Raw genomic sequence first — 144,179 nt, forward strand, 5'->3', positions numbered from 1 at the left:
CATTGTCTCTGTGGCTGTATTTCTCAAAGCATGCACATTTTTTTAATCACCTTTTTTATTATAAAAAATATTCTTTCCAAATGAGCTGCTGTGACTACTAAGTAGTACGCTTTGTTCAGGCTACAACTTCAAAGCAGCGACATTGATTCAATGATAAAGTGTTAAAATCAGCAGCATGTCAGGCAGGGCAGCTGGCGCGGATGCTTTTGTGTGTCAGTGTGTGCCTTTTGTTTTGTTGCCCTAGAAAGGCCTAAGTATGAAAAAACAGGGTGCACACCTGCATGGCTTCCTACATCAGGATGGGGACTGCTTTTCTGGTGAAAATGGCGCGCCTTCAAATGGAGTAAGATCTATCACGTTGAGAAAGAGTACTGGGCTCCTGTCAGCATTAATGTCAAAAGGTCTTTGTGCATAAATTAAAATGCATGCAGTGAAAACTGTCACACTTTTCTCAAAATCATGGCCTTTTCTCTCTGAATTCAACAACCACATTTGCTTATATTAAAAACAGTTACGAACTTTGTGCTGAAGTTGTAATTATGTCTGCAAGTTAGGATTCTCACTACACCATTTTCTGACAGTGACGTTCTCACTCTGTTGGCATCAGCGCAGTTGACCTCAGCAGACTGAATTTCACCCAGAGGCCTGAAAAATATGGGAACAAACAGGTAAGAAAAGATGAATAGATATTAAAATATTGCCAGAGGCGGGTTGCTGCCATACTGTCTGGGTGAGCTTATTGACTGCTGGCCAAGTCTGTCAACACAGCCCCAGCTTCAGCTGGCATAGCAGTCTGCCTGCCCTATATTGAACACATACCTGTAAACCAGCTCATATTTTTTGCTAAATTTGGCCTGTGTCTAGATATGAGTAATTATGTTTGTAACTATAGTTGGTTTAGCTTTCAGAGAAAGCCAATGTGAGCTATGTATTTAATTATTTTTTTCTAAAAATCTCTTCAACTCCTAGGAGAAAAATTAAGAAAAAAATATGTGTCTTCTTTTTTTTTTTTTTCACTACCCATGTGATAATTCGGGTAAAGTAAATAATAAACAAGTGCAAAAAAGCGCCCCCCCCCTAAAGCTTCCAGGTTAGTTTATAACTTGACCATCAGTATGGTTGTGATTATTTCCTATTCTCAGTGTATGGTGTGTTCACCCCAGCCAGCAAGTAAGCCCTGACCAAGCAGATTGCTCTCTCCCCCGCAGTGGCATTGGGGAGAGAATCAAAAGAGCAAAAGCAAGAACACTTGTCGGTCAAGATAAAAACAGTGTAAAAAGTGAGGGGAAGGGGTTGGGGGAGGCAAAGCGATGCAAAGGCAGTCACTCATCACCTCCCACAAGCAGACCAATGCCCAGTCAGCCTCAAAATAGTGGTTACTTCGGAAAGACCAAATCCCCAGTTTTATTGCTGAGCCTTGGCATTATGTGGCATGCAATATCCCTTTGGTCTTGCTGCAAAGGGCTTGCTGCCCTGGCTGTGTCCACTCCCAGCCTCTTGCCCACCCCTCCTGCTCCCTGAGGGGGACAGAGTGAGCAACAGAGAAAGCCGTGACACCCTGCAAGCACTGTTCAGCAACACCTCAAACATCAGTGTGCTATCAACACAATTTTAGTCACAAGCCCACAATGTGCAGGCTGCGATGCAGCAATTAACTCCATCCCAGCCAGACCCAGTATGCAATGTTTCATTTCAAATAATGTTTCCTCTTTTTTTCTTTTCCCAGTGCAGCTATTTGCTATCTTCTTTCCCACCCTTCTGCACAAAGAGCATGCCTCTTCCCTTATTACATTCTCTTGATAACTTTTAGCATTGCTGCCTTCCCCAAAAGAAGTTTGCAACCTCACCAGTGTATGTGTGCAGGCGGGGAGGGGAGAGGAAGTGGGGACTCATGTAAATAGATTTTGAACTGTGTAGGCTGACCAACAGCTTGCATCCATGTCACAGCTCAACTTTAACTTGAAGAAAACCACGTGTAGTATATCAGAAAATTTCAGTGCTGCCTCAAATTAGATTTACCAAAATCAACAAAGATATCACAAAGAAAATAGTTCAACTTTGCAGTCTAGAGGAGCTGAACCTGTAGTCCTCTGTACTGTACTTATGTGTTGCTGCTCTGTGTATGGCTCAAGGTCATTTAACCAATTTGCTGACCTTTGACAAAGTCTTGATTTTCTACTCGGTCATTTCACTGTATTTCATTCCAGCTCTGAGCAACACCAGCTTAAACTGAAAGTGAATAAAAGGAATAAGAAGAATTTCCTTTCTTCTAGTGAAAATATTAATACTACAATAGGAAGAAGGAAAGCCTATTTTTTTTAAGTCCTCATAAAGCAAGTGATTATCTGGAAAGGTGAGACACAAAACCTGGGGTGGAAAAATGACCAATACCGGCAATCTGTCTTTAAGACCAGAGTAGATGTTGCCTTAGCTAAGCTAGTCCCTGTAAAATTTCCTGACATTATTCCTGATACAGCGAAGGGGATGGGGGTGCTTTTCTCCTTATTTTGTAAGACCTGCTTTTGAATTAGTGTTCCTAAAACAAGAAACGTGTACATGCACTTATCCTAGTACGCGTGTAAGTACACAAGCACATGTTCGTGCACTGAGATTTAAAATCTCTGTTCCTTCATTTTCCAGTGCTTTCTAGGATTTTTGGTTTTAAAAAAAAATAGAACTTACCCTTCCTTCCTTCATAAAACAAATTGGAACGTTAACTAATTTTAGCTTATTCACCACTTTACTTCATGTCTCTGGTATTTCTGTTCTCTGTTTCTCTCACTCCTCATGTGGCTGTGAGAGAAGCAAGTCTTGCATGTCAGGCAGTTCCTCATCTCAGAGGACGAAGGACTTTTCTTGTCAAACCTTCATGCAGTAAACACACTTTTTTTTTTTCTTTAGCAGTCCATTGGTAACTCATAGGGCTTTGAGTTTTGCTTTGCAGAAAGTAATTCTGCTGATAGGGATCTCTGTATGTTTTATATAGAGCATTTGTCCCTCTTATGGGCTTGGGAAAAAGGTTGAAATTCACCATTAGTTTTGCTTTTCTTTCAAACACTTCACTTGCAAGTAGTTTCAGAGATTAGCTAAACTAAGCATAGTTATAGCACGTTAAATGTCTCCTGCTTTCTAGTGTCAGACTTCTTTAAAAGCTGGTTGATTTATGCTGCTGCATGCAGAGCATAAAAAAATGCCAGCACATCTGTGCGCAGCACGCTTCATGTTTACCTACCTTGAGGAACTGGGCCACTTCATCCAGCAAGGAGATGTATCTAAGGCCTTGCTGATAGATTTTCCTTATATTTTCAGGGCTGCCACTGCAAAAGTTGCGTCAGATTATTTTGTCTAAGCCCGCTCTGGTGAGTATTTTGGGCAACAGCATGATGCATCATCAACCGGTCAGTGTTTCTAATCCAGTACTGTTGTTTTTAAAGCATTACTTTATGCATATAGTATCCTTTAAGATGCAAATACTGTGGCAGAACTTGTGAAGGAAAACATAGGAAGTGCAATCAGAGAGTTAGAGCGAGCTAACCCTTGCAGCTGACGGAGCAGCGGCACCGTGCACGGGTGCGAGGCCTTGTACATTGAAGGAAGACGTGGCCGCTGGATCCGAAGGCCCCCACGTAGATTATCTGCTCTCGGTTAAACGCCGGAGACAACCAGTCTCACAGAAAAGCTTGGGACACAGCAGAGACACCCCCCCCCTCTTCTCCTTGCGCTACTTGTGCCTCCCACAGGCCTGTTGCTAGGCTGGCTGCTGGTCAGGCATCGAGCTGCTGGGCTAACCCGATGGGGACGAAGATGCGAGGTGAGGGAACAAGACATGGGTTTATGGGCCTGGTCTGAGGTAGCAGGATTAGGAGAAGAAGATGAAGCTGGTGGGAGCCAGCTGCAGAGAAGTTGGGGCCCTCGTAACACCGTTTCGGAGGAAGGGTGAGACTCAGCTCTAAACTTTGCTTTTGGCCCAGTATTGCTGGAGATTGTCCTTTGTGTGGGATGGAAAAGAACAGGAGTGGTGACCCGGAGGTAGATCAAAGATCAAAGAATCATAGAATTGTTTAGGTTGGAAAAGACCTTTAAGATCATCCAGTCCAACCATTAACCCACACTACCAAGTCTACTCTAAGCCAATCAAGGGTAGACCAGACTAAACCGTGTCCCAAAGTGCCACATCTACCCGTTTTTTGAACACTTCCAGGGATGGGGACTCCACCACCTCTCTGGGCAGCCTGTTCCAATTCTTGACCACCCTTTCCGTAAAGAAATTTTTCCTAATTTCCAACCTAAACCTCCCCTGGCGCAGCTTAAGCCCATTTCCTCTCGTCCTAAAGATGGTGTGTATCATTGGCCTGGAAGTGTAATAGACTGGAAAGGTGCATTTCTGACAGGAATTGTGCTCTTAATGGTGGATCTTGGAGCAGGGTCTACCGTGGAAGAAGAGCTCCTTGCATGTCTCCCTCACAGCTCACGTGTGGCGATGTTGGCTGTGTATTTCTGTGATCATTGCACAGAAATTTTAGGGATCAAACTTTGCCTGGGAGATGCAAAGAACAAGGAGGTTCAAAGTATTGTACAGTAGGAACATTTTGGAAGTTCCTTGTCTACCCACAGGGAGTACTTTCTGGCCCTGTGGAGAGCCACAGGATTGCTGGTATCGTGCTGCATTTTAAAGGGGAATGTCTGACCACTGATCTGTGCTGTTCAGAAGTCATCACAAGAACAAGGTGGATGACTTTTTAAAAAAATATTTATATTTTTAATATAAAATGGCACTTCATTAACATGCAGTTAATGTTAATATGAAAAGTTTTTGCTAGTAAATATATGGTCAGACAGGAGCTGCTGGAAATGACAATATAGACAAATTATTATCAATTTGGTTATTCTAAGCAGCTGCCTAATTTATCTTTGAAATAAATGCCTGGAAAGATTTCTTTTTCTAGAGAAAGAATTGGAATTGACTACTATGAAAGCACGGAAGTATTCTCTGTATTTTTGTCTGAGGATACTGTGAATATTTGCATTGCTCTTCTGTGACACTATGGGTAACAGCAGAAGTGGCATGGATTAAACCTCCTCTCAGAGAGCATGGCACAGGCTATAATAGAAGTCTCTCAAAAGAAAAAATCATTGCTTTGAAAAACCTCAAAAGATAGATTAAAAAAAGAAACTTCATGCTTATGGTAAGGTAACCCTTGATAAAAGGCTACACAATATTGGCTCTCAAAACCCTCTTGAAATTAAATTAAATCCATTGAAATTCTTTAGTAAAGGCCTAAAAAGTAATAGCTTTTATTCTGTCAGTGTGCCCTACTGGATCTTTTCCTTCCAAGCCACCTGAGATCCTCCCCTTAATCGCAGAGGTGATTGTAGATACATGTCCTAGAATTCAGAATATTACAGCAGTTCGGCTGTCCATTTCGCTTCTCCCCCTTTTCTAGGTAGGGGTGAACACCTTATGCCAAAGTACTGGGAATCTCAGAAATTCTTCTTCTTCTATGTCTTTCTGGCCACTTGACTCCTCCTTGCCTTCAGAACGAAAACGACTCTGGCTTTATGAAATAACCTGTTATAGTACAGAGCGCGCTGCATTTTGTAGGTGCCAGCAGCTCCCTCTCAGCACTGGCTGTCCAGAGCCTTATGTTCAGTATGACCTTCAGGCAGGCTTCTGCACCCACCTGCATGCATAGCACTGCCAGCCCATTCGCTCGCTCCTATAGCCATGTTTTTGTAAATCCCACCTGGAAAGAAGAGGGATAGAAATGGTAATGAAAAGACAAGGCTTTCTCCTTGTGAGCTGCAGTGAGGTGAGGCAGGAAGTACTCACCTATGTACATCAAATAACTGTGTTGTTTTACAGTGTCAAGCTTTTCTGATGTTGTGCAAACTGACTCTAAAAGCAACAGGTTGGTGTATTTTTCATAATGTGCATACTGTGTCCTATATACTCCAGAAAAAAAACCATGACTACGTCTTATTACACTGGGGACTGCTTTGAAGCATTACGGGTAGAACAGTATAATTTCCCTGTAATTTCCCAGTATAAATTACCTCCTCTCATTATAATATCTTTGATATCAGTGTTTTCTTCTGACCCTCTCACATTTGTTCTTGCAGTTCTGCAATATGTGAAACACTTCTTATTACAGCAACAGTGATACTGAAGAAATAACAAGGCTCTACAGCGTAGAAAGTTGTGTCAATAGGTATGTGAATTAAAGGGTGGGAGGAGAGCTGGCGGTAAGAAGTTCAGCAACCTGACACTTTACAGTAACTTTGACTTCCTCTATACAAATTTTTGCTGTTTTGAAGTTTGCAGATTAAAAATATAAAGGGATGACTTGGTTATGGGAACCTTCCCCCTCCCCAGGCAGTATCTGATAGGCTTGTTACCAACAAACCAAAGGTTTGTGTGAAAATATACTTATGCCTGTGGCTAGATGGTACGTTGTGCTGTTACCGGGCTCAGAAATCTTAATAACATCTTAACGCACTCCCTTGTCAAAGAATCTATGTTTATTTTAGAAAACTGGCCTGCAAAATAATTTTGCAAGGGGAACCTTCAGAGTTCTCTGCAGGAATGTGATTTGAGCATATTGAATCCTACCAGCATTTGAGGATGAAGATGCTTTAGTTCCTCATCTACCAGCAGTTTGCTTGAGCTCTGAAGGAGCAGATTAGTGGTGCAGCAAAGAGGCGGCGTCAGTCCCCAGAGGCAAGAACTATGGGTGCTATGGCATGACAGGACCTCTGCCACACAGTCTGCGGACAGCCCGTCTGTGTCCTGGTCTAGAGAGGATGCAGAGATGGCCCAGTTCTTTCCTGTACTGCATGATGTCTTTCAGGTAGTCTAACAGCTGCAGGCAGCAGTGGGGAGCAAGCAGTGCACCCACGTTACTTTAATGAGTGAAGTTTCATTTCTAGCATTTATTCAAGGGACATGATGTTGGAAAACTGCTGTATACATCTAGTGTCTAAATGCTTTCTAGAGCTAGTGCTCTCTAGCTTGCACTAATATCCGTGTGGGAAAATGGTGAGTCCTGAGAGGCTGTATTTCTTCCTCTGAAATGACCAAGAGCTTAGTTAAACATTCTCAGGCCTATGGTTTTCAGTAACGTTACTAAATCACAGCCTCTGCGCAGAAACCTTAAAGTGTCAGACTTCGAAATTTGAGCAAAGGAAAGTCTAAGTGTTGGGAAATGGCTGGAAGCTCTCATTGCATTTAATGCAGTGACTACACAGACAATGCTCAGAGTTTTAGTAGAAGGTGAGTGGCAGTAGGCTCTACATTTGGAGGAAACCCTCACATTAAAAAGAGTGGCATAAACGAAAACCTTTGCTTCACTTTGGAAATCATATTCTTCTTCATAGACTGTTCATTCCAGAGGTAGGGTTTTTTGTTCTTGTTGTTTGTTTTCTAGTGAAATGCCATAAAAATGGAAAGAGTTTCTAACAGTTTCAGTATGGAGTGTGCCTAGGTCTCTATCAGTGATTGGGACTGACTTTAAAGGCCATGTTACCTATCTTTCCCTCTACCTACAGTTTGATTATTGTATTTGGCTGTTTTCTTAAATCATATGCCAGGATTAAGAGTTTAGTTTTGAAAGCCTTTTTTTTTTCTACTGCATAGGTTGTGGTATCTTGAAGTTCCTCTGCTATCTTTATCATCCATGGTATCATTACTGATAAAATAGTGGTATCAGAAATATATACTTACATTTTTGGAAACAAAAGAATACTGGAAATATTTTGATCTCCAAAACACCATCTCAGATAGGCAAGAAATATCTACATTTATCTATCCAAAAATCAAAAAAGCAAATTGAACTTTAAGGCAAAAAAAGGAAAAGCATAGTATTAATTATGGAGGACTGGTTTTTCAGAAAAAATAAATAAATTTAAGGTGCCCCAAACAAACTTCATGGACAGTTCTGCAAACTGCTTTCAGTTATAGCTCTGTGTGCAAATCTGTAAACTTTAGATATTAAAAGAAAGCTGGATTCAGTTACTGATTCATAACCATCCTCAGAATTCACCATCCAAGTGTCCACAAGAAGTAATGTCAGTTCAGAGTCCTAGCATTTCAGAGCTAACTTGTTAATTATACAGAGAATAATTAGGAGATACTTATGTCTATAATCTTCTTAGTCAGCTATGTAGATATTTGCAACTACAGAACCTTGGTTTTTTTCCGTACCATTTGTATGCTGGGCATGATGTATAGAAAAATGGATTCTTACATTTTTGCTCTTAAATACGCAACATGATTTTAAACAGTATGAAGCAATTCAGCTAGCATAATTTATTTAGTGGGAACTGATTGATGGTTAGTAATATTTTTAAATTATTTAAGATAGTTTTAAAAGTGAATCAAATTTTTAATTAATTAAAAATTCCTAGTTACTAAAGGAGGCAAATGGGAATGAATGCAGATATTGGGTAGCCTTATCTTACTTTTTAGGTGTTCTTGCCACATTGGAAAGCATTGCCAGATTAAAATATATTATTGTGTGTAGGCTGAATGATACTACTGTGTTTACAGTAGTGGGAAGAGATTCCCTTGATGAAATCTAGAGAGCTGCTGTACAAAAATACTTGTTCTACCGTGTTTTGCAGTGTGGAATTTTTTTTTTTTTTCAGTCCTTACTGGCAGTTACAGATCAGGGAAGAATCCTCAGTGGAAGTGTGGTGGTTGGTGTGTACATATGCGCATGTGTGTGTGTGCACGCACATGTTGATGAAAAGCTCTACCAGTCCTACTCTGCGCTGCAAAAATAATTTTAAAGTCCCTCCCCCTCTCCCTGAAGCATCTTAGAGCTAATTCCAGAGATAAGGAGAAACATAAAGGTGGAATGCAGAAGGCAGCAGTATTTATGCATAAACCAGAAGGGGAAAAAATGTTTTTAAAAGAAAAACCAAAAATAAATGCAGTGATCACTTTGAATTGCCTAACTTGACACTACTACTTATCTGTATCTTTTATCTTTTCTACCCTTCTTTTCCTGAAATATAGTTTCAATACGTTGATTTGAAACATGCAAAAATAAGATACTGTAGGCCACTATCTCAGGGAACTATTACTTAGTGATACCAAAGAGTATGTAGGTTTCAATGTGTTATGACTAAACATAAGGGGTAGGCTTTTTAATCTGAATAGCTATATGTGGAATGAGGTGTGTGTGTATACATGTGCATATATGTGTCTGTATAGACACATACAAATAGTTATATAAATGTCAGCAAAAGCTGCTCAAATACACTGTAATAGATCTCCAGTGTTTATTGAGTGCATTTTAAACGCAGTTTTTCTTTCCATATGGACTCTATTTTCAAGCTCCTTTTCTTTCTGCTCTTCACCTCATTTGAGTATTCATTTTCTTTGTACAGAAGACCAGCAGGAGGTCTGTAAAATGACTTCTTTTTACTAAGAACTACAGGATTTGGCCTATAGTTTTAGTGTAGATGAAAGAAATAATGGACTTCTTTGAAAAAACAAGAAAAATCAGGACCATTTTGTTCAATACTACACCACTGTTTCCAGTAATTGCCTTGTACAGTTTGCAAGTCTTTCCACTTTATGCAAATACTTTAACTTCTGAAAATCTCTTATAGCTGTGAGGTGGGGCCTTTTGAAAGAGGTGTTCTTTTGAAGGTTGGTGGGTCTCTTAAACACACGTTTTTTTCTTCAAAGTAAATCTTGTAGACTCCCTGTCACAAATCCTTCTTGTTAGGAATTCTGCTTGAAGAACTGTTTGAATTTCAATATCGGGCATTTCAAACAAATACATCTAATGCCTCAATACATTTTTCTTATGGTCAGTCAGTGGCCCTAAATAAGAAAGGGAACCTCTGATAATTTGAAATCTATTCCTAGCAACCCTTTGAAGAAAAAAAGAAAATAAAATCTGAGGTTTTTATAGTTACTCCTGGAAACTAAGAAAGGGAAAGTAACTGTAAAGTAAACTTCCAATTTTTGAAGCTGCTGAAAACAAAAAAAACCCAATCCCACCAAAAAACCTTTCAAATTTCAGAAACCAACTCCCCACCCCGTTCCCCAAGCACTTGGTGAAACTCTTCTGGTTCATATTTATGCAACGGTGTTAGAGAGTTATGGAATAACCTAGGCTAGCAAAACTCTCAGGACATCATCTACCTGTATCCCTTGCTTAGAGCAGGGCTTACTTCAATGTTAGTTGCTCCCAGCCTTTTCTAATTAAGTTTTGACTCTGAGGATGGATGCTCCACAGCTGCTCTGGGCAGCTCATTCCACTAGATAACTGTCCTTGTGAAATTTTGGTTCTTAATATTGAGACATAATTTTGCTTGATGCAATTGGTACCTGTTGTTCCTCATCCTTTCATTTTGCACCTCTGAGAAGTGTTTGACTTTGTCTTCTCTATAACCACCCACCAGGTAGTTGAAGACAGCAATAACATCCCCTTTTAGCTTTTTTTTTTTGTCTAGACTGACAAATTTAGTTTTCCCATTCTCTGCTTCTTCATCATATGCTCCAATTTCCTATACTTTTATAAAAAAGATAAACGAGAAGTGCAAAACTGTGTAACAGAAAACAATGCAATAACATATAGGTAGGTTTTTGTCTTGACTCCTAAATAGAGGAAATAATTAATTATAAGCATGTCTGTCATCATCAGTTTAAGCTGTCAAGTGAATAACAGTTATATTCAAGTTTTCTGTAGTGAAATCCTATTCTAGCAGATTTTACTGACTGCAGGACAAGGGGTCTGTTTTACACATTATGCAGGAGCGAGGCCATAAGGTTTTAAAGCATTTACCTCTGAATTTCTTTCTGTAGCTAAGAATGGCTATTGTGTTTGATATAATTTTGAAAATTCCTATATGCTCTAGTGCAAAGGTTTTGTAAGCTACAAATCTGGGAAGAGAAAAGGTACTTTTAAAGTTTGGATATGGAGAAAAAGTATATCATAATCTTAAGAAAACTTCATAATAAAAGCTAAAATTTTTGCTCAGTGTCTCTGTGCAGTTGTGGACATAAGGAAGTACATACTTCACCTTGGATTTAAAACCTTTAGCTATAAGACAATTAAGGGAGCACACAAATTACTTGAAAGCTTGTCTGGCTTATGTTGAATTGTTACAAGATTCCTACAGCTCAAGGACAGCATCTTGTTAAGAAAACCAGAAGTGAACTTGCTTCTTGAACTCCAGCCTCATTTTTATAGTCGGGGTCTCCAGGAAGGAGAATTATAAATCTGGAATGGTATAAAATCTTTTCCCATAATTTAAGGTCAAGCTATAAATCTAAGTTACCAGGTCTCTTGCTAGATATGTATTTTCTCTGTTTCTTAGAGCTTAAAGCTTCCAAGAAATGACCTTTTAAATGTTATCGACATTAATTTTAGCAGCAAATGTGAACATTCACCTTGCTGAGCTGGGCAGTATGAGTTGCTTAAAACAAGTATATGATCAAAGGTTTTTATGTAACATGGAACACAAAACACGTTCCATGTTACACAAACATGGAACATGTAAAGGATCCTCTTAGCCTGGTAACCTTTCCATCTAAAAATGGCAACTGCTTTGCAACTTCATACACGTGTGCATACTCATGTACATGTTCCTATATACACCTACACACACACACAGAGGATCCTGTTTATCATTGCCCCTTTGGAACACTCCTTGGGACTTCCCAAATGCCGGTACAGCTGAGTGTAGAGCATAGCAACCTGACATCTAGATGAAGCTGGATATAGTGGCGCACGTTGTACCAGCATTCATGCTTTCTCTGCTGAGATTATTACCAGCATCTTGCTTTCATCTGGAGAGCTGTGAGTGATTGCCACTTCTTACTTCATGATCTGCATTTCTCCTCTGCTTTCCTCCTCCCACTTCCCTCCCACACACATTTGCATTGTTCATCCAGAACACGTGTGCTGCACAGAGCCGGATTAATGAAAGCATGCATTTCCCTGAACAGTAGTATGGTTAGGGGACATCCGGTGAAAACAGAAAGACGCTGTCAGTGCTTGCCCCCAGCTTAGGAGAAGGACAACATAGATCTCTGCGCTAGTAATATAGTATGTCTTCCAAAGATGAAAATGTTCAAATTATGCCAAAGAATGCTGCAGAAATGGCCATAAAGCAACAGCTATGGCTTTCTAAATACAGAAAACCTAGCTTCACACCTCATTAGCTGCTAAGGGAAGGAGGCAATACTAGCAGCTGTGAATAGAATAGGTAGGTCGAAATGTGTGGTTAAACTACAAGCCAAAACACACTGAGACATAACACTCATCCCATCAAATGTACTGCTGATAAGTGGTATTAGGGAGGGCTGTCTAATGGTCCATTTTGTTCTGTACAACATGTTCACATCCTATCTTGTCGACTGGAAGCAATCAACAAGCTGAAAGAACAGCTGGGGGCTGGGCAGAACGAGAGAGATACTCTCAGCACTTGAACTGGACAGAACTTCAAATTTCTGCACACTTCTGCAACCCCTCCACTGCCCCAGAGCAGGGTTCGTTGGTCCTGCAGGACCTGGGAGTCAGTGTCATGTATGCTTTAGTTCAGCACAAACTTCAAATCATCCAATGTATCGTGACAAGAGCTAAGAAACCAGCTTTAGAAGCTGGTTAGAAGAACCCGAGGCGACTGACTGAAAAAGTTTTGCTGAATCTTTAAAGCAGTCCTTAGGTGAGGATTTGGGTATATTTATCTGTCACTGTACTTTTCTACTTTCAGTAAGAAAATGCTGGCTCCTGTGGCACTTCAGATACAAAGCCAGACTGGTGACAAGGAGCTCGGTACCTCTCATGTACAGAATGAAATCCAAGATATTAATTAGATTGTCCCCAAAGGACCAGCCTTTTCACCCAAACAATCCAAAGGTAAGAAGGCATGCACTGACATAAAAGGTTTCAATATGTTAAATTGAGGTTGGGGAGCCGGGGCCTGGATACCAACACTGCTGTTTTCAGCTCCCGGAGTATTTCTTAACTTCAGGGACCTGCAGTGGGCTGCATCAAAATGCCTTAGCTGATCTCCAGAAAGTCCGTCTTCAAAGACATCTACCAGAGACAACATCAGCAAAACTGTGGCTTCACCGATATAGCTTGGATTTCACTTAGCCAGAAAAGAAGTGTATATTCAGACCCTTGGTTATGAATTTTGCTACTCTGCCCCATTGCTGGGCCTTGGTAATTACCATACAGGAACCAGAAAGTGAAACCAGCTTGGAAAGCCGAGAGCAGCATCACTTTGCAGGTCACGCTGAGGCAAAAGCAGAAAGCAGTAGTCAGGAGTTCTTGTTTTTCAGTTATATCAACTTCAGTTACATCTTTTTGGGGCCTAGTAGCCTTAATCTGACAGTCCTGAAAACACTGCTGATCATCTTTCACAGTGTAACTGACAGTAAAGGCATTAAATGTATCTAATATTGCAGTTAAACGAAACTTGCTTCCAATATGTAAACTATTGATAAACACAGCATAAAAAGTAGTATCAGCAGTAAAGTAGTTTAAGTGGGTATTTGCTTGGATTCAAGGTAGATAATCTGTTTGACAGGACTTTTAGTTTTTGGTTTTCCTTTTGAGCTTTTGCTTGATCATAAGCAATTTTAAGAGGTTTTGAAGATTGGCGTAGATCATTTATAAAACTGGTTTTACACGATTTAACTATTGCAGACCATGCAATGCAAACTATTTTTTTCCTTAATTAATTTGAATGTTAATGAAAGCAAAAAACTCTCTACAATAGGTAAATAAGTAAAGATGCATGATCTTCAGATAGTTCACATGGTTGGATGGTTGTACAAAGAATATGTACATTTTCAGCCTGCTCAACTTTCATACACTGAGCTAGGACATGTATCAAAACCAGACTTTTCAGAACCACTTTTTCTCTTCTTGTTATCCCTTGGAGCAGAGGCCACTGTGGAAACAGCAGAGAAAAGCTCTTCCCGCCTCATCTTGGAACTTCTCTTTTTCTCACCCTGCTTATGTTCCTCATGCAAACAAAAGGGAATGAAGACTGAACTCCCCAGCTCGCCCCAAACTCAAGGGTTTAATGTGAGCTCGGTTTCCTCAGGACTGGTATTTGGTGCTCTCACTGTCCAAATATTGTAGTAATATGCGAAAGATACTGTTTCCAGGTAGAAGGAAGTGTAAGTCTGACCTTAAAAGTCTATGATTTAAGAAGGAGAGCTATCTGTAAACTGTAATGAGAAAGTTTAGATGTCAATAGGTATTTTTTCAGGCTGATGTTGGAAACTTGGAGAAAGGAAGGTTCTAAGGGCAAGGAATAACACAAAGGATTTTGTGGGTCAGAGACAGTGGAGGGCACGCTCGTCTTATTTTATTCGCTAGCATCATTTGTCTTTTCCTGTTTGCAGTGGAAGAAGGAAAGGAAAATAAACAGTTTAATTGCTTTTTTAGAAGAACTTCTTTGTGAATCTGTATTGTTCCATAGTGGTTGGTCTCTTCCACCTAAAATGACAGAGTGCTGGACAAGGGGGTAAAATCTGTCAGAAACTTCACCCCTCCAGAATGTGTCTCTATTGATCAGTGTGGGGCAAGTTGCTGAACATCAGCAAACTGAAAATAAAGCTGGGATGTCAAACTGAAATGAGGTTGATATATTTTTCAGTATAACTTTGTCTGAAGAAAAAAAAAACCTTCTTTTTCATTTACCAGTTTACAGGCTTGATAGACTGACTTTGCTCTAGGAACTGGCCATGTTTAGCTAAAAAGCTTTTCTTGTTTTGCATAAAAACCAGTTTTAAATAATGCCTCTGTATTTTAACCCAGAATTTCATAAAATCTAAAGCGGATCTTCTTATGAGAAGAAGAAGATGACAGACAGAGCCTCTTGCCAAATAATTGTTGCATGGAGTTTCATCTTCTGTGATATTTCCTAACATACTAAGTATAGGAAATAACACTTGCTATAAGGCAGAAAGAGGATGTGTAAATATTTTATGCTGATCTTGGGAGGGGGAGAGAGCATTACCGCTGTTAGTATGTCAGACTGAGCTTGATATGGGAAAAATGAGCTATTCTTTCTATGCCAGAATTTATATTGCTAACACTGTCACTTTTTAAAACAAACTGAAGAAACAATAGTGATACTAGGCCTTTTTTTCTCTTTGACAGAGACTAGATTTTTGGCAGTGTACACATGAGCACAAATTATAAAATTAGCTGTTGTGAAATTGTGATATTTCTTTGTGAGACACGTGAAAGGGTTTTTTTCTTGAACTAAAGGAAACTGATACCTTGTTTTACTCTTGTTGAGATTCAATTATTTACATACTCTGAGAATTCCAGGTGTTTTGGGAATATCACAGCATGGACTGTTTCATCATGATAGATTACAAGCTTCCCCTCCTCCTCCTCAGCCATCCTCTTTTGGCTATTTTTGGCTATTCCATTGCGTTGTATGCAGGGAACATATTGTATGTGTTTATAAGGCCCCAGTGATATGTTTCTTGAGCTTTTCTGACACAATTAAAATAGCCAATTTGTGCTAAATGTCTTTTTATTTCAGAGTGTTTAATTTCCCAATGCTGTCTTTTCTCTTACCTCTCTTTAAATCACTCAAGTATTTACTTGGCTCTTTGCCACAATTTGTGTCTTGCACAAGAGCCTACTGTTTACCTGGCTGTTACTTTGAAAGTATATATTTCCAATATTTCTGCACCTCTGTTAGCTGACTTTAATTATGCCCATTAACAAGAAGCGATAGAAAAGCATTTGAAATTACATAAATGACTTTATATAATACTTATTTTAATCCTTTTAATGAAATTGAAATGCTTAAGTGAGTCTCTCCTTCACTTTTGCTCAGATTTATCTTCTGCAGTTCTCATTCAGACGAGACACCAGTCTACCCAAGTAGGACAATTTTCACTGAACTTTCTGAATACTGTAGAAATTTGGAGAAGGCCAAATGAATATGTGATCTAAAAAGACCAGTCGGACCATCTTAAATTTGGTAGGTCTGAACTGCAGATCTCATTTTTCCTGAATAATCTGGTATTGTCTTCAGTTTTTCTCTTCCATTGTCATTTTTAATCTGCAGTAAATGTTTTCTATGTCCCAGGACAAATAATATTCTTGATTAAAAGAAAGGATAAAATCAGTATGGAGGTAGCAGGGAAAATGAGAAGGCTGATAGTTCGGTAAATTTGGATTTAATATAACTATTATTGCAGACAACTAATCAATTTGAAATATTTTGACGAAGAAGTACATATAACATGCAGCAAGTAACCTTCTTTCCATGCTACTGCAATGCAGCTCATGTATTTTTTACTTCTGCCCTCCACCCTTCCCCCATTTCTTACCTGTGTTGTCGATTTTTTTTTTTAGCACTTCTACTAAAAGAGCAAATAAGCAAGGTACATGGACTTTCACGAGACTGAACAGGAAGTGTTTCTGGGACAATACTTTAAAAATATATTTTAGAAGTGTATGTCCCAGGATGTAGCTTCATGGGATTTTCAATGTTACAGAAGTCTTTTTATGCTACAGAAACTTCTCAGAAAAATTTGTCTCTACTTATAGTGAACTGTCAGTGTTTCCTTCCAGTTTTGATAACTCTCTTTAAAGAAGCTTTGAATTTACTGCCAGTGCTAATTACTTTGTTGTTTTTATAGTGTGAGAATAAACAAAGCCAACCAGTGTATCTTTAGACAGACTTTTTCTGAGTATCAGCATTATGAACTTGCCACATTTTAAGATGGCTTACAGTGTGTGTGTGTGAGAAACATATAAATTGAAGAGCTTACAGGCAGGGAAACTGGGGGAGGTAGATGTGACATAGACCCTGATGTGCAAAGTTAAGTCTGTGGGGACAGTCTGATTTCCTAACTGTTTCAAATTCAAAGATGAATATTATGAGTTAAGATTATAGAAATCTTTTGGACTCTTTTAGCTTTATAGCAGTAGTTTCTTGACAAGCCACTGAGGAAGAAGTAATGCCTGCCACATGCTTATCTTTGGAGATGTCTATCTAACCCATTTGGACAGCCCCAGAGAGAAAAATCATGTCAAAATGTGGAGAAGGGTAAGAGATGGGCTATCAGAAGTTGACCAACAGCATCACTGTAAGCAGACCAGCCTTCTAGGTAAGTATTTGTGGTTTATGCTTGTATATACCTTGCTCAGAGGCATTTTTGTGCTTCTGTACCATAATGACTGCAATCAGCTGTAGGAATACATTTCCATCCAAAAATTAATCATAGTTTGGATGTTAGGAAAGCATTTGGTGTAAAGTTATCCTGTATCTTATTGGAAAAATGAACACAAATACTCTTGGATATAAGCACTGTCATCTGACAGATAGCAGAACACTAGGAGGACTTGTAGACAACAGCATTGTATGACAATGAATCTGGCATCCTAGGTGGGAAGCAGTCCAGGTGGAAGCAGAACACAATGCTAGAAGCAGACAGTACGTAAGTTAACGTCACAGAAGATACCTACTTGGGAAAAACTGAAAAACGGACAGAGAACTCACAGAAAACAAGCTGGTCTACTCATTTACAACACAGACTAACCAGCAGTTAGCTCAGAAGTACCATATTGTAGAAAGATAGCCCAAAACACAGGTTCAGTAGCCTACCCTGACACTGGTCCTGGCTTGCTTAAAGTTGTGCTTTAAAAAAACCCAAAAGTCCCCATCTTATTTGGTTATTTCAAGCACTAGCTTCAGAATGAACAGACATGTCTTTAAGTATGCTACAGAGCACACAGGAAACAATGTCCAAGAGATAAGGGGATGTCCACTGAACTGCAATGAAGTATGTAAGTGCTGTTTTGAAAGGATGGAAATACTTTGGGAAAGATTGTTTCAGTAGGCATTTTCTTCTTTTTCTGTGTGGGTTCTTTTTTGTTGTCTGGTGTTACTGTTGCTTTGACTCATGTTCTGTCAGGCCTTCTGCAAACATGGCACCACTATGACTTTATGGTGCAGGTAAGACAGCATTTACTGCAGTGTGTCATATAGTTGTGTATAATTTTGCATATAATTTGAGAAAATTAACTAGCAGACACAGATTAGCTAATAGGAAGCAATCAGCAAGCAAGTAATCAGTTTTGCTTAAGGCAGGGTGGATTTGGTGAAGGTAATAGGGGGGGATCCTGCCCAGAGGGAGCTTATTTAGCACCTCCAGCTGCAGTACTCCTCCTGAGTTTCAGCGTGATTGCGCAGAGCACAGCTCCCTGCCTGGCATTCAGCTTGCTGCTTTTTAAAGCTGTGGTTGCTCATTTGCTGAGACAAAGTCATATGAGTTTCTATAAGAATCTAGAGGTTAGCACTAGGAGAAATGAAACGGGAAAAAAAAGAAAAAAAAGAGAATCAGACTAAGGGAAGGAAAAATCTGCCATTGTTGAAGGGGGCTTCTGAATGAGAGTTCAACAAGGAGTGGTCCATGGGTGGCAAATATTCAAATAAATGTTGCCCCTCCTTTTCATTTTCGCTTTCAAACTGGATGATGGAAGGTTATGAAGAAAAGACGCTGTGGGTAAAAATGTTTATTTGATGTTTCATAATGTGAAACAAACTCATTCATTGCACAATGTTTGAATGCCGTATACGAAGATAAATCCTGAGCTGTTCTCAGCATCCAGCACTCATTCAAAACCAGGAGGAGGAGCAGATATTCAGCACAAATCTGACTCAGTGCTTATGGGTATGCTGCCGCTGTCTAAGGGCAGCAAATTCTAAGGGGGCACGTTCAATGGAGCTATTCAAGAACACCCATTTCACAATAACTGTGCCTAGTGTTATCCTGGAATGATTTTATGTGTAAGCAAGAAGTAAGTGCCTGGCACTTCTGAGAGCTTATCATAGACTTATGATCATTTTGGGCCAGATTGTGAATAGTGCCTCAGGGATACCAAAATACGATCTCTGTCCTGAGCAGGTACAGCACAATCATGCAGGCAACATATGAAGTGAAGATGTCAAATCACCATTGCTTGAGGGTTGACCGCAGCATAGCAGTATGCCTGCACAAAAAGCTGTATTGTTTACTCTCGACCTTAAAATAATTTGATTCAATGTGACATATTAAGTAAAAATGTTTTCTTTCTTCAAGAAATAGTTCTTGGCAATTGCAAACAAGCCTGAAAAAGTATGTGCAAAATGAATTCTTTAGCAAATATTCAACATAGATTTAAGAACATTATAACATATATTCTTTAGCATGATCAATGTTTTCACAGTAAGGCTGTCAAATTAATTTTACAGGATGAAATGCATTATGGAGGTACCCGCCTTGATGTGTGCCTTCAGATTCTGTGGAACTGTTTAATTCTGATGTGCAACCTTGGCGAGCGTCAGTGTAACTGAGCTGAGCCATAAGATCTGACTTCCATGCAAGTAAAATTATGCAAAACTAAAAAAGCGTGCATAACTTTAAATCCAAGCTATGTATGGAATATGTAGAGAATTTAATTTTTATTGAATTAAATGCTCTGTGCTTTATTCTTTCAAGGCCTGTGGACAAAAAGAAGACAAAAGTGGCTTCTCAACAATACATTTCTTGAGAAAACTAATTTATACAACATTTTGTAAACATGTTAACACAGAACAGCATCAGGTTTAGGTACCAGTGGAGAACACCGTTTCCTGAATTAAAACAAACAAAGCAAAACAACCCCCCAAAAACCCAAAACCAACAACAACAAAAAAAAAACCAGTACCAACAAAGAAAACCAAAAAAGCAACACAGTTAAAATTTGTGATGAATGCCAAAGTGACACCATATTGATATTGAGAATCTGGACTTGGAAGTTGTGTTGGGCGAGGAAGATGAATGCTCCATTGTTATTTCGCTAAACTCTTAGGGAAATGAACGCAGGGTGAAACCGAGCAGCATGAAATCACCTGAAGAGAGAACAAAGAGAGTGCAGTTTCATTGGTATCTTTCGGTCCCAGTTCCTTTGGCATTCAACACAGCAAGCACCAGGAATGATAGCTTTTGGGTGGCACAGACCCTGCAGGTGTTAGTATGCAGGGTAAGCATGGTTATTGTTTGATACCTGATGGCAGATAGCGGGTGGCCCAGTCTTTTGGGGGCAGCTTGCAACAATCCAACCTGAGACACAAATTTATTTGCTTGTGGCTATATGAAAATGCTGCTCATACCCTGGTTACTACTACTCCTGCCTTCCCTCCATCCTTCCAGTCTGTTTCCTCCTAGCCCTGTGGTACCAGGCAGAGAGGGGGAACTATTTGGGGAACTCTGTGTGGGGTGAAAGAGGGGAGTCTCCAAGTCACTTGCATGGAGTGTAACGCTTACAGAGTTCATGCTCTCCCTGCCTCTACAGTAGATAGTAGTGGTTTTTATGGCTGTTCCCTACTTTCCTCTACCCTTCATTGGAATGGGAATCAGCTCCTTGGCTTCTCCCTGAAGAACAGTAAGAGATTTTTTAGGTGCATTAGAATTTGATAGAGTTGTTGAAGGGCAGAGGTGTCGTGTGTTCTCTCTCCATCACGCACACACGCACAGACATCACTGTTACTTGGAGGGAGGAAATGAGGCAGGAGTCTGTACTGAAAAGAGCAAGATGCCACACCCCCTGAACTGCCTCCTAGTAAAGCTATTGTAGAGCAGGGAGCTATAGAGAAGTGTTTATGTTTAGCCCACAGGGGTACCTTTTTACTCTCCAGTCATTGCTTGTCCTTTCTGTTTCTTAGATGTATTTGAAAATGCTGTCGCCCCTTTTTGCAGGTTTCCCACTTGAGTACAATTGCCTTCATGGGTGACTTCATTCCCTGTGAGCTCCTGCACATCAGGTACAGCCCAGGCTGTCCATTTGGGTTTTTTTCAAAGTCGGTGAAATACTCTGGGAAAGGAAATCTGCTTAACCACAGAATCAAGCATGTTCAGATGAATTTCCTCTTCCTCTGCCTTTCTTTTACCTACACAGTGTGGTAAGACCTGGCCAAGCAGGACCACTGCTAAGTAATGATGCTTTCAGAAGAAAAAAATGTGAAATGCTTTGTGTAGTAGTGTTTGAAAGTCACACCATGCCCAGTGCACTCTGTAATCTGATGCCTTTGCGCAGCACAACTGAACAAAACAGAGCTACAGAAACGCGTCCTGGTAAAAAGGAAGTTGGCAGTGACTGTGGAGGCTATTAGAGATCTTGGTCTCCCTCAGCAAGCTCTAAGATTGTTTGGGATCTGGGCAGAGCTTTTGCACTGTTAGGATCAGTCACTGAGTAACTACAGCATTTCTGCCTGATGTGTTAGGAGAGATCGCGCAGGAGGATGGGCGTGTGTAGTGGTTTGAGGATCACAACTCCTTGCTCCAATGCTGCAGTCTCATTAGCAGTGAGCGAACCAGATCTCCCTCCTGGCTTAACCAGGGGGACAATTGCCTAGGGCTAAGACTCAGCCCTGGGAGCAGGAACCAGTTGCCCTCCCCTTTCCCCCATTTAGGGAAAAAGTGTAGGGCTAGCACTGAAAGGTCCATCTGTGCTGAGACTCCTCTTTCCTGCTAACTCAAGTCACTGCCAAGAACAGTGGATATGTGGTTAGAAGGGAGATACTTCCCTGCCAGAAGGGGACTCTTGGTTCAAGGGCTTGTATCAAATGCTGTGAGCATTTATGAGACCTAGCCAAGGACTATAGAGGTGGAATAGAAAGAGAATTGGGAATGAGGATTTGATGATATCTTTATCATCATCTCCTTATTCAACAATTAATATTCTCATGTGGGACATCTGGGTCATGTGTAAATCAATGCAAATCAAAAACAGTGGGAATTTTCATTGCATCTTTCCATAGAATAATTTGATTTTTCTCCCTCCTTAGGTCATCTGTTTCAGAAATCCGTTGCAAAGATAGAATATCTGAATATACAGAATCTAATAGTAAGTTTCTTTGAGACTTAATTTCACTCTCACAGTAGAGCCAAACGTTTTTTGGTGATTATCAATGATTGTCAATCAAACCCAGTTGCGGTGTATTTTAGGTGTTGAAGCTGAATATAGCCGACGTATATTCCTGTAAACTATTAGCTAGTTCTGAAATGCAGCCATTTTATGTGTCTGTTATTTCTTGTGAGTTTGTTTCATCTGTTTGCTTTTCCGATTTTTAAAAAAAAAAAAAAAAAGATTTAGACTAGGTCTGGGATGGTTAATTTATCTGCAAATATCTGGTAGCTTCAGCATAGAAATATTTTCAAATGGCATAATTAGTGTCATATAACAAATATTTATGTCATAAACCACTTTCGTACAGAATGAATCTAATTATTTTATGATTATGATTTCAATGTATTTTCATGTAAAATTATGTGAATTGCTTCATAACAACATTTGCAACTCATCTGGAGCAAGGACATATTGCTTACATTCTTTCTACTTTGAATTCCCTTTCTTTTCTCTATATTTCAAGGGCTCTATTCTTTAAATTTTTGGTATTTGTGATCTTTTCCAAAGGCTTCAGTTGTAAATTGGAAAGAAAACTAACTGGTTCTGGAACTTCATATTTTTAGAATTTTATTGCAGTTGTGATATAATTACCCTTTGAGCTGCTGTTTAACTGCACAGAGTATGGAGTGATTTATGGTAATTTAACAAATCTACTGTATTGCAAGATAGGTGAATCAGACAAGGCAAGATTTGCTTCTTACAGGTTTTTTTTTTTTGTCGTTTCTTTGTTTGGGGTATTTTGGCTCTTTTCATAACTTACAAAAGAGAGAGACTTCCAAAGAGATGGGTAACTTAAGCATCCACACATGTTTTAATATTATTTTAGAAATCCTTAATGGTACAAATTGATGGTTCTGCCTTTGATTCTTTCCAGCGCGGGGGAAGTATACCACTATAGTTATATACTGACATAACCATTTGACTGATTAAAAATTTAGGCTGTGTCCTGAGAAAGGATTTATTTTAATAGCCCATTGCTTACTCTGCAAGTAAATTAATCCCCTTCCACTCCTCTCCTCCAAAAGTGTGGTTTTGGGTTTATCCTTGGGAAGAAGACTGCAGTTTTTGTTTGGGAAAAGACTTCATTTGTTGTAATGGCCTTAAACCCATTTGTGATTAATTCTGGCTGAGCCACGAGTAGGAAATAATATATGGGGTGTAAGTACATCAGTGTAGCCATAATATATTAATTTATAGAAAGCTGCAGACTGAACCTATGTGATATGAAGCTCAATATAAGACAATGAGTGTAAAATCCCACTATGGCATCTTAGTAAGTATTGCTTTCGGCACAGGTCTGAACCACACTAGAACTGAAGTTTCCATACTTTGTAGTCTGGTATTTGGCTTGCTCACAATGCAGTGATCTTAGCTAGCAAAACCAAGCAATCTCTCCTTGACAGAAGAGTGAAACAGAAGAGCTTATATCCTGGCCATCAGCCAGCCCTACATTGTAGGAATTTCCCCTTCAAACCATCTTCTCTTTCTTTTTCTGGTGCAACTGCTTTTATGGACCATGTTTTCCACTCAGCAAGTCTACAACAACCATTTCCTGACCTTCCCTGTGGCTGAGAGGAACTAAACTGCTCTCCTTTATTAATCAGTAGAGCTGAGATTGCTCTGTCAGTTCTGAAGTCCTCCAATACAGACAGCTTTATATCCCGTGACATTTAGGTTTTTCTGATTAATGAAAATGCTGGCAGAGTATACTGATTCCCTTTGGCTGATTCTATGTTTTTTGCTTAAATCTGAACTTTCTTTTGTGCAACTTCTAGCTTTGTGTATGTAGTTGAAAATTACCTGCTTTCAAAGCCTTATTATGAGGGGAGAAATCTTGAGAGCTTTCGCTTCTTGTCACACACTTACTTCCTCCTTCTTAGGACAGGTTCGCAGCTGTTTTGAGGACTTAGTGACTCAAATGCACATGGCATCTCTCAGTAAAAACATTGGCTTCTTAATTAGTCTTTGAAAAGCCAGTGTTTTAGTACCACGATATCCTTTATTTCTTCCTCAGTTGTCCATATAGACAAATGTCAAATAGACTACTGAGATTTGTATTTCACATGCACTGCAAGCAGATGGAATATTAAAACATCTGAGACTAATCTGAAATCAAAGACACAATGTAATTTCTGTGAAGATGTTCTCTCTCAGTTACAGGGCAATGGTTTATTGCCAGAAAATGGGCTCTGAAATAATTTGCTGATTGACAGATCTGCTCTTGGAAAGAGAGATTTTTCTTAGCACTTCACTGAGACGATATATGGTTTGAGTCTCTGAATCCTCCATGAGTTTCATTAGTAACTTTGGTCGGTAATTTTAACAGTTGATGGTTTCTCAACTGTTAAATGAGTGTAATAATATTATACCCAAATGGTATGATGGCTAGACTGTGTGATGTTATCACTAAATAATATATATGATATATTGCAATATTGAAGTGCTACGGAGGCTATGTAAATATCACACAGCCAGAAAAGGTCTACTGTGCAGGAATTTGTCTTGTGGACACACCTTGAGAAGTTGAGTGCAGGTTGTATAAAAATTCTGCCGGAATGGAGCCCAGTTCTTGTTGAGAGCCTTTACCTGAAATTCTCCACAGGATATCATGCGTTCTATTCATGAGATGGCACACTTCAGCCCTTTTGTTGTCCTGGTTTTGTCTAGGATAACAGGGACTAAGATGTCAGTGCAGCAGACAACGTGTGGCTATAGTCCAGATGCAATTTGTGACAACTCCAGGATGATGAAGTTATTGTATATCAAAGCTGGAGTCTCTGGAGTGTCAGAGTGATATCACTATGTCAGTTTAGTTCTGAACATACATTTACATTATAATTATTGTTACAGCCAGTTTGTATAGAGACATACTGCTTAATAGAAGCTAAGATTTTGGCCTGTGTTATAAGACTTGACTCAAAGTTGGTTGTGTAGAAGCTGGGTTTCATCTCACAAGGAGTTTGATTCACTCATGTCATCTGTGAATTACTGTGTGAATTTGTGCAACATTTTCCTGTGTGATGCTTAGGAAGTCTCTGAAAGACCTACGACATGAAGAGTAAGCACAAACACATTCTCTTCCCTTCCTTATCTGCTTTATGACAGGATTCTGCTGGTTCTTTTAAAAGCTTTGAAACCTCCAATAAGAGAAGCAATCCCAACATTTATTCCATTTGTAATCTACTGTATAATGGGCATTTGTTATCAAGTTGTTGAGTACTATTTCAGTGCATGCATTGAGGGGAAGTGTCTTTGGTGTACCTTCCATCAACTCCAGGAAGGGGACCGCAATGCTCTGGCACTATCATGGTAAAGAATTGCATTGAGCTATCTAATTAGGCACTGAACATTACAGAAAACAGAATTAGACTGCCTCTGTCCATTTGTAGTATATTACTGTCATACCTATAATTGCATTCTTGTGGAAAGATTCAGAAATATGTCCCATGTTTAAAGGGTTTTCATTTAATCAGCAGTCACTTCACTTGAGGATGCATCTTCTTATGAAGGCCTTGTTGCCAATATAAGGGTTTTGTTGACTGATGGTTTGGGTTTCTTTTTCTCTCAACAGAAATCTCAAGAAGCATCCATAACATAGAAGGGACTCAGTGAATGTATGCAATAGAAAAGCGAACATGAAGAGAAAGAATGACTATCTGTTAAATCTAGTCCTTTGAAAAGTTAAGTCTTGTTTAGCTCCTTAGTAGAAAGAAATAGCTGAAAATATCTATTTCGTTTGAATTAAGGAAGCTGAGCATTACTGCAGCAACTTAAGAAAAAACCTCTTGACTTCCTGGAAACTGAAAGAATTTTTTTTTAAGAAGTAATTGTCTCTGACATCACTAAACTGTATAGCGAGTTTGCGAGTGGTTAGTTTGGGGCAACAGAGGAAGCAACTCCTTCACAGATAAGCAGGCAGAGCAATGTATGTGCCTAGTTACTCTCCTTTTTGGTTCAAGTTTTGCTGAGAAATTCTTTTGCAGACAGATAACACTTCTTTTGCTTTCCAGAGAGAGACACATGCTGTTTCGTAAGGATACGCCTGATTTCCAGAAATAACCATGGTTTTGTGGCTTAAACTCTTAGCATTTGGCGTTTTATTTCTGAGACAGGATGCTTTTATCAAAGGTAGGTAGCAATTCATATTTCTTTCTCTCATTTTGATCCCTTAATGTCTTCTGTAGAAGTAAAACAAATGAAAAGTTTTGCCAAGTGGAGAAATGACATCTTTGTTCAGAAACTAGAATGCAATTGTATGCGATGGTGTCAGAACCTAGATCAGGAAGATTGACGCATAATGTACAAGGCTAAAATGTCTTCCGCATGGTCATACGTGAGAGTTATACGAACCATTTTAGAAAAAAAAAATAAAAATCTGTAGTTGTATTTGAAAAAGAATACATTTAGCTCTGTTACGTGAACCTGGTCGATACAGTCTTTATGTTTGGTTTCATCTGACGGTGCAGTATGTTGTTTTCTGTGTTTAAATCATTCAAGAAAAAAATCTTCCCATCCATTTTAGCCACTCCCTGATCTCAGAATCTGCTTACAGTTCCTCAAATTTTGATTTTTACTGCAGTGGGGTCAGTAAAAAAATCTAAACATTTTAAGTTAGTATCTACAGTTGGGAAATTACTTATTTTATATTAATTTTATAAAATATAAATTATTTATTTATTTTCTAAAAATTGCTTCTTAAAGAGCCTTCAGAATTTTTAATTGTCTCATTACCCCACTGCAGGTCAATTTGTCACTTGACTTTTTTTAATTTTATAAGAGAAAGATAGAGCCCAAGAGGTTGATCTTGTAAAACATGCTAGATGAGACAGACAATGTGAGTAGCAAGAAAAACAGTTAATTTTGAGGTAATACTTTATACAAAGACAAAAATGGATCTATGTTTGAGAAAATATTTTCTTGAGAAGAACATGCAGCATTCTACGCATATGTACCTTCTATCAGTTTATCTAGTTAATGTATTTTGGGATAGTTGATGGCACACACAAAAGCTTTTCTCTAAAGTGATGTTCACCCTAAAAAGTGGCTTGAAACATATATTCTGAAATAGCAGCAAATTATATGGAGGGCTGAAACCTCTTTTCACATACATTGAATTTATGCATGCTTTTGTCATCGTGTCACTATAGTAACTCCAGGTTTATACTGATGTAAGCAAGAAAACGATCTGCCTTTAGTTGGTAACCAGCTAAGAAGAGCATTTGAAGCCTGAGCATTAGGTCTCTTGTCCTTCAAAGTCTCTGAACAGAGGCAGCACTGAATAAATCCAGTTGGTAGCTGTTGGACATTATAAGAAAACAAGTGAATGCTGTACTGTAGAGGACAAGAACAAAATCTCTTGCTTGCTTTTCCTGTCCTTTTTTTTTTTTTTTTTTAATCTGCTGTCCTACTTTTTATTTTATAAGTCTGTCTGAGACTTCCCACCACTCCCTTTTCTCCAGAAAGGGCAGGTGACTGTCTGCTCTCTCAGCCACCTCCACAGTCAGTCAATGTGTTAGCTAACAGAGAGGGCTGGAAGACAGAAAGAGGGGTAACAGTATTTTATTTCAAGTAATAGTTATTTTTTTCTGTCCATACACAGTAGTCTAGCTTGAGCCAGTTCTTCTCTACATACTTCTACTAAACAGAAGAGCCTCAAAGAAATAATAAGCTTTAACTCCTCTCTAGTACACTTAAAACAATTAACAGTCTCACACTGTAGTATCAAGCACTCAACCTCACAGACCTTGTTTTCACCATGTAGTTTGGTGCAGAGATTGATTCTCCTGTCGGGGTGACAGAACCATTATACTTCATCTTTGCTGGGTAGATTACTCTGCCTCATAGCTACAGAAAAGAAAACCACAGAAAAGAAACTTTGCTTCCATTTAGAAAGAAGAAAAAGAAAAGCTTGTAGGACTAGCACTTTTTTTTCCATTAGGTCATTAATTCAGCTTCCTTCCCCACCCTCCGCCGAAGTATTAGCAATTTGACAGCTTTCAAAAGCCTTCACCCACTTCTGAGCCACTTCCTTTCTTTCAGGAAACTAAATAATTGCTTGATAGTTTTGGGTGTGACTTTTTTATTTTCCAAGTTAAAAGTACCAAGCTTCAGCAGGCACCTGAAATCTGGGGCCATGCAGTCTCCATGCCCAACAGCTGTGGACGTTTCCACCTGGAAGTGTTATGTTTTCTTCGCACAGACATCAGCGTCAGTATAGCTCATCCTATGGCTTTGACTTTCTGTGAAAAGCTTTTTCACAGATTGGTCTATCCCTTTGGAAAGAGTCTGGCAGACCTAATTTTTAAGTAGTGGAACTTAGTAATATTGGCTCATTTTAGGATAAAGGATAAGGGGAATTGCTCTGGCAGGAGGACAGGTATTACGGTAGAAGAAACTGAAGTGAAGGCTTTAGAGTGCAGCCTCTGATGTTTTCCTCTTATGGATGCCCCACTGCAGGTTCTGTTTACGACTGAATCATATTCTTTTTTTCTAAGTGGTGCATGTAAGGCTTTCTGAAATACATACCCCAGAGTCCTGCACTCAGGGACCTCTTAATCATTTGAAACAAATTGTCTGCTTTTCACGTCTTGCATAGTTCCAATACTTTATTCAAAATCAACTGAGACAGAGAGTTTGTGTATGCACAGGGGCGCAGGCAGTCCTGCTCACTTCCTGGGCTGGCCAGATGCAAGCCAGTTCTAAACTGGAAGCCGTTCAGTTTTTTTTTGGTGTTGTACCTAAGCCACCAGCAGGACACATGTCAATGGAAGCACAGCAGCACACTAGCATAGCTACATGATTTCTGGGCTAGAATTAGCTACTTGATTTGGACGAAACATGTCATTTTCTTTACCCATTCACCTAGACCTGCACAAACATAACGAGCAGATGGCTGGGTTGTTGGTGTGTGTATTGATTATAACTGCAGATGGGGCAAGAGACATTGGTTCTGGGCTAATGCATTAATATACTTTCTTATATAGTGTGGAAAAGACATTTGCTAGTCATTCTGTATTCACTCATATTGGTATATTGACATACTGAGAATGTTTTACCAGTATTAGGTCTAAAGACACAAAACTGCCATGCAGAAGAGACCAGTTCTAAAGAAAATCCAGCTCTCGGTGGCATGGTATGTTGGAAGCACTTCCTTTAGTTTTATTTTTAATTTGTTGAACTTATGTTTATATATTTAGGTTCTGAAGAACAAATCAACAGTGAGTGAGTTAGAAACATTGCATATATGAGATAAGGCAGAAGAAATGGGGGGAGGAAACAGGATGAAGTGACTTTTCAAAATGTTCCTAGCGTCAGGAATCAAGCCCTGTTTTTCTGACTCCTGTGACCTATCTGCAGAACTGCCTGCCTCCCTGGTAGCATGTGTATGCGTTAAACAAGGAGGCAGTCTCCACACTGAACTTGCAAAACCATTGTACATAGTGCATGAAAATTATCCTGTTTTCTTTTCCTGTGCAGCTGCATTGTGGTGTATACTGTACCATGCTGGGAGCAAGGAAAGGAGAACAGCAGGCCATGAAAATGTTCTGTCCTCTGTTTATATTCTTGATCTAGTTTTAAGAGTTAATATTCATAAGCATACATCTGGCCCACCAGGAAGGCAGAGCAAATTAACCCACAGTGAACTCTCTGCTGTCATGGCTTGACTTCTCTTCGTACTCATTCAACTACCTCATTTAGAATTAGCTCAAGTGTCTCTGTATTACCCTGTGTTTTGCAGCACAGACTTGCCCTGAGTCTTGCCACTGTCATTCCCCTTCGTTTGGGTGGCTGTTCCTCCTGTGGTGCCAGCCCCAGGGGCGAGGACCGCAGGGGAGCGCAGCGCAGGGGTGGCTGCCGAGACGGCACCTGAGACAGCAGAGGAACGGGAGGCACTGCAGGGAAGTGTCGTGTGCTGGGCAAGGCTTGCTAGCATGAGTTTTAGCTCTTTGTGGCTGTGAGCGAACTGCTTTCAAACCCAAGCAAAAACATGTGTGTTACAGGAATGTAGCAGCTTAGGTAGGGCTGGACTGGATGTCTGTGCCCTGCTCAGGACAGACGTGTGCTTTGAGCTGGCTGTGACTGCCAGCCCAGCCTGGGATCCAGCAATTGTCCCTGAGCTCTGCTGCTTTCTGCATAGTGCGGAGATGTCCGTTGTTCGCATTTATTCATCGCTAATTATATATGACTAGAAATCAAGCAGTTATTTCTTTCAGGCAAACTTAGGAAGTACAGAACATCCAAAACGTTTTGGGGGGGAATAGTTTACTCTCTTCAAAGCTCGGTTTAGGCCCTGAAGCACTTATGTGCAAAAACTGTAAAACGTCTTAAAGTAGCAAAACTCTGACTACCTCCTGTAAATTTCAAGATTAAAATAACAGATACAGTTGTGAAAGCTGGTGTTTTTTCCCTGCAACTTTACTGTGCCTCAGACTGTTGTAGTCTGTGTCCTGATGTATTTCCAGGCTATCCATACACTTGCAAACAGATCTTGTTCACTGGTGTTTCAGTAACTGTTACAACATTTTATCTATTTCCAGGCTTCTTTCCCTTTCAAGTAAAGCAGTTTGGGGCCTTCAGTGCCGGGATTTTAGAAACTAGCTGTGAGCACTTTAGTGCCAGCTTACATTATCCATAGTGTTGTATAGCTAACAGGATCCACTTCTTTTCTTTTGTACCACTACTTTGCAGTACTGTTCTTCCAGTTATTCCCTCTGTGTCAGTGTCTCGTCGGCTAGCCTGCTTGCTTAGGTTTCTATTCTCTGGTTTCAAAGACTTCTCTTACAACCTGTCTGTTCTTCATTCATAATCCCACCACCCTGCACAGAGCTCTAGAGGTATCTTTTGTTGTGCATGAATGACTTTTTTTGTTGTTGCAAAAATGTGGACTCCATGGAGCAATATTTTTAATTGCCTTTTGAAATACATGCTTTTCCTGACAGAAAGAGAAATAATCAAACTAGTTCTCCAACAGAAAAAATGAAGCCATAAAATGAAGCTTTCTGTACAAGGAAATAGCAGTTCGTTAAATGAAGCATATATGTCCTATATGAGCTGAAAGATTTTACTCTCGGGGAAATGTAGTACAATACAGAGCCTCAGCTGAGATAGTACGAAAATATACGGCTAGTAAAGCATTTCCAAGTAATCGTATACATTGCAGAAGCTGTGAATGGAATATTTAAGATAGTATTAGTCCCTGAACTGTTTCTGGGTGCTTGTGAGTTAAGGCATATGTAGGTGGAAAAAAGGGTAAGATAAATGGCAGAGCATAGTCAAGCTTCTGGAATAAGATCTGAGAGGCAGAAGTCAGCTGCAGTCTAGGCTGTCTCAGAAACTCATGGTGTGAAGTGTTAAGTCATTTTCATTTCTCCAGATCTCAGTTTCATCATCTGTTAAGTTGAAGGTAGTAATGCTTACCTTGTTGCAAAATGTAGAGTCAAAATTCCTTAAATATTCTGAGGGATGCTTGTCTCTTGCAACCTGTAAACTACCACGAATTAATCTGAAGAAACTGATTGTGCATTAGAGTATTTTGAACAGTGTATCTGAGCAAAGAACATTAAAAGTGTGAAACAAATGACTTGTGCATAAATTTCTACCTTGTTCTTAGTCTTAAAACACAGGTGTTGTCAATGGGGAGCCAATACTTTTGTGCTGAGTAAGAACAACCCATACTGTGCTTAACTTCAGCAAATCTGAAATTCTCTAAAACATGATCATGTCAGCTGTAGTCTTCATTTTAACCAATGTTGGGTGAAATAACTGAAGTTGGTCAATGAGTCCTTGTGAGACACAAGAACAGGACTGCCAGCTTTTTATTTCCCATGTGTGCGGATGAGATGAGAAGATGTGCTAAATGGACCATAGCTGCAAAAGGCTTCATGTTACAAAGCATCCTCCACACTTAGGGCTAAATACAACAGAGAGTGAGCCTGTCTGGTAAATTAGGTGGTTTAGGAGTCTCAGTGGTAGCATTTATAAATGTAAACCAACCATTCTAGAGAAACGCAGGCCAAGCTGACTCTATCAGCATATGATTTAAAATCATATGATCGCATAATCGAAGGAAAGATGACCAATGTTGCTACTGCAGCAGTTTAGTTAATCTTCTTGAGATAGACCTCAGATGTCTAAAATGAATGCAGTATCACATGCGTATACACCTTAGAGAAATCTTTTGGTTTTGATGAGTTTTGGATAGGGTATCTGGAGGATTTCTTTATTCATATCACTTTTTCTTGGAAGAATTTAAATGATAATGAAACATATGTTTTTAAAATTATGTGTCATTTTTTTTACTTGGTCCCTGATGGCAGTGAGAGATTGTTGCCCTAGGTCTCTCATAAGCAGTATTCAGGTTCCCTCATCTCCAAATAATGTGTGTGGATGTGCATGCCTGTGCCATGTATCTGTGTGTGTGAATGGAATTACAACATTTATGATACTTGAGACTGCCCAATAAGTACATGAAAATACTTGGCCTTGTTTGCAGTTTTAATTAGTGCTCAACTGTGCTGCCTCAACAGAACTGAAAGACTTTTCTACATCCTCTGCACACCTGCAGTCTAGTGCGTTAGTCTGAAGTAGGAAATGTGGTTAAGGTTTGAGGGAAAGATTTGAAACAGCAGTAAGAAATATGCGTTAGTACAACTTAGTAGCATTTCTGATTTTGCTGTCCTAGTCTGCTAATCAAATGACTTAGAAATAAATGTTTCTGAGACCTGCCCAATACACTCACTCTCACTCTTAGAAAACGTTAGGAATAATAACAACTTAACCAAGTGTCAACTTACATACTTACAATTCAGAAGGTTTACAGTGGAATGGTGCTGAATATGAGGGAGGCAGTTCAAGGAAATGAATGTGAGATCTATACAATTATTTATCCTTGATACTAATGGATCAAGGTTTTGTAATACTTAGAGGTTTTGTAATACTCGGAGGTGAAACTTTCATAAAATCCAGTAATGTTTGGCCTCCTGAATTTAGCACTTCATAGTTTTCTGAAGATTGGCCAGTTTGGCTGTGAGGATTTAGAAGTGATAAAATAGGTAAGTTTTAATGCGTAGTAAGGTAGTATTTATAGAGGCATACCATTTATGGAAATCTTGTCTACAGATGCCTTTTGAATCAACGATACATCCTGGTATTAAGTTCATTAAGAAATCATAGAAGAGTTCAGGAGAAAAGGTCCCACAAAAATTCCAAGATTTGAGGATCAGATTATTCCAAAAGCTAATAAAAAAGCAACAGCTGCATTTGTCTTCCTGCTGTGATTAATGGTGGACTTAAGGGCCTGCTAAGATGCAGTTTTGCACCCCCCTGAATAAACAGACAGGTGTTTGGTGCAGTAGCTGGTTTAAGTTTTTGTGTTAATGTTGGGAAGAGAGGCATTTACAACATGGAAGTGATTCTGCTCCGGACATGTCAACAAGTGTGTCATCACTGCAGGAGTGAGCCTTAAATGGCAAGGGAAGGATTGCTTGCAAACCACAGATTCTAACAAAGCCTCTTCACTGAGCAATGAAGATATTTTAATAACACTGAGTGTGTTAGATATGCCATTTTTGCCTGCTCTCTCTGCAGTTGATGCTCTCTGTTCTCTTTGCAACAGAATTGCTGCTCACTTAAGTCTCACCTCAGTGGTAACGTCAGTGGAAAGTCTGAAAAGTCTTCCAAGTGTCTTACAGGATTTATTTTATCTTTGTGGTTTTTTACTGTATTTTGTTGAATTTGCCTTGGCTTTCTTTTAGAACAGGAAAATAAAGTCCACTGTTTTTTTTTAACCTACTGGGGGTCTTTGAGCAAACTCAAAGTTCTGCTTTCCTGTTAGCTGCCCTGAGAAAGTTGTTTGGAGGAGACACCCCCAGTTTTGACTGTAAGCTCCGAAACACTTGAACTTTTTTTTCATAGAAGAAAATGATCAGATTTTCAGAAGAACTCCATGTGTTGGTCGCTGAGACAATGTGAAAAATCGGAGTGTGCAGCCTCAAGTTAATCTTTTCCGAAACTGTTTCTGGAGTTGTGAATACTGAATGCTTGGAAAGTCAGGAAGGAGCTGCTCCCATGTGTGTGTGGCTGTCTGACCTGTGTGTACAGTAGGGCTAATGGCCACAGTCATGACCAAGCATTCATGTTGGGCCAGGTGCTGTACAAATGTAGGATGAAATATGATCTTGTCCTCAAAGGGTTTATGATCTGATTCTGGACAGCATGAATACTTCTTAAAAAGGAATGGTATAGAGGCAAGAGGAAAGACAGATAAGGGAAAAAGTAATAGTAGTCTTTCATTAAAAAAATAATCCAGCCACCAAGCCAGGAAACATGAAATTATTCTCTACCCTTAATTGGTTTAGTGGTGGACTTGGCAGCGTTAGGTTAATGGTTGGACTTGATAATCTTAAAGGTCTTTTTCAACCTGAACGATTCTGTGATTCTAGTATATGTGCCTAGCCAAAGAGCTTGCATAATCCCCTGTGCTATTTATTTCCTTTTCTGAGAAAGGGGCGTACAATATCTTATTCAAAACAGCATGCAACTGAATAAATTATTCCCTGGATCCAGAATAAACTCTCCTACATAGGTCCATGTATTGCAGGTCTCACATTGTGCTCTTATAACTTCTTTACGTGACAACAACTGATGCACATATTCCTGGAAGATAACTCTTAATGATAAAACTGCTGCAGGTAAAAACTTACGGTGCTCCAAAGCTCCTCTCTTGCTATATAGAAACAATAAAAAATCAGGTCACATACAAAGGCACTATATTTATTTACAATGATTATTTTCTCCAGCTGTTTAATCCTTTCATTAACATATTGCATTCTCTCACCAGTGAGTGAAATACGGTAAACAACAGAATGTGTAGATGATGTGTTACAAACACACACATGCATTCATTCTCTTGTGTGGGAGAGCATATAATCTCACCCCTCTGATTCTCAATTTTTGTAGCAGATACTCTGCAGGAGATGAGCTAACGTGAACAACATCTGTATATGGAAGAGAGGGACCACATTCTGTTCTGTTCAGTTCAGAATTTTTTTTATGTTGCGTTCAGTATTCTCATATCTCAGTGCTCATAAATAGTAATAACAATAATAAATAAATTTTGACGTGTAATTGACCTAACAGATTTATTTAGACTGAAAAAAAAATGCGCAGTATAACTCCTTCTTCTTGAAAAAAGCAAGGGGAAAGAAATACAGAACTTGTCTTCAGAGTTGCAGAGGATGACATCATGTGTCCTGAATATCAGATGGTGAACTCTGTAGACACAAGCTCTGGGAATTGCCTGCAATTAATTCAAGTGTGACCTGGATGCATATTACAGTATTGAATAGTTTTGAAATATTTATTGAACTCTGCAGAGGGGTTTTGTGGAATGGGTTGTGATTCATTTGTTGAGTTGGAGTTCAGGGTCATAAGGACTTTTGGGTTCTAGATGGCTGCAAGTTTGAGTGAAAAGATTTTGTTGAGAAATGCTAAGGGTTTGGAATGGCTGTGTTTTCTATTACAGTAGTTGATCATAAGATACAGCTGTGAGTAGAGTCTTGAATGAAGCTGATGTATTGTGTAATAACTGTTTAATAATATTGCCTTTCTGTAAAATCTGAGCTCTACCTGTTATGTCAGCTTGTCCTTGTGGCAATGAGCAACAATAAGTAGCAGGAAACAGGTATATAACCCTACATCCTTTTTAAAAAATCACTTGAAATCTTTATGGTAATCTTTTAAAAGCACTGCAATGATTGACAGTGTGATAAATCTTCTAATTTATGGCTGATGTCAGACCTTTACAGTGTTAGTGGCTGCAGTCAGTGTCTTTTTAGTGAAATTTTCTGTAGTTATAAGAATTAACATTCAGAAAGAAGTTCTGATCAGATATGAAGCCAAAGGAGGGAGATCAGTGTTGTGGGACAGGGAGTCAGGATGTGATGGTACAGCTATTGCTACCCCAAAGCATCAGAGGAAGGATGATGAAACTGGTTTAAGAGAAGAGATTGGATGCTGGGACTGAGATGGCAGTGGGGAACAGAGCAGCTGAAAGGAGGGGGAGAGAGAAGCACACAAAAAACTGATAGAAGGCCTCTACGTTGTACTGCAAAGCCTGAGATAGCAGCCAAAGTCCCTGAGTTTCACCACTTCTGTGCTGTCAACAAGTATCTGCAAAACTCATTCATGAAAGTCTTCTAGCACTGTCCTACACAGAGGATGAAAATGTCCTAATGCTATCAATAGTCCCTTAACCCCAAGGGGTTGATCTGAGCAAGGAGATAAACACATCCCAGTCCTTCTAATAAAGCCTGGGAAGAGCAGCATTGTGCCCTTTCATAGAGTTTCTGATTTTTTTTGAGGGTGGAGGATGTTTTTAAAAACTAAGAAATCACATGTACAGAATGACGAAAGGTTACGAAACTAAGTACTCAGTTTTCAGGAAGTAGCCTTGTCTCTATATCTTAGGGCAGTTTTTGCTGTCACATACTGTTTTTCCACTACAGGATTCTCTTCTCTGTGTAGAGGATGAAGATATGTTCAGTGTATTATTGTATCGATGTTGCTCAATGTATAGTGCAGGCCGTATTTACGGAATTACTACTCAAAAATTTCTGCAGCTGGAAATATTAGTTTTTTCTTAGGCTTTTTGATGATGGTGCTCATCTTCTGTAGGTGCTACATACAATTTTCATATTTGTGATGACAAAATGATCCAAAGAGAAGATCAATCTACTGATTCAGAAAACTTAATCCGAGACAAGCACCATACTCTTTAAAGCCCCTGTTACTTCAGTTAATTTGCAGTTTTGAAAGGTCACCGCTTCTGCAAATCAGACTGGTATAATTAAGATAAGAACCTGTTAAATGTAGATCAATTATTAATGACTGCTGTATGGAAAATTAGCATAAGTAGATTTTGTAGCACCATAAAAGAATTCTGTGACAAGACCTGGAATATAATCCTGTGACCTAAACCAGCATTTTACTACTTAGCTGTGAGATCTCTTTTCTTTTTTGTGGTCCCCTGCCTCACTAACTCATTGGCTCATGCACAGAATTAGCTCTGCAGGCAAAAGGTATCTTCACTGCATGCCCTGGAGCATTTCTGTGCTGGACTAAAAGAGCAGTCTGCGATCACATAATGAAAGATCTCGGTGAATGTTCGTAAGTGTTAGGAAAGGAAAAAGAACTAGGGCTTTGCCCTGGCAATGCAAATGGACATTTGCCAACTCTTGAATAATTACTTTTGCTCCTCAGACAATGTCTTTTGGAACAGCTTATGTGTGTACGATTTTGTTATAAAGTAGTCATTGTACCTTGTGAAAGTCACATGTATCTGTGACTTGCTGGGGTGTAATTCTACGCTTAAGTTCTGGCAACGTTGTAAATGAAGCAAGTCAAGCTTTTTCATCGCTGTTCTTCCAATATTTGGAAGAGAATTGAAGATCTAATACTGGAATTCTGGTTTCTTGTGTGTTGATGTGGTTTGTGTGGAGGTTTTGGTTTTGTTTTTTGGTTTGGTTTTTTTTGTTTGTTTTTTGTTTTTGTTAAAACACCTAGTGAGGTCTAGTTAAACATTCAGTTCTTTGTGGTAGTGTAATGCCAAACCTGCCACATTTCTGCACCTCTTGACCAAGGGCAACCCGTTGGTAGCTGTCTTTCCTACTTATTTCTGAGGATTACAATTGTTTCTATTGTGTTTACTGTCCATGAAAGTGACTTGTATCATGTTAGTGTTATCATTTTTATATTGTTTTCAATTACTGGTATCAAAATAGACATTGCATTTGTTGATGTTATTTATTTGACAAAGGGCTTTAAATACTGTTTTATGAGGCATTCCTGCTTCTTGCAAGGAGTGAAACATTTTAAAGTAGAAGCCACATTTAAAGTATTATGAATACTGAATATTGATAACGTTTGTAACAATTTCCACTAGATCTGTGTGATGTCAGGAAATGCAGAATTACAATTTTCAGAACGTGTTAAGTTTCAGTTTGGATGAAGGGCAGTATAATTCCCATTTAATGGAGCATAGAATTGAGATGGAAGTAGGAGGAAGATTGTACTGAAAAACCATCACCTTTTATCTGTTTTGAGCTGTAGCCTTTATTTTTATATCCTTAATCAGCACCAACACTTGTGAAGTGGATGCTGGTAGAAAATTTAAGTGCAAAATATTGTATAGAAATATTTGATATCTTTGCTTAGGTGTAAGAGATGTTTGAGGAGAAAAAAGAAAACTGATTTGTTGACTATTTCAAGTCTTTCTAAGTTAAGATGTCAAGCAAATTTTGTGTTGCTGCTGTAATGCCAAGATAAGAATTAAGTAATAAAAGAAAATATTTTGGTCTCTTTGGGATGTCTGTCTCATGTTAGGATCCCTGAAGCACAAACTGATTTCAGTCTTTCTGATAGCCGCCAGAACTAGTGCAGAGCTTAGCTCTGCTGACTACTTAGCTACTACTGACTGATTTGCTGCTTGGTCCCTTGTCTCCTATCACCAACTCCAAAGCCAGGGAAGAGCTGGATTGGGGCCCACATTGGAAGAAGCTGTGGAATCTGATAAGCTTGTAATTCTGAGCACACTTATAGCCATGGAAATAATGTCCTTCGTTTTCTTAGTGATTATATCTGATTCATTTTGAGGGAGAAGCACTAACACTCTTGAACTGATTCATCAAGATAGGTAGCATCTTTGTCTCTAGATGAGTATGGAAAATTACCTGACCTTTGATGGATATTTTGATAAAAGCATACACACAGGCCTAGGCTGAGTTTCCAGGAAGTGTAGGCAGAATACTATCATTCTTCCACTTATAACAAAGATTAAAGGCAATTCTTAAAGGGGCGGGGGAAGAATTCTTGCTCGGAGAAGTTGCTGAGAATGTCTCTCTTCTCTAGAGAGTAAGCATATTGTGCAGAATGAATGCAGAGGGGAAGGAGCAATGTCTAATTAAGAAAAATACATTATTTTTCCAGTCAGGAAGGCATCTCATTCATATCTTAATAATGGTTTGAGCTGCACTACTGAAATGATTATAGTGTCCCTTCAGAAAATTCTTACCTAGAGAAGCTTTCAAACTATGTTTGTGAGAGTTTTGCCTGAGAAAAAATAGCTTGTCTTTAAAATAAATATTACTAAGGTTTTACTAATTTTACTTATTTAAATCTGTGCTTTCAAGAAAGCAAAGAGTTATTCACTAGTTTAAATTTGAGCCAACTTCTGTTTGTGAAGTAGTGAAAGTAAAATATACTATAATGAAAGTAAAATACATCACTTTCATGCTAGACACACAAGGCTTGATCAAGCCACCATATAGCCACCATTTAGGATTCCCAAACCATTAATGGGATGATAGTTCTCTATAGCATGTGGTTTTATGTAGGTAAGTAGAAATACAATAACTATTCCTAAATGCCAAAGGGTTTAGGATAAATTTCTGTATTCAGGAATGTACCTAACCTTGATTATTTCGTACACATATAATTGGTTTTGAGTGAAACATAATGTTAGTGAGTGTCATTTTTATCTTCCGGGTGAGACAAAGAAATGTAGTTTCCTTAAAAAAAAAAAAAGGAACATTTTTCATTCTAATATTACCTTGAAAAATATTGGTGTCATGAGAGGGAAAAGTATGTATTTACAGAAATCAGACCACGTATTTATTTTAGTAAGTGCTGCTAAACATTAGTTATTAAAGGAAATGCAAAAGAAAAGAGCCTTGGGACACCTGTTCATCATAGCAAATTGTCACCTTGTAGAGCTGATACAAAATATTTCTGCTTCATAAATGGACTTCAATGCACCTTCATAAATATCTTGCTGTTACACAAAGCTCAAAACACTTTAGCAAAGAAAAGTCATTATTCCCAGGTTAAATGGAAACAGATCCAGAGAGCTGACTTCTAAAAGGTCACCTGGAAAGTTGTTGGACAAGAAGAAATATTCTGGAACTTTTACTGAGTAAGAAGCGACAAAAGGAGGGGGAAATGAATCATAGAATCGTTTAGGTTGGAAAAGACCTTTAAGATCATCAAGTCCAACCATTAACCTAACACTGCCGAGTCCACCACTAAACCAATTAAGGGTAGAGTCATAATTTCATGTTTTCTGGCTTGGTGGCTGGATTATTTTTTTAATGAAAGTAAAACTAGAATAGAATCATTAAGATTGGAAAGGACCTCTAAAATCATCAGTCCAACCATCAACTCAACACCACCCTGTCCACTAAACCACGTCCCAGAGTGCCACATCGACATGTTTTTTGAACACTTCCAGACATGGTGATTCCACCACCTGTCTGGGCAGCCTGTTTCACTCTTTCAGTAAAGAAATTTTTCCTGATATCCAATCTAAACCTCCCCTGATGCAACTTAAGGCCATTTCCTCTCATCCTATCTCTAGTTACTTGGGAGAAGAGACCAACACCCACCTCACTACAACCTCCTTTCAGGTAGTTGTAGAGAGCGATAAGATCTCCCCTCAGCCTCCTCTTCTCCAGGCTAAACAATCCTAGTTTCCTCAGCTGCTCCTCATAAGATTTGCTCTCTAGACCCATCACCAGCTTCGTTGCCCTTCTCTGGACACACTCCAGCAACTGAATGTCTTTCTTGTAGTGAGGGGCCCAAAACTGGACACAGTATTCCAGGTGCAGCCTCACCAGTGCTGAGTACAGGGGCACGATCACTCCCTGCTCCCGCTATTCCTGATACAAGCCAGGATGCTGTTGGCCTTCTTGGGCACCTGGGCACACTGCTGGCTCATGTTCAGCTGGCTGTTGACCAACACCCCTAGGTCCTTTTTGGCCAGGCAGCTTTCCAGCCACTCTTCCCCAAGCCTGTAGCGTTGCATGGGGTTGTTGTGACCGAAGTGCGGGACCTGGCACTTGGCCTTGTTGAACCGCATACAACTGACCTCGGCCCATCGATCCAGCCTGTCCAGATCCCTCTGCAGGACCATCCTACCCTCGAGCAGATCGCCACTCCCACCCAACTTGGTGTCATCTGCAAACTTACTGAGGGCACGCTCAATCCCTTCATCCAGATCATTGATAAAGATGTTAAACAAGACTGGCCCCAAAACTGAGCCCTGGGGAATACCACTTGTGACCAGTCACCAACTGGATTTAACTCCATTCACCACAACTCTCTGGACTTGGCCACCCAGCCAGTTTTTTACCCAGCAAAGAGTACACCTGCCTAAGCCATGAGCTGCCATGAAGACAGAAGAAGGAGCATTTTTTAATTCAAACTTTTAATTTGTTTGTTTGACTGTTATTTCATAAAGGAAGTCACATATTTTGTAGCAAACTCAAGCAAAAAGTCATATTGAACAATGCAAAACAAGAGGAGAGTGTAACATTGATTATTGTGCGAAATAAACGATTCATTTAACAAATCCTGTTAGTCAATCAGCGAAGTGGTAGGAGGCCTGTATATCACCTCAGCTCGTTGCAGAAATCCTGGGTTAACCTTCTGCATAAAGTACTTGTCACCCTGCCAAAGGGTGGACACAAGAACTTAATCTGATATTCAGTAAAGACTAGCGGAGAAAGACATGAGGTTATTAATCCTTCTTCCTGGCAGAAGATTGCTGTCAGCTTCTAAAGAAAATTTCTGCCTGCTTCCAGGCAGGGGTATCAAGTTGAAGCACAAATAAAAGGGTTGCTTGGACAGTTCGGTAAGGTCAAAAGGTGACACCTTTCAGATGTTCTGGAGCATAAGCAAGAGTAAATCAGGAGCAGGGAAATAATAATACACTAGTAGTTTTGCAGCAGGGGTCGGTACATTTAGCAGCTGCATTTAATTTTATGATCTGGAGTTATTGTGGTACTGCAGGAGGCAAATGCAAATGAGAATTAACATGATCAGGACTCTAACGATAGGTCTTAGCGAGGCAGATTTCTATAAAAGTTACCATCTACTCTCCTTGTAAAAGAAATCCAAAACCAAAATCAAACCAGTTCAGCCGTGCTGTTGATGCAGACTCCTAATCTATGTCTTAGGTCAGTGACACATCTCTTTGAGTCCTATTTCAATCTGTGCACATATAATAGTGTTTTCACTGGAGGTGGAAGGTGTTGCAGAGTGCGTGTGGTTGCAGCGTTGGTGCAGTCATAGAGGCAGATGAGAAGTCTCACTACAGGAAATGTGATCATTAGGGAAATGATCTGTCACAAAATTCATTGTAATGCCATATTTCAGAACAAAAAGTACTTCAAAGCTTTTAGCCCAAAACCAAACTCAAAATCAAATCCCTATGACTTCTTTTCATACTGAGACAGGAGATTTCACTCTTAATGAAGAGTGCTGGGAATGACTGACAGTGTGTGATGCTGAGTATTTGAAGTGTTGGATGTTGGTTTCTTGTTTGCAGATTCCATCTAGAAGCTTCACAATGCAGTTGCTGGAGAAGAAACCAGTTCGATTGCAAATAGATCCTAGCTTGGTCTCTCTGCTTGTTATCTTTATGGTACATTCGCTTTTCATATGCCTGCTGTTGTTATCCAAAATGCTTTCTGAATTTCAGTTCTTTGATGATACTTTGCTAAAAATAATTAGATTTAATATGTTAGGTGTCCAGTGTTTACAATTTACTGCTGCATGTTTTTAATATTGCTTTTGATGCATTTATTAACATAATGATCAAATTGGCCAGCTCGTGCCTTCTTCGTAGGTGAAGCCTTGCTACAAGGAAAATAGAGGACGTCAAAAATATTCCTTAGAGTTTCTCAACTCAGACAGGAGTTGTCTGCATGCTACAGAAAAAAAATAAGCTTTAAGCATCACATAGTACAGATTCTCCAGATCTGGAGGGATTCAAAGGATTCTCTGGAGATGCAAGGGTTGTTCATCTTCTACAAAACCCAATTCTTGCCACTTTCTTGGCTTACAAGGCCAGAGGCATTTCAAGGATACATTCAGGTCTATTGCACTAGCTTTGTACTCTCAGCAGACTGATAATTAATTGGAATGAACTTTCTGTATTTTGTTATATAAATATACCTTTAATCCAGGGTAGGAACCCTTATTTTCAATGGCACTTATGGCCCATTTATCAGGACAACTTTATTGAAATCAAGCGATTTCTTGCTGCTCTCTAATTTTTGTAATTCTGCCAAGCAGACAGAAAGAATTATTTGTTGCAGTTTTTTAATTTAAACTAAAGAAACTGTTTGTATTGATAGGAATTTTTTTCAAAAGCTTAATAATGCAAGCTATGAAATAAAAAAATCCTTAAAAAATTACAAGGTAGATAAGAAATATCATGTGAAGTGCCCAGGTGTAAACATCTTTGACTGGATCTCTTCTGCAGGTAGTAATATGCTCTAAGCTGCCCCTTGCAGCCTTGGCCCTCTGCCTGTCCAGCGGGATATCCTGGCACATGTTGCTGCTCCCTTCCCTCCTGCAGATTTAGGCTTCATTCATGTAGCAACCAGCATCTGGCAGATGGAGGTGCTTCCCCTTTAGTGTCTGGTATGCTTGACCTGGACCTGTAATCTTGGAAATGTTTTCAGGCCTGTTGGTATAGAGATAGTCATCCATTTCTATTGATGCATTAAGGATGAAATCTGAGGCCACTTGGATGCCTCTTACCATACTGTGTCCAAACCTGTTAGGCAATGTATAATTTTTCCAGTGATTGCATCGCTTTCATTGCAGCGAGTCACCACTTTTTCTGTAAATACGGACTTAGCTTAATGTCATGTTGTAACTGACACTTTTTTACAGAGAATATATTCTACTTTAAGAAAAGCACAGGTAACAACTTGCAGATGCATTAATTTGCTTTTACCTCTGTCAGTTTTAAAGGTGGTCTGAAAAATCCTTCTCCATTTAATTCCCAGTGCTTTGGAAGTGCACAGTAATTGAGTTTGTATGCTTCTTTTTGAGGACAAGACACACATTCATAGAGTCTTACTGCAAATACTACTAAGTTAGACTGGAAAACAGGCATACAAAGAAAAAAAAGTTAATTCACTCAGTTGTACCAAGCTCCCAGTATACCTAACCAAAGGACTTCTTGCACAGTTTTAAGGCCTTGGTAGAAATTTTCCGTAAAGAGCTCCTGTCTTATAACTAGGTATTTTGAGTTAGTCTTATAAAAATCTATGCACACTTGGTATTAGAAAATGAGAGATGCGAGGAAGGTACATAAATGTAATGTCTTGCAAATAAATATGCTATCTTCTAGGTGTAATTTAACCAGAGTAAAAGTTATATCTCATTTGAAATCCCTTGTGCTATTTCTGCAGAATATGAGCACTAGTGTTCTCTGGGACAAATGATGTTTGGAAGTTAGCTCTAGGAGAAAGCATTTTAGAATTAACTGAAAGAAAATACAAAAAAATAAACTGAAATCCTAGAATCTGTAAGGAAATTATGTTAACCACTGTGCAAGTGTGTACATGAGCCTAAATGGATAGGGAGCAGTAAAGCCAGAGAAAAAAAATAAAACCTGGGTTATGAGTGTTTGTTTACATACTAGAGATGTTCTTCTGAAGCTGGAAATCCATCTGCAGTGATGCTAACTAAAGATAATATCAACCGTAGGTAAAATTGAAAGTAATTATTACCAAAATGGAGAAGAAATTAATTCAGGAAATAACATAAACCATAATAAATTAATAAATTGTTCCAATGTATGAGAAAAGCTCTGAATAACTCGGTGGGCCTGCTAGATTATTAAAAAGTAATAGGAGCAAGCAAACAGAAGACTAAAGCCACCTTTTTACAAGGTTTTCATGCAGTACGCCCCGGAGAGATTCCTGTTCACTGCTTGAAAGTATGAGGCAATGTTAGAAACCAGGGTTGGCTACAGTCTGTTAGTAGTGTGGGAAAAGGGGCACAGCAGTGTAACTGCACAGGGTGTTTGCTTCTGTGAGCAGTGGGGAAGAGGAGAAAAAGGACCTGTTGCCTTTTTTTTTTTTTATGCTAGATTTTATTTTAGGAAAGAACTCTGCATAAAGCTTGTGAATGTTGTGTTTAAGAAGTAAGCTTCAGAGCTGAATGATGTGGGATTCACCCAAAATTTCTTGAAGGACTTATGAATATGAACTTAAAATAAAAATAAGAAAACACTCCATAAGCATCAGTTGCTGTGGTGGAGGTAGTCAGGGTACTACACTAATCATTGTTTTAAAGGTGACTCTTTGGGCTTTAGATCAATGAACCTTCGGTAATTACAGAATACTTCAAATAGCAATAGCAGAACTATAGAAGGAAAAAGTACTTTGGATATTTGTACTGGGCAACTCAGATCATCCTAATCTGGGACAGTCACTGGATGTTCTGTGTACAGTGTAATGCTCATGGAAGGTGAACTACAAACAGTCTTATTTCTTAGATAATAACTGTCTCATACTGTGATGTACCATGAGGCTTGTGTCATTGTAGAGACTGCTTGTGTAGTGCCTTGTAGCTAAAGCAGCATGCTAAAAATGAAAGATAAGTCATTAGGGCAACCACACTTTCTGGTAGTTTAGTTTTGCAAAAATCTGTGTTTTCATAGAATCATAGAATCGTTTAGGTTGGAAAAGACCTTTAAGATCATCCAGTCCAACCATTAACCTAACGTTACCAAGTCCACACTAAACCAACTAAGGGTAGACTAAACCATGTCCCAAAGTGCCACGTCTACCCGTTTTTTGAACACTTCCAGGCATGGTGACTCCACCACCTCTCTGGGGAGCCTGTTCCAATGCTTGACTACTCTTTCCGTGAAGAAATTTTTCCTAATATCCAATCTAAACCTCCCCTGGTGCAGCTTGAGCCCATTTCCTCTTGTCCTATTGCTAGCTACTGGACGTAGGCTGAAGTGTTAATATTTTTGTACATTGCTACTATTCACCTTACCTCAGTGAGGAAGTTTTACTCATTTGCGGGTTGACAGGCAGCCTTGCCATGGGAACGGGAAGGTGCTTGCTTACAATGCAAGCTGAGAGCTGGTTTGCTAAGTACAGACCAGTGCTCTGCAAAATGGAGATAAAATTAAGGCACCCACATCCTGTGATAACATATAGTTGTTGCAGGCTGCCATTTATTGGGAAACTGAAAGAAGTCCATTAGTTCCAAACACTGTTAAAACACCAAAATGCTTGTGAAAAGTTATGCTTGATTTCCCTTATACTCTGTACAGTTGAAAGCGTGCCTTGTGAGCTAGATCTTCTGCTGATGCAACTCAGCCTCTTCTTCCTGGCGGTGTCAGAGGAGGAGCAAAAACCAGCTCTGGCTACTTGTCTGCCACATTAGTTTTGCAGGTGAACATGAGTACATTCCCCAGAATTTGTAGCTAACGCAACTTTTGTACATCTAGAATCATTATTTGCTGTTAGTTCCTGTGTCTGTTCTTATCCTTGTTCAAAAAATGTTAAATATGCAGCCTTCAATTATTAAAAAAGTTCAACTGTGTTCTATTTCTGGAATACACATACATTTCAGATGAAATAGGCTGGGTAGAAGTAGACATTTTCTTTTTATTCTTGTGTTTGGCAGGAATAATGGTAGGAACTTGAATTTTTATTTATCTTTTGCAATAAACTATTAAACGGGGCTGACCGGGTCTGTTTTGGAAATTCCTCTGAAATGAGTAGGTTATTGTCTGAAAAGAAACATAAATTTTCATTAAGCTTGCTCATTTACCTGAAGTCAAACAGTATTCCCCCAGTGAAATCTGGTCAAGACTAGGAAGATAAACATAGTGCCATGGTTGCATGTCACAGGCTTGCTGGTCAAGGAGATCTAAATTACTATCTCTGTAGAAGGCTGAACCAATCTCTTTGATCTTGTCACCTCTGAATCTCAGAATTTCTGATCAAGTTGGCAGCGAGATAGCGAACTGTCCAAGCATCCCAAAATAGGCAAACTAGATGACAATTCTGAAGCGGCTGCAAGTTCATAGTGAAAGTCTGGTGTAAGAACAGGTCAGTGTTTAGGCTATGGAGACTGGACACGTCTTTTAGGTGGAGATATTTGTGCTGTGGAGGCATCATCAGAGTCATGGACCAGTTTCCTGGAGTGTGACATAAGCAGATGCATGATGATAAGATAATGAACAGAGCCAGGCAGGAAGGGATCAGCTCCTTGAACACAGGACCATTGCAGTTTAGAGGCAGGCTCCTGAAACTGCTTCAGAAGAAGCAGAGAATCAGGAACTTCTAACCATTGGGGGGGTTGGGGAGGGGGCAGGGAAGGGGAAAAAAAAAAAAAGCAAGAAGCAGCCAATCACATACAGCTTTTGCAATTTTGGATTTCCAAGCAGAGAGTAGCATTGTCTGGTGCATGTGCAGAAAGCAGTGGAGCCCTGCAGGACCTGCAGCTAGCCCCAGACCCCTCTCTTAGCCCATTAATGTATCAGCACTGCATCATAAGCTGTTTTAACTGTCAGCATTAATGCAGAGCCTGGGAAGAAACACATGAAGACATTTTGTTGGACAAAGTTACTACTAGAGACCAAACACATTTAACAACAGTTTTGTTACTTTTATGTGTTCAAATGATTTTTCTGCCCCATCCTAGTGAGGTGGTGGATTACAGTGGGTTTTATTTACTTTATGTGATATCTCTGTATCTCTGCCAAACCAGCATATGAAGAGTGAGAGAGACTTCAGGCTGACTAATGGGTAAACACCAACACTGACCTCTCAGTTTTGTCCCCTAAGGTCCAAAGGAAGAAACTTGCTTAACAAGACAATGGGAGCCCTCCCATAGTTAAGCCACTCAAATCTAAACTGAAGTTGATTTATACTGAAATGGGAGTTTGACCATGTGGCTGATCAATGACTCATAGCCAAAAAGGACGTGACTACAGGGTACAGCAAAGCAAGACAGAGAGGTCCCTGAACAAGCAGTAACACAACTAGCTGCAGAAGCAGGATTTTTACAACCACATTTGGTAGCATAGTGCCAAAGCTCATTAACATTGATGAGGTAAAAGATGACTTTCATTAGCAACTGCCAATAACTTAAAACTGAAAGAGAAAACATGCTTGGTGATTAAGCCATTTTAGCATTGTGTACCTTTGCACAAGTAAAAGCACCTGCACTCCTGGCTGGAGAGCAGATGCTCTGGCAAGAGGCCCATATTCCTCATGTAATGTAGACCCTTGTTCACAGCGAGAAAGCCATGGTCAAATAGATTGTAATTGGTCTAATTTGAGAAGTTCGGCATGATACCAAGTGCAGTGGGATCCCACTCAGCCATCAGCCACTGACCTCTGCAGAGCCAGCTCCTCCGCTATAGCCAGTTTCCCAATCACCCATGATAAGGGGCTGAGCAGGGGGGATGTCAGCTCATGTAGGAGATTTTAGGGTCATCACTGCCATTTCTTGCATTCTTTGGAGAATACTTCTGTAAAAGTTCAATTTACATTCATCAGGGAACCATATTCTTTTGGGGCAGCTATCTGCCCCAGACATCTGCCAAAATTAATTGACAGCCTTTAATACGATTGTCTTTTATACCATCTGCTGTGGTCCTAGAGGATTGGCTACTCATCCCCTAACAGGAACACATTATGTCCTGGGTAGGGAATTCCATTCCCTGGTAACTGTGTTCCTTATTTTTTGGGAGTTTACTGATCTTTGTAAAGGTTTTCTTTGGCCCTGTCAACCTAAAGAAGGCTGGTGGTTTCCTGCTTTATCTTTCACTACGCTATTTCAGATTGCTTTACATTGTCATCGCTGCAGATGCTGTTGGTCTGTCCTTAATTTCTTTGGGTCTTGATTATGTAAATGTACATAAAGAACATAATTTGTTTCCAAAAGGAAAGACTGACATGCCATTCTGTTAATAATGCACAATCGATTCATTTTGCAGCAGATGTTATGATGGGCAGAGCATCATGCATTCTTGACCATGGAATTTAACTACAAAACAGTCTTGTACAGCAAAGTGGGAATCCAGAAGCTATAATTTTACTTTTTTATAGATTTTTCAAACTTTCTGTGTGTGAGGGTAATCTTGAAAACCCTAACTGAAATGCTGCCGCCTGTTTGAGTCTTCGGGTATAGTGGTCTAAATTGCCTTACTAATGTTGGGCACAGTTATGAATTTGTGTTTCATAACTTTAATATGAATGAAACTACCTTGAAATTTTCAGTTTGAAGTATGAAGTGTTATAAAAACAGACAAATGGACACAGAGCTTGGCTGTGGGTGCTGTGGATTGTGCAGGGTTTTGATCACAGTTCAGTGTATCCAAGTACTCCTAACAGCATACATGTCAGTGCAGAACAGCCCATGGAAAGCCAGATGATTCCACACTGGAGCTGGTCTACATGCACCAAGTGGCAGGCAGAGAAAAGCCTCACATGCCTTCGTGAGCCAGCAGAGCTGAATGCTGAATTAAGCACTGTCAGTCCCCACTTCCTATTTGTTTTTGTTGCTGGGGTGAAGTTAGGGATCTGTTACACCCTTACACACCAGACTCTGTAGCACTCCTGATTCAGAACATCATCTTAATTCAAACTATGGGCTTAATTCCTACTGAAGTGAAGGTGAATTTGTGTGCAGAAGCTTTTTCTTGATCACCTACCAGAACTTTTGGTCTTTTTTTGTTTGTTCATATTATCAAATTTGTGTGGCATATGTATGAAATGCTGTATAGGTACTAAATACGATCTCCAAGTGTATTAGTCTACACAACTTAAAAATTTCTGATATATTCCCTTAGTTAAAAGGGAAAGAGTAGTTACTTTTACCAGGATACATGGCCATAAATTAATCAGCATTTCAACCAAATGCTGTTAAATTACAGACCTTGAAAGAATAAAATCTTACCCACATTTGCACATACTGTGTCTTTCTGCTTCAGCTTTTCCATCTGTCCTCACAGAAGACATTACACATGCTACTTCCAAACTGCTCTATCTATGTGTATGTGTGTATACAAACTGACACTTGTTTTACAGATCAAATCGTGTTTCTGATCTCCCACTTCCAAGTGCAAGTTGTTCTTGCTATTGTCATAAGATGTGTAATGCCGCTATTTACATTATTAGACAACAGAAATGTTTACAGGTCTGCTGAATGTCCTGGCTTGTGCATTGCTGTGCATCTATAAAGGGTGTAAAATTATTTGGAGCATGAAATTGGATGTTCTCTTAGCTTTGGCCTGAGGGCTTTCCCTGGGTTCCTATACTTTGAAAAGTCCATAAAATGCTTTTCCTAAATAAATTCTTGTGTAGCATCTTTATCTAGTATCTTTGATTTTACTTTTCTTTCCCAGACTGCTCACTTAGTATTTTTAAAATAAAAAATTATAAAAAAAATGGGAAAAAAAGGAAAATATTTATGAAATGCTAATGAAAATTGCTTGCCACATACAAAAGGTGGAAGCATAGGCTGTTTATGTTCCTTTTGCCTTGAACTATTTAAAGCGATACTGAAATTAGTCTTGTTCAAATCCTGAGGAACATGAGCTTTAGATTTCTCAGGTTCTTTGCTGGAATATGGGACACCACAATCCCTGAGAGCAGAGTGGAGTCCTTCCATTCTAAGCCTTTATTTTCATCTCCTGGAATGTTCAGCATACGCTGTCTTTCAGAAAAGAATGGTCAGCACAGGATTTAAAGCAAAATCAAATGAACTGTTTTCCCCTCTCTTTGCTTATGATTATCAGATAGATTGTTAGTTAAAGTTGGGGCTTACATCTCATGTTTGTTATGATGAAAGTAGCAAATAGAGAAAGAGAAAAAAAGGATGCATTTCAAATGCAGGTAACTGCCCAGAGTTGGGCACCAAAATTGATGATCTGATTTTCAAAAGAAAAATAAAGAAGGAAAGGGGATTGAGAAACCACTTTCACTCGAAGTTTTTACTGAATTCAGGAGGAGTTGTGCACGCTCAGCTCTCTTCTGAAATCTGTTCATCATTGCTTCTGGCATGACACGAAGTATAGGTCTCTTCTTGATAGCACTGGCTCAGCTTCCCTGAAGGGACAGAGCCCAGGTTTTGTAATCCAGATTTTGAGATAGTGAGAGGCTTTTGTATGTGCATACACAGCTCAAGTTCTAGGAGTTTCTCTCGGCAGCCCTACGACTGTTCCTGTTTATGCAATCAGACGCATGTGAGCCTATTTTTTTTTATAGCACTTTCAGATCCCTTGTCTGCAAACTTCACAGTTTTTAATGAATTTCTAGTTGCAATATGCCAGTTTCGTAGAATAGTGCCATTATCTCCACTTTTTAGGAGATGTTACAGAGGCACAGAGGTGGAGGGTACATCTGACCACTCACACAGTAGTAAAATGTGGAATTCCTGGGTAGGATTTGGTCACAGTCCCAACTTTCTTCATGCTGGCTGAGTACAAGATGGATTTCAGGTTATATGTCAAATATAGGAAATTTTGATTAATGTCAACACTGGTAATTTTTGCTTTTCAATAAAAAAAGAATGATTCCATATTAGTTTATATACGAAATATATATCAATAATTTTTAACAGGCAGTTTTTCCAGAAGATATTGATATGCATCACTGAATGATTTATTTTTCAAATGATTTTTGCATAATTAATGGTGGTAGAATCTGACCCTTAATGTGATGCTTCCTATCAACATTTTGTGTGTATATTTTACTGGGTTTTAAATTGTAACCTAACAAGTATACAGTTGGTTTAGCTGTCGATCAGTGAATACTGTTTGTCACAATATTTTATGAGCAACAAAAATGTTATTCAGTAGCATATTTGATGAACGATATTCAATTATGATCATTTCTGGCCTGAATGTCTGGAGGAAAAAAAAAGAGTCAGGATAGTAACCAAGTAAAATTGCTCTCCCTTGAAACAAAAAGAGTTTGCTGGCTGCAGCTGGCAGCCCCGGGAGGACGAGGGAGCTGCCCAGGAGGCAGAGTTGGTATAGGAATGGTTCTCCACTGAGCTGGCTGATTTTTTTTCCCCTCTGTACTCTCTATCCTTTTAAGAAACAGAAGCTAGATGTCTATCAGCCAATGCTGGTTAGGATCTTCTCTTAATGCTGGAAGAAATCTGGGTCATGGGAGATGACTGAGACTAGCAGGATAGTTTAGAGCGTTGCTGCTTGGAGATGTGAAGCTCATGGAGCACAGGGACTGCTGAGGGTCCCGTTAAGCTTGGAGCAAGGAGCTGTAGAAATACAAATGACAGATCACTGGAAGATGAATTTTTTGTGGAGGATTTGCTGTAACCACATCTTTATTCTGATCTGTGCCCCTCTGCTGTAGTTAAAGGATCTTTCAGAGGCTGGGGCTGTGCAGGCAGAGTAATTGAGCACAGTAAAACCCAGCGCTGTGCGCTGGAGGTGCAGAGCAATGGCACGTGCATTTCTCTGCTGTGAAATAAGGCAGCTAGTTTTCTTTAAGGCTGAACTGCACAATCATCAGAGAATTCAATTAAATAGTCATGTCATTCTTGTGAGCAGATAAAGTCAGATCCTCACTCTGACTCCAGTGTGCTCATCTGAACCATGGGACCTGTTCTCATCAAAGACAGCAGCTGACTCCCCCCAGCCCCAGCCTTGGGCTCTGTAACAGGGATTCTTCAGTAGCAGCAAACATCACTGCAGTCCTCAGATCACCACTCCTGTGAGCCACTTGGCATCTCCTGCAAGTGTGAGAAATTTTGCATTCAGGGCACTATCTGAAATGTGTGATATTTGCAGCAATACTGAATTACTGGGAGCTTCACCTTGGTGAGAGGAAGAACTGTCCTGTGGGAACAGTGCAGCTACTGCCTGTATGTTTACCTGTGTCACTAAACCAGAGGTATTCTGTGACTGCAGCTTTGGAAAGACTTATGGGGCTCTAGGCTGTTTGTGTCCCCAGCCCCTACTGCCGAGGGTCTCGATAGCCAGGTGTTGTCAATATGTCAGAGCAGCCCCCATGAACAGCCTGCTACACCTTTGCAGCAGTATTGAGTGTTGCTCTCTGGTGGATTGTTGCTCTGTGGTTCATCACACTCTAGTCTTGCTGGCATGGGGCTGTTTGCCCTGCCCTCAGCCAAGGTGAAGCCATGGCACTCCTGTGGCAACTTTATATGTCCTTTTTAATTAAAAAAAAAAATCTGCAATGCATAAAAAATGAAGAAGTGATTTGTTAGGGACTAGCCATTTGTGATAGTAAAAGGATGTATTTGTGAATTTATGCAGCACTAGATTGTTTGGGGATCTTGTTTGTAGCATAGACTTTTGCTAAGAATTTGTGAATGCCTGTCTCAAGTTTTATGGTTGGTTGGTTTTTTAATCTTAACATTCCCTTTGTAACACTGAAAATGTTCCTTTCCTTTTCTCCATCTTAGCTGGCGGAAACCTTTCCAGGCATAAGTTGTCTTATACAGCATCCATAGAACATAGCACCAAGTAGTTATGGTTGGGATTGACGAATACTATATTTCTGCATTATAAATAAAATTAAATTAAGAGGAAGTAACTTCACCTTGAAAGTCAGACTTCCATCTAAAATGCCTTACTAGCTCACAATACAATGCATGTCTAAGGTTACAAAAAATAAAAGAAGAAAAAGATTGAAGGAAATATTATGGTCCCTTTTCAGAGCCTATGCGTTTTCTTTCCATTTTTGATTGTGCTTTCATCCTATTTTGTAGGAAGGCTAAGTATTTGCAAATCCAGGTGATGTCAGTTGGAGATATAGATGTTCAGAGCACCTGAATATCAACGACTTATCTCTGTCATCCTCATTCCTCCCTCAGCTCCCCCAGGCCAGTTAGCTATTTTTGTTTGGGTCTTTAACATAGCAATGGATCAGAGAAAAGTATTATTACAATAAGGAAGAGCTCATAGACAGATGTAATTTCTTGAAAGAAATGTTCATTTCTTTTTAAAAATCACCAGTTGCATCTTTTTGAAAATTAGCGGTTAGGGTCCCTGCTGACATAATGCTCCCAGTAGGTACAGAGCTGTTGATCCCAGGACTTCATGCTAATAGATCTCTACCAAACAGAAGCTATTTCTGATTTCAACAGGCTTTGTGTTATCAGTGGCTAAAATGCTGCTATTCATACAGTACTAAACTGTTTATGGTGTGACATTTGAGCTGATTAAAGATAGTTTAGAGAAATATTTCCAAGTTGTTTCTGTTTTACAGAGCAAAGGACCCATTTTCTATTGCTGGCAAAATTATGTAAAAAGTAATGTGCAGCCAGGAAGAGATCTACAATACCAGATAATGCTTTTATCTTGAAGGAACTCCGAGGTAGATAAAGAAGCAAGTCAGATGTTTTAATAAACCATGGTCCAATGAGGTAGTCTGAATGAAGTTCACCCGTACCTCACACTCTAGCCAAAAGTCAGTCAGTTCTCAGCTGCAGCCTCCTTTTCTGGTCTTGAGAACTGAGCTGCCTTCAGCTGTGCTCAATAGCTCCCCAGGACTAATAGAGGCAGCAATTGCAAAAACATGGGAGTAGGAATTGAGAGGACAATGTAATAGTTGCATGTTCTTTCCTCCTTCTACTTGCCATAAACAATATGCATTCAGCAAATCCAGAACCAGCCTGTCAGTATCATAAAGCAGAGCAATATGGAGCAAGTGTTTCTTTCTGCGTGTAGTAGATGTGGGAGAGGAAGATAAGGAAGGTAAAGCGAGGCTAGAAAAGTCATAACTAACGTTAGGGACTGGTCCTTGACAACGGACAAGTTTAGCACAGTATCAATGTGAGTCTGGCTCTTGACTTTATAAATGCATAAATACTGAAAAATATACAAAAGGCAAAACAAGCATTAACACAGTTTTTGTTTTGCATCTTTTCTTTTGCACGAAATTGCCAAGCAAATATCACAGCCAATCTTCCATTCCTTATGTATAGGTGTTTCTTACTACTGTGGATAGTAGCCAGCGTTTCACAGTTGAAGTAACTGTTACAGCAGGGTTTGATATTCTTCCCTCTTGCAGACAATTCACACAGTGACAAGTACTCCCTGCAAAGCCGCCTGGACTGTATCCCAAAGATTGCCACCCCCCACTGTATCATATTAATGAACCTGTACAACTAAAAATAATTACAAATGCAAATTTGGTGAAAAGGAGTTTAATAGGGAAATTTCATGACTGCACTAGAGAAGTTGTGGTTTAGCACTAAGATAGGTCTGATTGCTTGAGCATGTGGGTGCTATGGTAACTCAGTTTCACCATTTGGAAGCACTTAAGCTCTAAACCACAGTACGCTGCACCCTCTTCCTTTTGAGTAGGGTTCTGTAGAAGAAAAACAGAAGTAAACAGCATGAGAGAAACCACAGAGCAGCAAAGGCGTTGTTAGCTGTAGTCGTGCAAGTGGGTTACTGTAGTTAAAGTCCCCCTATGAAGACTGAGGATGTCATTTAAAGTGCAGTGCAATTGATAGAAATGCCTTCCTTCTGCCTGCGAAATGCACAGTATGCATGGATATTTATTTTAAGCTTGCAAGAACTGTGTACAAGGCAAAAAGTATTTCAATTGCTGCTTTTAGTTTTTGTTCTACTTCAGGTTTATGGTTTTGAGAAATTCTAGATATCATTGGTAACAAATGTTGTTTCCATGAAGTTAATATTTCATGAGGGAAATTTCTGTTTTTCTTTATGTTTTTATTTTTCTCTGGACAAATTAAACTCTTAAATTTATTTTGCATAATCAGAATTAGAAAATTCCTTTTTTTAAATGGTCAGAAATATTTCATTTGATTTCAGGTTAGCTGAGAAAAAATGTTATTTCAGTATTGTTCTTGTGCTTTTCTTCTTATTCTTTCCTTAAGACAGGCTCTGTATGTTAGCAGAAGTTATGCTTGGAATTCATTTGTTTCAGCTGATGAATGTTGACAAACTTTGATGTTTGTACTTCCTCCTCTTTCCTGAGCCTGCAACATTGTGTTCCTCCTTGTATCTGCCAGCATAAATTCTTCTTAATTCCATCTCTTTCTTCTGGCTGCTGCCCTCGTACTTGATTGCTGGTTAATTTGAATTTTTCGCCTTCTCCAATGCTGTAAATGCTGCTTAATGCTTATAGTTGACTCTGAAATTGAGAAAGAGGGAGACAACTCCTGCCCTGGAAGCCTGACAGCAAAAAGAGGGTCACAGATGTTGGGAACCAAGAACAAGCATTAATTTCAAAGGTCAATTTTCATTGAAAAGTAACACCACATCCGATCATATTTAGCTGTAGTGTAGGCCTGCACTTATTCCTGAGATGTGGTTCGCAGGAAGACTACGCCTTCCACAATGCAATTCAGCTCTGAGCACTGGTAGGTGTCTCAGGAATGAAAAAGCCTTTGGCTCCCCAGATTTAACCAAAGAATAAAGGTGGTAGGAAAGAGTGAGAGGATCAGGCTCTTAGGCGATGATTGCAGTATGTTAAGGAGCCACTATGGGGGGCAATGATTAATGAACTTGTATAAAAGGAAATATTTTGAGAAATTCAAATGGAAATGTAGTGGTTTAACCCCATTCGGCAGCTAAGCACCACACAGCCGCTTGCTCACCCTCCCCTGCCCTGGTGGGATGGTGGAGAGAATCGGAAAAAAAAAGGAAAACCCATGGGTTGAGATAAAGGCAGTTTAATAGAACAGAGAGGAAGAGAAAATAATAATAATAATAATAACAACAACAACCACAACAAAAGAATAAACAAAACAAGTTATGCACAATGCAATTGCTCACCACCTGCTGACCGATGCCCATCCCATCCCCAAGCAGTGATCACTGCCACCCAGCCAACTCCCCCCAGTTTATATACTGTACATCATATGGTATGGAATAGCCCTTTGGCGAGGTTGGGTCAGCTGTCCTGGCTGTGCCCCTTCCCAGCTTCTTGTGCACCTGGCAGAGCATGGGGAGGCTGAAAAAGTCCTTGACTAGCATAAGCACTACCTAGCAACAACGAAAACTTCAGTGCATTATCAACATTATTCTTATACTAAATCCAAAACACAGCACTATGCCAGCTACTATGAAGAAAATTAACTCTATCCCAGCCAAAACCAGGACAGGAAACAATTTTCATTATAATTTTGGAGAGTCAGAATGAATGTTACATCCTGATACCAAAAGGAAAAAATTGGCATTTCTCAATCAAAACATTTTAGAATTTCTGTTAAATTAAAATTTACAATTTCAACTTTTTATCCCTAATTATCAAAGTAATCCATAATCTAATTGACAAAAATCTTCATAGCCCTACAGCAATCACAGGAATGCTATACATTTACTGTAGCTGAGAATTAAAACTAAATAAATATTAGAATTTCTATTCCCACAGGCAATATTTTACAATATTTATTTTCACCAGAAATTAGAATCATATCCTATCATATCATATCATATTAGAATCCAATCTTAATGATTCCTAGTTTTTACTTTCATTATAAATAATCCAGCCACCAAGCCAGGAGACATGAAATTGCTACTCTACCCTTAATTGGTTTAGTGATGGACTTGGTAATGTTAAGTTAATGGTTGGACTGGATGATCTTAAAGGTCTTTTCCAACCTAAACGATTCTGTGATTCTGTGTTTCTATACTGTAAATGTATAGCATTCCTGTGATTGCTGTAGGGCTATGAAGATTTTTACCAATTAGATTATGGATTACTTTGAAGTGATTTTGTGGCTGCATCTTCAATGACCAAGAGCGTAGGCATTTTTTTTAGGACCCTCTGAAATGTCCCAGTTACCTGAGAAGTTTTTACATGTTAAACTCAGATGAGTTATTTGGTTTTTGACTCAGAGCATGAAAAAGTTCACATATTTTTAATGTGAAATTTGTATGGCATTCTTTTAATCAATTTTCAAAAAGCAGCAGTTTGTCCAGAAACTGGGAACAGTTTTGTTTTTTCTTTTTCTTCTCCAGAGTTAGTGATAAAGAATAAAGTGTAATTCTGCAGTCTATGATTATGAAAGCACTTCGGCACACATGATCCTACCTATAAAATTTGAGGGGTCTTCTGTAGTATAGAATTACTCAGATGTTTAAGTGTTTGCTAGCCTATTCATAGGTCTGCCCAGATTTATTTATAAAGTAGCAATGGATCCCTTTATTTGGTGTTTGTAGCAAAAAGAAGCAGTAACATCTCTGGCCCTGATGCTCATTTACTTTAAGGTCCCTTTAGCTGGTTCTGGCAGCACAAGGGAGCCTTAAAGTAGGTGTGAATTACATCCTATCCCACTTGAAGTTTAAAAATAAATCAAAGAAGGGCGGCTGGCAGCATTTTGTAAGGCTCCTTGCCTTACTCACCCTTCACCTCCCACCAGGAACTGTTCTTTTTTTTTTCAATTTAGTATTGGCTTGCAGTGGAGCTGACTAATGTCTGTGCTGTTTGCTAGAAGACCCCTCAAAGAGCTTTACTCCATCTGAACAAGTAGACCACATCCTGTTGCTTTCTGTGCAGAGGTGAAGAGCCCTGTCCCTGCTGAAGCAGTGCCGTTCAGCTGTAAAAAGACTGAAGACAGAATCTGGACCTACACTAGCTGCTTCGTGTGAACTGCTGCTCGGTGGGGGTTGCTGGTGTCTGTCCGATATGCTGAAGGGTGGAGAGATCCTGGGAAAAGGGCAGCAGCCCTGCAGAATCACTAAGCATTTTTCCTGGCAGAAAAACACGGCTGCCAATGGTTTTGCAGACACGAGGCTGAGAGGAAGGATTACTTCCTCTGCCCCCTCCCCAGGTCTGGCAAAGACACACGGAGTGCAGCTGGACGTGAAGAGCCAGCTGGTATGGTACCACGCTAGATAAAACATGAAATGCACTGTTAGCAGAAAGGGATCCTCCTTTCCACATTTCTCTGTGCTGTGTGCATCAAGGAATGCAATACTGCAGCATTCCGGTGCTCAGAGGGGACAGCCTGAGCTACTGGCATGCAAGCGCAGTCCCCTGCCCAGCCCAGGAGGAAATACAAACCCTGGTCTGTTTTATTCACTGTGCAAATTAAGCAGCAGAATGGAGTTAAAAGGCATATCCCCTGTCATCGGCTAATGTATTTTTGCCCATACAAACATGATAATGTTTTTAGGCTCTTAATGCAGATTCAACAGTATCTCCATCTTATCAGCTGGAGTTTCCTTTAATAACGCACATGCACAGGAAATGTGCGCTGGCACTTTCTTCCTTCTGCTCGAGAAGATCAGACCCTGGACTTGCTTGGAACACAGCGTCTTTTAACATATCCTAGGTCTGAGTTGTCTTCTGTTGAGTCGCTTGGTCCTGCCAAGTCGAAAGCATTTTCACTTTTTTCTCTTTCCTGAGAGGACAGCAGCAAGCAGTAACTTCTTACACAGGCATGACCACAGTTCGCTGCAGCAAGTGCAGAGTCACTGTTGCCGCAGCGATATAGCAGCTCCTGTACCTCCAAATGTGACCCATACAGCCTGCTGTCCTTGGGGTTTGAAGTGTTTGGCTTTTCTTTGTGGCCTGGTTTCTTTCACAGTTTTTCCATTTACTCTTCTTGTTGAACATTGAAAGGTTTCTTCAAAATACGGTAGTCCGATGTTTCACTCCCAGGGCCTGTATGCCTTTTGAGTTTTCAGGAGAAGGGTAGTCAGCTCATCCATTTTAGGTGTATTTCATTGACAGCCTGTCATCCCATCTAAAACCTTTCTTTCAAGCAGCAGCAGCACTCTGTCTGCCAACTGGTAGCAAGAGGAGAGGGAACGAAAGCGATTAGCCCAGCTCCCATCTCCCCATGGGATATGCTGGTTGTATCTTTTTGCAGGGCACCCAACTAAGGCCAGATCCACTCTGACATTACTGATGGGTTGCAAATCTTTCGGCCAAGTCAGCAGGAACCAACTGGTGGCCAAATCAAGAGAAGGGAAAGGGAAGCTTAGAAAAGTTCCTTCAGTAGTAGGAACTTTTTGTATACTTTAATTCTTCCACTTGGGTTATCTGAGCCTATGCTACACATGTTATCTTAAAAATGTCTTATGGCTGGATGCAGTTTAAGATTTGAGAAAAGGTTTGGGATAGTTCCTATTTAAATCCAGACCAACTTGCTTAGTTTGGTAATCATCAGGCTTTCATACCGCACAGCATGTTTTTTTGGGATTGGACATCCTTATTAAATTTTAAAGAAATTCTTAGATTTCAGCCTCCAAGATTCCAGAGATATGTTTTAAAATGTAAACATGAACAGAAAGTTTTGACTTCGAGGTTAGCTTTGTTAACCTGAGGTTAGCTCAAACATATTTGTTAGCTGTGGAAGACTTTGGGAAACATAAATTCATTGTAGCAATATGCCTATTTAATATTGGACTAATACAGTCTGGTGTGTTTGGATCCTTCTTTATTTTCCTTCAGTTTACCTAGTATCTCTCAGTAAGGTTATATGGGGAAATGTATCTGCCTTACTGTTGGAGGGGAGTTTTTTAGTGTTCTGGTGCCACCTATTGAATTCTTTTCAACTGCATCCTATTCCATTGCTATAATAAAACAAATAAATAGAATCATAGAAGAACAGGAGACCTTTAAAATGCTTAGAAGGGCATAAAACTGCCATGAAATTCTGTTAAAATGCCAGTGCTTATTTAGAGGGGAAAAAAGGGCAATCTAGGACTACTATTTTCCAAACTGTTTTAAGAAGCGATCTGCTCTAGTTGACACTGGCCTGAGCAGGGTAGTTGGACTATACAATCTCTTGAGCTTGCTTCCAACCTTCAGTTCTATGATTGTGTGTAATATTTAGCATCTGTTACCGTGAGTGAGCAATAAACCTCATGCTATATTTAAGGTAGTAGCATTATTCCTAACTTTGCAAGGGAGAGGATGGGGAAAATTACTTTCACAGGAATTCTAAGGAAGTAAATGAGGCAACCAGAAATACAACTGTGACAACCTTATGAGCCCTCTGTTGGTCATATGATCTTACTTCACTTAGAAGAGGGAATCTTGAAGTATATATTTTTGTTTCCATCATGTTTGCATTAGAGATCAGTAAATAGCTTGAAAAGTATTTCTAAATGTTTCACTAATCTCTGAGCAGAGTTTCATTTAGGACTTTTTCTGCAATTCCTTTTATTCTTTTCTTGGAAACAGTTATTTAAGTGAAAGTTGATCTGTGTAGATGCTCACAGAAAGTTAATTTTGGGCTTGAGGTATATTTAATGTGCCGAACCGAAGTACAATTTGGGAAGGAGGGGGAATAATTGATTCTTCAGCTGATAAGCCAGTTGAAGAAAAAAAAAAAATCACATTATGGAATTTAGAGTGACCAACTGCCTGCTTTCAAACACCGAATTTAAAAAAAACATGAAGATACATTGAAAATTAATTGCTCATGGGAAATATGAATCAATATACGTTTTAGCTTTTACAAGATTCCTTGACAGTTTAATGTATACAGTTAGATTATACAATTGCTGTTAATAAATGTTCCAGTCCTTACCGAAGATTTCAGATGCTGAAGATACATTGATAATTCAAAAGATCATTTGTGGTTTTGTTTCTTCTCTGTAACATCTCTCAGGTTAGGAAGCTTCATCTGCTGTCATTCTGTAGCTCTAAAAAATATATGTGGTCCTGTGTTTCAGTAGAGATATATATAGGTAAATGGGTTAACATACTAGAGCTGTTAATATAGTGGCTTCTAAACCTGTGTTATTCAGTCTGTTGTCAGTCTACTAGATTTTTTACAGATTATATTCTTACAATTAAGAGAAATTTTATTTTCATAGTTTCATATGATTTCAGACAAACTAGAGGCAGGCCCATATCCTCATCTCATGGACCAGATTTTAGGCAACACACCTCCCCACTTCTCTAAATGAAGAACAAAGTAGCTAGCTCTGCATTACTATTTTTAGCTGAGCTTCATTTGACTTCTGTTGATACTTTTTCTTTAAAATATCAGACTACTGGCTTTTTCCAAATTTTAGTTTGTAGGAAGAGATCTTGAATAATGTACAGTCCACAATGAATTCAACTGCTCACTAGCAAAGTACTTACAAGATTTCAGCTTTTGTTTACATTAATTTTTATACATGGTTTGTGCACATTTCATGACAGTTCTGAGCATAAAGAAATTGCTCACTTTCCACAGGTGACTTTGTTGTCACTGGTCGTGGTTTTTTAATGGCTGTTGTCAGTCTTCTGAACTGTCCATATGGTGCAGAGTCCATGGTGGCTATTGAACAGCCAACATGTGTGCTGCTGCTTGTTGGGTCGATATGGAGAAAATCTTTGGAGTCCTGGGAGATCTGCCTGTGTTGAGCTTCTGTGTCAGAGATGAGAGACATGGTTTTGATCCTGGCACATGAACAGGGCAACAGAACATGTAACCTTCATAAGTATTGCAGTTTTTCACAGAAACCTGGATTTTTGTTTTAAGGATTGAAGGGGTTTGTTTTCAAAAGAGTAGAGTTACAACAGTTGTGAAGTACCATGTAGGGAAGCTGAAGTAACACAGAAATTGTAAACAGTAAAGTACTATCTGAAAAACACGCATGCCAAAAAAAACCCAAAAAAACCCCAGACCAGGAAAGAAACATAGTGGGAAAGAAGTAGTAGAAAAAGGGGGAGAAAGGAAGAGCCAAACGGGTGGATGAAAGTTTGCGGACAGTCACAACAAGGAATGTGTGAATAAGTGGAAGTTGGTTCCTTGCTGAAAGCATAGCAGGCTGTGTTAGAGATGTCTTGAGGGAACAGGCATACTTTTGGGATAGCTTTCAGGATTCTTCTGTCAAAGGGGAAGCTTCTAATCCTCAAAATGAGTAAAAGATATAGCGATGAGAACAAGCTCATGGTTCCAGCCATTGCTATTTATTTTTGTCTCTCCCTCTCACAACAGAAATTTTACATTACACAAATACAAAAGGTTTTGGGTCAGGATTTCAAAGAGTGTAAAAATGAGGCTTGTTTTTATAGGTGTGAAAAGATTATAGCTCCCAGCTCAAGTCAGGAGGTAATTTATAACCTGGAGATAAGAGTTATTTGGAGAGATTCTTAAATATCAGCAGGATGGTCCAGGAAGGGCGCTGCCATTTAGAAGTTAATAACAGGGAGAGTAAACAGCTTTCAGGAATACTGAGGCTTGGCTTTCCAGCTCTTGTATAGTGAGGATTATAGACAGGTAGGATTTTTCTTGACAACAGAATTAGCGTTGGTATCTCTTCTTAGGAATAAAGTCATTCTTCATTCAGTGAAAAGTTACCCTCTATTTGTTGATATTGCATGTCCTTGTATACACTGCTGTGTGGTGATGCAAAATATTTTGAGGGTTTTAGCTTTTGGTATTGCAAAATACATTGTTAAACATGAAAACATTTAAGTATCCCCCAGTCAAATCTGTCTTGAGAAACGTAGTTCAGAGAAAGCCGTACAAACCATTGGCCTTTTTCTACTATAGATGAACTTCTCACCTTCATGCATTGCTCACCTGATGATATCTTTCCCCACTGTGCAGCAGGAGATGAAAATCTGGCAACTGCCAGCTCTCCCTCCCCTGTGTCACCTCCACCTGCACGCTCCACATCACTCTCACCTCCAGGCATCACTGAAGGTAACGGTGAATTCAGGACTGCAGCATTGCTGCTCTTCTGTTTTGGCTGAACTGGCATCTACTTCTATCATACATTGGTTAACTCCATCACTGTTAAAGCAATCTGGTGATTTATGTTGTCTGAGGTCAATTAAATTACAGCAAAATTTGTTAATGTGATGAGGACATATTTAGGTTTTTTATTTTAATTAACTCAAAGGTGGGGATTTGAAACATGCTTTTTGAAGAAAGCGATTAGAATTCAGGCTATAACATGTTGCTGTTATGAGTCCATGTTTTCCTTATGGACACCTTTGGACACCTTTGGATGAGAGTTTCATGCTGAATTGTCACAGTGGCACTTTCCTGCAATTCATGCAGAGCTCCTCGGGCACCACAGCAGTATCTGATGATTGTGGGAAGAGGGTCCTTCCTGGGTCAACAACACAAAACAAAACCACCCCAATCGGTCTGGGCTTTTTGCAAGCTGTACATTAGTTCACCCCCTTCAGCTGGTGTTCTCAAACACCTGATATCAGTGCATCCCCCACACCTTGCTAAAGGATGATCAAATTTCTTCGCCACAAAGGCATCCTGGACAAATTGGTGGGAATTTGGAATTAGTGGTCTTGCAGACCTAATTGTAAGCCATGCTCTTGCAATATATCCAATCAGATGTGTTGCACAGCCTGTGCAGGAACTGGAAAGCAGTGAAAATGTGTTCTTTTTGCCAGTGCTGGAGGGAGAAATATGATTCAGAGAGCACCTGGCAGCCTTTCTGCTTGCAAGGAGCTTCTCACTTTCACGCATTGTTCACCTGATGATATTTTTTCCCCACTGTGCATCAGGAGATGAAAAACTGGAAGACACCAGCTCTCCCTTCCCTGTGTCACCTCAACCTGCACACTCCACATCACTCTCACCTCCAGGCACTGCTGAAGGTAATGGTGAATTCGGGACTGCGGCACTGCTGCTCTTCTCCTGTTTCAGCTGAACCGGCATCCACCGCAGCCTTCCTGATGCTATCTCCACCCCTCAGGCTGCACAGCACAGGCTCCTGGCTCAAGGAAAAGGGATTTTTAATGTAGACAATATCAGTCCACATATCATATGCTTGATATTTTGGGGGTGTGGTTGTTGCTATATGCCACTAAATATTACTTAAGAATGTGTAATTCCCTGGGGAAAGCTCAGCTGACAGTTGGGAGGAAAGAATGTTTCTTTTTATATTTTTGGCATATGATTGTGTTTAATTCCTTGAAAGTTTAATTTACACTTTCTCTTTCTGTTTTTAAGGAGATGAGTCAGCAACAACTATACCTGGTAAGAAACTTCTAATTTAGATGACAGAACTGCATTGATTTTTTTTCTGATCATTTCTTCTTTCCTTTTCCTGCGCAGTTATCTCACAGAGTGTGTAATGCCTTTTCATTGAGCCCAATGAAATTAAATACGCTGTCTTAAGAAGGCAGAATATGAGCGAAGTCTGTGTTTGAGTCATGAATTTGAGTAAATTTTAAAACACAACGTTTAGCATGAAAGAGGTGCAGTCAGCGCCAAAAAGGATTATACTTACTGGATGTTCAGCTGATACCTGTTGGACCCCCTAACAACTTGAGCATTCGGTGTGCCTTTGCTTACTAATAAATTCACAGCGCTTCATGTGAGAGCACTCCAGCACAGCAGTCCTGTGTTGTGTGCAGCTTTGCATCCCTCCTTGACCGGGCAGCCTCCAAAGCGTTAATGAAACTGTACCTCTCACCACAGGTGTCTCTCCTGCAGACAGCACATACCTCTCCACGCACGCAGGCTCCGTCCCTGCCATGGGACTCAGCAACCCACCACACAGCAGCACTGCTGCCCTCACCACATGCACTCCCATTGCCTTCAAGAATGCTTCATCAGGTTTGCTGTCTTCCTTTAGATGCCACTCACTGCTCTCTGAACTGCGGGGAAAAACTAAACGATTACTGTAGGGGAAACAAAGTAATTCAGCCTCAGGGTTGCCTTTTCCAGCTTGTGGTTCATCAAATAGAAAAGGTATCTGCAATTTGGCATAGTGGCAATACCAGAGTAATTTCCAGGATTTGGTATCTGATGGCCAAGTCTCGTAGTCATCATAGTAGTATCAAAATGCCAGCTGCTGTTAAGGAGGCTGTTGCCAAAGCAAGAGCAATAGGAATGGACCTAAAAGAGAATGTAGAAACCTGTCAGTGGTTTATAAGCGGGGAGATAAATACTGAGATATAGTAAATACTATAGTGAGCAAGGTATATGATCTGGCAAATGAACGCTGCTGGAGTGCTTGTTTCTGAAAGAGCACAAGCACTGTTCATAATTGTGTTTTACTGTAAGAACATAGCAAAATGTTTTAGTTTTTTCCTATTAACACCATTTTTAAGTTGACTCCATCCTGGAATATACCTAAATAATGACAAAAATAAATTGTCCTTGTACATTGCAAAACTCATTAGTAAGTGGTATATTCCTAAAGGTTTGCTTTCTATTTAAATACTCATTTTCTGTTCTATTGGATATATTAACAGGATTTTTCTTTCAGCACTCTTCTCGAAATTACAAAAATCCGGAACAAAAAAAAAAAAAAAAAAGCGGAGAAGGGCTGTAGTGTAAGGCATTTCTGATGACGTAGCCATATGAAATAATGAATTTTACCTTTGAATGCTGATACGTTGTTTATTTCCTTGCAGATGATTACAATTCAGCATCCTTGCACAGTACCATCTCACCAGCCAGCATGCCAGCAAACACTGGGACCACCCTCACTCGCACAATAGGTGACAAACTTGCACACAGTTATCGCAATTATGGTACTGCAAGCACAGAGGATGTGTTAGAATGAGGGAGTTCATTCTGAATTTCTTTTATCAAACTTAAGCATACAAATTAGGCATACAACTGCATTAAACTTAAGGGTGTTTTTAGGACTCGTATTAATAGTTTATGAGTAATATTAAAGATACCAGATTTGCTACTTGTCAAGCAAGTGGAAAATAGAAGTTATTTCCACACAGTGGCATAGTAGGAGGGTAAATCTGTCAGTTACTGTGTCAGTACTCCTCTTGATATTCACAGAAATTCATCCAAGCAGCAAAAAAGTTTGAATATATCCACAGATCTGTGTGCTTCTCTGTTTTCCGGTGGCTTCCCTTTTGTTTCACTCAGTATTAATGTCTTCTTGGAATCCAATATTGCAAGCACTTACATACATTATTATTGCAATTGTGCTGTAAGGAATTACTCAGGTCAGTAAAATATATGTGTGTGCTTGAGCAAAGTACATCCAGTAATTGCATTCCTACCACCTTTGTAACTGCCCTTCAAGTAGCTGTAGGCTCATATTAGCTCTTTGAGAGACTAAGCTTAGCTTTTACTCGTGGGTCGTCTGCCCCTAACCATCTTGGTAACTCTCCAGTAGGCCCTGTCAGTTTACCCTCTCATTGGGGTGCACTACTCAGCTAGATTACTCCCAGCCTGGAGGGATATTTTAAGTAATTGTTTTGAGGATGAAGTTTTTTTGCTCAAGCTTCCATACAGGTTTTCTAAATACCAGCTCGTAATTTCTTTTGGGTATTTAAGTGTAAAAATAGTTGTAAAACGATCTGTACTGTTGCATAAATCTCTTTCCAAAGGTGAGAGTAGCTGTGCAAAAAGTAGGTAAATTTTGTTTCTTTAGTGACATTGGATCCTGTTCAGTTAGCCATTCCACAGTGTACGTATCCTGGGAAACTGCTATAGCTTACCATACTGCTATGAGAATGTGTGATTTTGGAATATTCTTGTGTAATTTTGTATGCAGAATAACCAGTTTGGTTTGTAGTCAGTGATGTAATTGAAAAATGATGAAAGACACATGATCCCTAAAATAACTAGTTAAAAAATGGGGTTATATGTAGCTGATGTTTTCTTCCCTTTTTCAAACGTGAGTGGAGTGCTAAGTACAATTACTTGTACTGAACATATTGAATGAAGAGTTTTGGGCAGTACCAGTCACCCTCCTCCAGTGCTCTGTGAAAGAAACCCAAACCTGCTGAGCTACACCTTCATTTTGTTTTCTTTTCTTGTAGAAGCTTCCACAACGCCAACTGGAGAACCTTGTGGTAAGAACCAAACCTCTTATTTTTCTCAGTCCTGAAATTTGACCCAATCAGTAAACTCAAATACAGAAAACTGATCAGGTAGCATCTCAGGTTATTTTATAAACTGTCTTCCAATTCTGGAAGAGTAGGATTAAAGTTATTAACATTTCTGGTCTCATCATCTCCATTTACAGTTCTGTTAAATTGCCCTGTACTATGCTGTTGATATCAGGGCTGCAGAAAAGATCTGCCTTCATTCCACTAGTCCCTCTCTAATTTTTCCCCATCATGCTGATAATCACATGCTGCAAACTGCAATTCATAACTAAAGTAAAACTAAAGTTTGAACATTTGTTTATCTCTCTTCAGAATTAGAGACCTCTTCTTGCTAATTTTCAGGAATAGACTATAGCCATTATTTACTAGATGGTTATGAAATGCTTTGAATAAGAAAATTTGAAATTGTTGTTCAAACAAATGATACAGTGTGTCAAAACAAAGTATTTCACTTTGAACTGACATTTTAAGTTAAAGCAAATCTGGTTCTGGAATGTTCATCTTTTTAATTCTTCCATTTTCCTAACTAGAGAATTATTTAAAAGAATTTTTTCCTAAGGAAGTTTTCTGTTTTAACTAAACAATTTTTTAAAGTAAAAGATAAATAAAAAATAAAACTAAAGAATACAAAGCAGCTAATTTTGTTGTATTTTCTGATTCTTAAAACGCATAAAGTGCTGGGGGTGCCATAAAACATTTAATGGTTCTTAAAAATTGTCAAAAAATCATTGTTTGCTATTTTATCTTTTTGTTTTAGATGGTGATATTGACTACAACATAACACGTGCAGGAGACGAGTATAACACAGTTGAAGTTACATTGCAAAATCTCAGAAAAAACAGAACCTATTTTATTGTGGGGGCTAACAAGACCTTAACGGCGGATTCCAGCAAAATAAAACTTCAGAGATGCCAGAAATACACAGTTAGTGTTCCAAATTGCATGGACAAATATCTTATTATTCCACCTGGTAGGTATAGAAGGGTTTTAGTAGTTTCTTCTTTTTTTTTTTTTTTTTTTTTTTTTTGTTTCTTTTGACATGCAGTAATTCAGCTTTCCTGGATGTCTTAGTCTATTCTTGTCCTTTTCAGAGAATCAGACAGGAAGTTTTCATATGTTGTGCTTGATTTGTAAGATATTTTGCATTTTGAAGTTGCACCTTAAAACCTCTCAGTGTTTTCTTAAAGTAGGATGTAAAAAAATGTAATTTTCTCTTTGTAAAGAAAAAAAGGTAATTTTAACTACATTAGCCATATGCAGAATGGTTAGCAATAGCAAACCAACCAGCACTTGAAACCTCCTATTTATGCTGGATGTTTTGTTCACTAAAGAGGTTGTTGGATTAAAAGTTTCATTTATAATTTGAACACCAGCATTGTCTTTATCTCCTGTAGGTTTTTTCAATTTTTACTTTTCCATTTCTTGTTAACTTCTTTGCATAGTATACTGTGCCAATTGTATCTTTATATTGCAGAACAAGTCAACAAATATAAAAGAACAAACTGCTATTTAAAGAATCAATATAGCCAGTGTCACAGTGACATATAATATTAATCCTTTTCAGACAGCAGCAAGAATTCTTTCAACGTTACGAATTGTACCAACACATCTGTAATGTTGTGTTGGAGAAATTCAACTGAATGTGAAGTTAATGTGACAGTTAACTGCAAAGGTAAGACACGTCTAATATATTTTAAAAGTTGATTATTTATTTATGTACGTATTTATTTATTTTAAAGCAATGTTGATGTTGTCTTTTGATGAGAGACTGGCAGATTTAAATTAATTGTGCCAGTTTAAGGGAAGGGCTGTTCAGAATTTCTGGGATTGCCAGGTTGGGGACTACCATCCCCACGCACTGCAGATCTGAGGACAGTTCAAACGCAGAGAGCTCATTTCCTGAGTTTACCAACTTCACAAATTGCAGACTTCTGAAGATTTTGAGGTCCTGCTTGATGGTCTGAAGGGGAGCTGAGAGTTTGGAAATCCTGCAATCTGTGTGTCTGCTGCAAGCTGATCCCTTGCAGACTACCCAGGCAGCTGGCTCTGCAGGCTCCTGGATTGTGAGAGTCTAGGCTCTCTGCTGTTGGAGCCAGCCAGCCTGAGGAGGCACAGGCTCAAATGCAGCTAGTGTGGTAGGGAAGGTATGGATGCTGGATGTCCTCATGTGTCCCAGAAAAATGCATAATGAATGTCCAGGGCTGGAGATTTCACGTTTCAGGGAGCTGATGAGCTAAGAAGCCACTCCAGGGTTCTGCCAGACCCCCATGAAATGTTTTGATTTCTGTGGGAAAACTGTTTTCTTAGAAAGTCAAATCATATGAGCTTTACTGATGAAAAGCAAAGGTCTATGCAAACTAAGTTAGTATAAAAGAACCTAAAAACTAGTAATTGGATTAGGTTGTACACTTTTCTGTTTGGAATATTATGATAGTTTATGACAAATTATGCTAAATAAATACGGTAGAGAAAAATCCCAGTTAAAATGGTGCCATGTACTTCTGGAGTTTTGGAAAATATTGATAAAACTCTTTTTGTGTCTACAGGTTCAAAAGTCTTACTAGACTTTTTCTTCAACAAGCAATATTGTAAAAAGCTGGACACTTTATCACCCAACCAAGAGTACAACTGCACTGGTACTGTACATTTTTGGGGAAAGGAGGTTGACAAGCAACATTTAACAATAACAACAGATTATGGTGGTAAGTGTAATGCTTATTTTTGCTTTATGTTCCACATATTTCTAGAAGACCCTACTATGAATCCCACTATCTCTGTTTCCTGGGGTTGAAGATATATTTTGAGTAGCATGATCAGCCACTCTCAAGTTCTCCTCCAGCTCCTCCCACCTGGTCTCCCTGCCCTTGTGGTTGTTCTTTGTCTGCAGTCACAGTCTTCTTTTCCCTCCCCAGCCCCAGTCTCAGTCTTCCAGTCTGATGCCTTCCTCTTCTTCTCTCAGAGATTGTGATAATTTTTTTTTTTTTTGAGGGTGAGAACATGGCCAAATGTAAGGAAGTTTGAATGAAGAAAAAGTGCAGGCCTAGTCAAAAACAAGTGTTAAATTATTGATTTGAAGAAAGATGTGATACAATAATTGCAAAGAATAAAATGATGTGTTTTTCCAAAACATTGTCCTTGGAAATAGATGAGCTTGTTTTTCCCTGAATTAAGAAAGAAATCAATCTAAATCAAGTAATCTGCAAATCAAAATTCAGGCCAAACATTTAAAGTTTGTTAAAATTATAAGGAAATCAAAACAATGTATAATATTTGGAAATGGTGGACAGTTTTAGTATTATCTGATATTGCTGTATTCAACTTGTCCTGAATTAATTAAATTTATGAAATTACTCTAATATGATGCTTTTACATATACTCAGTTTATACTTATGTATAATTTATTTGAATGAAATAGACTATGAAAAATATTACATGTTGTTGGTATCTTGATTTAGTATCCAATGAAATTTAATTTGATCAAAGTAGGTAAAAAGAATATTTTGCATTTTCATTCAAACATTTCCTTCCCTCCCCATTATTTTTCTTTTGCAACAGCTCCAGAAGCACCAGAAAACCTTACAATAGTTCAGACAGGTGCCAGAAATGTATCATTTAGATGGGAGAAACCTAGCTGCGTTTCAAAGGGTCCTATACATGGCTATGAGGTGTCATGTACTCCCAACGGTAAGTACATGCCCCTTCAGTACTGGATAACTCATTGCATGCTTTAATACTTATAGAGCACCAAGCATAGAGCACCTGTCAAACCATATTGGAATCTCTTCAAACTGTGCAGATTTTTTTTTTTTTTTTGGTACAAACGTTTAAGTTTCTTTCCCTTGAGGTTGTTCCAGTTGAACCATGTGGTTATTCAGTTTACCATTTCAGGACACAACTCTGTCACCCTTCAGTTCTCAAGCTCTTTGTATTCAGTTATGACAAGATCATCAGTTGCCTGATCAGTTTGTAGCATGGTGCTCTATCTCAGAAAATGCTGCTATAGCTGGTTCATATATTCTCTCAGAAGACAGGGACCTGCCTTCTAAGTAACAACAATACATATAGAACTCAGGGGTCCTAAGTATGGCAGTTAGCATATACATGTTTACATAGGTAAAGCCGGGTGGTTGTCTTCCACTAAACGGTCACTCCTTTCAGATATGCTGGTTTAGGCCACCTTACATTTAGACGGATAAGTCAGTATCTGTTATACTGGGACCATGTTTTCCAGATGTGAGCTTTTCTTCAAAACAAGGACTGGAAAATTATGTTTTGAAAATTAAGAGCCTGATACAAGATTCTAGGAAATATATGTCAGGTTTAAGTTAGTCCCGGGCTATTTCATTCTTTCTGTTCATATACTGAATGTTTTGTAAACCTGGACTACCACAGGAACCAAAGGCTGTCATGCTCATGTGTTCCCCAGATACAAATAATCTCTCCCATTCTCCATGCCCTGAATTTGACCACTACCCAAAAGGGTGGCAGCCCCATGCACCCTTTTCTATGGCTGGTCTGTCTTGGCCAGTGTAGCAGACCGAGATAGTGTGCTGGGGTGTGGAGAGGTCACATCTGAAGCAGACGAAAGGAAACATGGAAAGGCCATTGCTCCCCAGTTCCCCAATCCACCAAAGCCCCAGCTGCAGTGTGGGTAATAGCTTCACTCATGTTGCTTCTTGTGCAATTCCTTTCTGTCCTGCTTGCCACTACCAAAAGCACACAGCTCTTGCATCATGCCAGAACAGACTTGCCCAGTGTGCAGAGTGACTTTTGACATGTACTAACCCCTTCCCAAGCTGAACACAGAAGAAAGTATCAACCTCTCTTTATCAATGTGCTTTATGTTAGCTTTTAATTACACCCATTTAAATGACATACCGTGAAGGTAAAAAACAAAACAGAACAAAACCTCAGCTTTCTACCTTTTTGATTGGGGAATATATTTCTTCCTTTTCCTGACCCTTCACTTAGCATTAGTAAGCAAGACAAACCAACCAAGTACAAGGTAATTAAAATAGAAGTACGTATGACCGGTTTCAGGTAGCTCTGATGAAGTGTAAGAGTTCCCGTGCTCCTAACATAATTTCATTAATTTCATTAATTAATTTCATTTTTCATTTTTTCTTAAAGGGACACAATCACTAACGTCAGCCAACGTGACCAACTTTACGTGCAAGGGATTAAAACCTTATACCAATGGTTCTGTGTCTGTGACTCCATATACGAATAGCAAATATAACAATGGAGTATTGAGGGGAGAAACTAAAATATGTAGCTTTCAAACAGGAGCAGCAGGTAAGTCTCTTGTCTGCCAGCTGTTACGAACAAGGCTGATACTAACACAGGGAATATGTACTTTCTTATTGTACTTCATTATATTTTAAATATGTTATTGCTATTAGCCAAGAAACTGATTAACATTCAAATAATTGTGTTGACATTCATATCATTAGTGTTTCGTTTTTAATTACTTGATTTTAATCTATTTTTAATTATGCATTTAGTATTAGTATTCTTTTTATGTATACTAGATATTTTTCAAAAATTCTTCATTCATTTGAAATTCTTGGTAAGATTTTAGAAAGCATTATGTCCCAATCTAAAGAAAAGATTCAAATTAAACAAAAAGAGAATGAAAACCATTTGGTTTTGCTTTGTGGCATGAAAGCTACAAGGATGTGTAGAATGTACCTTCTCTTCTGTAGTTGCCTGTTTGCTCAAAGCAGACCTGCATTACCCAGGCTACACCAATACTGATGTCTGTACTGGGGTTCGGTTAGTTTGGATGTACATGTACACGGTTGGCTTCTAAGATTCCACATTAGGTTAAAGCCAAATGTGTGCCAACTCTTGTGCTGTCAGAAAGGTCTGTGCACGTTTTTGGGGCTATACTTTCAAAAGCTTGCCCCTGTGGTTCTGATTCTTTGTTTGCCATACATGTTCAGTTGATAGAACTAGAAGAAAAGCTAAAAAGACCCCAAATGCAACCGACTTTGCAGATATTTTCCTGATACAGACAAGGCGTAATAGAAATGCAGTCCTGTCTATTTTGTTGTGGTTTTTTTTTTTTTCCTTTTAATCTTCAGATGTGGAGCCTTGTACTGTTTTAATTCCTTCTTTGAGGGAAAGAAATCCCCAAAACAAAACCAAAACCACCCAAAACCCCATATTTATCTAATTTTTTCCAGCACTCTTTTAGCTCAAGTTCCACCACCTCCAGACTCAGCTAATATAGAGATACAGCTATAGAGAAACTGTGATGGTTTATACCTGGCAAGATACTAAATTAATATTTCCTTTAATTTCACTGAATAAGCAAAAGATTTTTTTTTTAGTGAAAAATAAAATATTATTTTTGTGCTAGTGATGTAATGATAGTTTAAAGTGGTGATTTTTTTTCCCCGTAATAGCAGGAATAATTAAATCTTTTGTTGCTTTTAGCATTCCTGAAAAGTATGTAGAAATGGATATATAAGAACATTAAATCTGACTGCTGTTTTTACTAAATGTGTTTCTGTAGAGCTTTGGGAAATAGAGGGACTTCTGGCAGACTATTGTTTTGAATTTGAATCCTATCCCTCTGTGGAATATAGAGAGCTTTTGTATCCAGTTTTATAGACAATCCATGAAAACATTGGAATATCTGTGTTAGTCTGGGTCATTGACCTAACAAATTTTAGTCTATAGTTGGAAGAATACAGGGATCAAAATTACCACCTGAAGCCCCATGGGTTAAAAAAAAAGCTGATAAATGAATTGATTGATAATGTAAACCATTTGATCTGAGACATAACTTTAACAGAAATTGAAAAACGTCGTTAATTTTTAGACAGCCCTAATTTGAGCATAATCATGATTTTTCTCTCTGCAATAATCTAGTTTGAGCATATTATATTTTGGACCCCCACTTTCTGGGGCTCCACTCATATTTTAATAACTGACATGAAGATTACAGTCCACAATATAAGTTTATGGGTCTGGAAAACAACCTCAGTTCCCTTATTCTTTGAGAGAATAACAAGTTGCTTGCCTTCATGAATTAATGGTATTTATTAAACTTTCTCCAACTGTTACAACAGTTGCTAACATGATCAAGCAGGTAGTGGAAGAGTTTTATGGCTTCTTGAACAAGAGAATATGTCAGTAGAGCACAACTTCGTGGAAGCAGAAAAACCGCTACATTTTATAAAATATTTTTTCATCTTCAGCAAACACATTGCCTCCAGAAATGTTCACTTCCTCCTTGTCACAGCTCTTTCAGTAGTATGCTGAATAGGAATCTAACAAATCTGCCCTGTGGATAAAAATGAGCAGATACATCGTAACCGCACACTCAGCCAAGTAAAATATCCTGCCACTCCCCACATGGGATATTTGATCTGCTCATAGAGCCTCACACACCTTAGCTCTTCATATGAAGAAAAAAGCAACTGCCTTTTTTTTTTTTTTTTTTTTTTTTTTTTTTTTTAATATGCTAGCTTGCAAATTGAAATGATTTTGAAGAAAATTTCCGTGGTGGTGTTCTACTGAAATGTGGCTAGTGGAGCTTCCTTACACAGAAGGTTATTTACTTTCTGAAAGGTTTTATAAGCTCTCAATGAAAAGTCCCTTGGGCTGTGCCCCCAGTCTGAAACCCATTTGCTACAACATACAAAATTAGAGTTAGAAAACACAGATTAAACTTAACAGATTTCTTATGGTTAAAAAGTAAAAAGTTTTTGTGGGTTTAGGCCAGCTTTAAGACAATGTGACACTTTAAGCAAAAGGATACTATTCCAAAGATTAAAATATACTAGTAACTGCTCGTAGGAAATTTCATTTAGAGAAGTTTTGAAACATACACTCACACAGAGACTGTTTGTTCCCCTGTCTTGTCTGTGGTCCTGTGTTCCTCAAATGAGAAAGTGATATCAGACGCAAGAAGAGATAGCTGCCATAATATTATCTTCGCAGCCTGACTGTCAGTAGAGCTCTGATCTTCCCAAACTTTTCAGTTCCACTTCACATCTTTTCCAGTTCAGATAAGCCTATGGTAAACTCAAAATTGATTTTATTTATCCTGTTAAATTGGGGCTGAGGTTTTTAAGGAAGAAAATGTATGACATTATTAAAAGAGAAGGTAAAAAACAGACATGAACACTTACAGCTGTTCAAATGTTAGGTTTGAAATGATGCAAATAGAACCAGTAACACTTCTTTTGTGAACAGAACCAGAACGAGTGACTCATGTTAGTGCAACATTGATAGCTGATAATGCTGTCCAAATTAAGTGCAAAAAACCAGAAGAAGTGTCTGGACCAGAAGAAGCAATTGAAGTGACTTGGGAAAATGGTAAACAAAGGAGCTCCGGTAAATGTGATTTTAAAATAGAAAATCTCTCGTACTTGACGAACTACGCATTTCAGGTAAGTAGGCTTATTAAATTAAATATATAAAATATTGCTGTATTTTCATTGTTTAAGCATATTATACTTGGTTTTAGGATAAAAAGGCAAATATGGTGGCGGAAGAGTTAATCTATGGATCTGTAGGCCACAGATGTAAAGAAGTAGCTATTACTTCAGAAATAAAATGCATATGATGCATATGTGCCTAGCCTATCAATCAATCCTTTGTGTGCTATTCCACATAGGTTCTGACAGCATGAAAAATACAAGCTGAATAGACTGTTTGTACTTGGGACAGAGAGAAATTTGGGGGTTCCATAAGTTTTAAAACAGTTTCTTAACTATGACTGATATTTTAGTGTTTAAAACACATTTCGTTTAATGAATGTGTGACTATCATTTCAATCAGAGGATAAATATGGGATTTAAGTCTTGAGATAATTGCTTAGAAATAAAGTGTTCAGAATTTTTCACTGTGCAGATTTTTGATGCTTCAGGAACTAGTTAGTGTAAGCAGTTCAGATCCTTTCACATGTCCTTACATCAGCCTTTTAGAAGCCAGTCCTTGTTTCCATACAAAATATATCATCCTCTGTTTACAAGCTTCACTTTCCTGAAGGCCTCCTGCTATTTTCTCTTCTTTCGGGCGTTTCACCCTTTTGGGATTTGTTGCTTGCAAAGCCAATGGTCTTGTGTGATCCCCTTAATGTGTCCATTAGGGGTATTTTTTATATCCTGATAACTCCTCTCAGTGAAGTTTAGGTAACAAAGTAACCAGTAGGAATGATGGAGTTTTATTAATTCTAGGAACAGTTTCACTCATCTTCCACAATCTTTTCCTCTTTTCTCTATGTCTTCCCGAGGAAATGCAGTATCAGAGAACTTGAGTAATCTAGGTTTTGTTCCAGGGCTTTGTCAGTATTTTTCCGACAGATTATGCTCAGAAAGCTCTGTATTTGGAAAGTAAAGATGAGGTCCTGTCGGAGCAGAAGATGCTTGCATTGCCCCAATAGTACAAGACCCCTGCACTCTTGTAAGCTTTTTGTACATCACTTGCGGTGAGCAGTTTGCGTTACAGAAGAAATAGGCTTCTGCTTGGCTCTAAATTCTGTCATCTGTTTTGAACTTATTTTGCCCAATTCTCACTGGAAAAACAGAGAAAGCCTTATGGCCTTAACTAGCAACGAAAGGATTCTGGGTCAAGTTATGGAAGGCTCAAGAAAAAAAAAAAACTGATCACCTGTGAGAGTTGACGGATGTCACAATTCCCTTCTATCTGCACACTGAATTGTTCAGGGAGTAAACAGGAGCCTACCCAGCATACCTTTTGGTTTAGTGATGTTTTGACCCCGACTGCTGCACTAGGTTTCTGGCTTTTGCTATTTGAGAAACTTGCTTGTTTTCTCTGCCACCTCTGCTACTGCTCTGGATGTTGCCACCTACCATGGCTTCCTTCCCAGCTGCTTCCCAGAATTCAGAAACCACCAGCGCCCTGAACACATCGCCTTTCAGAGCAGAGGGTGGGAGCTGGGGCACAGTCCTCTGAGTCTTCAGAAGAGGTTTCTCTTAAGGGATTGGGTAGGCTCCGTAAGAACTCAGCCTGCAGTCAGCAATGGTGCTGAAAGCCCTTCTCCTCCCCTTTTGGATGATTTGGAGCAGGAGAGCATTACTATTGAAATCACTATTATTCAATCCTGTTAGTATTCTCCACTGTTCAGTATTCAATCTTTAAGTTTAATCGTAAGATTAATTTCTCTTCACAAGAAAAGTGTGAAATACTTGACATACAAACTTCAAGCTGCGTATTAGATCTGATAGGAATTTCTGTTAAGGAAATTTAAAAGATTGGATAAATGTAAAGTATCTTGTGAAATATAAACACATCGAAACAAAGTTAGTATTTTAACAGCAGTTAAAGTACCCAAAGTTAATGTTGCAAGAAAGCAGCTTGTTTAAAAGTTTATTTTGGCTTCTGTCATTTAACCTTTTATAAATTACTTCTCATACAGGAACTTGTATTGAAAATATCCAATTCAGTTGACTATTTGTATATTTACTTTTGAAGCAAATAAAATAATGATGTTTTATTACATATTGCATTGTTATTTTTCATATTTGAGAGATTTGATTTTGATTTGATAAGAGAGGAGATACATCTGATTTTGATTTTGTAAAACGTGTCTCCTATTTCACTAACTTTTTTTTCCAGTCATCTACATAATTTTGGATGTAGATCTTGCTGTAACTTAGGCAGAAACCTGAGCTGCACTATAAATGGCTATACGAAGATTGACAGCAGGTCCTGCTGTCAGTGAGGTTGATCCATTGCAAATAGATGGAAGTATTTCGAATATCCACTGTGCTTTGCTTTTTAAAAAAAAATATGCAGAAATTTTTACTTGTTATATCTTAACATCTCTATTTTTCTCACCCACTGCATGCAGATCTTCGTGACTAATAAATTGTATAAAGGGCAGCCAGTAAAGACGAGTATAAGAACCAGATGTAAGTAAATTATATACAGCATTTTCACTTTTAGACTTTAGCATAGTAATGCTATATAACATTGTAAATTGTGAATTCTGTTACAATTGCTCCTAACTAAAAATCCAAACTGCCTGTTTTTATAGCTAATAGTTGATCTCCATTTGAAAAAATAATATTCTCATTCATCATTAATGTAACGGATCATGTTGACAAGTCATTGACCGTAATTCAGAATTACTACACAGCTGTGGTTTCTTCAGGAAACATTTGAATGCAACTAGAAATTCATTTTTCTAACTTAAGTTATTCACTTTAGGATTATTTTCCTGTGTTCAGATCCTGCATTTCAGGAGCTGAACATCTGTGACTTGTCAGGGATTCTCAACTCCCAGATCAGGAGCAGTGGAGAGCTCCACTGCTCAGGTGTACAGGTCACACAGAGCAGGAGACAACCATGGTAATGCTGAACCAGTGAGTGAGTTGTAGCATTTTGACAGGTGGACATGGAGAGTTTAAGTGAAAGTTTTCTTAATAAGGAAATAAAATTCCCTCCTTTTCTGTGAGCTTTTTGGCACTTTGGAATAACAAACTTAAACAAAACACTTAAAAATAATTGTTTAGTTCTTTTCACAAAAAAATCAATGAGCCCTGGTTCTAGGAAGTATACAGATTAGGAAAAAAAAAAGGAAAAAAAAAGTAATTTTTAAATGCCATTCATTATGTATTCAATAAATAATAAATGTATTCTTTTTCTGTTGCTAGATAATTCTAAAGCCCTGATTATATTCTTGGCATTCTTGATTGTTGTGACATCAATTGCTTTGTTACTGGTTCTGTACAAAATCTATGTTCTTCACAAAAAAAAGCTTAGGTAAGCTTCATGTTTCTCTCCCTCTCCTATATAAAGGGGGGGGCCGGGGGGCTTTATGTTTTTCCACAAGATGTCCCAATGGGTAGTGCAAAAATGTTGCAAGTTTGATATTTCATTAATACTGGGAAAAGACATCCTTTTACCTTTTAATCCTTTCAAAAGAAACTCAGGTTTGGTGGTTTGTCTGGCAATGCAAATACAATGAAATAGATTTAAAACCTCTCTGCTACACTCTTTCTCAGGGCACAGAAGAAATGACCTGCTAGAACAAAATGTTTTGTCACTAGTTTAATGAAAAAATATTCACAAATATCTGGAAAACCTTGCCTTCATGATTTAAGTTAAAAGAAAATAATACACACTTTCTTGGAACTCTTTCAAATGCTTATTCACGCAAAGCACTATCTCAGGGAGGCTTTGTTTATTCTAGTCACCTCTAGGGGACTTGGCAGTTCTGTAGGACAGCAGATAGCAATAGAAGAATAGTCATTGCCTTCCCTGACAACTGTTCCAGAGCCCTGGAAAGACAGGCTGACTGCTGCTGTTGCTGTGAAGGGAGGTGGTGCAATGCGTGAGGGGGCATTTGCTGCCGGTAGAGACGGAGGAGTTAGGGCAATTTCTTTGTAAACCTCTCAGCCCTCTGGCAATAGCAGACCTTGGGGACTCATCTCTTCCAGCCCCTTTCCCCCCTCTGCTCTTCCCCTTACTGGGACAGGGAGCTGCTCTTGATTAGATGCAAACTTTTATGCTTAGGGAAGCAAAACTAATTCTTGCTTGTACAGCTCCAGAGAGTCTGGCTTGTTCTTGGCCACTTGGCATTTAAATTTAATTTGATTATATTTTATGTATGTGTTAGTTTTTTGTCACTTATTTAGCAAGAGAAACAAAGGTGGTGTGAGCAGTCACTCAGTGAGGAAGTTAAAGACATGTGTGCTGCAGGTGATATGGACAAAATTATGCAAGCAGTAAAGCTGTTCGATGTGGTTCCCTTGTTTCTCCCACCCAATAGTGCTCAGAGTAGGAAGACAAGGATCCCAACCACCTCTGCATAGAGCCTGTAAGTCGTAGTTGTAGCACTCTTGTTTCACAGAGAGCTTGTAATGCGGTCGGTGGGTTATGAACACTCTTGGCAATCACATATAAAACTGCTTTTATTTAAGTGATTATCATATATATGTCTTAGTAGTCAAAGCTTTTACAGATGCTTTTGCTTCTTACAGCAATTCTTCTGAAGGTGTGAACCTTGTTGCAGGTGAGTATGTTTACATATTTAGCAAGTGGAAATAAAATTAGTCACATGTCTTGCTGCCACCTTTGGATTGTTTACATTCTAAGTTGTATGCATAGATTACAGATACCAACATGATACACCTCATTTGGAGAAAAAAAAATACTTCAGTAAATGCATAGCAGAATTATTTACACTTAAATGAACTGAAAGTTTATCAGTGTTTGAAAAACCCTTATTTATTATTTAATTAAAACCCCAATTTTATTATCCCAGACAATGGTTGGAAATGTTTAACCCTGAGAGTAAGTCCAGAATCAAATACAGCTTCAACCAGAATTTCCCTTTCCTGTGCACCTTTTTCAAAGCATGAATTTAAACATAAGCCAGTCATTCTTTCCTGCAAATTTTTGAAGCCTTTCAAATCCCAAAGACTGAAACTGAACACTAGGTGCAACTTTTTGCACAAGATTTCAAAGCCTGTCAGGAAAGACAGAATCAGTCAATACCAGGAAGCTGCAAGGAAAAAAAAAATTGATGACATTCAAGCCCACAGAAATTAACTACATTAAATGTGAAGTAATACTTCACATTTGTTTATATTCAAATCCATTTGCTTAGACACATGGTTGTTAAAAAAAAAAAATCTTTTCAATGTTAATGAAAAATGAATAAATGTCTAGTTAGACATGTTAAAATGTGTTCAATCATTATCATTAAAGATGGTATTACAAATTACTGCAATTCAGAGAGTAAGCTGGAGAAAATTTGGAAAAGTAGGCAATACATATTGTTACATATGTAGGTTGTTTGCACAGTAATTCATTTTGCCACTGATGATAAATGGTCAGAATTGAAGTAGAGAGCAAGGCCATGTAACTATTGTGGGTGTTGGGGCGGTTGCTGTGACCTGGATGTGACAATCACCACTTTGCATAAAAGCGCTGTTAATGCATTGTGGCTGTACGTGGCCTCCTCCTGAGGTGTCTCCAGTCAGGCAGCAGAGCTGAACAAGTTTTGCTGTTCCCAGGGCCTGTTTGCTTACAGCTAGCTCAAGCAACACAATTTTTTTGAAACATAAACATGCTTACTTAAAATAAAGAGGTTTGTCCTTTTGTTAATTCATCTGAGAAATCGAGACTCATGTTTACTGAAATGTAATTTACATTTTCAAAGTCAGTAACGATAAATGTTCAACGTATTTACACAGTTAAAGATGATGACAGGCAACTTCTGAACATAGAGCCAATACCTTCAGAGCAATTGCTGGACATGTACAAGAGGAAGATTGCTGATGAGGGAAGACTTTTCTTGGATGAATTTCAGGTTTGTCATTGGCTCAAAATATACCACAGATTTGTAGCAAGGTAGTTGGAAGAATTCTGTTCAAGAGCATGTTTGAAGTATATGCACTGGTTATAAATAAATAAAAAAGTAAGAACCTAGAAAAATGAGTGAATTCTTATCTAAGGTCAAATAGGCTTCAGTTAATTTTGCTACCAAGCTCTCCTCAGTATAAGGTGGTGGTACTTTTTTTTCCCCTGAAGGTGTTTTTCAGAAAAAGTGTAAAATACACAGTCTAAATACTTCTCATTCTGAAGTACCTTTTAATGCTTATTTTTAATACTCTCTCTTACTGCATAGCCATGGGGATATAAATAATATAAAATTGTGGTGATATATGTTATTTATATTAAGGGAAAAGAAATTTGTTTATTTTAGATGTAAGAAATATATGAAGTAGTATCATATGAAACAGAATGTTATCTTCCAGACTCAGTAGTACCAAATTTCTTCCATATGCATTTGACTGAAAATAGAAGCTATTTTAAACATATGCTTACCTAATAAAAGAAACATTGTATTTTACAGAGTATTCCTAGAGTTTTCACTAAATTTTCAATAAAGGAGGCCAAAAAAAGCCATAATCAGAACAAAAACCGTTACATTGATATCCTTCCATGTGAGTATTTGTTACATTTTTACATGTTATATAAATATTTGGTTTCTCAGTGCCTTGAGATAATAGAATTATTTTGTTTTAAATCATTTAAACAGATGATCATAACCGTGTTGAGCTCTCAGAGATCCCAGGAGACCCAGGATCAGACTATATCAATGCAAGTTATATTGATGTGAGTGACTTCTACTTAAAAAAAGTCTTAGGCACTATTGAAGAAATCCTGTAGTCTGTACATTTCATGCATCAAACACCTTTGAGGATTTCCATTTGACTTCTTTCCATTTTTGTAATGTATTAGGTATTATTGGACTGTTGCATACTGAATTTATTTTTAAAGTTGCAAATCTTTTAAATTGTTCATGCTTCCTTTCTAAAAGTTGATAACATTGTACTTTTTCTAGGGCTTCAAAGAACCGAGAAAATACATTGCTGCACAAGGTAATTTTTAACCTTTAAAAGAATATGCTTTCTTTATTCACCCATTTTTTGATAGAGAGTAGTAAAAAAGTATTACTAAATTTAAAGAAAAATTGAAAATCTGACATTTTCAAATTTAATATGAAAAAGTTGCCAACGCGTTTTTGCTTAGGGAATTTTGTGAAGTTGAATAAATGGTACTTTGTCCTGGTTTTGGCTGGGATAGAGTTAATTTTCTTCCTAGTAGCTGGCATAGTGCTGTGGTTTGGATTTAGGATGAGAAGAATGCTGATAACACACTGGTGTTTCAGTTGTTGCTGAGTACTCCTTATGCTAGTCAAAGACACTTCAGCTTCCCATGCTCTGCCAGGTGCACAAGAAACTGGGAGGGGGCACAGCCAGAATAGTTGATCCAAACTGACCAAAGGGCTATTCCATACCATATGACGTCATGCTCAGTATATAAGCTGGGGGGAGTTGCCTGGGGAGCAGCGATCGCTGCTCGGGAACTGTCTGGGTATCGGTCAGCGGGTGGTGAGCAATTGCATTGTGCATCACTTGCTTGGTATATTGTTATTACTATTATTATTATATTGTTTTATTTTATTTTTTTTTATTTCAATTATTAAAGTGTTCTTATCTCACCCCAGGAGCGTTTCTCACTCTTATTCCTCCAATTCTCTCCCCCATCCCACTGGGGCAGGGGGAGTGAGTGAGCAGCTGCGTGGTGCTCAGCTGCTGGCTGGGGCTAAACCACTACATACTTCAAAGGCAGATTTCTCATGATGTATAATTTTACACCAAAAGTTTTCAGATTTCACAGTTGTGCACTAAAGATATATATGAGACTTTTAAAATGTTGTAGCCTAATGGCAGCAGTCATAATGAAATCAAGTGTGTGGCTGTTATTTGCGTGATCTCTGGTTAGCTTTTCAGACTGCATGGCTAAGCATGTCAAGAAGGCAAGTGTTTTTTTATGTAGGTGCACTCTTTGAAAAACTCCTTTAAAATATCTCCTGCTAGGTCCCAAGGATGAAACCACGGATGATTTCTGGAGAATGATCTGGGAACAGAAGGCAACAATTATTGTCATGGTGACTCGCTGTGAGGAAGGAAAAAGGGTGAGAAATATCCATCCATCCATCCATCCATCTTTCCATCTTTCTTCTGTCTGAAAACAGAAAGGGTTGCTCTGCTGTGGTGAATTATATTTTCTTCTTAGTACTTTGTTTTCATTGTTTGCTGTTTTCTCATTGTGGCAGAACCTATGTTGGAAAGCATGCCAAAACAGTGTTGCCTTATGGAATTACCAGTCTTATCAGAAAATGTCACTTTAGTCATAGCTGTAAGTAGCAGAGGGTGCGCTTCCAAATTACAGCTAATAAATCCAGAAAAGGGCTCAAGGTAGAACTCTAGCTCCTCACAGACCTGTCATAAAAGGTATAGCTTGTATTTTTCTCCTGTCTATTATCTTCTGATATCCTGGCAATGCCCTCAGTAAATCCTGGACAGAATATTTTTTTATCTGTCGTCTTTGCCCTTCCTTTAACTGGAAGGTTGGGTGGTTCTGGCTTGCTTTTGTTTCTTATTCCATCAACAGCAGGAAGAAGGGGAACTGCTGTTTTAATTGCATTTGAAGACGAAAAGGTTGGCAGCATGCAGATCTACAGCATCCTCAAGTTGATGTTATAGGCAGGCAGGAGCAACACCCCTCACTGAAGACTGAAAAAGAAACCATAGAAGTAGCTGCAAACTTTTCTACCGCCTTCAGGCAACAGCAACAGTAGTTGTTCACTTTTTCAACTACTGTACAGGATTTTTTTCCCCACTTTGTGTTCCAAGTTAAATTCCATGGGCATAGACTTCAGGTCAGAGACCTGAATTGTTGGATATTTGGAATTATTTAAGACTGACATCCTAAGCAGTGGCAGCCTTTTCAGGAGAGGACAAGACCTGTGACAAGTTGGGAAAATCTATACTGAGTTGCCATGTATTTTAAATGAGACTTTCTTCTAGCTCTCAGTTCTCTGCCACTTTGCTGTTGTGCTGCTCACCTAACTTCATATCTTTGTAGAACAAATGTGCCCAGTACTGGCCATCAATGGAGAATGGCTCTGCAACATATGGGGACATCATTGTGAAGATAAATGAAAGTAAAACGTGTCCAGACTATGTCATTCAGAAACTACACATCACAAACGTAAGTTGATTCAAAAGTGTAAGACTGATGGAATTGGAGTGTCTATTTGGAGTCTGTAGGTATGGATGAGAGATGCTTTTAAGAGGAGAAGTCAGCTATCAATGGAAGATGCTCTGCTGTTTTTCCCTAAGCAACATACAGTTAAAGACAAAACTTCTTAGATGTAGGTGTCATTCCTTACAAGAAATATGAGTTAGACATACATTTCCCAACATAAAAATTTATTTTGCTTAGTACTCTGCAATCTACATTTAAAGGAAACTGTTAATATACTGTTAAGTACAGAAAACTTAACACACTGATTTCCTCAAATATTTAGCTTGTTCTTTAACACAGAAATTTTACTGGTTAATGTGTCTCTCAGCATAACCTTCTGCAAGTAAAATCAATGTGATTCACAGAGCACCATTATCTACCCTCGTGATAATTGTACAGTGGGACAATTACAAATTCTGGTAATCTCAAGTGGATTTATAAACATAAGTGTTTTCAAATTACCATTTGACTACGTGTAGAATCATTAAGGCTGGTTAATTGCTGTCTTTTATACATGTGAAATCACATTAGTTGCTCTGTGTGTAACTGAGAACAAAATTTGCTATCTAACGCTGAATGCTTTTCTCGGGCCCCTTGTGAAAATATTTCAGTGAGGATAAATGGCATGTAAGTCATAGCTTAAAGCATTAAGACTCAAAGAGTAAATCTGCTGACAGATCTTCAGCAAAATAGTCAAGCAACAGACTCCACCCATCTTGATCCATGATTACAGCTGGAAATTCCTATTCTGCTGTCTCATGTTGCATTAAAATTGACTCAGGAAGTGGTCTGATTAGAAGAAAGTTGTAACTTAGTGTGAAGACAGTGAGAATATCAGGATGTTAAGAATTAACTATTAACAAAGACGTTTCTCTGTGACTAGAACAGTCTGACATTAGAAATGAGAGATTGCTGTAGGCTGAGGACTGATATTTTTAGAGCTGTCTGCTCTCTGTTCAGCTGACATCATATTAATACAGATAAAAGTGATATGGGTTGTGAAATTTAAGAGTGGTCCCTGGTAAGAAAGTGGAGACTTCTGCAGTTCTGGTGGAATAGTGATGTATAATTACCGAAACAATGGCAAATAACTGCATGAATAACTGTGCCACAACTGGATAATTCAAGTTTGAGTAAGAATTTGGGGGTTAATTACTGGAGAAAACCCATATAGGCATGCTAAATCTTGGCCCATAAAAGAATTTCACTGAGATGTCTTTCTCTTTTTTTTTTTTTTTTATAATCATGGTTATCAAAATGTGTGTCCGCTCTTTTAATCTAGCAGCACCATATGAAAGTAGGACTCAAAAGTTGACATGCTTTAATCTTTAATGAAATGACTTAAGAAAGTCAGTCTCATTGAAAATCATAGGTTTTCTTGCATCTACTTCTAAATGGTAGAAGTCTGAGTGAGTTACAGTTTAAATTTCTTTTTTTTGTACCCTTAGCAGGCTAATCCTAGGAGATATAAGAGAATTACCAACCTGTACCCCTTGAAGTAAGCAGAGCTATACCCTGGCCAAGTTGTTTATGAATAGAGTGGGGAGACAGACTCTGGATCATAGGCTAACCTGAGAAAAAAGTATTTTTACCAACACTGATCCTCCTGCTTTTCCTCTGTTGGAGTCATTGCGTATTCCTGATTCATGGATATTTTTTAATTAAAATTGAATATGAAAAATGTCATAACCTGAGAGACCATTTGGATTACAACATTACAGCACTCTTGAAATTTGTGTTTCAATATTTGATTACCATTGCCCTTATTTTTCTTTTGCTTTGTATATCTGCACTTGATTTTGGCTTTGTTTGTGTGTGTGTGTATATATATATTAAAAAACCCCACACTTCACTTTGTCTAGGGAAAAGAACGGACAGCTGGAAGAGATGTCACTCATATTCAGTTCACAAGCTGGCCAGACCATGGAGTCCCTGAGGATCCGCATCTCCTTCTCAAACTCCGACGCAGAGTTAATGCTCTCAGCAACTTTTTTAGTGGCCCAATAGTGGTTCATTGCAGGTAAATATATATTATTTTTTAAAAATTATATTAATGTTAAATGAACATGAAGTGAAGCTATTCAGAAAAGGGAGCTGGCAAAGGTATCTGGCTGATCCCAAGTTTTGTGACTTGATTACTTGAGAGTGAAGCAGCCAAAGATGCATAAAAAGGCCTGTTTTCTGAAGGATATTCAGGTTGCTAAAATGTGAGGATACATACACTTTTGGACTCTTGGAAAGCAGCCAGATAAATGTTGGGCTACTTTGGCTATAAGCACCACGTTTGGCAATTTTGGCCTTACTTTCATTAAGAGATATTTAAAATACAAACTCATCATTGTTTGTGTTGCCAATTAATTTACAGCAAGAACTTTTTTCAATTGCTTCGTATCCCTTTGTTACACCTTTTCACTATTGCTCTGTCACTGACTGCTCCCCTCTTAGAGTGGGACTGGGAGATGCCATTCCCTCTTGATAACCAAATCCCTTTGTGCTTTGCAGTGCCGGTGTTGGGCGCACTGGGACATATATAGGAATTGATGCCATGCTGGAGGGGCTGGATGCAGAAGGCAGAGTGGATGTTTATGGCTATGTTGTGAAGCTGCGTCGGCAGCGGTGCCTCATGGTTCAAGTAGAGGTATCTTGCTAAGACTCCTGTCACTTAGAACTCTCCTTTGCCAGGGCTTCATCAGTATTTCTCCGAAGTGCACTGCTCAGTCTTGGGTACTGCTACAGTTCAGCTGAAGTTGTTCATAGAAAATATAGCTCTGAAAAATATTTAGAGAGAGAAAAACTTAGAACACAGTTTTTCAGTTTTAGAAACTTCAACTTTTTAAGTTTAGGCTTATAAAAAAAAGAAGCCAAGAACATTTTAGATTTGATAATCCAGCTTTTGGCATACAATACACAAATGCAAAATTGAGCTTGCGTAGTCAAACATAATTTTCTAGAAACTGTCTGTCTAGGTGGGATTTTTGGTTGAGTTGAGAGTACAACAAAAGTTACAGACTGATGCAATACATGTTTTTAACTTACCTAAGCGTTCTGCAGATCTTTCAAATCTCAGTTGCATTTTTCTTGAATGACATTACATTTATTTGCAGAACACTTCTCATCCAACACACTAAATGTGCTCCAAAATGTCTAATTTGGAAGCCACTCTGATTTTTAATACTTGTATTTAATGCCTATTTAATGTTAATGCTTAATATTATTCATCATGGGAGTAATAGTTTCTTATGGTTTTAAAAAGTGTCTGTTTTTTTTTTTACTCTTTAATAACTTCATTTTTAAACCCTTCAAATGGGAAACACCAGTCGCAGTACATCCTTATCCATCAAGCGCTAGTGGAATACAATCAGTATGGAGAAACAGAGGTCAGTCTCTCAGAACTGCATTCCTATCTTAACAATCTGAAAAGAAAAGATCCTCCGAGTGATCCTTCTCTGCTGGAGGCAGAGTTTCAGGTAAATAAGCATTGCATTCTAGGGCTCTTACCTCCCACTCGCATTAGTAAGTGCCTTGCACAACAGTCATGAGATAGAGATACCACACCTAGTAGATCACTTCTGTGATATTTTATTTCTCCAGCACAAAACTGGTTTCTTTACCTTCATGAAAAAAGCTGTAAATTAATGAAATTTTAATCCAGCTTTTGATACTAATATTTTTAACAAAGGTGGGGAGCATAGAACGATTACTTGTGTCTATGTGCATGATTTCCTGTGCCATTGTACATGGTATAGCAGGCATTTTTAAACTATAGTCCAGATGTGACCAAAGTTTAAAGAATTAAAGTAGGAAGTGAGACACTGGGAGATGAAGACTGGGTGTGGGTGTCCAGAGGGGACAATGACCCCAGGAACCATTTCAGTCAAACATAATACCAAACATCCTCTTTCTTTAGAGATTACCCTCCTATAAGGGGTGGCGGACACAGAACACTGGGAATCGTGAGGAAAATAAAAGCAAAAATAGGAACGCCAGCATAATTCCATGTAAGTATTTTCCAAGAACCTTCCCTTATTTTATCTGTTATCTTCTGTAAGAAAACCTACTAAATTTTGAAAAAAATGAGGGCAGTAAATTATCTTACTGAGATGTATTTGATTAATTTTTTCAACACTGTAAAATTAGAAACTTCTTATAGTGTTTTAAAAAGCAAGAGATGAGTTTTTAAAAATGCAAATTATTGGGAGCGTTTATTTCAAATAAAGTTGCCTTTGTTCTGCAGCCTGTTGTGAAAGGACTGGCCTTTTTCTACCTATTTTCCACCCTGCACATGTGGGGACAGCCCCCCTCTAATGCTATACCTGAGCAACAGTGTGGTGTGACAGTGACACTTTGTCTCATGCAGATGACTTTAACCGAGTGCCAATCAGGCACGAAGAAGAATGCAGTAAGGAGGGTGAACGTGATTCAGATGATTCCTCAGATGAGGACAGTGACCGTGAGGAATCAAGCAGATACATCAATGCTTCCTTCATAACTGTATGTATTTAGAGGATCCACTATAAGAATTTCACAAGCTTTCAGCTAAAGCTACATTCTAGCTTGAGCTCTTATTGGCTTCACAAATAGACTAGGATTTACCTGAATAAGGGAGAAAGATCTGAGAGTCAATTGGCAAATCCATTTATAGTTTAAATCATCAAAATCTTCTACATTTTGCTGCAGTTAATAAGATGAATCTTTTCCCCTTACTTGGTCTTAGACTGTGCAATCTCAAATAGTGAGACTAAACATAGAAACACTTTTTTTTTGTGTGCGCGCGTGCGTGTGTGTGTGTTATGTTTAAAACCACTAGCTTTCAGACTGGCCTCATGATAAAATGTATTTCTCTTAGTGGGCATCTGCCTATGTACAAGTTGATCCATACTAATATTTTCCCTGTTAGTGAAATGTGAGTATAGTTATGCATATATACAAAACCGTACTAGTGAAAACTGGGGCCATCAGTTTTTTGGTATCATATATACCTCCAAAAGAAGGAGAGCATTTATCAGTCACTGGTGAAGGAACTGATTTTGACGGAATTACTAACTAAATTTGATTTATCTGAATCCTTTAAAATGCTGCACAGTTAGGATATCTATTCAGAGGAAATGTATTTTTACTTTTGGGTAGCTCAGTGTGAACTGACTGGTGCACCAACTTTGTGTGGTATAAACTCAATTTCTTAGTGGTCAAATTAAACAGCTGTGTGGTTTTAGCCCTTAAAAATATGCTTTGCAGAAAGTGGCAGGGTGAGTTCTCACCTGCTGCAGCGTGAGTATACCTTGTTGTCAATTTAGAAGTGACACTGTTGTTAGGAGGATTGAGTTTAATGTCATTTGGCTTGTAGAATTACTGTAAGACCATTGCCCACTGTGACAGGCATATTTTCCCTATAAACAAAAGGGTTCATTAGTTTATTTCACTGGGTATTCTTTAAATGACAATGAGTTCTGTTGCTTGACAATCACATTTCAAATGAATTTAAGAAAAAAATATGAAAACTTTCCTTTATAGGGTTACTGGGGTCCGAAAGCCATGATTGCAACCCAAGGACCACTGCAGGAAACTATTTCTGACTTCTGGCAAATGGTCTTCCAAAGAAAAGTCAAAGTCATTGTTATGCTGACAGAACTGAAAGAAGGAGATCAGGTGAGGGCATCGTCTTCACACTGACATATTAAGGGTCCTCTATATGCAAAGAAAACACTGCACGGCACTCTCTCATTCCCTTTCTCCAGTTAAGCGTGTTTCATAGGATGAGGAATTTGGATTTCCAGTGTAATTTGTTCTATTATTTACCTTCTTAATTTACTTTCTGATGAATTTTTGAGGGGAAGAGTGTATGATGCTATGTTTTAAAATGCAATGACACTGCTACTACTTTAAAGTTAATACATTATGTAACTGCACGTGGAAGATAAAATGAAAGGAGGTTTGAATGGTAAGCACTGACTTGTACTTTTGTCCATTTTAGGAACTCTGTGCACAGTACTGGGGAGAAGGGAAACAAACATATGATGGCATAGAGGTTCAAATGACAGATGTTAACTGTTGCCCTAGCTATACCATACGTGCATTTGACGTTACACATCTGAAGGTAAAAGTTTCTTTGCAAATTCCCAAAGGAAGTTTTAAATTTGTTTCCCTGTTATAAACTTAGCCTAAAGAAAGAGAAGGGACAGTTCCCACTGCACTTACCTACTGCTCTAAGAAATGGAAATATTTTTCTCTTCCAGACCAGCAGCCAATCATGATAAATGCTATAAAATAGCTCAAATTTCCCATTTAGTGAATTGCTGAGATGGTGGTAGTGGAGTCTTAGGAGGTCGGCTGTCTTTTGTACTTTGAGCAAAGCTTGGATATCTACCTACCTCATATTCATGAGGTAGAACTCACATCACCATGCAGTTCCTCAGGAATATAATTTTTCTTTTGTAAATCAGCTGCAATACGCGTACTATGCGAATCTTTATTTTAACCTGAACATTGACTCCGTCTCCACTGCTGTTTTTCAGACGAAAGAAACACAGAAGGTGTATCAGTATCAGTATCACAAGTGGAGTGGCTTGGATGTTCCGGAAAACCCCAAAGATTTAGTCAGCATGATTCTCAAGCTTAAACAAAAAGTCCCAGCCAGACCAGTCACTGAGGACAACAGGAGTAATCGCAGTGTCCCGCTCGTCGTCCACTGCCGGTGGGTCTGAATTCAGCATATAGCTTAACCTAGTTCTAAGTTCTGGATATACGTAGGAACCACAATTTTGGGATGCCTACCTTTTCCCACAAGCCTTTCCCTGTGTCTGGAGACTCAGCTCTCCCTAGAAGATTCATTGAATTGCTCAGGCTTGACCTTTTTGATTGTAGTGCTGAAAAGTGAGCACACTTCGGCAAAAGCATGGGCATGGAGTAGGTGGTTAGAGCTAGCTGCTCTTGGCTGGTATACATATTTTGAGGTGAAATGCTAGGTCAGAGTGCTCTTGCAGCATACTACTGATGAGGATCAAGCAGAGCTTTTAGGTTCATCTTTCACTCCAGTACATAAGCCCATTTTTTAGGACCGTTTCCAGGAATAGCCTTGCACACCATCTAAAACAGAGGGTAATACTGGTAATACTGCTAACAGTTGTTGAGACTGTAAGTCTGAAGCTTCTAATTTGTCTTGTACCCCTTAAGGGGCCACATGAGATCCAGGTAGCCTCTAGATAAACTGTCTTGTGTGTGTCCTACAGATATTCTTAATTGTAACAATTTCAGTCCAGTAGAAGATGTTTCGGAAATGTAATTCATTCTGTAGTCTTTGAAATAAATCTAATATTTAGTCAGAGGACTTGCTGATTTTACATTTTAAATTTACATGTATATTTTACATCATCTTCTAGTGACGGATCACAGCAGACTGGTGTATTTTGTGCTTTAATGACCCTCTTGGAAAGTGCAGAAATAGAAGAAGTAATAGATGTTTTCCAAGTAGTAAAAGGTCTTCGTCGCACCAGGCTGGGAGTGGTCTCCACCTTTGTAAGTAAATCTTATGAATTACCAGAAAAAATTATGAGAGTACTTATCAGGGTCATGAATACCCTCGTAACCTTATGCATCATTTCTGCATAGGGAGCACTAATTCTAATCAGGACATTCACAGCCACTCACCACTACTCGGGAATTGGCCGTTACTGATAAGAATGAAGGAGTCTGTGAGATGTCCAGAGCTGCAATTCTGTAACACCTTTGTGGAAGGGTGCATATTATAAAATTACAAATTGCATAAATTGATGTTTCTGCAGTTGCTTCGAGGATGTACATGCACAGTGTCCCTTAACTTCTGCAGAGTTGGGAGGCTAACTCCATTTCACAGGCTAGCAGCCATCGACTTGTTTTGTTTAAATCATTCCAGAGGAATTGTGTCTTCGTGGCATACACTGTGCATTTACTAACAAACCAGACCTAGGTGTCATTGATATGGGGCAGGTTATTAGATAACTTTCCTAGACTCCTTAAAATCCGTGTTGTTTACAACTTAGGTACTCTAAAAACATATTTTTGGGATTTTGTGAGCCAAGAGGGTACTGAGTGACTCAACTTGGAACGTCTGATGCAGGCAGTTACAGAGACATTACATAAACATGAAAACAGAATAAACCATAGAAGCTATACTCTGTATGCCAAAAACTGTAGAATCTGCTTCATATGCAGTCTTGCGTGTTCAACTACATGTTACATTTCTAAAATTTAAGAAAACAGAGAAAATATGGGTTTATTGTTGGGCTCTGAGCATTCCATTCATACTAACTTCTTCTCTTTATATTTAAGGAACATTACCAATTTCTGTATGACACCATTGCTAGTACCTACCCTGCACAGAATGGACAGATAAAGAAGAACAGCCAGCAGGAAGATAAAGTTGAATTTTGCAGTGAAGTAGAAAAAACAGATCAGGAGACTGATTTGATCACTATTGATCTTACCCCAACAACGCCAGAGGAAAATGAGTTTTCTGATGTATGTGATGGTTCTAAGGCTGCAGATAGCACTAAGGGAACAGAAAGCTCTACAAATGGCCCCACAACTCCAGTTCTAACTTAGAGGCTATACTAAAAAAAAGTGCTTTTTCATATGCAAAAACTTCTAAACAAAATAAGAAGTATAAGATTTCTTCCTCTTCCCACTTTTTTTTGGAAAACATTTACTGTTATATTGGTTTTTCAAAGGTACAAATTTAAAGGAATACTTGAAGCTCACAGAGAGTGACAAAGAACTGTGAAAGTTTAATCTTTGTGTAGATTTACATTCCGTACTTCTTCAGAAACCTTTTCACTATTTTTATACTTTTAAAAATTTGTGCAGCATAATACTATGCTGAGCTGTGGGAACAAAATTTTTTGACTTCTGTAACAAGGAGAAAAGCACCTCAGAACAACAAGATTAGTGTGTTGCAAAAACAGGTCTGTCTTCAATCCTACTAGCAAGTAACTTAACCTAATTGGTAAGAATATTTTCCAGCATTTCAGGAGTGCTGACCAAGCACTGCTTTAACAATACTCTGTGGAACTTGTGGGACTTTGCCAAACAGTTTTAAGAGCTTATCATTTGCATCATGTGGCAATTCCAAGGAATTCAGACTTACGGAGAATCTGTAAGTCCTCCCATATCAATGTGGAATAGAAATTTTTGCATTTTTCTAACTTGCCTCAAGGTGTCCTTGTTGCTCCACATATATTAATCTGAGATTTCAATGTTAGACTCAAAGAAGAGTATGGAGCTTGGCATTTGAATGATTGCAACGATTCTGATAGAAAACACATTCTGTTTACTCTTAGAGCTTAAAATACTGCGCGCTTGCACATCTATTTCTTATGCTTACTGTTATTTAAAGTGACTGCTTCCATGAATGCATCTGACTAGTTTTCAGAATTGGAAAATACTTAGATGCTTTTCCTCCAAACCTTGTAGATTTTAATTGTAGAGGATTTTTTTTTTTCATTACGAGGTTTTGTATGTTACAGATGTGATATTTTTACTGTTTTTTGCTGGATTTTAGGCTACCGGTTTTAGGACAAATAAAAAAGATAATTAATAGTTGACAAGGTGGAAATTATTTTGTTCTATTGGACTCTGCAAACTGATCATTTTCTTCTAAATGAGCAAAATCTTGTGCTATCCCATACATGGATAAAATTTACAAATTTCAGTAGGAAAACACACCATTTAAATCTTATAAAACTGTGTCTGATCCCAGGTAAGTGTCATGATTCTCTCATTACAAAGGAAGGAAACTTCATTTTTCTTTTGCTTGAAGTCATTAAAGGAGCAGTCACTTAACAGATTCAGTGGTCCTAGTGTATCACTGCAAATTCCTAATCTCTCTTTACAAAACATAATTGAAAATACTTAGAGAGCCGTGTAAACAACATGTACAGTCACACTTGGTTAAAACATTAATTTAATTTTTCTGTTACTCTAGATCAAATATTTAATTCACAATTATCAGCTCAGGCAAGCGCTTCCTGGCAGTCTTGCTTGAATAAGTTGCAGCAAAGGGTCACAGAGGCAGTGGGATTCCCCTTGACTCTCAGCTGAACTGCCTTTTCAGCTGAAGTTGTGCTAGGTGATAAACTAACACAGCTGAGGGGGGTCACCTTTGGAGAAAAAACTCAGACTAAATGTGAAGATAATCTAAAACAATTGTAGGTCCAAAGCCTGTTGGCTGTTTTTAAAGGAACATGTCAAAATTGCAAATTTCGCATCGCTTTGAAGATCAAAAGGATAAAGAGCCTTGGATGCAGATCAACTCAGCTCATTGGATGACAGAGAACAATTAATTTCTTTTTCTTCTTCTAAGATTTGGCCACTGTGAAGCCTCTCTAGCTTGTTCAGGTGGTAAAATAAAGAGGTCAGTGCAGCTACCTATTGTAAGAGTGTGGAGACAGAGACTAGTCACGCTTTTAGGAATAACTGCAAATGTTTCCCAAATCAAAAATTAGGCCCAAATTTTCATTTTTGTGTAAATCTGAGGGCGCTCATACACTTCAATTCCTTGAAAAAAGGTTCTGCAGCTTTTTAAGCTCCTGCAGAACCTGACCTGTAAAAATTCTGGAAGATTTTGTTTTGCTTAAATTGTTTTCTAGAATGATTTCCATGATCTTTTGACTGCACATTTGTAAAAAAATGCATGCCAGGTTAACACTTGATTTGTGCGTGCATTTTGAAAGAAAAGTCCTGAACTATGTTAAATTTTGCCTCATGCCTGTCTTCATTATTAGCCTAATCAGAGAAACAGAGCCTTACATTAAAACTGCCCTCACGTGCCTAGTGTAAACCACTTTTGGAGTAAGTAAGTTCCTTATAGTCACAAGGGGATAAATTGAGCCCTTGGCTTTTAAATATTTTCAAAATAAATAACACTTTGTACAATTAAATCTCATTAAATCCCAGTGTGACAATTGAGGGAGCCTGGTCTTAACACAGCTTAGAAGTTCTGATTGCTTCTACGAATTCTCTATGTATGTACCAGGGACGTTTTTTGCCTTCTCTATTGTCATTTGAATTTCAAAAATCCATGAGGTGGTGACACAGAGCTTGTAGAAGGAGGTCATTATGCTGGATGCTCCATAGTCACTTGGCTTATTCACCTGTAGGCTTAATTTTGTGTCTCCCAGGACCACAGTGATGCATATTACAGGTGAGGCATGAAGCCCAAGCTAATAAGCTCTGCTAGGAAACTATGCTGACTTTGTTAGGGCAAGAACAACATTGTAGCAGGCTGGAGACTTGGCATAGCCTAAAAGCTGAGAAACAAACATGCAGAGTAAGATGCAAAACGTTTATTTTCTCAAGTAGAGCTCAGCTGCACAAAGACCGCTAACCACTGCCTCAAGCTAGGAGTGAGCTGTTGTTTGAAAGTGTTTTGTAATCTGAAGTCCAGGATAGAAAATAACTAAGCAACACATCAGCTGGGAGAGGACTTTGAGCAACCAACAAGGGTGATCGAGGGCTTATGTGACCGAAGGACTGGATTTGTCCCACAACTTGCTGAGTTGAGGCTGATAGAAAGGTGGGTGTGGAGAAGTGACAGTGCCATGTTACTGGAATCCAGTGTGGGCAGATGGGGGGAGAGGAAGGATGCCAGGGTCTCCACAAGATTCCGCTTGGTCAGGTAACTGCAGTGGGGAATGAACTGTGTGCTTGCTTTTGTTTAGATTTTTGTATGTTTCTTGTGCTCTGTAATAAGGCAGTTATATTAAAATCTTTTTCAGAGACTGTACATTATGAATATCAGCCACATTGTGATTCTTGAGGTAAATGATGCACAACACAAAAAACGGCCAGTGCGCTGAGCCGTGGCAGTCGGGGATGCCGTTCCAGGAGATGACAAAAGCCCTGTTGCTTTCCCACACCCCAGCTTCCACTGCTGCATTTGGGCTCTCGCGGGTTACGCTTGTGCCTGCTCCTTTTCCCACCCGCGCACGCAGCCGGTGTCCATGAACTCACCCTCTCCACTTGTGAGCTGGCTGATGGGGAAGGGAGCACTTTCTTCCCCTTGCTCCAAACTGATCTACTGGGAAGGAGCTGGTGGCCGCATGCAGGGGCCCGAGGGGCTGGGCCAGGCCAGGAGGGTCCCCACCTGCCCCTGCACCACCTCTCACTACTACCCTTAGGACATCACCTGGAGGGGGGCAAAATTTGCCAGAGGAGTGAAGCGAGCAGTGGTGCTTTGCATTGCTGCAAAGCAGGAAACCTCAGTTAAATCTTGTATGAGAGGCACGAGCAGAGCCGGATAGCGAGTCTGTGGCACATGGCAGCGTTGAAGCTAGGAGCTACAAAGGGAAGTAAAAGACTTCGAGCCGTTTGTTCGTGTGAGATGGCAAAGAAAGTAAGAATAGTGGCTCAAGACAGGTGTCTCATTAAGCTGGAAATTATATCCTTTATTTAACTTTCCTCTGAAAAACTCTCCAGTAGCAGTGCTTATCTCTTCGACAAGGCATCTTGCTCTTGTAAAGGCCCAGTTTCTTTGACGTTGTACGTTCTCCAGATTGCCTCTAAAAGAATATCAGAAATTCCCCGAGGGCTCTACGCAGCTGTACCACAGTTATTTTTCCATACATAGAGCAACTGTTTGCCAAGAACCAGCGCGCTGTGTTTTAGACTAGGGAAAACCAAAATAGACAAAAAGGAACGTTTCAGTTACAGAGTACAGCACATTTCTATATGCATCAGCTCTACTTCGGGAAAAACGTAAGTCATCTTCAGAAGAACAGAATCCAATAATTTTAAAGGTACAGCAATGTAGAAATAAAGTTTTATACAAAAGCTTGATAAGTCAACCTTTTCAATGCAAATGAAAAGATGACGACAAAAGTACTAAGCAAGTTTGTACTAAAAGATCTCCTTTCTAAACAAATAATTGTTTAGGAAGGATACTTAGTGCAAGTTATTGTAAAATATTAGTCTTATTGTTCTAACCTTAGTGAAAAACAGGGTTTTATTAAATAGTTATGTCCTCAGAGTCAGGATTGTCAGCATCAGCAATGCACAATGTTACGGAATTTTTGAAATTAACACAATAAACCTTTTTTAGAGGAATGGGCATATAGCTATTTACAGCTGGGTTGTCTCAAATCCCACAGCTGCACACCACCGTGGCTGGCAGTAATAATGTAGTCATAAGTGTGACTGTCTAACATGCAGAGGAAAAAATAAAAAGGAATTTACTTTGGGCCAATTTTAGCACTCAGTATCAAATTTTTTTGGTTTGGAGATGGAGAAACCTCATGATAGCCTGACCTTGCCTGGCAGTTAGCTGAGACAAGAGCTCGCACACATCAATACTCCATGGAGTACTTGGGGTGAACCTGGTGTATTTTCAGAGCTTACCCGCCAGGCTGTGCTGAAACTCTTCAAATGCCTTTTGCTCTGTTCAGAGCGCACCTGCAATGCATTCAGCTCGCTCCATTTCAGTAACGTGGAGCCAACTGAGGTAATGAAGATGACATTTGTTTATACAGCACTGCAGAGATTGTGTCTATCCAAGACCAAGCACTAGTTCAGAGTGAGTGTGTGTGTGTGCGTCATTCATAGCCTTACGTGTGAGATTACCTTCCCAACCAGAAATCGATGAGTTGTTGACTTGGCAGCTGCTCAGCTTAAAAAAACTGAAATAGGAGAAACAGGGATGATGTGGTGGGCCTGTGCTAACTTTTTTGTGGGGCAATGCAGCACTGAGACAATATTGGATTGTGTGGCTGATGGACTTTATAAGAGTGGTTTTCAAAAATGAATTTGCAAAAAATAAACTACTGATGAGGTACAGGAGACTGCATGCATACAGAGCACTCACGTTGTCACAGACTAAATTGGTGCTGACATCAGTGACTACTAAAAAATTATTTGTCAGCTCTCCTGATGTTGCAATAGAAGTCAATGTGCACGTTCTTCAATTGCAGAGAAAAATGGTAAAAAAATGACAATAGAAAGTTATCACTGGAAGATGGAGTTCTTGCCAAATGTCTGCATTTGGCAAGAAGTGTCAATTTTTTTTTTTTTTTAAGAAAGAAATAATGAATCATTTTCATCCTATTTTGCCAATGTTAATACATCATTTTGAGAATAACAATATTTTGTTTGACGTTTAGCACTGTACTTCCATTTACTCCTGCTCTTTTCTGAAATATTTAAATATATTATTTTTAGTATATCATTAAGTCATTGAAACCACTTCAAGACTAGAACAGTTCAGTATCATTAAGTGTTTCCTTTTTCTATGCTGCTTTCTTAATATAATTTCTATTCAGCAATAAAATGAAATTCTGACTTCATGTATTGATTTAGCATAAATAAAATTCTCACGGAACAGGAATTCAATTTCTTAAATGGCATTAATAAATTATTCCATAAAGACTTATGTCTCCTTCCAAAGACGGCAAGGCATTTCCACTATCAAATAACACCTTGCCCCATACCAGTCACAGTGGAAGGACTCGTTCTGTCGCCGTGCAGGGAGGGCAGGGCTCACAGCTCCCTCCCCAGCAGATAGCCCTACTCTCATCTCCACAGTCCAATAAGTCAAAGTCTCTGCCTTTTCCTTCTGCAGCTCTTGCTTTAGTTACTGAATGATGGCCTCTTCTTGTTTGAATATTTATATCAACTTTCTAGGTTTTCTTCTTATTTGGGATATACAGCATTTCATTGACTTGAAGAGCTATCTGGTTTCTGCAACAGACTTCCTCTCCCATCCCAGTCCCTATCCCCATCCGCCCTGCCCCTTTCTCCCCTCATCCTGGATGCCAGGAAGCAGCAAGAGCAAGCTGCCCTGCCAGGCAAGCAGAGCCCAGCTCAAGGGTGAAACAAGGCAGGCAGGGGAGGGACAGCACCCACATGGGCACAGTCTCACAGTGAGAAGAGCAGGTCTGGTGGCAGTAACCACCAACAGACGGCAGCAGTCCACTGCTCGCCAGGCAAGTGCGAAGTGGTGAAGCAGGTCTGAGGCCAAGGAGTCATGGTGGTGAGTCAGGCTCAGCCACAAGTATGGCCAGGCGCAGGTAGACCTGCACAGCAAGTCTAGGCAGGGCTCCTTACTGGAATGCCTCGCATTTCCTGGCCTATGTCAAGATCCAAGTTTCTGTTACATCTTCTTTTCCTATCGTCTTGGGCTCTACTTTGGAGTTGCTGGCTGCGTAAATTGCCCACGCCACCTGGCTAGGCATTGCAGAGGTTGATTACTTGCCATAGTGTGGCATTTATTGGAGCCTGTGACATATTGACTCATGAAGACCTCATACCAGGTCGGTAAGGTAGAAGATGTCAGCACGGCATCTCAGCAGCTGAGCTGTTGTGCCACAGTGCCACGTATCAAGATTCCATGGGCTCTGCTTTATCCTTTCTGAAGATTGCTGATATTTTAGGTCCTGTATGCTTAGATGATAGGAATACCATTGACCCTTGTAAAATCAATACCACAGGCTGAGTGCCAACTGAATATTTGGACTAGAACTTGAAACTTTATTGATAAAAAGTATTAGTTTATAATGATCTGTGCAGAATTTAGAGTTAAGAGTTAAATATAAACGGGTGAGAGAAAAGCAAGTTAGCTCAGTTCATTGACTTACAGATAGGATGCTCATGTACATTTTCATTCAAGGCCCAGTTCTACTCTGCATCTGCAGCTACATCTGCATCTTCTGCATCCTAAGCAAATCCTCCCATTATCTGGTTAGCTGAGATTTTATTTTGAAAGGTCATCTTAGACAAGACAGGAAATAGCCACAAACCGGGTATCTTGCTCTCAACATATCCATCTTGCAGGAACAGTTTTCTGACAGTGTTTTGTGAGACTCACAGTTTTAAGCTAGCTAATTTTGAATTCCCAATTCAGTGCTCCTTGAAGTCATGAACTGTGCAGTGTTGCACAGAAATGGATTAACAAGCACCACATGTCATTTTCTGGTCTCTTGTTGAAGGGCAAAGCTATATAATGTGCTGTATAATTGCTGTTGTTTCCTGAGCTACATCTGTTTTTAACAAATGAGAGAGTTGTGATACCACTTACTCTTCCCTTTTTCTCACCTATGCTCAAACAAGCAGGATAAAGTTCCTTGTCCCAATAGATGTATGTATCCAGATAATATCACAACTCATGACAGGCTACTGTACAAACAGGTGGCTAAGTTTTGGCCATAGTAATTTTTTGGTCTTAGCCGTCTTGAGTTTTAAAGACCTTAAAGCCTAGGCCACCGTTCTAGTCTAATACACCCATAGGTGACAGGCATGATTATGAACTGACAACGTGTGTGAAATGGTGGTCTCGGTCCTATTCATATGGGAAACGTCTGTTTCACTGTTAGAGCAACAGCAGAATTCTGCAAATTAAACCACTTGCCATACATACAAACGGATAAAATGAATGTAGATTGGCTTCAAGAATACTGGGGTCCATTGAATAGGTTTTGTATACCTGTAAATGTCGTCTTTGGTGTGTACACTCCATGGCCTTCCTGTAGGCTCCTCTTCGTAGTGAGGAGCTTCATTAAGCCAAAACAGCAGGCGTGAAGCCAGCAGTGGTGCTAGCTGCATGACAGGATGCTTCTAGCAGGAGGCACTGTTGGGGAAGGAGTAAGGCAGCTTGAACTGAGATGGCCCCACACTCACATGCTCTTTTTATAAAGAAATGTTCAGGAGTCATCAAATGAATGCTATTCAACAGCCATTTCAATTTCCTCTCCCTTTTCTCCTCTGAAGTGTTTGGATGGGTATGTTTTTCCTTATATTTATGGAATTTTCTTTTGCTTCGGCTCCTTTCTGTGTTGCATTTTTTTAAATTGCATCTAGCACTCTATTACTTGACTTCAAGCTTTTGCTTGTAGCTAAAAATATAAATAAATCAAGAGTTTGTTTAGTTTAATTCCTGGTGCTGCGATTTTTTTCATCCAACTGTCATTATGAATTAGTCATTTCTTTGCTCAAAACCATCAAGTACAACAGCATCCAAGGTAAATACTTCAATAAATCAGGTTTGATAAATTAAATAGTTATAACTTCAAAAATCTAAGATAAATAGGAAGGAGAGAATATTTTTATAGGGTTTATTCAGGTTTCCTTGGCAAGAGCTTGATCTACAGTAGACATCCCAGCCAGTACTTTCCCCTGCAACCTGACACTCTTGGCTGAGAGACATCACAAACACAAACGAGTGACCGTGTGATGGTAACTGCTCTGAACAGCTACAACTGTGTGCCAATGGCTCCTCTGAAGTGGTTCACAGGCAGAGATCACATATAAAGGGCTGTTAGAAGGTAGCATGAGTACCGCATCCCAGAAGCTAGAACGGGATGTGCCTCCATGGCTGTAAGCAAGAAATAAATGCAGGTGTCCGGCTGGTCTGTTGGACTTCTAAATTGGAAAAGGGCACACCAGATTTAGCGAGAAAGATTTTTTTTTTTTTTCTTCAGCCAATTATACAATTTTATAGTGGCATTTAAGGGAAAAATTGCAGTGTGCACTAATAATTTCTATGGCAAATTAGCAAAATCATGTCTTAGGAAGGAACATGTTCACTCCCTTTGCTCCCTTGTACTCGTTCCCTACTTGTTGTCCTGTAAAACTGATGCATGCATGTTCTGTAAGGCTATCCCTGGTCCTCAAATGATTAAGGCAGCTTCCACATAGAGGACTGAACTATGCAGGGCCAGCAGTACATGTTATAACAAATATCTGAGCATCCATTGTTTATCAAGGACTAAGGAGAGCAGAAAATTATATTAAAGAAGAAAAGAGCAAACTTTCCTGCTGTGATTACCTTGAGGTAAAGGATGAGCCCAGTGTGTCAGAGTTCAGGACTGGAAAGGAGAGCTCTGGAAACTGAGGATGTCTTTTTCTGTCCAAAGGGGGGATGCTGTGACAGTGTGTCATCTTAGTCCTCTGTTAAAGAGCATTTCTGATGACGTTAACCAGACTTTGGAGGGCAGCTGTTATGAAGCGCAGCTCAAGAAACTGTGCTGCCTCAAGACCTTGGAGCAGCCTTTTTACTTTTATGTCTTGGCTAATGAATAGACTGCCCTTTGGCATCTGTTATATAAGCCAAAAGCTTTTTAAGCCCAATGCCTTTTACGTTCTCTTGAAAAACAAAATTTTTGACCCAATAGGATAATGCATAAGCAATTCCCTGAGTTATAGCTTTCCCTGAGTTTTCCCAGTGTGGGTTTTTACTCCACAAAGCACATTATGAGCATGGGGAAAGCAGTTCCATGGACAAACTGCTTTTACAGTGTTGCTTAAAAGTGTCCAGTGATGTCAATATGATCACACCATTCTTCTGAGCCAGGACTCTGTCCTATATCAACTGAAATTAGTGGGATTATTTCCAATGATTTTGCTGTGCACTAAGTTGGAGCTTAAATAAGAGAAGCAAGTATGAATAGATTACATTCAATGGTTTTTTTTTTCCCCCTTCTGTACCAGAGATGCTGAAGCTCACAAATACTGCCTCTGCACAGAAAGTTTCCCTCCTGTAATAAGCTCTTTCTTCTCCCCCAAAACAAGGGGAAAGCAGAGGTCATCTACATAAAAATGTGCATTTGGCACACTATTGTGCCTCGAAACAATTCATTTCTTGGATTCTGCTGCTCTGTAAGTGGAGAACAGCACAGGATAAGTTTGTGGTGGACTCAGCATTAACTTTCACATTCTGCTTCTTTAAGAAAAAAACCAGTACAAACAATAATCTGGTTTAAGTTTTACCTGGAGCCCACTGTTAAACTGGTTGTCAGCCAACGGCAATCTAAAAATACTCTTTCCTGCTAATTTGGTTCAGTGATAAGATCCCTGCCAGCAGTATATAGTGGGGAAACTGTATGTGGTTAGCCTTGATTCCTTGGCAAACAGGCATGCATTTTGAACAGCAAGTGGGAAATTCCCATTGACATGGTTATACTTTTTTTCAGAGTCTTACACCTGTTTAGTTTTAAATGCTCCGTTCCTCTGCATCAGTTGTTTCTTGGGTTTTTTTGTGCATGTAAAAGATCAAAGCAAGAGGCAACATGAATTTGCTCTTAGAAGTGGCTTCTGTTATATCAAGAGTCAGTCCAGTAGATTAAAAATTGGCATGTAATAAAAAAATCCCCCAAACCATCATCACAGGTACAACTTCTGCTACCTCATGGTTTATTTTCAGATGGGGCCAATTACAAGAACATAGCTGGAGGACACACGAGTACCTGTTACAGTGTTGGAGTTAAGCAACAGGGAAGTGTAATTAAATGTGCTGTTCTGGTGGGCTTGAAAGCTATTTGCAATCAAGCAAACCATTGAGCTTTTCAGCAGCTTTGGCACTCTCCCCTCAGAAGAGGTCCAGTACTGGGACAGCAGCCATGTTTCACTGCCACTCTTGACTGAGGTGCATTGACAGACACATGTGTGGGAGTTTCCACAGGGTCCACTTGCACCAAACCTTGCTCTGGCCAGGATTAATCTCTCATTTTTGCGAGCACTAAATTTCACCAACATTTACCCCCAAATTAAAGAACTAACAAAACCCTATTACTAAAGCAAATAGAATTTGCTTTTTCTGCATAAATAAAGCAGACTCTTATTTAATCTTTGTTGCCTTAGATGAGGAGGTATTAGGTGCCAAACCTTTCATGGCCTCCTGGAGGCACCTGAAATTAACTCTTTGAGAGGAAAATTGAAGTGACGAGTCACACATTGATTTACAGTTTCTTTTTATCTCCCATGCAACTACGGCAAAATTGTCAAAAGCTTGAATGTTATTAAGAGTCTATGTGCAATGTATATTCACTGAAATGTGGGTATCTGTAAGTGTTGTACAGTGGAGCGCAGTGTAGGAGCTCCTCAGCTAATGCTGAACCAGTGAACTTGGAGCCGTGAACCAGATGCAGCGTAGCAATGTTATTCCAGCAGTCTCATCAGAATTAATTAGCCTGGCTGAGAGGCAGGACAGATTTGCCTGGGCAGACTGCAAAGACAGAGCAGCTATAGTGCCTGGTACCTGAGCAAGTTTATTTGGAGCAATACGGAAGTGCTGTCAGTGCTGAGAAAATTGTTCTGACTTAAATGGATGCCAGATCACACTGTTCATTAGATCAGTTGTCTCAAAGGCACATGCACAAGGCTGTACCTAACACAAATGCTTTTGCTCCTATGCTTTTCCTTTTTGGTACAGCTTCAAGAGAAGCAAGAGTCTGAGTATGCTTGCTTGAAAAGCTATTCTCTGCGGATTCAGAAAAAAAGGTTAAGTTGTAGTAAAGGAGTTCCCTTTCCATCTCATATGCATGTGCACATATTAAGAATGGAAATAGAAGTAGGAACACATAGATATGTATCAAAGTAGAGATCTCCTCAAGATTGATCCATACACTCACTAATCTATAATAATTAGATTTTACTTTACTAGAATCCTTTAAATGAATGTTTGGCAAACAGTATGTCTGTATTTTATTTCTGAAGTCTAAATAGCTACGTAATAGTTAAGCATATAAACTCACATGCATTAGCTTCCAGGAGAAAGGAATTTGGGAACCTAATCCGATGTTAAGGTCTTTCCAGGTAATGTGAGCCTTTCATCTAATGGGGTTCTCTTGGATCAGAGCCGTTATTGCCAGGCACTGTAACTCCAGCTTTGAGGAAAGAAGACTAACCTGGAGAGATGTATACCCACCAGGGAACACTGATGGAGGCTTAGCTACTTCCTCTGCCCTAGTCTTCCTGTGCAATTCTGGGCAAGTCACTCTGGGAAGTAAGACATAAATGTTATTTGGAAAGTGAGGAATAGAATACTTTGAAATAGTGTTAAGTTATTGTGAGGTAAAAAAAAGGATTGAAAGACTGTGAAGTTATCTTCAGTAATGGGGAACAAACAAGCATTTTAGAAAAAAAAATACTGTTACGTGGCTTGTTTTTGTGGGAATCAAAGAGGAAGCAGGACATAAATGTGAGTAAGAGAAAGTGTTTTATATACACATGCCTATAACTGATGGGATTAGTAAAGAGGAGTTGCTCTGGCAGGCTAATCCCTGCCCATATCCTTTACATTGTACAGTTTTATCTTGATCCTACAACAAACTCTGTGTTTCACAGGTGAGATTTCTGTATAGCTATATATGCCACACAGCTGCTGCTGTATTACAAAACACTCAGGGCTAGGTGCTGCAGTAGTTTGGCAGAGTGAGCACAGAATAGGAATTAGGACTTTCAGAGCTCTCCATTAAATTTACATGTCTGTTTCAATTCAGTTAATGGAATAAAAATCCAAGCCTGAAGATCTCAACCAGGAATCTCTGAAGAAAAACAAGGTAAGGTTTAGGTAGCTCAGAAAGTAGCAGATAATGTCCACATTCTCCGGTACAAAAATGTGCTGTACACATTCTATGTTTAAAAAAAAAAAAAAAAAGAAAAACCCAAACATTTTTATAAGAAGCAACAGTAATGGGGAGACATGTTAACAGGAGTGCTGATTCATATCATTAATGTGGGCAGGCAGGAACTGTGGAGAGTGAAAGAGCTGTTGGAACATGCTTTTCTTGAGAACACACCTAAATTAAGAGGCTGTCAGAGACATGTGTTTCGTAGTGTTGGCAACCCAGGTGTAACAAATTTCCAAGATGACTATTAGTGAGTACTAACAGCTAAAAAAGCATTTCTAATTTCTTGCTGAATATGGAGACTTAAGTGTCAAGAGGAATAGAGGACTGCAAGCAGAAGTGAAGGTCAGTTGGGATACACGTACAAAGTAATGCCCATTAGCAGGGAAAACACAAATGACTTCCAGACATGATGGGGTTCAAATCAAGTGGTTTAATTTAAGAAAAAGAATGAGGAATGGAGAGAGTGGAAAGATCATCTCATACTTTCCTAGTGCAGATTTTTTTTGTTTTCCATGTCAAGCTTTTTGTCTTGGACAGTGGATCTTGGATCTGGTCTGGTATGGCAATTCCTATCTTCCTGTATTTGCTTTTCTTTTGAAATATTTTAGAATAATGTTAATTGCATTGGGAAAAAGCACACACGCTCTCCTATTTTTTTTTTTTTTTTTTCCTGAGTGCTACACAGTTTTTCATTTATGGATCAGTTTTTTACTGCAATGGAACCAAAGAGATGATAGGATTTTCTTTCTTGAATGTGATTGATCAATGTCTGAGAAAATTACTTTTTTATTTCACTGGGGCTGCTTTGCAGAACAGAAGCGGGAATTAAGCATGGCTTTCAAGAATTTTTGTCAACTTACTACTCTGCTCCTTTCAGCCAGTGGCTAATGATCTGCAGTGGCAGAACATTTAGGCATATGACATAAAGAAAACTAGATCTTTGTGCATTTTTAATAAATTTAGGTACCTTGCTAGTAAAACATTCATTTGTTTCATGTTTGATTTTTTTTTTTCTCATTTTTTTCACCTGGAAGTTCTCTCTGAATTTTAAGTAAGTGTTGAAGAATAAAAATAGAGTTTTTTATGCTAAACATTAAGACAGGGTTCAAGGATGTATATTTTACCTGTTGGCTTATTACTGGCAATGTTTATTATGAAAAGGTGAAAATGGTGCTCGTTTGGCTACTTTCTTTTCAACAGACAGCCCCACTCCCAGCTGCCCTCATGATATCTAAAGTTATGAGATTCATGCTACTGATTTTTTAAAAACATTTTCTTGCATATTAAAGAAGTATTTTCGCAGATAACTATAAAATGCTGACCCATTCACAAAGCTGGGCACTGAGGCCAGTGAAAATGTTGACACTCAGACCTTGAAAATGGAAGGTCACCAGATCATATCTGAAATATCTGGAGTGCTTTTTCCAGAAAACACTCTCTAAATCACTGGTGTTCATACCAGAACTCTGGCCAGCCAGGCGGATCAGGTAAGGTAGCTCAATGTTAATCAGGCTTGAATGCTGGTGAGGTTTTTTGGTGGGGTGGGTTTTTTTTGTTTTTTTGTTTTTTTGTTTTTTTTTTAAACAATGATTCTGTACTCCACACATGCAATTCTAGAAGTTTTATTGATTTGTTAATCTGGTTTATAGTGTTAATTAATATGGTGTCTGGGAACACTTTGGAAATGCATGTTATTTAGGACCTGTGTGAAAAACATCTGAAGCACAAGGGAACATTCATTCCCATGAGTTTCCACCTGCCTTTCATGTGATGGCTTGCAATGTGCAATAAGTTGCAGTAGGTATTTGAGCAATACTTGGAATCTCTATCTGTGGTGTTTTCTGGGGAAGAGATGGCATCAGAAATGAAATTACAGTCTACTATGTGTCTCTGACCACTTAAATAAAAAGAATTTGCTAATGTTGTCTCAGCTAGATAGACAGTTGAGGACTTCTGGGTCCTGATCTTTCCTCTAATATGCTTTCTAGATAACGCTTGTCATGAGTGACTGTTTCTGGTGTCTGTGTCAGGCTTGCAGAGCCTCATGACCCCATGGCTATCCTTTTAGATGTACACAAAAATCATGATAAGACAAAATAACCTTATTTTCTGCCCTAGGATACATTTTTGTGTCGTGTCTGCCCTGTCCATCTCGCAGAAGCTTTCTTCAAACCAAATGCCTTTGCTCTTCATGGTGTTTTGAGCTTGAACTGCTGTTGGGCATGGCAAGAATAACCAGCTGGAAAAGGAGGCAAAGGGCAGGCAGAGTAATGGCTGCAGTGTGCCCTCTGGAGCAGCCTGAGCAGCCCAAAATGTAGGAGAGCCCTCACCTACCTATGAATAAGGAAAGCAAAAGTATGTGGCCCTAGACAAAAGTAAAAGCTTTTGCCTATTGCCAGGAAGTTTATAGCACTTGCTGATCTGTGTTATGTCGGTTGACTGTTTCTCCTAGGACCTTATCTCCAGGATTTACCCCTCACACAGAGACAATAGCTCCCAAGTAGCTGCACCTCTGCTGCAGGCACAGGTAGTCAGAGAGGGCTGGCAGGACACCCAGCCACTGTTGCTGGGCAAAAAGGGGTCAGCAGGCAACATTTAAGTCAGGCAGGGGTCAGGAGATGAGTCAGGATCAAGTCAAAGACTAGAAAAGTTTATGCAGGCTGACTGTGGAGCAAACATCATGCCTGATGATCCCAGTGTGGATGTGTCTAGGATGACCTAAGGCTCTGGAGTCAAAAGTATTTTAAAGGGATTGTATGAGATATCCCTTCTAGTACTTTATGAATCTATTTATAATAGTTGAATGTCAGGAGTTTGGGATTTTTTTTTTTTTTTAAAACAAAGCAATTATACAAGTATCCTTCCATTTCTTCAGTCTTGTGTTTTTATGGCAGAAGGATAACATGGAGTAGTCGTATTAGTATTTCAGATTGGCATGTTCTATTAAAAATGAGTCAGGTGGTACCCTGTAACGTCTCCTGAATCCAACAGAGCTAATGCAGATTTACACTAACATTACTGAGAGGAGAAATTGGCCATTTTTGGACATCAACATTTTCTAAGCAAAGGGATAAGTTTTACCTCCCATAAGGCTTCATAAACCCTCATTAATGTGATTTATGGAACTTGAAAAGAAAATGGACTGCTGGATAACAACTTTATTCTTTGCAATCCCTGCAAGCTAGTGATACATACCTTTTATACTTAATAACAAAATGCCTGCCTGGAGAACCTTTTACACTATTGCTTGTATGTGCATTATGTCCAAGTATTTTATTTCTATTTATATCAGATAGCTATACTGTCTGTAATATAATACGTTATACATGAAGAATTTTTACAGTGCTTAGTAAAGTTCTGTCTCCCTAAAACTGGATTTTGGAGTTCTCAAGTAGGGCATTCTCTGCAATAACTTTCCATCATCTCTTCCAACATTCTTTGTCTCTCTTGAAAATCATGGCTGATTAAAAGTCTAATGCAACAGCTGTTTGTGATCATATGATTGATATGTTTTCTAGACAGATGCTGAGCATTAGAAGCAGAAACATTCTGAATTCTTTGCAGTGCTCAAAAAATTTTGAATTGGTACTTTTTAAATTCACAGTAGGACAGAGCTGCCAGGCAAAGCAGAGTCTTTACATACTTAATTAAGAATTGGTGCAACTCAAAAGATGGATCACACCACCCACACCCACCCACACCCACCCCCACCCCCACACACACCCACACCCACACCCACCCCCCCACCCCCCCCAACCCATAGGCATGACTTTAGGAGGTGAAATTCTTTGTCCGCCTGAATCAGAAAGTTCTCTGAAAACTTTTAACAACTCACTATACCCATAGACTATTGTGCAATTTAATTTTTTGCTGTTTAATATCAGAAGTGAAGTCCCCTTGTGAAAATGCGTACTCATTAGCTAGCATTAGCTGACCATTACATAACAGCTAGCTGAAGGGTGGTAAAACCAGCAGGAGTGCAGGTAGTGATACGGCATTTAAACAATTTGCAATATGGAAAACATTAGGCTTTGTAATTGCCTTTAAAAAATCAAAACCCTTGTGGTCCGTCAAGGGCAGAAACATTCCCAATGTCTCTTCTACTCAGTCTCTGAAGAGTAAGCAAGCCCACAGAGGAAGAGCCCTGCTCCCACCCCTTTGGTGACAGCTCCCCAGTTAGGCAACATGCATGGATCTATCCCAAAGGCTGGCAGAGCAAGCGGCTTCTTCCGAGGCTGTTCGGGGCATTTTCCCCTCCCAGCTGGCTGCACATTTAGGAACCTGGTGGCTCAGCTGGTCCCTGCAGACAGTTCATGTTTAGGCGCTCCAGGCAAATGGCCTAATTCCACTCTCTGTATTTCCCCCTTGCAGCCGCCCTCTGGCCAGGCACTGAGAGGAGCCATCTCCCTGCAGCCGCGGTGGGGAGGGAAGGCCTGGCACAGAAGGCCAGCAGTGTGCCCAGGTGGCCAAGAAGGCCAACAGCACCCTGGCTTGTATCAGGAATAGTGTGGCCAGCAGGAGCAGGGAGGTGATCGTCCCCCTGTACTCGGCGCTGGTGAGGCCGCACCTGGAATATTGTGTCCAGTTTTGGGCCCCTCAGTAGAAGAAAGACATTGTGGTGCTGGAGCGTGTTCAGAGAAGGGCAACAAAGCTGGTGAAGGGTCTGGAGCACAGGCCTTATGAGGAGCAGCTGAGGGAACTGGGGTTGTTTAGCCTGGAGAAGAGGAGGCTGAGGGGAGACCTTATTGCTCTCTACAACTGCCTGAAAGGAGGTTGTAGTGAGGTGGGTGTTGGTCTCTTCTCCCAAGTAGTTAGCGATAGGACGAGAGGAAATGGGCTTAAGCTGTGCCAGGGGAGGTTTAGGTTGGAAATTAGGAAAAATTTCTTTACGGAAAGGGTGGTCAAGAATTGGAACAGGCTGCCCAGAGAGGTGGTGGAGTCACCATCCCTGGAAGTGTTCAAAAAACAGGTAGATGTGGCACTTCGGGACATGGTTTAGTCTAGTCTACCCTTGATTGGCTTAGAGTAGACTTGGTAGTGTAGGTTAATGGTTGGACTGGATGATCTTAAAGGTCTTTTCCAACCTAAACGATTCTATGATTCTATGATACTATGCCCTGCCTACCACCCTGAGTGCTCCGGGCTGTGGGGAGGCATTTTAGAGCACCAGTCCTCACCCAAACCCACACCACAAGCCCGGTGCCCAGGCACTCCCTGCTGCCGAGAGCGACGCCTCAGAGAACCCTCACCGGTACTCACTGAGCACACCTGCCTGGTGCTGTTTACGGCTTCGTCACTCCCTGCTGTAGCACACAGAGTAATTCCCTCCAGCCTTTATCCCCCGTGAGATAGCTTCAGCAAAGGTTTGCAACACGTCCCCTCAGCAGGACCTGTAGAGGGCCAGTCTCCAGCCAGCAGCAAACCCTCTGGGGCAGGTGCTCAGGCAGCACCTCGGGAAAGAGCTGATGCGCTCGGGTGCGTTGTTTCTCATAACATCCCTTACAGCCCTGATGCACTGTTGGAGTAGCTGTGTGGGTGCTGGGAGCAAGGGGACGGGAAGGTTTCCTTCTTGTCTGGAGGTGACTGGGAGGCTGAGATTTTAAAGGCTCTTGCCTTTAGGGTAAGGTTGCTCTTAGAATCATAGAATGCTTTGGGTTGGAAGGGACCTTGAGAGATCATCGAGCCCAACCCCCCTGCAGTAAACAGGGATTGAACCTGTGAACTTGGTGTTATTAGCACCATGCTCTAACTAACTGAGCTAACCCAGTTGTGTATGCTTGTGAAAACTTCCCTGTGTAAATGCAGTGTCCGCTCTGTTGTTCCCAGGCTCTTTGTTTCACTCAGCCGCCCTTGTAGTTTGAGGACGCTGTGGCTGTGCACACGTGCTGCGATGCAGAGAGGAGGCTTGGGACCTTAAATGGTTTCCCTTAAATGGGGAAACTAGGGAAAGGTTTTGATGAAGTTGTGCTCTAATTGCAGGGTGGTGTGGTTCCTAACAAATATTCATGAGGGAAGTTTGAATGGTGCCCTTATCTCTTGCACGTGTTCTTGGTATCGCTGGTTGTCTCACAAGGATTTGTTCTTCTGGTATCGTCACAGATCATGAGCTTGGGTAAGATATTCTTCCTATACCAAACTGGCCTCTGAAAAGTAGCTGAAGGTGTTTAATGCTTTTTAAGAAGGAGAACTCTTCAGTGACGTGGCTTTCCTTCTGGAAGGTGTGTAATGTTGACAGTCCAGTTGTACATACAAATTGCCTTTCTTGGTACTAGGAAGGTTTTCCTTTCTTTTTCTTCCCATACCAGTAGGACCAGAAGTTGTACTTGGATTCCAGAATTTTTATCATTTACCTCTGCAGCATGGACAAAGAAATGTAAAGTAAATGTATAACTTGCATTCGTATTCTATCAGAACTGCACCTTACATAGGTTATTGGCAGTTGCTTGGATTAAGGGCAGGGGGGAGGGAGGAGCAAGTTTATTCTGTTTTGTAGAGTTAGATTCTATTGCTGGTATTTTTATACATCAAGACTAAGGTCAACATAAAGTGAGGTTTGAGAATCTAGTCTTGCAAATAACCAAAAACTTAAATAAGGTGGTATTTATCCGCTGCTTGTTATTTTTTCAGGAAGATCACTTTTTATTGATAGAAAAAATTAAGTCACAAAATGATTGTTATATAAATTAGAGATGCAAAAGCAACATATTAGTTAACAGAGATAGGCAGTGAGGTTTGATTCTGAGAATACTGCAGTAATTTATGCTCTCAGCCATCAAACATTGTGTGTATGCTATGGGAACAAATAAACAGTATATGAAATGGACATTACAAAAAAGCCTTATTCCATGTAATATGCAAAACAAATAACCTGTGTGTGTTAAATCTGTGGCTCTTTAATATAGAGCTTGAAGAAAATTTCTGTTCATGTTAAGCCCAGTTTGGCAGTGATGGCTTTAAAAGTCTGACTCAAATGCAAAACCAAATAAATTTGTTTCCTACTTAGGAGATATTAAAAGAAAAAACCAGGACTCAGCACCTGAAGAGAGACAGAAAAGGGTTCTGAAAAAAGAGAGGACAGGGATAAAAAAATCAAATATGTAACTTGAGCATTCCTATATTTGTGAAAGCATACTTTTGGGACAGAAAGGGCTATGTTTCTTCCATAACTATTGTAAGTTTCCCTTCAACTAGAAACTGATTATAAACACAAACAAACAAAAATCTGTGTAGATAAAATGGTATGCATTCAATTTGTCTCAGTGTTCCAGCCCCTTATAATAAAGGGTGGTCAAAACAATTTAGCCAGGAAGCTGAACCAATGCATCAACATGTACAAAAATATCCTAAACCAAATACCAATCAACATATTCCATATTGTTGTTTGCTACAAAGGAAAGCAATAGGTTTAGAACAGTTCAGATAATCTCAAATATGTGTATGAACTGCAAGTACCCATATATCAGTTGGCTCTTGATATATCTGGTTTTTAAGTTGCCTACTTCATTATACAGGGCAGAAATACTTCTACAGATTACTAAGCTACAAAATATTCTCAAACTTGGGCCTAAGTGATGCTTTGACGGAAGCACTTGTAGTAAACTTAAGCATATGCATCTAAGATTTGTTTAGCTGATTTTTTCTTTTTTGTATTTTCTTTGGGTATTTCTGTTTACATTAGTATGTGCCACAGTTTTCACTTCATTACATCACACACTTAGTTTGCCTTTAACAGCAGGAACCAAGAAAAGTGGCAGCTATGTAACCTGAACGATGTCACTGAATTCAGGCTGTATGACTACAATAGTGTATAATGTGTAACTGTAGTCCCTGTAAAACCAACAGAGCACTGGTGCTGAGAAACCCCTTTGGTAAAAAGAAAGCCAAGCTGTACAATAAATTACACAAAGCATAGCTTCCCTGAAAAAGTTTCAACAGCTTTACTTCAGTTTGGCTTCTTCCATGCTTCATCAGGATAATTTCTTTTAAGTATGGATGCAATTGTAATTTTTACAAATTCATGGGACTACTGTGCATAAATGAAATACAATAAGTTTGGGGGTTGCTTTCCATGTAGAGTATCCATTAATTGTAAAATTCTCATAACACAATCAGGGTTGATTAGCTGGTTGATTAGTTATCTTCTAAAGGAGCATGTAAACATCTGGGGAAACAGGTGGTGCCTCTCCTAAATGCATCTGCAAGAAGTGGAAAGCTGCATTGAATGTCTGCCCTGCTTGAATCCAGGGACTTTGTCTTTGCCCATTAGCATTTTCCTGTAGCTGGTCCCAGCTTCTGGCTCAAACAGGATTGTGTCCATATCTGGTGTAACTATTTAATATGCCACCCATGTTCCAGGTGCCATGGTAAGAGCTCTAATGGTTAACACTTGAAAGGCCTCTTCCTAAGAGCTTTCTTAACCCCTAATGGATTGGATTCAAAATAATTTAAAGCAGATATCGGATTTAGAACAACAATGGACAAGCTCAAGAGAAATAAGAGCTCCACAGCTCTGTCCCCATAGGGGAGTTGGCTAAACTGATATGAAATTAAGCATTGTATCACAAGGCATCCTTGTGAGTACGCATTTACAGTAGTCTCTAATTTATATATGTATATTCCAGTAATATGGGTGCAGATGTAGTCTGCCACACAGCTTTCTTTATTAAGCAAATGTGTTTTCTGAGGCAGATCTAACATTATGTTCATAAAGACAGCCTTGCTATAAAGCTGACTCTGGGAATTTAGGGCATATGTTTGTTTAATGGCGTACTTTGTACTATGTATATAAAGAAAGGCCATCAAAAAGTCCATTTCTGATTTGTAGCTTGAAATTCAGATCTTTAATAAAGTTTGTTTCTGAGCCAAATATTTGCTCATAAAGATATATGGGTTTGTGTGCAGCTTAGATATTCTGAGATTAAACTAGTGAAAAGAGGCAAGCTTGACTGCTTTGTTTATTAATGGGCAAAAGCACTGTCTGAAAATTTTACAATAGAAGAGTAGTTCTAGACAGACAGCAAGGCACCACTGTGGGAGCTGATTGCTCATTATATTTATAGATAAGCATAGAAGCAACGTGTGAAAGATTGCTTTAAGGGGTGAAGTTTTCTAGTATATGATATGAAGTACCAGTAGCTGTTTCTGAGAGCCGTTGAGAATACAGATTTGGAAATGGGACCCTGTCTTTCACAGCTGCTTAAAGATACCAAGTGAGAATTCTTTCTTTTTAAAGACCTTTTTTTTGAAGTTGTAACAGCTCTTGTTGTGTGAGTGAGGACTTTCTTAATTAGCACCTAACTCTGCATGCCTGATGAGTGATGAGGAACTTGTGAGCTCTTGAATAAAGGTTTATCGGAATGTTGTATAATCTAATATCTGGGGTTGCTAATAATCAGCAGTACTTTGACTTAACCTAATTTATTTTTTTATTTACTTTAAATAATGTCCATTTGAAGCCTGGTGGGCAACTCAATAAAGAGCTGGCTTCCCGCTCAACCAGTTCAACACACCATGTATTTGGATAATACTTGAAATCTGGGTGATCAGTATTGTATCTGTGTTTTAACAGGGTCACTTCACGTCATGTAGTAATTTATTTTTTAAGAGGAGGACTTATGTAGCATTAAGTATGATTTTGAGAGTTCAGACTTTAATTTCCATACTCTACTGAACCTAACATGATTAATTCAACTTAAAATCTAAAATTTTTCTGAATCTTGCATAGCATTAAAAATGCTGTAGCTGACACGTTATAAAACTTTCCTGTATTTTCTCTTTTCAACTTTGCTTACCAAGTGCATTTTTCAGTGACTTATGCAGAAAAAAATTGTTCACGAATATCTTTCTCCTCCAGTGACATGTTAAAATATAGGCTTAAGACTAGTATATGGCACAATAACTCTGTTTCCAAAATTAACATTCTGAATTTGATATTTGCTCTTTTTTCAACAGGTCTGTTACGTGTTTGGAGTTCATAACAATATTGTCTATGTTATAAGGTTGTGTAGCTTCTCATTAAAAAGCTTTGAGATTCTCTCTAGAATGCAAGCTGCCAGCTTTATCGCCTCTTGCGGTTTGTGAGCTGACTGGAAGGCTAGCAAACCCAAATGTGTTGAAGTGCTAGTGGTATTACTGATGGACTGAAATGGAGGTCTTCCAGCAATGGGTCTGCACAACCCTTTCCTGTTTTGTGTAGGGGCTGTGACAGATATAGCAAAAGGTTGCCAGTTAGCAACATCCTGTATCAGGTTCGTTCAGTCTCCACTTTCATAAGGTCACCGCTTGCTGTGGTTCCTTAGCGATGTTGGTTTTGGTTTGCTTTTTTTTTTTTTCTTGCAAGTTAAAGAAGGTGGCCTAAACTGCAAACTTATGTCCTTAACTTCCCTTAATACCTAGGGTGTTTGGGTGCTGGCTTGCTCAGTCACTAAGGGCAAACTCTCAGATGATGTAGTTGGCTCGGCTGAAACCTGAAACTTATACCTGGGGCCACTCTTACGTCTCAGTAATGAATAAAAACAGTGTTCTAAGATGAAAAATCTTATTCTGTGTAAGTCTGGAAAACTTTACAGCTACTGTAATGAGATAATATGCAACAAGTATGCATGATAAATTCTCCATTGCAACCCAGGTTCTGGAAAATTTTCTAATGTCTGACTTCTGTGAATTTTTTCACATCTTTTTTTCAGGATGTATTAAGGAATTAAGACTGCTTTTGGTTTATTTTCTTTTGAAGCGTTGTGTGCTTTGATTTGCCAAACAAGCTGTACCTAGAACCCCATGTTCATTGACTCTTTAATCTTAAACTCCACCCCCCCTAAAAAAACACCCAACAAAAACACCACAAAACAAAACAAAACAAAAAAAAACCCACACCCACCCAAAAACCCCCAGTGAACTGCAAGTGACATTAACCAAGATGTAAATTCCGGTCCAGGTTTCTGACACCAGTTCGTGCTCTCTTCTGTCTTCTGCTGTGCAGATTTAGCTGTTCTATGCTCATATGTACTATCATTTTGGCATTTTCATATCAAAAGCATTCAGATGGAATATTGAATTGGGTATTACACATCAGGAAAAAACATTTTCCAGAAGCAGTGATGAAAGTATTACTGATCTCATTTCAGTTTCCATTTTTAGTGTAAGGGTTGCAGCTCTGGAATGAGACTGAATAGGGTATTTTGCCTTTATAATGGAAAGCAAGCAGGTCATCTTGCCAGTTTTCCAGTACCTGAGCAACTACCTGGGTGGAAAAAAGCAAATACTGCATCCTCACAGCTAAAATAATGGATTGTGTTTATCTAGATTTTGCTTGTTTGCTTTATTGTTACTTGGATTTCTCAAAGGTGACTAAGACAGTCATGTGTTCAGTTTTCACTTTTAAAACATTGAAATTCCGAGCCCAAAAAATAACCGAACAAACTAACAGTTTTCTGTGTCTCACACAGACCACCATGGTAGTTGAAATTACACTGCAAAATATTTCTTAATTTGCCACCTTTTATTATCATACTATTTGATTTCATTCTTTATCTAACACAGCAGAACCCTGGTTGCCTGCAAATGGCTTTGTGGGCATGTTTCTGTGCTGCTTCTTGTGAATGATAAAAGCTTACCTCACTCTTATAAGGACCCTACTTTTTCTAATTTCTTAAAACTAGCAAATATAGAAACCAAATTAATTTTGGACAAACTGCAAGTGAATAAAAATGCTGCTTTGTATTACTTTGTGCTGTGCAACCTCCCCTCAACCTTGAAGATCCATAGCACAGTTAACAGACGTTATGTAGTTTGAACAGGCTCCTCAGATTTTTGAATAAAAATTCATACAGGAAGGAGAGACTTGCTTGTCAATATGCCTGGAAATTTTTGGAAGTGGAAGGGAAAGAGTGGTAACAGGGGGTCATTGAGTGCCATAATTTATCATTATATCTTCACATTTTGGTTGTCATTGCCTTTCCTGCACATTTTTCTTGGACTCTATTACGAGTAAATACTATTTTTGTGTGTACACCAAAAATACACAAATTCTGGTAATGCCTTGGTATGAGGGAAAGTTGAAACATTGCAGGAAATTCTTTCTGCATTGACACCATCTCTTTTTGCTCATGCTTCTGTGCTTGTATATAATGTTTATAAAGCAAACAGACATCTGCTTCCCTTTCCTCAATTGTAGCTAATGAAACAGCTTTTACCATACAATATTTAATTTGTCTGAGTGAGAATAGTTCCTCCTTTTAATGTGGATATTGGCTCTTGTGCTTTTGGAGGTACTGCATGTCTCTTTGAGTGAAAAAGAGACAATTCGGGGCTTAGGGCTGTCATGGTGGCAGCAAGGGCCCCTTCCTGACAACAGCAGTAAAGGCTACTGGAGTGGAAGGAGTGTAAAGGGAGCAAGAAAGTCACTCAGTTTTGTCTGAATTTGTTGTGCAGCAGGTTCCCTGAAATGATGGTTTGTCTACTGCCAAATTTTCTCTTTAGCAGTGTCCAGAGAAAATTAGTACGGATTCTGTCCCCAGCCTACCAGTTTGGTGTATGACCCCTGACAACATCTAATAAAATCCTAACAAATTTAAAGATGTTCCTTGCAATATAATTAAATACTGCTTAGCAAAAGGCTTTGCAATCTTCCAGTTATATATGTGCATCAAAGCACAGATGTTAAATAAAGCTGGACTTCTTCAGTTCAGTGGTTGAATTAATGCATTTGAAAGGAAGAGAGGGGAAATGGTTTCAGGACAAACCAAACCAGATGGGGGAAGGTGTGGGTTAGCTTTCCCATCAATTTCTTTTGGGTGAACCCAAATAATACAGTCTGAAATTAATGTTTTAACTTAGAAATTATTTTATATTTGTTTAATCTATATGAAAAGAGAGGTTATTTTTTTAGATGAAAAATGTTCAATGTTTTTACTTGAAATACTGAAACAAATATCTCTGAGCTCCCAACTTTTCCAACTTTGGTTCACATTGATCTTGCAATCTGACTGGAAATCACAAAAGGTTGTTCTTCTGAGCAAATGTATTTTATGGTTAATTTTTTTTTTTTTTTTTTTTGGGGGGGGGGTGGGGTGTTGTGGGGGCAGGCAGGGAAGTCCAGTTGTTATTCTAAATGCTTTGGCTTGTTTATTGCATACTTAACTGCTGTGATGTGTTCCTCAAGACTGTGATCTGAGAGAAGAATCATTTCTAAGCTTGAGTTGCGCTGAATGTCAGGTCTGTCCATATCAAATGATACAAAAAATGAACCTGTCATACAACCTTATTTTAGTTTTCCCCAATGTCTCATTGGTGGGAATTGAGTTTTTTGGCTCGATATTCTTTTTAAAAATTTATTGAGATACCAAATTACTGTCTCTTCCCTACATCGTGTACAGTAATACTAGATTTGGAAGCATTCATTTTTTATTTCAAATAGAATTTTTGATGAGAAAAAGAGATATTAAATCTTTCAGATCAGCAGAAATACCCACTGTAATTCTAATTTTGGAATCTCACTTGGTTAGATGATAAAGGCAATATTCGCACATGCTAGTTGATAGAGCTATTTTGATCCCAGTCATAAAAGACTCCACAGACTGATGCTATATATTACTCTGTTTACCTAGAGAATGATATGTGTGGACAGTTGGAAAGGTTAGTGCTGTGGTTACTGCACTGAATTTTGTAGGGGACTCTGCAAATAGGGATGTAAAAGAGCTACACAGATTGTTTCAAATAGCGGTGAATACCGTGGTTTTGGCTCAAAACATTTATGCCTTTCTAGATGAAAGTAGAACATAAGTTTGCTGGAAGCCAGAAGATTTTTTTATGAACTCTAACAGTCTGGAAAAAAAAAAAAAAGTTGGCTGAAAGAAAAGAAAAATGAGATGAAATAAATTAACTCCTGGAAAACAGTTTTTGCCACTTGCAAGAATATCACAAATGCCTTCATTGTTCACGTGTTCCTACGTTCTTGCTAAGTTTTGAAGCAGAAAGCAACAGCAGTCTGACTTCTAATGTCATAGGACAGAAAAACTTCAAAATAGTATTTCAAGAGGATAAAAGGATTTAGCCAGGTACTGCTGCAACTTGTTGTGTAAAGCCAATGGGGTTTTACAGGGTGTGCTTTCTGGATGAGGCCAATCCTCTTGTGCATATAAAAACATCACAACATAAAGAGTTGCTATAAGAGAAGTCTAACTTGTGAACATCAGTAATTACTACACCCACAGTCCAAAAAGATACTTTTTTCTCATTTCTTTTGTTTTAAGAAATTATTGATTAACCAAATCAGGGAACAAAAATTTGGGTTATTTGTTTTGATGTGACTGTGCAGACAACTGCACTGTGAGATGCTGAATCAGCAGCTGTGCATGGGCATAGCTGTCAAAGCGTGCTGGCAGGAGTGGGATGTTCATCTTCAAAAAATCCACTCAGAAAAAAAACATTTCAATAAATAAAAAGAGCAATGAAATGTTTAAGGATTTTATCCTGGGTCTGTCTACAAAAGGACTAATATTTATTTGCCAGAATTCACAATGCATTTCTGAGACACTATTTTCCTTCAAAACAACTAAACCCTTCCATTTGAAGGATACCCACAAAGAGGGGAAAAACCCGGTAGTTATACAAGCAAACTTTAATTATATTTTTGATCCTTCTAACTCTCAGCTCCTATTGCAATGCTACAAATAGGAAAGCTTATTTTGAAAGTGAGATATCAAAGATTCTTCTGTGTGTTATATTACCAAATAACATTTTCTTCAGGGAGCACGGGGAGTAGGACAAACCTCTTTAGCTGTGAGTAAGGGGATAAGGCCAATGACATGCTAGGTATCACCAGTCTGTGAACTGGTATAAACCTACCTTCGCAGTGGTCTCCATTCCAGCATCTGACTTGCAGAGTCACAGCAAGACAGCTCAGCCAGATTGTTAACTTAGAAAATGAGGTGGTCTGAAAAAGGTGGATATCTAGTTTTGTAGAGCTATCCATGCAGAGGTAAGCCCAGCTGGGTATCAGTATGTCATCTTTTTTAAACTACCAAAGAGATTAATGATTGCAAAGGGCTGTTATCAAATATGGAAGTGAGCAAGAGGAGGGGTAAGACAGCTGCATGCCATTTATTGCACATCCCTCCATGCTCCTTTTTCTGATACATTTGTTGACTTGTTTTCCCCATTCCTGCAAATTGTCTCACCTCCTCTTGCTGAATTATGTTTTGCTCTATACTGAGACACCATCTGACACTTCTGTATTCTGTATCTTATGGCTTTTTTTTAAAGATTTCATTTGACACAATCTAGCCAAACTTTTCCTCACTGGAATCTGTCTATGAAGTGCTCTTATCTGTCAGTAGCACACTTCCTTCATCCTGATCATGCCTTCCTGCCTGACCTAATCCCCACTGTCATCCAACTGTGTCATCAGTGTCCACAGTGCTCAAGTCACTCAATCACATCCATGCTGTCCCAAAGCAAAGCTACCCAAGACCAGCAATGATGCCTTCCTTCACGCGTGCACCATACTAAATGTCACTTGTTCCATTTTACTATTGGTCTGTAGTGAGGAACTGGGTCATATATTTTCATCTACAAGGTTTTTTTCAGTTCTGGTATACTTGTCCTCAAGTAATTTTTCTCTTTTACTGCCAAATGTCCTGTGCTTACAGTGTCAGTCATCTGTAAAACTCCCTAGATTCTCTCCCAAATTTTTTCTTGAAAAAATGCCTTAAAGATGTGCTTCCAAGGAAAGATCTAAAATCTTTGTGGAGGACAGGTGATGGCTAGAAAGACAATCTTTCTCATCTTTAAGAATTGGGAACAAGGTGAGAGGAGTCACAGAATTGTCAGTCTGCTTGCTGAAGTTAAATTCCTTGAATTAACATTGGAATAAATGTTTTTAAAAATGCTTTTTAAAAACTCTTGAAATGCAAGAATGAGAGCCACTATGGATTTGTAAGGAGCAAACTGTCAAATTAGTTCCCATTACAATGGGATAATAGGACTTGTAGAAAACAGAGAAGCAATAACTGTTATCCTTGTATTAGTAAGGCTCAAGGTAGTGGTCAGTTATTCACTCTCAAAATGAAAAGCTTAATCCAAATCTATAGTCTGAATACCTTTGGAATGGAAGACCAAACTGTTATGTTTCTTCCCAAATATTCCATGGACTAACATTAAAGCCTTTTGAACTTTTGAATGTATGTTTAAAGTTGTAATTTTATCTTGGGTCAGTCCCATGCAATTAAACATCAGAAGTTTGGTACTGCTGACTTATGCATTCTGTAACTAACTATTTCATTTTACATTATGGTAAAGTGAATACATCTCAAAATGATTATTTCTTCATCTGGTCCCATGAAGATTTAGTAAATTCAATTATCCCAAACTAATATTATCTTAATGGTATTTTTTTCCTCCAAAGAAAAATCCTAAAGAATGATGAAGTGATGTAATGGTTAAAGAGATAGCATAAGAAGAATTGATACTAGCACTTGTCCCAATAGGAGTACATTTCACATCTGTTATTTATGATGTGAGGTGCCATTGGGGACAGATCCAGTAACCATGTACATAGTAATACCTTTAATTAGACCAACAGAATAAATATTGCACACAGGCTTTAGGGATCTCATAAAAGCCTTACCTCAGATGAAGAGGAAATTGGTGCAACTGGAGAATGATAACTCCAACAGGAACTGTAAACTGGGAAGATCAGTATCTCCTAACTTCTTGTGCATTGATTCTTGCAGCACTTATGGATAAACTTATGATTCCTCTATGACCTTTAAGGGAAAAAAAAAAAAAAAAACCAACACCTTCCTGTGAACTTGGAAAGCTTAAGAATAAAACTTACTTGTCAGTCAAATGACAAATGTCAGATGACCTTCTGCTATCACTGTGTCTATACCAAGGTTGGTTTGTTTTTATTCTTTTTTTTTTTTTTTTTTAATATCTAACCTCTTTTTGTAAGCACTATAGAGACTAGGTTTTTGGAGCAGAAAAATATCTTTACCTGAGACTATGCTGCCTCTTTTCTGGGCTGCACTGCCTGAGGTACAGAGCAGAAGCTTGGGGGTATGAAGGCTTTGAAGTTAAAGCATAACAGCCTCTTTGTTTTCTCTGTTTTCCTTGCCATAAAGAGCACATAACTGGAGTGACAGAGCTCAGTGAATAGACGCTTTACATGGCTGCACATTGCAACACCTGCTGGCAGCTGAGTGTGACACCACTGCAAACCTCTACCCATGGCACAGGAAGGGACACAGAAACCCCTTGTTCAGTCTCATGTTTTATAATAGTCAGAAATATACATGTGGTGGGTTGCGTTTTCCTCATTCTTGAAGCCAGTTTTTCCACGTGTTTCAGCCAAAGCAATACCTGCAAACATTAAGACTAATTTTCCAGCTCAATATTTTAGAAGTAACTATGGCAATGCTACAATCATATTGTGTCACCTTTAGCTTGTGGGGCTGGCTTCAATGTCCTTACAGTGGTCTGCAGGCAGAGGTAGGTGGACAGGGTATTTTAATAATCTGTGACACTTGATTGTGCCTTGTAGCTTGTGTTTATCTTGAAATAAAAGGCCAGTTGCTCAGGCTCCAGAAGAAAAGACAAAATGGGATTTTAAAATTGGACCTTTTTGCATAGTTGTCACAAATCTAGGACTTCCACTTGAATGCTGATTGTGGGCAAGGTGGTAGGGAAATGAAGCTAACAAAAACTCTGAGAGGAACATTGTAGGTGGGCTGAAGAAAGTACACCCTGAACAGTGGAACCCCAATAGCCTCTGCTGTGGAACCAGTTGCATGACTTACCAGACTCCAGCTTGAAGTTGTGTTCTTTCTGTGCTCTGATATCATTTGCATGCCTTGATCCATTAACATCACTCCTTAAACACACACAAAATGAAGGCCAAATGATTTTTTTTACAGTATCTCTCTAAATTGCTTAGGTTGGTTTTTTTGTTTGTTTGTTTGTTTTTTTTTTTTAAAAAAAAGGTCCATTTGCCCCTTGAAGAGTTATGAGAACTGGTCTTACAAAGACCATATCTTATAGCACCCATCAGATCTTTTTCTGACTTTTTAAATGTTCATTCCCAAATGCAAGGCTTGAAAATATAGCAAACCTATATACTTTTTACATAGCAGATGCTTCTGAGCCATGTTTGATATGAAATACATTTTTTTAAAAAATTCCAATTGTCTTAAGAGTTAACATCTTAATTTATCCACAAAAATTTCTGTATAAAGTGAAAATTAATGTCTCTGTTTTGCTGTTTAAAGTCTTATCTGAAACAGCACTAGTGGCTATTTGCATGAGATGCAGGCTAAAACCTTAATAAAAGTAAAAGCTGAGCACTCACTGCAGTATTTCATTCTCTATTTAGTTTTATTAATAGTTGAGAGCTTTCTTGGTAGGAGAAGTTATTTTGATAATCATAACATAAGAAAAAATTCCATACACGTATAAATAAAACTTGGTGATGAAAAGTAGGTCAGCCCTTCAGTCTGGCTTTTAGCTACATCTTAAAGATTTTTCTCTGCAGTGATTTGCTGATCCACTTATTCTTAATATCATAATCCTTAAATTTATAATCCTCAGTGATAGTTAATGATTGCTAACATGTATAATTTTCCTCACAGAGTGTCAACAGCGCCAGTGATACATTTGGTCATGTGTTTGTAAGTGGCTGTCTGTTGCAGAATCTGGTTATTTAAAGTGTATCTAATTTAATTACCAAACAGCAAACACACTGTCTGCAAAAGTCACTGACCTAGAATGTTGCCTCTAAGCTTTTGAGCTTGGCTGATAGTGGAATGATGTAAAATGACATGAAAGCTGAAGACATAATTACTCATTGTGAATCTTTTTTTCAGTAGCTAACATTATTCCGAAGATGAAAAGTGACAGTTATATATTTTTGGCAATGTTTCCCTGTAGGAAAGGAACATGCAACCTACTTATTTTTGCTCCTGTTAGGGCTGACTCAAAATTATATTCATAAAAAGTTTATTTACTGACATTATGGACTGAACTTCTGAGCGGTCTCTACCCAAGTACTAATTTAGGGCTCTTATAGTCTAGGTATGTAGTCACGTAAAATGAGCTGTTAGAGGTTTATCCAAAAAATATCACAAGAGTTATTTCTAGGACTGAATGCTGTGTTTTGGGAGTATCAAAAAAAAAAAAAAAAAAAGTGAAGCATCCAAAATTCAGATGCTGCTTCTGAATATCTGGCTGCACAAAACTTAAAAATGCCATCTGGTGACAGCTTTACCTTCTATACAGATTCCATCAGACTGCGCGCGTGTGTGTGTGTTCCCATTGCTTGCAAATTTACACTTGTAGCTGATGGAAAAGATACATATGTGAAAGCTTGGAAAGCAGTTAGTGAGCAACCTTATTTTAAGAAGAGCTGATGAAATGTAGCAGCCAACAATCTTAAAGTGAACATAGAGCCCAAGCACATATTGCAGTATTCTGTGCTTGTAAGTACGCAGGCTCTGTGTTCACTTTAACACTGACTGTTACATTTTCTGATGATAATAAAGGTACATAAGCTGCAGTCAGCTCAGGAACCTACTAGTCTCGTCTATGTGCAATGCAGAGATACCAACTTCATTGCTCAACAAGTTAGGAGGGCCTGTTAAAACTGTGTTTTCCTGTTTTGAGGAGGATAGTGGCACCAGTGTCCCGTGAGCTCAAGCTTAACCTTATGGATTTGGGGATCCAGGTCAGAATTTCTTTGTAGATGTGACCTATACAAGTTCATTTGTGGTAGAAAGATGGCAAAAGAAAAGTCTGTTTAATATTAATGATTACAAACAGTCCTTAAAACATGGTCTATTATTTTAGCACTTTATTGAACTACCTTTCATCTTCAGTTCAGCAAGGGCTACTATACCCTGCTGGCAAATAATTTTGTCATGGGTATCTTGAGCTAATCTGATAGTGTACTCATAGAAAATGAATAAGGCAGAAAGACTTCTCTTTCAGGAAAATATAGCTTAGGTATCTCATCTAAGTAGAGAGGAACCACTAGCACTAGACATTATGACTGGTCAAAAGCAGCTGGAAAGGCATGCACCTAGGTTCTAGAAAAAAAAAAATAATCTGTGCAGGTATGCATGTCTCGGACTTGGATTACTCCTGAGCAATGCTCCTGACTGATTACCAATAGATACAGTAGCACCCCCAAAATCTCACTACAGGGTTTAAAGCAGAAGTCGTGTTCCCACACAGATAACAGTATCTATAAGAAGGAAGGAAAAATAATGGGGGTTTGGGTTTTTTTAGGTAGGAAGTGTCTTAGGTGCCTGTCTGCATCCCCAAAGACATTGATGGGATAGGTGGTGTAGCAATGGAGAGACAGGAAGAAGAGGAGGTATTTTCAGGTTTTTTGGGGGGGTGGGAGGTTGGTGGTTTTGGTTTTTTTGGGGAGTTGGTTTTGGGTTTTTTTTTTTGTTTGTTTTTGGGGTCTTTTTTAAGAATTAACTCTTAACAGTCAGTTTGTGGTATTCATTTTGAACAGACCTGTGGTTGGTTATCTTACCCCTGATGCATGTCATCTGGTTCCAGGAGACACTTTCAGTCAGCAGTTACAAGCATATGTACATGTACCTGCAATGTCTAAAATTTTGCAGAACATAAATCATCTCTTGTAAAAGCTCATACAAATCTGAAGTTAGTACATAGTTCTAGGCCAGAGAGGGGTGCCAGCCAGTAGGTACCCCAAATGAAGAAGCTTCTGGATATTATGATAGAAGATATTTTAAATTATGTGATGTTTCATTTTGGCTTACTTTTTTTTTTTTTTTTTTCAAATGCAACCAATGAATGGCTTAGTTTTACTAGCTCTGTGTCAAAATAATGGCAAATGATGTAAAGTGCACAATGTGAAGGGAGAGAGAGGAAACAAGCTGCCATTGCTTCAAGTATGTACACTTGTGTTGTGGGAGCCATTGTCAGACAAAAATATGCTGCGAGCTCTTTCCCACCCACGTACCTCAAGCTTCATGAAGCAAAGGAGACTGTCATGTGGTGGCAGAGGCCAGATTATCATAAAGTGGGTGTGACGTTTCTGCCCTAAAATACTCTCCTGCCTGTTGTGTTCCAAAGCTTCTTATTTGTACCTGCAAAGCAGTAATCTGCACAAATGGAGTGGTTAGACATCCAAGTGCTGTGTGTCCAGGGCCACCTACAGTTTGTCTGTGGGCAGAAATGCTCTCTCTGTAGGTGGGAACATGTGTTTTTCAAGTACATGTTCTTTTGTTTCTCTCTCCCCGCTCTCCCAAGACTGACATCTACCTCTGACTGCATTTTTATTTAGTGTAGGATGTGTGGGACCATACTTCTTTCACATTTCTCTTGTTGGCTTGCCAAACCCTCAGCTTGTACAAATTGGCATAATTCCACTGAAATCAATAAAAGTATGTTGACTAAAACCAGCAGAGAATCTGAATTCATTAGTTAGCAGACCACGATCCATGTGAACTCCTGGTATGATCTCCCACAATTGTTTTGGGGGTGTACAAAGATCTTCCTGGAGAGACTACAAAGACTTCCTTTAAGATATTCTGTAGGGCACAGCTGGCTGCTGTCTTTAAAGTACTGTCTTTTTTCTGTCATCTTCTACAGTTGCCTCCTGAATGTCTGTCTGAAAGTTCTTTTGGTTTTGGTATCCCTCTAGCAGTTTGTGGTCTCCCTAATCTGCAGGACAGTGGACGCACTAATTTCATCAAGTCTGTTAGTGTGGTAACTAGTGGCATATTGATACTGAGACAGTGAACTGGATGGCATTTAAATGTAAATCTATTATCATGAACTCTAGGCTTATCATGCCTCATTATTTTGAGGCAAACACAGTAATTAGCAAGGGGTGTACTTTATGGTAATTAGGAATGTTTTACACATCAGATGGTGATGTTGACTTTTGAGGGCAACCACCTGGACTCAGCTCTCACTAGCTAAAATTAATATTTTTGTTTTCTTTTTGTTTCAGTGTTTCAAAATGCCTATGATAAAATATTTTAACTGTTTAATCACTAAATAATAGATCCATGCAACCAATTAGCTTAATAGCATGATTATTGGGATAACTTGCTCTTACCCATAGGTGATACTGTAGTTTAGATAAATAGTTTACGTATATTGTAGTTTATCTTGACTGCAAAGTGAAACTTCCGCCACCTTAATGGCCAGCTGAATGTTACTTTCCACCTATCTTGCCTCTTTGTCTGACATGGTACTTGAACCTTCTGAATGCTGGTATCCTAGAATTGTGGTATCTGGTCCATTTTAGACTTGTTTTTCATCATAAAGACCTAGTGTGACATTTCTAATAGAGAAAATAATGATGATTAAAAAAAAAAGCATCAAACACAACACAACAACTTATATTGTCAGGTCTCATGATAATCTGTTTGCAAACTTAAGATAGGTTAAAGTGGCTTTGTTAAAACATCACCAAAATTTTTAGAGCTAGCTTGCAAGCAGCTGTAACTCATGAAACAAAATCAGGAAAGGTCAGAATATATATCATGGACATATACACTAGCTGCAGAGCTAGGGGGCTTATTTCTGATGTACTGTGAAATATAGACTAAGTTTCTGTTGTAATTCACAGCTTGTGTACATTAGAGTTTCTGCACCTGAAGCTTTCCCTATATTTTTGGTATCAGCTCAGATCCAAACCTAGGAGGGGGAGGAAGACTATTTTTGGTTCCAGTGACAATGTGAAGGCAGTCTCAAAACCAGAAGATGTAGAAATTGGGCAATTCTATCAGTTTTTTCATAAAAGCCATATTTGGAAGCTGTGCAATTTGAATACTTGCCCTGTTTCCCCCTCAGATCAATACTTCCTAAACTCAAACATAAACCTTATCTTACATATATTTGTCAGACATATTTGTGTATTCAATTTGTGATTACTGGTTGTTATAAAGTGAAGGATCTAAAACAGTAGTGTAAAATACTGAGCTTGTATATACACTTTGGATGCAGACAGCAGGAGGGGCAGTTAACCATTATGCTTACTATACGAACAAAGAATGAGGATGCAATAATGTAAAATAGTGCTATCCTTTTACTTCTAATACATTTCTTATTGGACAGTAGTTAACTTTTGTAATTGCATTCCAGAAATTCTGTTTGATTAAATTATATGACAGTACATGCAATAACTCCTAATAATGACAAATGGCAAAAGCTTTAATGGTTCTTTTATGTCTATGCACCTTGAAGATACACCTCACATATATGAGAGGGAATGATTTTTAAGCTCATGAAAAACTTGCTGATTTTTTATTTATTCTTTCTATTGCCCCTCTTGCAGTCTGTATTTTTAAAATTAAAATAAGGGGTGGGGGGAAATGAAATACAATGGCAAGTTTAAATATTTTACTAAATCATGATAGGCTTCTGCTTGTATTCAAAGTTCATTCATAGAAACCATGGCAGCATGTAGCAGTAAGTTTCAAAACCTATGGGGGGGGGGAGGAGGAGCTATATTTTGAATAAAAATTTTGTAAGTCCAAAGAATTGGAAGTGCTGCATTTCAAGGGAATGAAATAATCTGTTTCAAACTAGGAAAGAACTTGTGGATGCTTATGTATCTATGGAATAATGTTAGGCAAATTTAAATGTATTAACTGTGTGGTGCCATTACAAAGACTATTTTTGGCTGAAAAGGATCAGCGATTGCTTGTAAAATAAGGAGACATCAGACTATTTTGGATAGCCTTGGCTGTGCTGTTTGGAATGTGGTCTGCGTTTCTGGCACTCACACTTAAGGAGGATGAACAGGAAGACTGAAAAAGAAAAAGAAAAGTTAAGACAAAAAACCGAAATAAAAGAAAGGGAGAGATATAAAAATTAATCTGGAGTGGGTGCCACCATACAAGTGCTTAAAAAAAATTGGTTTTCATTGTAATCCTGGCAAGTTAAAAAGATAAACATCAAAAGAAAAGAAAAAGGGGGTGGTCAGCAAGAAAAACATGGTGTTTGCATTAGGGCAAAGTCAGGATTACAGGATTATTCTTTTTTTTCCAGAAAGACACATGATTGGAGTCCAAGATCATCTAGATACTTCTTCCAGTTCAACTACAGACTACTTCTATATTTAACTCTTTAACTTACTGTATGTCACTTCACCATCTGTAAAGCAAGAGATGTTAATGTGGTGGTGTTAGGCTGTGCCAAAAAGCAAGTCTAATGTATTCATTTTACTGTGGTCCTGAATATCACAGACTATTTCTATCATAGGAATTCTTTAACTTGTAGTTTTAGAGGTAAGCCCAAGTGTCTTTCTGTACTTGCTAAACAGAAGTTATAGACTTGATGCAGAAACTGTTGGGTTAGATGTTTTGACCCTACTTATGCCGGAAGTCAGGAAAAAAGAATGAACATTTAGAGGTAAGTAAAAAACCCAACAACTCCAAACCTTATAACCAGCCCTTAGTACCACCTCTGCTGTCTTCAAGCACTGGGGAACAGCAACTGATCTGTCATGTATGGAAAGCATATTCCTTCTCCTCCTCCTCCGCTGCTGTAAAACTAGTGGTCCTATTATGTCAAGGTCCATTGCGTTTACTGCAACTTTGATATGCTTGACCTAAAAATATTGCTGTGAGTGAATTATTTACAATGACACTGAGGAGCAATTTTCTAGAATGTCTATATGGCCTGTGGGCATTGCACTGAGTACATACGTATCATATTAACAAAAAACCATGAAAACCTTTCCACAGTATTTCACAGCTACCGTTACCAAAATGGGATTGTTCTGTGGCTTTACGGTGTAAGGAAAGATGTGTGCGAGACAGCATCACTTGTGGGGTGTGGAATAATGGTATTGTTTTGCCAATGAACATTCTGTAAATTACTAGTCTGTAGAGGCTGACTTTTCATTAAGCTGTATGAAATATTATATATCTGTACACTAAGAAGACTTTTTTCTATCTCCATATGAAAACATAATGTCACTAAAATCACTGATAAATTTTTATACTAGGCACCATTAAAAGAGACCATTGCTGCAGAGTCTGTTCTTCAGAAACCAGTAAAAACTTTCAGTCCAGGTGAAAAGGTTTGTTTTATATTTGTAATGAGTGTGGACTGATTATCTGTGTCCATGTCAATGCTGGCTGCACCCAGTTCTAGTAGGGTATGAGTTGTTGCTGTTTAATATTTAGTGAGTGTGTGAGACAAAATTATGATAGACATCAGGGAAAAACATATATTTTGAGGAAAAGTATTGCCTTAGAAAAAGATATGACTTACTTTACCTTTTTCCTGCACTGGAATCGGTCCCCCTAGACATTATCAGTTAGCATAGAAAACGTATACAGAAACCACTCATGCTCCAGGACACTGGTTCTTTCCAGTGTTGCCAAATTCCAGAATCTTCTATTTTGATAAGTATTTTCTCTGTTAAAAATACATAACACAACTATAACTAACATTAATAAATGTATTGCAGAAACAAGACCTGATTTTTAGTTTCCAATAAGGAACCTTGATGCATACTGTTGCAAGAACATACTAGCTACAACTTAATTTGAAAGTTTCTCCTTCTAGATAGAACATATACCTTTGAGTCCTGCTTTTAATATGATCTTTATCTACCTGCAATATGTAAGTCAGTAATAATTCAAGTTCCCATTTTTGTGGAAATGAGTAAACTTAAAGATACAGGCTTATCTCTGAACAGTGTTGCTGAGAAGTCATACATCCATAGCAATCCTTCCTTTTAATACTTAACTCTGTCTCTGACCACAATAGTGTCCAGTGAGCTGCAGACCCTGTGGATTCTTCTCTAGTAAATATTGCAATAAAAAAAATGTATCTTCCTAAATATAAATTTAAAATAATGTCCAAACAATTTCAGGATTTAATTTGTTAGTGTGGTTGTGTCTTTGAGGAACTGATTTCCGACCCCCCCCCCCCCCCCCCAAAATATTGGTTTCACATGGGATGGGGGACTGATCTTTTTCATGATTGAAATATATTTTTATCATTTAAGTAGACTAGTAACATAAAGTTTAAGAAGCAGCCATAGATGTATCCTCCCGTGATAGTCTTGTTGCTTGTATCCTGTTCAGTTGCTACATGGTGAAACATGGCTAAAACAAGCAAGTTCAGTACACAAGACAACTGTTGTGTAACTGATGTGCTGAGGAAACTTCGTAAATAATCAGACTAAACTATTGTTAATAGACCCCCATTATAAGGAGGAATAATATGAATGCTGTGCGATTACCTAAGTTTCGGAATCAATTTCTACTGCAGAATATCTGAATTGCACTAAGTCTAAAGGCTGAACTTACCTTGGATGACTGTGTGATGTCAGAAATGTAGACTGGTCCTTCTGTGTGTCTGACCAGGTTAATAAAGGGTTGTAAGGAAATAAGGACAAAGTTGTGAGCTTTATTTATACTTTTATTCTCATTACTATCAACAATACTGAGTGTGTGACATAGATACCCAAGGTTTACAGTAATTTTACAGTTTAACTACAGTTCCATTATTATTACTGGATATACATTTCTCTGTCATCATTCAGATCCCTAAAAAAGGTAAATGTAATAGTATTTTCTGTCTAATACTATTTATTTAGGTGCTTAAAATCAGTTTCACGTAAAATTAATTAATCTTTTATTTGATATAACATTTCAGCTGTATCTCTGAACTTTGGCTCCCATTTGTATTCGTCATGACAAGTATAGAAGAAATTTTTTAACTATTCCACAATGCCTAGTTAAATTGGGATTTAAATATTCTTTCTTCTTATGCTCAGAGTCCTTAGGAGTGGATACACACAAAATTCCCCATATCATTATTTATTTCCCCATACATACTGAATAAGAATTTTTATGGTTTCAACGATGCTGAACCCTGGGAGGACAATATTCCAGAAAAAAGCAGTGACTTTTTTTTCTAGTCAGCTGAGTTAAACACACTTAAAACCAAGCAACCAAAAAGTTAATATCCCCAGCTACTTTTTTGACCAGAAAAATGTAGCCTATAAGAAGTGTTTGCTTCTCACTACTGCTTTCAGAGCTGATGTTCCTCTCAACGGCAACTGTAAAATGTGGGGCCACAGTTGCATTCATTGTTCAGTGAGCTTGTCCACATAGTTAAACCCACCGACAGCAATGAATGTTGATTGTGACCTTTTTTGTAAAGCTTGGCAGGGTGAGGGAGAAACATCATGTGGTGGTTAGGTTGCTGTCTTCGGTGTTAAGGCCTGAAAGCATGAAGTAAGGAGGAGGATGGTTAGCTGGAGGGTACAATCAACGGTCGATGGTTTTCACTTTAATTCCAAACTCACCGACAGCGTTGAATGTTCACTGAAGCAACCACTACAACAGAACTCCATTGACTTGACAGCATCCTCAAATGTCTGAAAGGAGGGGGGGAAAATCAAAATTCACACAATGATTTTAATCATACAGATGATGCAACTTCAGTCATTTTTCTCTTACCGACACCAACACTCTTCTCTGCCCATCCTATTTCAGTCTTTGTGCAAGGAGCTGGCAGTTTTCCACACTTCTTTCTATGAAAAGAAAAGATATTTCACTTATCCAGGCTTTAACAATATAGGTTGGGGATCCAGGGACAAGTGGATTAATGTTGTCATTTCACAAAACTGAACTTCATAGCAAACCAACAACACAAGATCACATATATATGAACAGAGCTGGCTAAGAGTTTTATGAATCAGTATTGCCAATTACAGATTGCTCAGCTGAGTAAAATTTCTTCTGCTGACATGGTTCAGTTGGATTTCAACTTGCTTAGGATTGATGAAAACTACATTTTCTTTTAAGAAGGCTTAATTTCTCAATAAACATCTTGGAAAGACAGAAGACCTTTTTTCCTTACAAATTGTCATACATGCAGAACCTGTTATGACAGAAAAAAGGTGAATGTATATCAAGGCTTGATGACCTAAATTTCTTTTCATATATTTTTAGGTGGCAGCATGCTGTTCATATCCAGAACTTGAGCATCACACAGTAAAGTGCTTATTCTTAAAAATTTCCACAGTAGCACACCGCTTTTTTCCAATATTCTGAGCTTTCCAACTCAATTCTCCTCATTTTTAAAATAAATACATAAAAATAATAATAAAAAAATATATGTAGGGCTGCAATTTTCATGTTGTGGGGGAAGGGTTTTAGTGGCTGGATCAGAGGGCAAAACATGGTAACCTAGCAATTTTACCTTATTTGCATTTGTGAGCAGAGTTCTGCAGAAGGTGGTCTCGCAGCTCATCTGGTCTGAATTCTTTTTTGCTAGGTCCACTCAGCTTGCTGCACTGCAATTGGCTGATGCATTGGCTTCTATGAATTGCTGTTTGTTTACCTTGTCCTTTGGTAAAAGTTTTCTAATACTCTCTCATCCATTTCTGATTATTTTAAAAATCTTCATGAATGTTGGGGGGGGTTGTTAAATTTGTTTGTACTCACATAAAGGGAACTAGCACCAAAAATATGCAGGTAATAAATGTGCTGCCTGTATATATTTTTTGTAAACAAACACCACGACAAGGACTTTGTCCTAGTTGTTTCTTTCAACTAATTGCTCTGCATGTAGAGGTATTTATTACATCATTTAATTCAAGTGTATTTCTATCAAATTTATGTAAAGGACAAGAGCCGTTAATATAGTCTATTGGGGAACTGGACAAGAATGGAATCAACTAATTGTCTCCTTTATGGTAGATTAGATGTGTTCTGTCTAGGAAGGCCACTGTGATTATGAATATATCTAAATTCTAACCAAATGTGGCAGTCAATCCTTTTTTTTTTTTTCTCCTGATACAGCAGCATGGGATATTTGCTACCAATACTTTAGCTCTAAAGTTTGATTTCCTCCCCGCTCCCCCATTTATTTATACTGGCTTTTCCAGAGTTTAATTCCATGGATGTTACAAAAGGAGTTCCTTACACTAGTATGAGTGATGAGAGAATAAGGCTCTCCAATGCAGTAGTCTTTTGTGCATCTGCATCTGTTCAACATTGTTCTAGCCAAATGAATAGACTTTATGGTTTAGGGTCGCTCATGTTTAACATCTGCCCTATTATAAGTGTTCTTTCTGTATGCCATTTCTTTCAATACTTATTCCTATGCTCTTATTCCCTGCTTCCATCTGTCACTTCATATTTTAATATGGGGTCTTGCCTGGCTGATACCTGGCAGATAGGATAGGGTGTAGGGAAAGGAGAGGAGCTATGTAGAGCTTGTGGCTGGGTGGATTGCATCTTAGAAGGGATTACTTTCACAGATTATTATTATTATTATTATTCCTTCCCCACCCCCCATAATGGAAAAAAACCTCAGTATTTCTTTGTTTACCTAGCCTCTGTTGAAAAGGGCTGAAACTTGTAAGTACAAAACCCAAAAAAGTATTCCTGAGCTCCAGCCCTGATTCCTGATGTGTGCAGGTTATGCAGGGTAAAAATGCTTTCATCTTCTCTCATCTGGTTTTCATTTTTTTAAAATCCCTTACTGGGCTTAGATAGCTGTTACAAATGCCAGCTTTATTTTAAGTTTTATTTCAGATCTGCAGGCTTATGTGAACATTCAGATTGGATGTATGTTTTTTTTATTTAAGGTTAGTAGGTCATAAATAAGCCAAAGCACTTTCCTTGCTATGAGCAATAGGGTCATGGTGTACATGAAATATCGCTTTAAAAAAATTGGAACCTAACATGAATTGACAGACGTACATGAGGAAGTAGTTCGTTGCATTGCTGTAAAGGCCATAGGGATTTGGACTGCTAGAGCTGCCTGTCTCAGGAATAGATTAGGTATCTTGTCTGATGACCTGTACTTAATTTAAGTGACTGCCTTTGCCAGTCCTTCCAGAGGGCAACTGTGTGAAGTAGAGCATCTCATCTTCGGTCTTCAGTCCTTTTCCTCCTTTTGATGGGCTGACCTAAATTGAAGATATGGGTGTTGTGCTGCACAAACAGACAATTACTTCAATGCTATGTGAACTGTATCTTCAGTTCTAATTAGTTAGCTTTTCCATTTTAACCTTGTTACCTTGAATCAAAAGGCTGATGTTCAACTTAATTGTACTGGTTAATACTGGCAACTGTTATACAGCACAGTCATGTTTAACAGCTGCCTTATGTGAAATAATAATAAAAGCTCCCTCTCCCTACTTAGAAATGGTGGCTGGAGCTGTAAAGTACTACTCTGCCCTGCTTGTTGCCCTACCTCTTCCTTTCTTCCTTCTCCCTTCCCCACATAAATGCTCGATGAAATGTAAATGATAGATGTCAGACAGGTCTGGCTTGCAGGCTACTCCAAACAGCTGTTTTAGTACTTTTAACAATCTTACTGCTTGTACAGCAGTGAGATCGCTTAGGAAGAAATTCTTAGGTGAATACACAGATCTCAGATTTGGGGCATTTCTTACAATTTTAGATAGTTTCCCTAATGATGCATTAAAACAGTCTCTTCAGATTGTACACTGATTAAAATAGTATGTTAACATATTTGTATGGTAGATACTCTGCATAGTTTACAGCATCTTTTTTCCTTTGCTGGCACTGAATTGTTACTGGAAGGTGGAGTTAAGACTTTTTGAAGGCAAATACTCATTTGTATAAAAGGAAGACAACAGAATAATAGTGTTAATACTCATACAGCAAAGTTATCTCATGGATACAGTTGTTGGCTACTTCCACCTTCCACTTGCCCTCTCCCACAGTCTGTCAACAGGCTTCCAGTTATACACTTGAGGACAGAAAAAAATGCAATGCGTGGATGTATTTTTAATTGTGTTGCAAAAGTGAATTCCAGTGGCAGTTTCTAAAAATGGCACTAACACTTGGGATCAAATTCTCAGCTAGTGTAAACCGACACAGCTCCATTGACGTCAGTGGCATCTGCGTTTACACCAGCTGGCACCTGGATGCTCATCTGGAAAAAAAAGTGAGGTAGAATGATCAGTTATCAGTTCTTATCACCTTTTCTGGTTTTTGTGTTGTGTGTTCATCTTTTTTATTAAACCTTTCTCAAATGACAAGTTTTTGTGTTGTATTGACATTTTACCTGCAATAAATTAGCAGTAATACTAAATCTCAGTAAGTATTGACACTGCTGTGCCTTCCACCAAAAGGAATTAAATCCAGCTGACTGTAGTTATTAGAGATTCAATTTATTCTTGGATGACTTTGAGTTATATGCTGAAAGTAAAAACTCTGTGCAGCTATGAAGAGGAAGTCCTTTTTCTGACAAAATGAAAAGTGTTCATTTCTTCTGTGGTCTTAAAATAACCTTCATTGTAATTTAAGGCTCTCACTGTATTCTACAAACACTAACTGCAGTTGTTTCTGTAGTGCGTTGGAGTATAGCATCAGCTCCTAATTACTAATGCAGTAATTCTAAGGCCAATGTTTTTCAAGAAATCCAACCAGATAATCACAATATTCTCATGTTGCCTTCAACCTATGGAAACACCTTTGCAAACCTCTGCTGGAAAAAAGATGTTTTAGGGAGTATTTCACCATTTACTGTAGTACAGCCATCTCTGGACGAAAGTAGCAGCTGCACAACATCTTGAAGCACTAGTGCATGCCAGCCTGAGACGGGAGGAAAAACTGTGATTGCCTTGTTCAAACTCTGCATTCTACAAGGCTGCTTCTTTGTCTGTTATGGTATGAAGAAATCTAAAGTTATGCAGAATCATCCTGGTCCTTGCTCATGAAATAAGAGGGGGAAGATATCTTGGCACACCAGAAAACATTTTTGGAGGTGAAATAATAACCACAAGACTGTTTTTTAAAATAAATAAAAACTTGTTTGACACGCATAGCCATCGCAGAGCAATCTGCTGTTCATTGAGTCCTGTCAGAGTTCTGCTGGCCCAGAGACCAGGACATCTCCAAGTATGGCAGTTCATGTGTTTGTAGCCTTTGACTAAGTTTTTTAGTAAGTCTGGTGTCCAAAAATTGACTCTGCTCTTGAAATTAAACCCATCAGATAATATTACATGTCCACAACACAGACTATGAGGTGGGATGCTGATTAGCCAAGCTAATTTAGGAACAGAACAAATGTGAGGAGTAGCAATTATATTAGTTCAATCAAATACTTGATTGCACTTCCAGAAATAATTTAATTGCGGAGTTCAAAACTATGCTTTGCCCATTAGAATTTTACCCAATTAATATTTTGTTAAATTTTGATTTTAAAGACCCTTCCAAAACAAAATTTAATGTAAAAATACCCAAGGCAATATTGGCTTTTTGCATACTGCTGTAGACTCAATCAATATAAATTGTTACTCTAATTTAACAAATCTTAGTGGCATTCATGGGTTCTAAACAAATTTTGTATCTGAGCTATTGAGCTTGACTCTGCAATTTATAACTTCATGCTATTAGTCCTGTTTGAAATGGTAAGAGCTTTTTCAACATACAGGATTGCAGCACTGGACCTATAAGCTTTGCTTTTTATTTAAAGCCAAGAAATTGGTGAATAAATCCTAATACTGCCTGCAGTTTCCCAGCCTTTTGGATGACAATTCTCCACTCTTTGTTACTGGAACACATTACTATTTATGGAAGATATGCACATATTTCAGTGTCCATAAATCATATGCAAACATCTGTTCTTTAGATCAGTAGATGGAGTATGGTAACTGCTTTTTACATTAATATCCATGAAGTAATGCTCACCTACTGACATTATGCTTAAACTTTAATAATTTAGCAAATATTTCAGTAATTTAACTTTTCAGGCAAAGTAAGTCAAAACAGTAGAAATTGCAAACGCAGTCTGGCATAGAGTTCTGTGTGGCCTGTACCCAAAAAAAGTCAAATGGAAGTTGTACAATAGAGGGGGTAAGTATGAAGAGCAACATGATCAACTCGGCTAAAACACAAGAGGTTCTGTTAGTAATTCTCCATACTCATTACTGCCTTTGAAGGGAATTTCTTACCCTCCCCCTTTCTGTGATAGCCTTAAACGGGCATCCTTTTCTTATTTGATGAATCTGGATTGTGTATAGATGTCTACATTTTTGTCTTAGTAGTATGATCTATTTCCCATGTGATCCTGCAGGCAAGATTCTAAGGCCAATAACTGTGAAGCTGCACTCAGAAAACATATGGTACATGTGGAAACCAAGACTTCATACAAGTTGAAATGTAAGATGTGGGAAAGACAATATTGTATGATAGGATAGGTGCTGGATGGAAAGGCAGAGGATAAGAGTTTTCTTATCCTGTCTGTCTGTCTTCAATCTCAGTGTTAGTACTTTTGCATGAAGTGTATTCAGCTATAAAGAGAAAAATCATCAGGATGTATCCTGTTTGGCGTTTATGTCAAGTATTTATTTGGTTGTCAGATGTACCAAGACTGTGGATTCATTGCTTGTTTTTCAACATCTCTTTAGTCCTTGTATTTATTTTATGGGAATGGAGACTTGGTATTTTGAGGCTAGACTTATAAATGTCAGCAGAGCAACTGAATTTTCATAGAATGAAAGTATGTATAAAAATGGAGGGTAAAAATACTCTAATTTCTAAAAGTTATTGAGTCCTACTCTAGTCAAGTGTTAGACAATAGATTGCAGTTCTTTATCTGCAGAAAATGGGCTGATTACTTTTAACTTCCCTACTAATCCTCTTGGTTTGGAAAAAAACCAAACTGCTTCAGAATGAACAGGAATCCCCATCTTAGGATTTCTGGAGTATTTCGGTACAGTTTGTGTGTTGTCTTTAGGTTCTTCACAGTGACGATACGAAAACCTTGTATTCAGAAAAACAGGTTTGGGGTTTTTAAAACATTTTGTTTAATTTATGTTTTTTATTTTTAATTATTTTTTAGAAACTACCAGAAAAGGTGCTGTTTGAGTGCAAGTTAGCTTAAGGATTCTCCATGTGCCTGTACCTCACAGCCAGAGCAGAGTGCAGTAGCAACTGGCTTTAATATCCCATCCCCCTCTTCTTTCTGAATCACCATAGGAATGGACTGTGAGAATTACCAAATTCAAATAATTACGGTCCTGCTGCACAAAGTTTCTTTTGATCAAGAGCAAGTCATTTGAACCCTAAAGTTTAGTGGGTAATACTTACAGCCTCATAAAAGTATAGTGATGGCTGATATCTCATAGTGCTTTGAACATGTGAAGTGCTATATAAACAATATAGGGCTATTGTACACAACTCAAGCTATTAGCATTTGAGGCACACTGCCCCAGGCCCTTAGAGGGGAAATCACGTCTTCACTGGAAAAGAGGCACCTTTTTGGGTTCTGTGTCTGTTTCCAGATTAAGTATCAGGAGATTTCTAGGTAGCATATAGATATGAAAAAAAAAAAAAAAGTATGTTCTTTCAAATACCACGTTTTTTACACAGTATTGGATGTTAACTAAAGGCAGACAGCATTCAGTTAGAACCATGATTCTGAAAATGTAAGGATGGTAAATCATTGCCTGCTTGCATTATTTCATTTGCTGTAATTGTATTTTGGCTTTCCTGCATTTTTTCCTTTGTGAAATTTCTGCATGCAAATCTATTTGTTGCTAACATACTGAGTATTTTTCATGTGTAATTTGAAACAGATGAGAGATTATGCTTCATCTTTATTGCTAAAAATATCACCACACTTTACAGAAGTTAGACCACAAATGCAATTTAGGAGTGTGTTGAACACTCCATGGATGTCTGTGTGTAAATGTTGGTGAAATCTTGTTCTTAAGATATCAATACAAGTTAAGAAAATAACAGAGGGGCACTTGCTAAACAGCTGATATAACATCTGTCTATTAGAGCTGAAGGTACTACTCAGATGGGAACAAAGTTTTCATAGGATTGATGGAATTGCCTGATTTGCTTTGTTTTGACCCTCTCACACGTTCTGTATGCTCTGATAAATAAAGGCTGCTGCTTAGGACCCACAAGACATGCCTATCTTGCAATCACTACAACGTGCAGTCTGGGGTAGTAGAAAGGCTCATGGCTATCTTCAGGGAGAAGAGGAAATTCCTTGAAATCTTTTTATGCCAGTCATCGCTCCAGTTTAAAAACAAACCAGTTTCTGGTCTAGAGTTGGCAAAATGTTCTTTTTGCCTTTTGATGGTGTAACTTCTTATTTTCAACAGCAGAGACCATTCTAAAGAATTGCATTCTTCTGATTGCTTTTTTTTTTTTAGTGTCTTGAGCTAAGCTTTTAGGCATGTTAAATGATGTAAACAAGTTTTGGATTTTTGTTACTGTTATCTAGGAACAACCATTCAAAACAAATATGCTATTGACTCAACCCTACAAAGCTCTGAACACAGAATAAGCTCAGACTTTGAAGGACTGGGCACACAGTTTAAATATTTAGCATAGCAAAACCCATTGCAGTACAATTACTTGCACTGGATCCAATGATTTACAGCACAAACATGAAGCATAATCCCGTGTAGTCAGGGAGCAAACGCCTGGTTCATTTACTGTTTTCTGTTGTTTTTTTTTTTTTTTTTTTTTTTTTATAAAAAGCAACACACACAAACTACTTATTTTCTGCCCTGGAAAAAGTATTTTTAAGTAATATATATTCTTGTAAAGAAAAATAGTCCACAATAAATAGATACAGGATTGCAGGAACTGTTATAAAAGCCTTATCTCTATTGTTGAAAAATGGTGCACCCTTAATGTTTTTAATCTGCCTATATTTTTGTGGTGCTCTCAACATCCTCCTCCTTGTCCCTGTTGAGCTCAGCTGCCCTTTGAAAAGCACTTTGTGCTCCAGTGACCACTTTAAACTTTCTATTGACAAAATTAAGCTGGACTCCTAATTTATTTTTCCAACAGAAATTGCAAGTTGAAAGTGGTCATTGGCCCAAAAACCTATGGTGAGAGCAAAGATGATTTTGTTGGGAAGGGGGAGTAATGTTTGTTCTCCTTTTCTCTGTCCTTCAATCCCCTTCTGCTGCTAATTTCTTATAACTCTCTTGCTTCCTCCCTCTTCCCAGAGTCCCAGGAAACAGCAGTTCCTACACCCCTTCCTGAAGTTTTCCTTTTCCAGCCCCACAGCAGCGAGGTTTACCTTTTTGCAGCCATCTGCTGCAGTAAGGAAGGGTAGGTCATGAAATAAAGCAATGTTTGGGACCTGAACAGAAACTGGTTTGTGAACCCAAATTCTGCCTCTTAAAACTGTGGGAAGACTGACTGGGAGATTAGCAATGAAGTAACTGAGTGAATGGGATGAGGGAAAGCATGTATAGCCAAAGAAGTGGAGATTATTAAACCATTCCCTTTGCTTCACATATGCTTATGTGTGTTTTAAAAATACATGTAAACACACATGCAGACATAGTTTAATGTGATGGAAGAAAGGGAAATGTCTCTTCCTTTTGGAGATTTAAGGGGATCAGTTTTGTACATCTGTAACATCCAGAGGGCTCAAACATAATCAAAATGTATTTCTACACAACTGGGTCTTGTTTTTCTGCAGTACCTAATACATTTAAACCAACCTGTAATGAATTAATAGTTTTTGGAGTAAGTGGATGGCATTTTATGCAGTCAGCATAAAAATCTCTGGAGATCCTCTATTACTGTCTCAGTAATCACTCTTAATCAACAGATCATAATCTGAACAACCATAGTTCAGATTCTTTCTTCAACATCGGCTATTCTGAGAAGGGTTTTTTTTCTGCATCAATACCTCCTTGGATTTATAAAACCTTTCTTGTTTAGGTACCTACCAATTTTCTTGCTAAGGGTAATCAGGGAATTTGAGGCTCACAGATTCAAATTTCTGGGCTGCTTAAAGGTGTTCCGTTTGTATTTTTCTTTAGAAAAATCTGGATGAAATTCCATTCGGTGGGAAGGCTCCATCGCTTAAGTCCTATGGTAACTCTATACTCCAAACACCTAATGCAGAGACATTATGCTGGCTTTTAGCAGATAGGGTGAATTTCATTCTTAGTGAATATGACCCAGGTGCTAAAAAGCTATAGCTGAAAGTGCTAGGTTAAAAGCACAAGTCAGCTAGGTACATAAATATTACATGGCTATATCTTTAATGGGTTCCTGTCGTAGACTTGCTTTGTTTAAAGATTTCCATAACCCTGCTGATTTATTGCATCTTTTCTAGAAGTATGCTGTTAGCAGGAAACTCAGCTGAAGCACTTTCAATCATGTTGGAGGATCATTATACTTTCACTTGAATAACTAATTAGTTGCAAGAAATTAACCACTGCTGTTTAGCACAAAAACACTTCCAAGAAGGGCTTTCATTCTTGTTGTGGAAAATTACCTCAGGCACTTGAGGAGGGGGGTAGAAGGGAGAAATAATGATCCTGCTGTCTTTTAATATAACTTTTGTTTTCAATTCAACCTGATAACTAACAGGCAGCATAGCTGTCTGAATTGGGCACTGCACTTGGACTTGGGATAAATATGTTCTAATCTTGCTGGTCCCATGGATGTGATGGCTGACCTCATCCCATTGATTGAAACTGCTTTAAAGTTCTAAATACTGTCCCTTAAGGCTGTGGGAGACAGAATATGAGACTGAGGAAGAAACAAATTAGTGAATAGGATGGAAAGAATAATATAATATGACCAAAGAAAGAATATAAGCAGTCTGTTCATGTCTCTGGAACTTATTTTTCTTGTTGTGATATGTGGATCATGTTTAACTGGTGTATGAAGGTCTAGTCTGAGTGTCTTGCATAAGAGCTCAGTATTGTTGTCATATGCTGT

The 144,179-nt window shown here is 38.7% G+C and overlaps 1 protein-coding gene across 1 annotated transcript; it reads left to right on the forward strand.

The window, feature by feature from the left end:
- Positions 1-25,831: 25,831 nt before the first annotated feature.
- Positions 25,832-94,738, forward strand: PTPRC (protein tyrosine phosphatase receptor type C). The gene is made up of 33 exons (XM_075710685.1): positions 25,832-25,863; positions 25,949-26,066; positions 63,291-63,392; positions 64,217-64,306; positions 64,662-64,688; positions 65,133-65,270; positions 66,074-66,160; positions 67,451-67,483; positions 68,277-68,489; positions 69,084-69,191; positions 70,066-70,221; positions 71,075-71,203; positions 72,650-72,814; positions 75,728-75,924; positions 78,351-78,411; positions 79,156-79,264; positions 80,485-80,516; positions 81,703-81,818; positions 82,365-82,455; positions 82,551-82,627; positions 82,857-82,893; positions 83,896-83,993; positions 84,947-85,072; positions 86,971-87,128; positions 87,611-87,746; positions 88,426-88,575; positions 89,016-89,106; positions 89,466-89,599; positions 90,620-90,754; positions 91,080-91,202; positions 91,621-91,799; positions 92,485-92,620; positions 93,413-94,738. Exons 2-33 carry the CDS (start codon positions 26,000-26,002, stop codon positions 93,683-93,685), a joined length of 3,774 nt encoding a protein of 1,257 aa, XP_075566800.1. The 5' UTR covers positions 25,832-25,863; positions 25,949-25,999; the 3' UTR covers positions 93,686-94,738.
- Positions 94,739-144,179: the final 49,441 nt, after the last annotated feature.

The sequence above is a fragment of the Pelecanus crispus genome, chromosome 5 (genome assembly GCF_030463565.1).
Source record: "Pelecanus crispus isolate bPelCri1 chromosome 5, bPelCri1.pri, whole genome shotgun sequence".
NCBI classification, from domain to species: Eukaryota; Metazoa; Chordata; class Aves; order Pelecaniformes; family Pelecanidae; genus Pelecanus; species Pelecanus crispus.

Bases quoted from the DNA above. Each gene is read 5' to 3' on its own strand.
- PTPRC (XM_075710685.1), top strand. From the start codon at position 26,000: ATGGTTTTGTGGCTTAAACTCTTAGCATTTGGCGTTTTATTTCTGAGA. The intron at 78,412-79,155 runs GTAAGTAAATTA...TTCTGTTGCTAG, and splicing joins GACGAGTATAAGAACCAGAT to ATAATTCTAAAGCCCTGATT. The intron at 91,800-92,484 runs GTGGGTCTGAAT...ATCATCTTCTAG, and splicing joins CCGCTCGTCGTCCACTGCCG to TGACGGATCACAGCAGACTG.